The 144,179-nt window shown below is 41.9% G+C and overlaps 1 protein-coding gene across 1 annotated transcript; it reads right to left on the bottom strand.

The window, feature by feature from the left end:
* Positions 1 to 43,855: 43,855 nt before the first annotated feature.
* Positions 43,856 to 141,599, bottom strand: DNTT (DNA nucleotidylexotransferase). Its single transcript, XM_053387412.1, has 11 exons — positions 141,397 to 141,599; positions 136,440 to 136,608; positions 129,052 to 129,180; positions 116,298 to 116,468; positions 115,573 to 115,644; positions 108,393 to 108,516; positions 105,336 to 105,468; positions 75,524 to 75,626; positions 61,254 to 61,517; positions 59,646 to 59,729; positions 43,856 to 44,073 (listed from the first exon to the last, which is right to left on the bottom strand). Exons 1-11 carry the CDS (start codon positions 141,597 to 141,599, stop codon positions 43,987 to 43,989), a joined length of 1,539 nt encoding a protein of 512 aa, XP_053243387.1. The 3' UTR covers positions 43,856 to 43,986.
* Positions 141,600 to 144,179: the final 2,580 nt, after the last annotated feature.

Below are 144,179 nucleotides of genomic sequence, written 5' to 3'. Positions count from 1 at the left end.
TTCCTATGAGGCAAAAACAGTTTTATCCCCTACTTCTGAATTTACCTTCTTGTGATTTAAGTGGGTGTACATTCCAATATTTCCCCGGGGTGAGCATGGAGCAAATAGCAAATCAAACTGAATGGTGTTCATTTCAGCTTTGTTTTCATTTGTCCTGCAGGAAATGCTCTGCTCAGAGGAGAAAAAATGGGCACAAATGGAAGTCCACACATGGGCATAAATGCATAAATGCCCATTCATTCTGTTTGTGGGATAAGCCAACTGAGCAGTGGCAAAAACAGAAAACACTGGTTGTCAATTGATTTCAGCGGAGCTGACACAATGTTACTGTAGCTGAAATGCCATTTATGAGAAAGTTGTGTTCTTATTCTCATATTTTAGGACTCTTGGTTTGTATTTTATTCCATTTTGCACACCCCAATGGCGTTTTAATGTTATTTAATATAGGCACTTTTCGGCTAAACAATATTTATTGTCAGGTTAATAAATAGTTATTGCTTCTTTGTTGCTGTAGTCATTGTGCAGTGTATGTCTCATTAGCTTCATAATTGTCCTTAAAGAAGATAGCTATAAAATGTAAATTGAGGCGAGGAATGTAACACCAAGTTTAATGCAGGCATATAGATATACTCATTTCTCAAATCTAACTTGCAGTTTCAAATAAGTCTCTGTATTAAGGTGGTTAGGAGGGCACACTCCGAAAGCACAGCCTCTTGGAAGCTGGGTCAAAAGCAGAGGGTTTCTTTTCAGGGGAAAGTGGTCAGGATCTAGGTGCCTACCCTATTGAATATAATATATAGTCTATTAATATTATTATAAATGTTATTTAAAAAATCAAAGTGAGAATGACTATGACACTAGAAGCCTTTTCTGACATGGTTTTGGAAAAAGAAAAAATATTGTCTCTCTTGGGGTTGGTAGGAAGCATTTGTAAATCTTGACTCTATTAAATGATGATGATGATGATGATGATGATGATGATGATAGAAATCTTAAAAAGACACAGCACACATGTTATGGTATGTGTTAGTTCCCCAAAAGGTCTTCCACATGCATTTTATTGCTATATCGAAATATTGCTTTTTCAATAGTATTCCTGAGTCTTACTCCAGAAGTCCATACATTTGCTTCATAGATGTTCAGAGTCTCAAGATTTTTATCTCCTCTGGGTGGTGTATGAAATAGGCCTCTAATTGCAAATCCTTTATAAATGCACAATGGTTATTTTTACACAGGTATCTTGGTTGACAGCCTTTACAAATCAGAGGCATGATCTATTGTCTCCTTATGCACAGCAACATGAGAATCTCCACAGGACTCCTGCTGAGCCGTTCCACCTCATGCCAAGGTAAAATGGCTATACAGTGGTACCTCGCAAGACGAATGCCTCGTAAGACGAAAGAGTTTTTCGTTTTTTGAGTTGCTTCGCAAGACGAATTTCCCTATGGGCTTGCTTCGCAAGACGAAAACGTCTTGCAAGTTTGTTTCCTTTTACTTAAAACTGTTAATACCCAGGGTGCATTGCTTGAAGAGGTGCAGTTGTGACTTGACTTCGAGGAGCAACTCATAGCACGCGGTGTGGTAGCCTTTTTTGAGGTTTTTGAAGACTTTGGTGATTTTTGAAGCTTTTCCAAAACTTCTTTTGCAGCCATTTGGTAAGTTAAACTTTTAAAACTTTTTTGGGGGGTTTTGGATTTTGGGTTGGGGTGTTTGGAATTCAAGGACTTGGTGTTGGGGAGGGGTTTGCAAGAATCTGGAAGCTTGTGTGTTTTTTTCTGCATTTTTATGATTTTTTTGTGACCATTGGGGCTATCTGCTGTTGTTAAAAAAAAAGATTTCTGGGTTTGGATTTCTGTGTGGTGGGTGGCTGGGGGAATAGTTGAGAAGGGGTTTGCAAGAATCTGGAAGCTTGTGTGTTTTCTAGGAGGTTTGGTGCTTTTGAAGTTTTTGGATGTGAAGCACTGATTTTTTTGGGGGGGGTTGTGAAGGTAGGAGCTGTGCTGCCATGGGGCCCAAGAAGACTGCTGCTGCAGAGGCCGGCGAGAGGAAGGAGAAGGTTATGCTGGAAATGAAGAAGGAGATCATCTGGAAGCACGACAGTGGAATGAGTGTGACAGACCTCGCCAGGGAGTACGGGACGAATCCATCGACCATCGGGACCATCCTGAAGATGAGGGAGAAGATCCTTGCGACTGATGTAGCCAAGGGAGTCACCAGGATCGTGAAGAACCCCCCAGCTGTTCTGGAGGAGGTGGAGAAGTTGCTGTTCATCTGGTTAGAAGAGAAGCAGCGTGCAGGGGACAGTGACTGAGGCCGTCATTTGTGAGAAGGCCAAGGCCTTGCATGCAGACCTCGTCCGGCAACAGCCAGGAACCTCAGGCGAGCCAGAAGTCTTCAAGGCAAGCAGAGGTTGGTTTGACCGGTTCAAGATGAGATCTGGAATCCACAGCGTGGTCAGGCATGGACCTGGCAAGGCTGCCAGTTCTGATGTTCCTGCGGCTGAAGACTTTGCAGCAGAGTTCCTGGAGGTTGTGACAACGGAGGTCTACGTTCCACAGCGGCTGTCCTCCAAAGAACTGAGGGACATTTGCCAGAAGTGGAAAGATGTGCAGGCTTTTGCACAGCGGCACCACCCTGACAAGGACCTGACGCGTGACCTTGCGAACACTTTTGATACGAGGGTCATGTCGTCTTTCAGGGTGGTGCTGAAAAGGCGGATGAAGCAGCAGACCATGGACAGGTTCTTCAGCAAGAAGCAAAGAGTGGAAGAGGAACCTTCTTTGAGTTGTCCCCCAGAGTCTTAGAAAATGTATGTACAGTACTGTACACTTTGGTGATTTTTAAATGCTTTTCTGTCATGTTTAGAAACTTAAATTATTGTTCCTTCAATTTTTGAAATGCTCTTTACAGTATGTGTGACTTTAAAGAGCACTTAATAAACTCTTTTTGTACCAAATTTGGCTTTGTTTGGACTTTTTTTGACCATAGGAACGCATTAATTGATTTTCAATGCATTCCTATGGGAATCCGTGCTTCACAAGACGAAAAATTCGCAAGACGAAAAAACTCGCAGAACGAATTAATTTCGTCTTGCGAGGTACCACTGTAGTTGTCAATGGCAGGTGTGAAACTGTCAAATTATCTTGATCTCAGGGGTGCTTAAACAGGTTTCTTGAACCCAAATGAATAATTAGTGCACATAAACAATGAAGAAACATGAGACCAAACTCCTTTTTGTCAGTCATCCATCATTAGCTGGCTAGCAATCAGTCTAGTCCATTCCTCTCAGTCTATTAGTTTTTGTAGCTTTCCATTCTACCCTTCAGAATCTTTCTGACATCCTATCTGCTTTCTTCTCCCCTTCCTCTCTCTTTCTTTTCTCTGTCTCATCTCACAACAACTGCTCCTCCTACAGTTGTCACTTGCTGAATCTTTATCCTCTTGCTCTTTCCAAGCTCTGCCTTCTTCTCACCCTGCATTTGATCATGTCGCTGGAGAAGAAGGTGGTGGTGCACTGCCACATCCTAAGCTTGTTGCTGGTTAAGGATATCTCTTCTGCGTCTCACATAGAGGGATCCACTAGCAGGTTCTTCTCTAGGCCGTTGTAAATAAACCCAGAAAAGTCACTATACTGCTGAGGACAGAGAAGGGACATAGTGTGGCACCTCCATACTGGGTGAAGTGGAGGCTTCTCTACAGTCCATTTGGTTTCTGGGTGCAGAACAGGGATGGGGAGCCCCATCACTCCTCCACCAAGCTGCTCACTCACCTGCATGGCACTCCTAGTCATCTATGACTACCAGGCTAGTGCTTAATTACAAGGCTGGTTTTCAGTGGGGAAAGCCCTGTTGCACCCAGGTCTTGCTTGCAGGCTACACATGCTGGCTGGGGCTGCAGGTTCCCCATTGCTGTTGTTGAAAGAACACACCATTGCCAAAAATAGAGATTTGCACATTAGATTGTTTCCGAAATTTCTGATGTTAGTAAAACTGTGTGTGGTTTTTGTGCTGCAGTAGTTTCTACAGCAGTTCTTGTCCTCACTCTTGATTTCTGGAGGAATGACACCTATCTCTTCCTGTATAAACTCCAAGTCATTTTGGTTTCTCTAGCTCTTAACCGTGTTAAAAACAAACAAACAAACCCAAACTTCTTCCCTGGCCTTTGCTTACTTAGACTTCCAGCAATCAAAACAGTGCATCATCCACTAGAGTAATGTGTCCTTGATACTTACATTTACTGCCTTTCACACAAATAGTTCCAACAGTAGGTAAACCATGTGCATCTGGCAGAGTAATGCTTTCCTAGTCAGACCTGCTTACGGAGAGCAAAAAAAAACCCCCAATTGTGTGTTTGCCAAGCACTGAAGTCTTGTCAAGTACCCAATTCATTATTCCCATCTTCGGCAACTCTGCCAGCAAAAGCTGAAGATTCAGTAAGAAGACTGCTTCTATTTCAAAACTGAAGGAAACAGGTGAGACTTTAAGAGGTTCTCAACCAAAATTCTTCATCGCCTGCAAGGAGGGCAAATATAATGTAATGAGGGTTCATTTATTTAAATATGGAGACGTAGGATGAGCTCTTGAGTCCCAATAAGCAATGGTTGCATCCTTTAAGCTGGCTTCAGTGCCATTTTAAAACTGCCCCATTAACGAACTACATGAAGACCAGAGTTCAAAAGCAGGTGATTTCATGGGTACCATACAGATATATGTTCAGAAAAAGGGGAGATTTTGATGACACAGAATTGCACTTTTCTAACATCTTTCTGCAAAACTGTGTTCAACCAGCAATGGAAAAAATCCTTAAGTGCATGCTTAATGCTCTTATTTAAAACCAATAGGACTTCAAAGTATGGAGAAAGGACTGAGAATGAAGCATCTGCCTCTTAAAAAAAATACTAGCCACATTTGAAGTATTTTCCAGGCACATAGACAGGAAATCTTCTCTGAAAGTTATGTGAACCAAGAGTAGATTGGAAAGCTCAGCCATTTCTCACCTTGTACTTCCAACTTCGTGGGTTGCTATAATAAGGTGCTGATGGGCCATCTCCCTGTGTATATATGTTATGATCCAAGTGACTCCTCCAACATCTGGGGGAAGATGTTTGGGGCTATAATTTCCATAAGCGACAGTCAGCATAGCCAACGGGAGTTATAGCCTAAACATCTGGAGGGCACCAGGTTTGTGTATATTCACCAACATAAGCTCAGGCAGAGGCAGTGACAGCCACACATTGTTGTGGGGCCTTGTGCAAAATATTGGGGGGGGGCTCCCAATTTAATCTGATAATACACTAGCATCCAGTTACATTACATACATTCTGATCATAGATGAAACATTATTATGAGTAGAAATTTAGCTAAAGATGGACTACAGAGTTTTAGAATATCTATCTAAAGAACAGCACAACTTTTAGAAGACATCTGAAGGCAGCCCTGTATCGGGAAGTTTTTAATGCATGATATTTTACTATAGTTCTATATACTGTATGCTGTAAGCCGCCCAGAGTGGCTGGGGTATACATTATTATTATTATTATTATTATTATTATTATTATTATTGCTGCTGCTACTATCAATTATAGTGAATTTTTATATATAATATTAATTGACATGAGAGAGTTATGTTAGAATATAACAATGATTTAATTTATGATAATTTAAGATTTTTGGGTTTGGTGGGCCATCTAGTCTATGGGCCCTCTTGTGCCACACACACACACACACACACAAAAAATTTAATATCACTACCATTGGACAGTGGTGGGTCATGGAGGCCCTTCTTAATATCTTATGGGGAGACTCATATGGGCATAAACATTCCTTTATTCCTGAGATAAGATTCTGCAGATGTAGGGAAATGGTCTTTCTTTCCTCCCTTAATCTCAAAAATAGCATCATCAACATTCCATCAAAGCTAAAATGTATCCAAATTAGCATAATGAGATATAAATACTGAAGCCTATTGAACATGTCTCCGCAGATTTCTCATTTTCATGTGGTTCTCCCCCCTCCCCCAGCAGCAGATTTTAATTTCCCTCCAGCCTAAGTGAGGAAAAATAATTTTGACAGTTACTTGCTGTTAGGCAAATACAGAACCTGGTGTAACAGTCATATGCATTTTGTCAGTTTCTTTGGACGTAATTATGTTAATCTGCCAGGGGTATTTTTCCCACAATGATTTGTCACTGGTGGGATCAAGCATCCCTTTGTTATCTATGAACTCAGTCACATCCAATCAGGCCTCCTGCTGAAGTCAGTTGAGCTTTGCCGCTTTTACCAAGGTCATACTCTGCCCCCCTAGCTACACATCAACCTTTCATTTCAACAATATTTTATTTTGCCCATATGCCAGGATATAGATTTCAGAACAACTGCCTCAAATAAGTTAACCTTCATTTAGCAAAAAGGAAAAGACATGGATTGAAAGCATAAAAGGTCTTTCGAATTAATCCACTGAAAATGTTACCCAATTTCTCCTCATTTGAGGTTCATATACAGATTGTTTCCTCCTGAAAGCATGTTAATAAGTACAGTGGTACCTCGGGTTACATACACTTCAGGTTACAAACGCTTCAGGTTACAGACTCCCCTAACCCAGAAATAGTGCTTCAGGTTAAGAACTTTGCTTCAGGATGAGAACAGAAATCGTGCTCCAGCGGTGTGGTGGCAGCAGGAGGCCCCATTAGCTAAAGTGGTGCTTCAGGTTAAGAACAGTTTCAGGTTAAGTACGGACTTCCAGAACGAATTAAGTACTTAACCCGAGGTACCACTGTATGGTCAAAATCTGCTTGGAAGTTCTCTTGTACAAGCCCCAGAGAGATGAAAGGGAGCCCTGGGCAGCTCAGTTGTTGTCAAGAGACTTTGAATTTTGAACTGAGAACCTCAAAGTGAGAGTGTGGGGACCTCACTTAATGGGCTCCCATTGTGTCAGAAGTCCAGGTTCCGGGCTTGGTAACACAGTAAGCGTAGGTAATTAAAAAGGTGGTTTTATTGCAAAAACAAACAGATAGCTCCAGACGGCTCCAACGAAGCCGCCCACATTAACATTCAAGATTACTCTTCTGAAGACTCCTTCCGGTTCCTACAGAATATATTGAATGGTCGCCCTTTATGTCTCTTGTTTTGCTTCCTGTCTAGCAGCCCTCCCATTTGCTGACTCTTCAGACTTATTGTATCAGCTCCAACCTCTTCCTGTTACGCCAGACTGTTTCTGTGTCTGTGTGAGCCTGTTTGAGCTTCCTGAGAGCTTTGGCTGTGTTCCAGCCCGCTCTCAGTTGTTCCCTTGGCAACCGGCAATCCAATGTCTGGGGGAGTCAGCACTGGTCGCTGTTCCGCCTGTGTCAAATATAAACCTCTCTGTTCTGCAGCCGGCTGTAAAGTTCCATTGGGAGCTGGCTCATTCCTGACACATTGGCTGCATATGCTTACATGCCAGAATCCTCTCCGGGAGCAGAAGGGATGTACACCCATTTTTACATTTATTAGAAATAAGTGAGACCTGCAATGGTACTGTGTAGCATGGCATACTTCTGTTCAGAGTGTCTGGGTACTCAATTCATAATTCCTTGTGCCTGGTTTTCTGGTTTCTCTGCTCAACAGGAGGTATCAATCCTGTGGGTACAGGAAAAGCCACTTGTGAAGCCATACCCATGCAAGATTGGATCCCCCTTTAGAAGAAACCTTAACAGCTGTTAAGCAGGAGCACCCAATCCTACATGATACTGGCTGCTGCTCCCTCATGGGTGATTTCTGTTGCATGCAGAATATATGCATATTATATGGTAACCTATCCAATGTCACAGCTGTCGAGATGTACTCAAATAGCAAATATGGCAATTATTCCAGAAAAAAAATGTAATTACCCTTACTAAATTCTCAGTTTCGTGTAATTTTGCATGCATGCAACTATGGTCAGGTGCACACTCTCATCACAAAAAGATAAACTCATCTCTGCTAATATTAATACTTGGCTTATCCAACATGACGGAAGAGAATTTCTGCAGGAAAAAAAATTAATTGCTTTCCTCCTTTCTATTTGGAGCTGTTGAGGTGCCCTTTCTCATGTCTTTCCCGGAACAATTAACCTTTTGTCATGTGTACAAATGTTTGATGGAAACCCCATGAGGTTCAGCATATGATTTACAGGGGGAAATGTACAAAGTTAATTAGTATAAATTGTAATTTGTATATTATCGCACACAGCAGCTAGGTGATATGGCTCTCGGAGAACTTGGATCACGCATTGGATTGTGATCTGGATTGCACCAGGTCCATATGTCTTATGCCTTTGAGGTTTCCTACCTTCATCTCCAGGGAGTTAAGTTTTACAACAAAATATGACTAGCCAAACAGCTAGCAAGGTGATGCTGACTATAATAAACAGGAGTCTACATTACAGAGGATGTAGGGCATAGTCATTGGATGCTGAGTTCAGAAAAGGTGGAACAATAAATGTTTTAATCAAGAGAGACAGTTACACTAGTGAAAGATGTTGGCTGTTGCTTGGATTACGCTTTCTAAGTTCTTAGGAGCATAGGAACTCCCCTAACGCCAGCTCAGACCATTGCATAGCTATCAAGCATCCCTTATTTGGCAGGACAGTCCCTTATCCCAGCACCATGTCCCGCTGCTGTCCCTTATTGATGATGTCCCTTAAATTTCCCGGGTTTCAAAGGAAGCAGCTCCTCTCCCTCCCTCCCTCCCTGCCGGCCAGGGAGGAGGGAGGCTCCAAAAGTGTGGCTTGGCGGTGTTGCTCACCCAATAAGAAGTCTAAGAACGACTGGGGGGTGGAGCTTGCATGCCTTGTGCTGATCAAATCGGCTGCATTGCCTGGGGACTCGCCTTTGCTCAGTGCTTCCCAGCGGAGAGGTGACAGTGGTTTTCCTTGAGGCTTGAGGCTTCATTGGCTGCTGGCTGGGCTTTCTGCATTTGGCTCGGAGGGGCTCAGAAGCTGAACATACCTGTGCTTGGAAAATCCCTTATTTTGGCTGCTGATCCCTTATTTTTGAGGCTGCTGGTCCCTTATTTTCAAATCTGAAAGTTGACAGCTATGGACCATTGGTCCATCTAACTCAGTACTGGCTGCACTGGCTGGCAGTGACTGTTCGGGGTTTCAGGCAGAGGACACTCCAAAGGTATCAGGGACCTGGGGATGCCAAGGATGGAAGCTGGAGTCTTTAGCATGCAAAACAGATGCTCTACCACTGAGCGACACAAAGCACTTGCTCTGTACTTGCTGCTCTCTCCTTATTTTTCTTCCAGTTCTTCTTTTTCTTATTTTCTATTTGGATAGTCTTCTTCTATGTGTTATTGTATGTGTCCTATAAATGTTTATGCAATACTCTTCCCCAAGAGTTATGTTTGGTTCCCTCCTACCTTCAATTTAGGGGAGCCCTATTGAGTTTTCTTTTCCAATCTGCTTTTGGTTTAAAATAAGACGGGGTGGTTGGTATGCTGTGCCCCAATTGGGAGATGGGAGTGGTGGTTTTACTGTATGTTCCTTTTGTTTTGTGCTTATTTTATTGTTGTTTCAATAGTATAGTCATTTCACTGTATAAATGTATATATTTTTACTGTGTTACTTTTGTGGGATGTGTCAGGGAACTGCCATCTGAGACTAAGGAGGTGAAAGGGCTCATGGAGGGTGAGAGAGACCATTCAGCGGAGGAGGGGACCAGCAGGGGGAGAAGTGGAGTTCCAAGGGAAAGTGAGTCGGAGGGAGGGCTCAGAGACACTTCAAGCGGGAGCAGCGGGGAGATTTCAGGACCTCCTGTAGGGACACCCACTCCTCGGCGGAAACTGTCACGCCGAGAGTCCAGAAGACGCGTTTCCGTTAAGGAGCTTTTATGCTGGAAGAAGTTCCGTAAACGCCCACTGTCCGATTCAACGAGCGATTGATGGAGTCATGTTTAAGGAGCTCCATCACAGACAGAGGTTTGGGGACTTAGCCAAACTCTGAGGGATTAGGATTTTACGCACAAGCAGCTCATCATCCCATCACAGCAATCGGACAGTCCCTGAAAGCAGCTTGTGCAGAGAGGCATCATGAGTAACCCAGCCGGAGCCGGAGGAGCAGCAGGAGCTGGAGAGGGTCCAAGCCTGGAAGAAAGGTACAGAGTGTTGGAACTCCAGCTAGCAATGCAAACGGCGAGGCTAGAAGAAAGGAGGGCGCAGGATGCAGAAAAGGCAAAAGGCGCTACACTAGCAAGAAAGATGCCAGGAATGGTGCAGAAGTTTGGGGGGGACCCCAGGAACTACCAAGCCTTTAGGACAGAGATGCAGTATGCTCTTGAACTGCAGTTTAATGACTTTCCCGACGAGGCATCGAGAGTGGCGTTTGTGATTGGCCATCTCGAAGGAGGGGCGAGAGATTGGGTCAGACCCCTGATGGCAGGGAATAGTGACATGCTGAAGGACGCGAGGAAGTTTTTTCGCGCCATGGATTTGATGTTTTCCAGCGAGATTGAACAGGGGCTGGTGCGCAGACAATTGATGGCGTGCAAACAGGGAAGCCGATCGGTTCGTGAGTACTGGACTGAGTTTACAATGTTGATACATAGATTGGGGTGGGACCTTTTGGCGGAACCCATTCAAATGCTCTTTGAAGAGGGGCTTTCTTCGGCGGTGAAAGATGAACTTTCCCGGGCGCCCAGGGCGGAGTCTATGGACCAGCTGACCAAATCAGCGCTGACCATTGGAGCACGCCAGGAGGCAAGAGCCTTGGAGAAGCGGGAGGGGAAAGGAGAGCGTTGGAGGGATTTCCGCATTCCAGAGATTCCAGAACCAAGTTTCCCGCCAGGAGAGCCGATGGAAGTTGGAACAGCGCGCGCGCGCGCAGTTTCAAATCCCAGTGAAGGGAGGAAGAAGGAGGGAAAGAGCGCCAAGAAATGTTATCTCTGCCAGCAGCCAGGTCACTTTGCCAGAGTCTGCCCGCAAAGAAAGGAATGGCAAGGGATGGCTGGAGCTGTTGGGGGGAAGGAGGAGGAAGTCCAGGAGCCAGTAAAAGCCAACGCCTGTCTGCCTCTGTCAGGGCACTGCAGACAGGCCAAGGAGCAGTAAAAGTGCCCACTCCGGAACCTCCAAGACCAGCCCTAGTAATAGAGGTGTTGCTAGAGCTGGCAAACGGATACCCACTAAAGACTAAGGCGCTGCTGGACTCAGGCAGCTCCTGTAATTTTATGAGCAAGGAGTTTGCAGCTGAACACCAGATACAGACACTCCCTTTAAGCAACCCCCTGCAGGTCACCACGATCGATGGGAGGGAGCTGCTGGGAGGAGAAGTCAGCCTACAAACCGTCCCAATGGTTATGAGGGTGGCCAGGCACACTGAGAGGATAGCGTTCAATGTAGCCACCCTGGGAGGGGCTCCAGTCATTTTGGGAATGAGCTGGCTAGCGTTGCATGACCCGCTAGTGGGCTGGCATCAGAGAGTGGTCTCCTTTGGGTCAGCACATTGTCTGGAACACTGCAGAGAGGGAAAGGTGCCAGAAGGGGCAAAAGCCTCTCTAGCAGGGACGGAAGTGGCGGACAAAGGGAAGGTGCCCAAACAATACGCTGACCTGAGCAAGGTCTTCAGTGAAAGGGAAGCAGATAAATTACCACCGCACAGAGACTTTGACTGCCAAATTAATCTGGTCCCTGGGGCCCAGCTCCCCGTGGGCAAGCTGTACGCCATGTCAGACAGGGAAATGCAGGAGTTAAGGGAGTTTATTGATAAAAACCTGAAGAGGGGCTTCATCAGAGAGTCCAGAGCGGTGGGGGGGAGCCCAGTGTTTTTTGTGGACAAAAAAAACACGGATAAACCGAGATTGGTCGTGGACTACCGGGCCCTAAATGCCGTGTCAGAACCAGTGACTTTCCCCATGCCCAGGATTGATGACATTTTGACCAGGGTGAGGAAGGGAAAGATATTCACGAAACTGGACCTGAGAGGAGCATACAACCTGATACGAATAAAGAAGGGGGATGAATGGAAAACCACCATGTTCACCCCTTTGGGGGCGTTTGAATATCTCGTTATGCCATTCGGATTACAATCAGGCTCCGCCTGTTTTCAATCGCTCATGAACCACGTACTGGGACCTTTGCTCTACAAGAATTGCGTGGCCTTCCTCGATGACGTGCTGATATATTCAGAGAATGAGGAGCAGCATGTAAAGGATGTCAGGGAAGTGCTGAGCCAGCTGCAAGCAAACCAGTTGTGGGTGAAATTGGAGAAGTGTCAGTTCCACACCAAGGAGGTGGAATTCCTGGGGTACCGCTTATCAGACAAGGGATTAGCCATGGATCCAGGCAAGGTCCAGGCGGTGCTGGAATGGAAGACACCGAAAATGAAAAAAGATGTGCAAAGGTTCTTAGGGTTTGGGAACTTTTACCGTAAATTCATCAAGAACTTTGCCCACTTAACGGCTCCCATCACGGACTGTCTAAGCAGCAAGAAGAAATTCATTTGGACGGCGGAGGCGGAGCATGCTTTTGAGGAATTGAAAAGGGCATTCGCTTCGGAAGAACAGCTCCTGCATGTGGATTTACAAAAACCCATGAGAGTGGAAACTGATGCCTCAGACCGGGCGGTGGGGGCGGTGCTGCTTCAGCCAGGGAGCAATAAGTCGGAATGGAGACCGTGTGCCTTCTTTTCGCGTAAGCTGAACAAATCCGAGAGGAACTACACGGTATATGACCGAGAACTACTCGCCATTCACGAAGCGTTCCGGAGATGGAGACACTTACTAATTGGCGCACAACATAAGGTGCAAGTGTGTACGGACCACAAGAATTTGGAGTATTGGAGAACGGGACGGGTGCTCAACCAACGACAAGTGAGATGGGCCCAGGAGTTCTCCAAATTCCATTTTGAAATTTGCTATGTGCCAGGTCCAGAAAACATCAGAGCGGACGCTCTCTCTCGCAAACCTGAATATTTGGAGGGGGAGGGAGCGCCGGAAGAGAGACATATTATCCCAGAGGACCACTGGGTGTGTGGTGCGGCCTGGGTGGGGCAAAGAGAACTGGTAGAGGGAACGGTAAATGATGAGTACGCCCAGGACAAGCTCAGAGGTCTAAGGAGAGAGGGAGAAGACCCCGGGGGTTTTGAAGAAAGAAACGGGGCATTGTATTACAGAGGGGCGCTATATATACCCGAAGGGGAATTGAGGGGGAGAGTACTCAAACAGCTGCACGACAATCCCACAGCGGGGCATTTTGGGCAACACAAGACCATGTGGTTGGTGACCAGGGAGTTTTGGTGGCCCAAGGTGAGGGAGGATGTACGGGAGTATGTGAGAAGGTGTGACCAATGCCAGAGAGCCAAAGGAGAAAGGCGGGCACCAGCGGGGTTATTAGAACCGTTACCCACACCAGAACGACCGTGGGAGGCGGTGTCGATAGATTTTATGACTGATCTGCCCAAATCCCAGGGGAAAACCGCCATACTAGTCGTAGTAGACCTGTTAACTAAGATGGGTCACTTTGTAGCTTGCTCACATGCAGTCACGGCGGAAGAAACAGCGAAATTGTTTGTAGAACATATTTTCAGACTGCATGGCGCCCCCTTGAGGGTGGTTTCCGACAGAGGGAAACAGTTCACGTCCAGATTCTGGAGGAAACTTATGAGCTTATTGCACGTAGAGGTCAACTTTTCGACTGCCAGGCACCCTGAGACCAATGGGCAGGCGGAGAGAGCAAACGGTATTCTCCAACAATACCTGAGGTGTTATGTCAATGACAGAGAGAACGATTGGGTCGAAAGGTTGGCACTAGCGGAATTTGCTTACAATAATGCTGAAAATGTGTCCACCGGGATGAGCCCCTTTTTGGCTAATTATGGGTGCCACCCCAGGGCGTTTCCAGGGGAAGGAGGGGAAAGATGGAGTGTTCCGGCCGCGGAACTTTTTGTAGAAGAAATGGAAGCGATCCATCGTCAACTCCAACTCAACTTAGAAAGGGCCAAGGAAGAATATAAGAGGCAGGCAGACAAGAGCAGAAGGGAAGGTGAAACAATTAGGGTGGGGAGTCGGGTCTGGCTATCAACCCAAGGGTTGCCGTTCAAGGGGGGTTGCAAGAAATTGAGACCCAAAAGATTGGGACCATTTGAGGTCATCCAACAGGTCAACCCAGTGGCGTTCAGACTCCGGTTACCGAACCACATGAAACTGCACCCAGTATTCCACAGGTCATTACTGTCACCATACAGGGGGGAAGGTGAAGGGGTATCCACACGGGGGCCAGCCATAGAAGAAAGGGAAAGCCGCAACCATGTGGCGGAAATCATAGACTCCAGGTGGAAGGGTAATCAGGTGGAGTATTTGGTCGCGTGGGAAGGGGAACCGGAGTCGGAAAACACCTGGGTGAAGGCAGAGGAGGTCCGTGACGAGATCTTGATCGAAACGTTCCACCAAAGGTTCCCCAGGAAACCTCAGCCAGTAGCGAGGTTTCGGAGGGAGTACTTTGGCACCACCGACGATGAGGAGGAACTGGAGGGATTCAGGGAATCGGAGTTGGAAGGAGGAACAGACTCCGATGAGGAGGAGTACTTGGAAACCGGAGACAGCAAAAGGTGGAGGGAAGTGTTCGAAACTTCGGAAGATGAGGGAGGTTCCTTCAGGGGTTTTGCTCCCTCGCCTCCCGCAGAGGAGGGGAGGGAAGGGGGTGAAGGGGGCCCTGGTGGGGAGGTGGATGTCAGGGAACTGCCATCTGAGACTAAGGAGGTGAAAGGGCTCATGGAGGGTGAGAGAGACCATTCAGCGGAGGAGGGGACCAGCAGGGGGAGAAGTGGAGTTCCAAGGGAAAGTGAGTCGGAGGGAGGGCTCAGAGACACTTCAAGCGGGAGCAGCGGGGAGATTTCAGGACCTCCTGTAGGGACACCCACTCCTCGGCGGAAACTGTCACGCCGAGAGTCCAGAAGACGCGTTTCCGTTAAGGAGCTTTTATGCTGGAAGAAGTTCCGTAAACGCCCACTGTCCGATTCAACGAGCGATTGATGGAGTCATGTTTAAGGAGCTCCATCACAGACAGAGGTTTGGGGACTTAGCCAAACTCTGAGGGATTAGGATTTTACGCACAAGCAGCTCATCATCCCATCACAGGATGCTTTGGGGAGGATCCATGATCCTGAAAAAGGACGTTGAAATCATTTTTGTTTTGTATGGGGACTGGAAATTGCAGAGCGCATATGCTTGGTAGAGTAAGTTTGTCCTAGTCTTCCACTTGCCAGTGGTAATCCTGTTACAAAAGGATCCTGCAATAGTTAGACAGATACATACAACAGGGTGTTTTTTGCCATGCCCACCACCACCACCTCTCTGCCCTGTGCTGTAAAACAAATCAGCATTGTGATGATGGAATGGCTGTGCCAACCAAAAAGAGTGTGAGAAGATGCCTGAGTCACCAAATGCTATCGCAACAGCAGCAATTGCACTTTGTCCAAAGGACATCTCCTTTGGACCTGTGGCAAAAGTTTGTGAGGTCAAAAATTTTACTGCTGTATATAGTTCTTGATGTTCCTCAAATTGTACATCAGCCCTACCTAATGTGTTGTTCCTGTTTAGCCACTTATTGCATGTGATGTTAAGCACATGTTTTACTGTAAATATGAAAGCTGTGGAGGAGTAGGATTGTTATTAGGACAATAGTGCATGGAGAGGAAAGATCTGAACCTTTACTCCTGTTGCACCTCCTGATGACACACCCATACTGCTATTTAGCTTGAGAGGAAAGTTTCCATTGAGCCCAACAGGAGCTTCCCTTCTGTGTCAAATAGTAGCCTCCCCCCGCCCTCTCTCTCTCTCTCTCTCTCTCTCTCTCTCTCTCTCTGTGTGTGTGTGTGAGAGAGAGAGAGAGAGAGAGAGATAAGTTCTCTGATCTGACTCTTGCACACAAATAAATATTCTTTAACATAGGAAATGAATTTACTTGCAGAACTTTGTTTTAATTGTTACAAATGACAAAAGATACATTGGTTTCACTCTTACAAACTTTCTCACACAGGTCCAAATGTGAGCCTTTAAACATTTTTACTAAAAGTAGCCTTTCAGCTACAGACGCGGGTGGCACTGTGGGTTAAACCACAGAGCCTAGGACTTGCCGATCAGAAGGTCGGCAGTTCGAATCCCCGCGATGGGGTGAGCTCAATCCCTGCTCCTGCCAACCTAACAGTTTGAAAGCACATCAAAGTGCAAGTAGATAAATAGGTACTGCTCCAGCGGGAAGGTAAACGGCGTTTCCATGTGCTGCTCTGGTTTGCCAGAAGTAGGTTTGTCATGCTGGCCACATGACCCGGAAGCTGTACGCCGGCTCCCTCGGCCAATAAAGCGAGATGAGCGCCGCAACCCCAGAGTCGGTCACGACTGGACCTAATGGTCAGGGGTCCCTTTACCTTTCCCTAGCCTTTCAGCTACAAATCAAAATACAGTTACTCTTCCTTCCTCCTGCTACATACTGGCCAACACCCCAAGACCACCTGCTCTGTGCATTTCTTTGCATGTCTGTGTCATGCAAGCAGCTCCCTTTGCTTATAGAAATGCTAGCAGACACACTCAGGTGACAGCTCCTCTCACCACTGCCTTGGGATTTAACTTGTGATCCAAACACAAGACTCAGTGTCATGCCACACCTTTGAGTGGAAAAACATCAGCCGTATGGGGGGGGAATGGCTGCTCAATGCATTCTTTATAGCAATTTGACTACAATGCAACTAACAACTTTAAACACAATTCCAACAATTACAGCATAGGCTGAAATTCAACAGCCCTCCCTATATGCTGCGATCCCAATCCTGGTCCCACTAGCCAAGAGCTTTTGATCATAACAGCCTAGGTCAGCTTTCACAAACCTGGACCCCTTCAGATGTTTTGAATGCCAACTCCCATCAGCCCCAGCCATCCTGACTAATGGGAAGGCTGGTCTGGGTTTTTAAAAAATGCTAGAAGTTATTACAGAATTACAGTTCTATGCAGTTAAATGCAGTTTCCTAAGGGACCATGTTGCTCCATAGAACCCCGCCTGGCAGTTACACGCCTCAGATGGGGCATTGCTGAGAGTACTGCATGTCCCAGAGGTGTACTTCTTTGTACTAGTAGCCAGGCTTTTAAAGTTGCAGTTCCAGCCCTCTGGAATCAGCAACCAGCTGAAATTATATAGGTACATCACGATGTTTAGGCAGCTCTTGAACATGTTTTTGTTTAAGAAGGCTTTCCCTCATGTATGACCCAGTCATTTATGGAATGTTAATTGGTCTAATTTTAAAGTCTGCATCTTTAGTAATTTATATTGCTATTGGAATCTGTATCTTTGGGGTATTTTGCCCCATTTAATCTTATTGCACAAGAGCTTCTGACTATGAAGCAGTTTATAAGTCATCATCAACTTCATTGAAACCCAAATATTCAGCAAAAGTTGAAGATAGAGGGGGAAGTCATTTTTTTGTTTCCAATAAGCAGATTGCACTTCTCTCTCTACTGCCCATGGGTTCCATTGGAAGCTTCTGAGAGATGTTTATTTAATAGTTCGCAGACAGCGGGAAAACTAAACATTGCTTTGTTCAAACTGCATTAGCTCACACATTCCCTTCACACCTCATGGAGTCAGTTTCAAGACAGTTGTATGTGGCAAGCTTTCTAAATTACCTGTCAAAAGGAAGAAGGGAGATGTTACAGCGAAAGCCAAAATACATGATGTGACGTGACACAACTGGAGTGTTGTGCAGTGCTTGGTAGAAGACTGAGGGCCAAACAGCAAACATATCTATTATCTGGATTAAATAAAATATTGGTGGTGCAATCTCTATTCCTCCCATCTCAGTAAATTGGAAAATAAAGAGTGTGTCATACTGATGGCACAATTTATGTTCCTTCCATCTTAGTGACTTGAAAAACAAAGGGTACTATAGATGATCAAAACCTGAAAATCAGCAAGCCAGAAATGCCTTTAAAAATACATTGTACAATGTTGCAAGTGTATTTTATAAATGGCAGTGCTGGATAGAGGTATGCATCTACTAAAGAATTAGGGACAGCTAGTACTTCATCGTCAAGCTAGCAAGCTGGTTGTGACACCCCCCTCCCCCCCAAAAGAGAAATCCAGTGTGACATAGTGAGGGTGCTGGACTGGGAGAGTGCTGGCCTGGACTGGGGAGCCCCAGATTCAAATCTATGCTTAGTCAGGAAGGTCACTGGTGACCTTAGGCCAGTCATGCTCTCTCAGCCTAGCCTGCCTCACAGGATAACAAGGGGAAGAACCAGGGCCGTCTTATCCATAGGCATTTTAATGATAAAATAAATGAGCAATAACTTGTATAAAAGATCATATTTGTCGATATAGTCCTGTCTATCTGAGCTGGCTCTTCAGAGATTGAGGCAGAGGTCTTTCACATCACCTGTTACTCAGCCCTTCTAAATGGAGATGTCAGGTATTGAATAGACTACTTTTTTCATGTTGTAAGCCACCTTGAACATGGTTTGAACTATTGAAAGGCAGCATACAAATAAAATTATGCATGTACAGTGGTACCTTGGTTCCCAAACAGTTTAGCTGTTGAACAAATCGGCTCCCAAACGCCACAAACGCGGAAGTGTTCCGGTTTGCAAATGTTTTTCAGAGGCCGAATATCCGACGTGGCTTCCGTGGCTTCTGATATAGTGCAGGAAGTTCTTGCAGCCAATCGGAAGCTGCACCTGGGTTTTTGAATGTTTTTGGGAGTCAAACGGACTCATGGAATGGATTTAGTTTAAGAACCAAGGTACCACTGTATTATAAACCAGGGACTGTCTGCATAAAAGGCACATGCTAAGACTCAGCTGTGGTTCATCTCCCAAACATAGTACTGCTGTGAACTATTTGTCCATGAGAATCTTATTAAAGTCTGGCCCTTTCCATCTCCTTTCAATATGTCTCTGTCCACCTCAGAAAGAACAGAAAGAAAGCAGAGCACATGCCAGTCAGTGCCGCCGCGTGATTTCTGTTCTCATCCTGAAGCAAAGTTCTTAACCCAAGGTACTATTTCTGGGTTAGCAGAGTCTGTAACCTGAAGCGTCTGTAACCCGAGGTACCATTGTATATGATAACAGTCAAATTAATGCAATGGGAAAATGTAGGGACTATTTTGGACCTTCCTTTAGTGGCCAGTAGGTGACGACTTTTTGCAGTAATTTTGTTCCCTCTGGGAACAAAATAATGCCTTCTCGATAGCAAGATTCACACAAACACAACCGTCAAGGCCTTGTTATTGATATATGTTTGTTCTGCAAAATGCTCCACATTACACTTGTGGCTAAAGGGAATCTATCCCATGATTGTTTGGAATACTTTTGTGCACACTTCACTATGAAAAACATTACCATATAGTACCCAGATTTATGTGTCAAATTAAAAAAAGAAATGGAGGAAGAAAACAGCTACACCAAATAACCAAAGCACACATACACAGAAAGATCATTTAATCAATTATATTTCCCTCCTTTATGGTACACTTGTGAATTATGTTCCTTTTGCATTTATAGTTAGGAACCACAGAGCAGATGGTGAAAGCTTAGCTGAAAGTGATGCATCTATTAAAATAACCTCTGCTGCCAAGTGATCATTCATCTGAGCTGGAGGTTTTCTCTCTCCCCCCCCTCCCCCCCTTCATGCCTTTCTTTCTCTCTCATTAAGCTGTGTTGTGACTACATTCTAATACACTGGGCAGTAATGACACTTTAAAAATATTACTCTCAAATGATGCATTATAATAAGGTTGGCTGCAAAGAATTATGGAACAGGGACAGAACACAGAGGGCCCTTTATTCTGAACACACTTTCCCCTTTCACCCAGCTAAGGATAGGGGAGACGTCAGTTCATGTTTAAAGGCAAACATGCAGAATTTGCAACTGAACTAAAACACAGTCATCCTTCAAAATCTGCATTTTTCTAATTTTTGCAAGGGATTTCTCTATCCAAGTAATTGATACAAGAATGCATATATATATCAAGCTAAAGTGTGCACACAAATACATGGGTTGGTGAAAATAACATACAAGCATGCGTTTTACAGTTTGGGAATTCCTCCTAATGTTTAAATGTTACTTCATACTCTCAAACAGTAAGTTCTGACTGTAACCTCACATTGCTGTTAATAATAGTTGCTTATTGTCTTCTCCTTTGAGGACAGACTTAGCAATTCCCTGTTTGAGAATTTTTAGTTTTTGAAAACATAATAATAATAATAATAATAATAATAATAATTTATTTATACTCCACCCATCTGGCTGGGTTTTCCCAGCCATTCTGGGCAGCTCCCAACAGAATATTAAAAACACGATAAAAAAATCAAACATTAAAAACCTCCCTAAACAGCCCTAAATAGGGCTGCCTTCAGAGGTCTTCTAAAAGTCAGATAGTTGTTTATTTCCTTGACATCTGTTGGGAGGGCGTTCCATGGGGCGGGGGCCACCACCGAGAAGGCCCTCTGGCTGGTTCCCTGTAACTTCACTTCTCGCAGGGAGGGAACCGCCAGAAGGCTCTTGGAGTTGGACCTCAGTGTCTGCCTACATCCAGTTGCTTTGGACCACGCCCTCATAAGATTTGTGTCCTCAGACCTTCCTTTTGATAGCTCTCTTCTCTTTTGCAAGATGCATTTCCAGAGAGGAAGATTGAAGGAGCATGAAGAAAAAAACATCAAGGCAGCAGCTGAGAGGAACTCGTTTTATGCGCACAACATAACACAACACAAGAGATGGAGCTAATGAGGCCTTCGTCACTGAGCAGACTCTCGTGGCAGAAAACTCCCAATGTAAATTCTACCATCTAGGATTTTCATAGGTCTTCAGTGCAATGGCACAATGTTTATGTGTTACCTCTGTTATCTGCTGAGGGGTTGTACCACAGCCGAAAGCAGAAAATTTGCAAACTCACTACTGTAGTTTCTTTAAAATACGTTACTTAACTGTTTTCACCCGAGCTAATTGCATGTCAGTCTGAGGTAGAGGTTTTTAGCTAAAAAGGGAATGCAACCTTCCAGCGCAGCCCACAGCAGGCAATGCTGGAATAAATGAGGTTCTGCAATACCAAGGAGGAGTTGGTTGACCCCATTGTTGGTAATATATTTAAACTAATTCCAATTCCTTCTACAAAGGGAATCTATATTAAGTAGGCTGGAGCATAACTGGGCCTCCCTTTATTGCTAAATAGCTCATGCCTCTGAAAAGAGGCACCTCTATTTTGATGATTTGTTGGAGGGCAAAGAAACAGGAGCAAGAGTCTTTGCCTCCTTCAGGGTGACTGTTGCTACTTTAAAGGAAGCCATCAACATCTCTCTCTGTGTTAGCACAGTCTTGCCCATCTCAGTCTTGACAAGTGAGAAGGGATGTGTGCTTCAGATTGACTCCCCTGAAGCAGCTGCTGCAACTATTCCCAATGTCACCTCTGGATGCAGAAAACATAACCTACCAAAAGAATAAGAAATCAAGATAAACTTTTTATAAAAGAATGGAAATGGTTCATGGATATTTACAGATAAATTGTAAACAGATAAGAAAATTGGCAAAATCATTGTAATAACCTGCAGTTTCATAAGAGTATATATTTAAAGTAGATGAATAAATGAGCAAATTAATTTGGACATGCAGAAGATATTGAAATTAAATTTAAGGAACCGCAGAAAGAGGGGGAAAGAAGTCAAGTTTTGAAATGTTAAAACAATTGTAAAATTAGTGAAATGTATAAACCTGAAAAGCATAAATAAAACTTTTTGAAAAGAAAAACAAAACTTATGAAAAATTGTCTCAGCCATACAATTAAGCAATCTCTGCAAATCTAAACATTCACTGGAAAAAAATATATCATGCCTTGCAATTTGAAGTCTTTACGGATTGTCACTCACAGACAACACAAAGGCGGTGTCATTCAAATGTGAGAGAACGTGTGACCATAAATAGCAAATGAATCCATCAAGCACATCACTTTCCCATAGCATAAAGGATCTTTACTCTCCATCATGTGCACTCAGGAGTCATCCACTTAGGAGGACATGACAGAGGTAAGCTTGTTTGATTGTTCCCTCCTTAATCTGTACTGGCTGATGAAGCCCTCAAATGGGAAGACCACTTATCAGTTTTCTTCCATGGAGAAAATCTCTCAGCATAAGCAGTAATACTCCAAAATGTAGCTCCTGCTTATGAAAATGTCAGTTTTGCCAGAACTCTTCCCCCAAAAAAGATAATTCCTCAAATCAGAAAGAAAGGTGGGATCACTGGCTTTAACATCAGATAAAACATAAAGATTCACAAGAGATAGATGTGTATCAGCTGATTGCCTGGCAACCTGCAAGGGATTTGTAGCATAGAAAAAAGGTAAGGAGGTCTATAAAATTATGCATGTGTGGACAAGGGGATAGGTAGGTATTGTTCTGCCTCTCTCATCACATTAGAATTTAAGGCCATCCCATGAAGTTGAAAGAGGAAGTGCTTCTCCATGCAGTGCCTAGTTAAGCTCTGGAACTCACAGCAAGATGTGGTGGTGGCCACCAACTTGCATGGCTTTAAAAGGAGGTTAGGCAAATTCAAATAAGGCTTCCAGTGGCTACCAGCCAGGGTGGTTATGTTCTGTCTCTGGTATCAGAGGAAGCCTGTCTCCTTATACCAGCTGCTATGCACCAAATGGCATAACCCAACATTAGGGAATGCAGGGAGACACTCTAAAAGCCGAGCACAATGGAACAGCAAGCAGATTTCTTGGTGGCTTGGTAGCCCATTTCTGATGTTGGAGTGGAAGCCTAAGCTCTCATCCTCATGCTGTCAAGGAAGCTTCTTCTGGCCTAAGGGCTCTCTTTGCTGTCACAGTTAACTACAGGTAAGAAAATGGCCGCCATAATTGTTAAAATCCACCTGCCTTTCATTTCATGGACACTTCTCTTTTATATATAGTTTGTTGAACTTTGCACCAACTTCTTTCTTTACAAAATACTATTTTTCCAGGGCCATGTTCCTCCAGCCCTTTTAGGTTTTTGGCTCTCCTGCCCTCAGGCACAGAAGCCAGGCACTTCTCTCAGTCTGTCAACCGCCAGCACTTCTGCGGTCTCCCAGGAGAGCAAAGCTCTTCGCTTCAGACATTCTGTTACTTCTCCCAACCTGCCAACCCCTTTCTGATTCTGCCTTCTCAGGCTCCATTTCTTTGCCTGGCTTATCAAGTATCCTTGTCTTTTATCCCAATGGCTGTCAAGCAAGATTTGTAAAAAATAAATAAAAAGGGGGAGTTGCCAAAAATTTTAAATGAACCTGCTCTATTTCACAGTTGCAATGACCTATTCCCTGCACTGACTAGAAATCCTTCCAGAAAAACTGTCATAAAGAATGTTTGAAGCATTGCTGAAATTTCATCATGCACTATTTAGTAAGGGAGACACAAATTCTTTTTCTTTTCTTTTTCAGGGCGAAGTAATTACAAGATAAAATATGAGTGTAAAGTAACCATAAAGACATACATAACTATGACACCTCATACGAAGGGATGTCAGAGAATTCCAACACTATTCCTCCATAGCTGACAGAGAGATAAATAATGTAGTTTTGGGCAGAAGATGAACTGCAGCGGTGCAGAAACAGTGCTACATGCAACAAATACAGGGTAGAATCGAAAACGATGCCTTCTTATATCAGAGAGAGAGAGAGAGAGAGAGAGAGAGAGAGAGAGAGAGAGAGGAACCTACAATGGTACAAGCAAATAAGGTGAGTTTGTAAATTGGGATGGTGAACACAGGGACCTCTTCATGTTACTGGATTACAGTTCCCATCATCCCTGACCATTGGCCATAGCAACTAGGATTGATTGGGGTTAGGAACCAACAACACCTTTTGAAAATGCTTCAGAGAATTTTAATTTTGAAATTTTTGGCAGGAAATCCCATCAGCCCCCATGATCGGCTGATGATGACGTCAACCAGGTGCACTGACAGGAGACTCTCCCCCCAGGTTTCCCATGGCAACACCAGGCTACAATGGCCCCTGCTGTTGAAAACGGTAAGCAGTTTTATGCTGATTGCATGAGTTATTTCACTGGCTTCTCAGCAAGGCCAGTATCGCCTGAAAATGTCCTGAAAAGAAGCCCATTTCTGAAGCGTATTTCAGAAGGGATACTACACACAGAGGTCTGAACTTACACAGAGAACAAACTTTCTTTAACTTAATTGCATTGCCCAAAAGCCAAAGAAGGCCACCAGATTTAGTCTGATGCGGCCCTAAGCTACTGAAGGTAATGGGGCCCTTTATATGTCCAGCTGTTCTTTGTCAACAACAAATTGACAGTTTTTTGTGTTGAATGTATGCTATATGGTAATTTATGGACCTACACAACACAAAACACTGTTGCTGTATGTAGGTTTTATTTTATTTGTTTTTTATCTTATATTTTGGAAACGTACATCCAGTTGTTGTTTTTCCTTTAAAGTTTTTTGGGGGGGCCCAAGAGAATGGGGCCCTAAGCTATAGCTTGTTTAGCTTAAACGTAAATCCGGCACTGGCCAAAGAGCTATGTTATACTCCCCAAAAGCTTGGATACACAAAGTGGGTTTTTTTTGTTTTATATTTTTTTCCATTGAACACTAGTTGGCCCTCTTAGTTGCCCCCTTTGGCATGGAGGCTTTCTGAGAAAGACAAGTTACCTTGGGCCATAGAACCAGTTGCAAGTTGACAATGTTCAACAAATAAATAACAAAATGCAAAAACGCAGTAAAAGAGACCACACCAAATAAATCAGCAATGTTAAAATCATATCAGATATTAAACCGTTCTTTCTTCCCATCTCATAAAGTAGTTCCATGATTTATGGTGCTTTGACCCTGCTAAACATCAATCAGGACAAAATGAAAGCATAGAAACATAGAAAGCAGCCCTCTGGCCTATCGAGCTAAGTATTTTCTACACTGACTGGCAGCAGCTCTAAAGGGTTTCAGACAGCAAATCTCTCCCAGCCCCACATGGTGATGCTGGGGATTAAACCTTTGACCTTCTGCATACAAAGCAGATGCTCAACCCCTGAGCTACATCCCTTCCCTATAAAGAACCTATTGTCACACAACCATCTCAGTCCATGGAACCATCTAACGTTCCCACTTGCGCCCAAGGCCAATGCTGCTGAACTCCATGCAGGTCTCCCTCTTCACAGAAACATGTCTATACAATGCAATGAACTACGGTGGCCATGGACCAGGGTGGCCATATCTCCAAAGAGCTACCATTGGCTGAGATTATTAATATACAGTGGTATCTCAGGTTACAGATGCTTCAGGTTACAGACATGACAAAGCATGCAGCTTTGCCACTGACTAGGTCTATACCTGCAAGCAGCTATTCAAAACACAGCACCTGGTGGCTTTACAGAGCTTTACACTGGAACACGGTAGGGTTTATTGAAATTGTATGGCCCAATGGCACATATGGCACTAAGTGGGGAAATCTCTTTGAAAAATTATACTTAATCTTAGCAAACAGTACGCAGACTACAGATGATGAGAAACATTTGATCTGCTAACATCTAGACTCTCCATTTAGTGTGTGCTCAGGAAATTAGACCTTAAGCAATTCCAGGAGTGACACAAAGGCCTTTGGAGTCTCTGTATTGTCTTGCTCTACTGCAGACCACTGATGTCTTTGAAAACTGAGTAGTTTTGTATAGCTACATTGCATGCCACTGGTGCTACACTGGGCTTGCTGTGTTTTAATCTGCAGCAGAGTGGTCAGTTTTCTGACCTTGGGCTATTTTTTCTTCCATTTCCTGAGCATTACGCTTAGCTCTGATGGTCCCCAGAGGCGTCTTTTCTGGGCCCAGCATTTTCCCTAATTTATATGCTGGCACTCAGAAGGCTAATTTGCTGGAAATGTACATGGATGCTGATACTCTGCTATATCTTTCTGGAACAGCTTCTGTCCCTCAGGCATTCACAGTGATACCACATTGTTCATCTGATCAGCGCTACAAGATGGGTTGAAATATTTTGGATTTAATTTTGAGAAAGGGGTTGGGCAGGAGGGTGAACCTGCCAGTCCAACCATACTTATTAGTGCCACACAGCATTCCTAGCCTTCATTCAGTTAAAATGTGAAAAGGGGAGGGCGAATGAAAGAGGGGGGTAAATTGAGCATGCTACCTCGAGGCTCATAGCCCAGCTTTGAGCAAGAAACGACCCACCAACAACAACCAGAAAAAAACTGGACATGTCATAATACTATAAGAACATATGATGCTACTTTATACTTGAGACAGATCACTGGTACATCTGACCAAATGTTTTCTGTTCTGCCTAGAGGCATCTCTCCAGGGTTTCTGCCAAGGTGTTTCTAGCATCTGCTTTTTAAAACTAAACACCCCCAAACAAATCTAACATGGTTGTGCAAAGGGTGTTCTCATTTACAATTCCTTAGGGGTGGAAGCAGTGCTTTTCCTGTAAAAGAAAAAGGTGCCAGTACTCACCATGAAGTTGTTACAGTACGTCCCATGCTTTTCACCAGTGCTTTTCTTCTAGGGGGAAAAAGGTGCCAGGGTTGAGTACCTTGAGTATCCCCAGAAAAAAGGCACTGGGTGGAAGGATCTGGTTCACTTAGTTTCTAATTTTCCTAATTTTCAGTTCAGTTCTTCACATTTTCGTCCTCAGAAATTTATTTTTATTTTAAATCCTCATGAAAAATCATCAGCATTTCAGTGCAAATCTCCCCTGATAAACACATTTTATACACAGTTTTGATGAATGCAACACATTTTCGCTTCCCCATATATATTCACTTAAATGCACACCTTCTCCTATTTGGTTTTTCTTGTTTCTGTTTTTGTAAACATTGGTTAGAGCACTGCATCTCAACGTTGAGATAAGTACTTCAGTTATGTGTTTCAGTTCACATATAGTTTGGGAAAATTCAAACTTGATAGATTCAATTTTAAATGCCCGCTGAATCACATTTCTCCTCTGCCATCTCCTCCCTATACACTGGTCTTTCTGACTGTCAAACTGTAAAGGTGAAACTTCTTATTTTCCCATCTAGGCATACTTTTTAATATAAATGATTTTAGATCCCAGACCCCTTGGCTAAGAGCAGGAGTGAATGTTGCCCCCCAGGCCTCTCTATTTGGTCCTCAGAAATCTCTCCAGGCCCCACACTTCCCAGAGACCCCCACCCCTCACAAGACCTTATGTCACACCTTGAGTGTTTTTTGCCTGACTGGAATGTGTCCTTTAATTCCGATGGTGCCTCTTGCTTATCGAGATGTGCAATAGGGATGGTTGTGTGACCATGAGGAGAAACTAGATTACTGTACAAAGGTAACATTTACATTTGTTGCTCCTCCCACTTTTGCCTGTGGTCCTGCCTACCCCTTGAATTCAAATGAATGCAATGCCTTGATTCTCTTTTTTATTATTATCTTCATTTCTCTCTTTTTGGATTAGCATCCCACCCACCCCCCAGCTTGTGACTCTTGGAAGGTTGCTCAGAAGGGAATGCTGAAAAAAGGCTTCTGGCCCCTTGCTGAGAGCCACAGCATCTGTGGCAAAGGTACAAGACTTGGCTTCCTCATGACCATTCAGCTGACACTCATTTGCTAACAAACCACACAACTGTTTGGCTATACCACAAATGCTGTCCCCTAAATTTGAACTTACCTGGAATGTGTCTGGCTAATCAACCAGCCCACATCCTAACTGTTGCTATTCATCATGGACAGCTCTGACTTGAAGGTACACATCAAACTCCTATCACCATTTTATTCCCTTCAGGCCACTTGGAGATGCCATTTTTTTGGGGGGAGATGTCTTTGTGCATGCACAATCGCACCAGATTATTCTCACTTCCCTTCTTACCATTATGCAGTAACCACCTCGCTGGCTCAAACGGCGGGGCTCTCTGGTTCAGAACTGAGGCAGAGCTTGGCCTACTTTTTCTGAAGACTCTGATATCATCTCCATTAACTAGAATGGAGATATCAAACTTTTTTTTTCCTTTTGCAGAATCAATGAGATTTGCGGGCCTAGTTAGCCCCTTCTGGGTAAATGGAACACACCAAATTTCAAGAAGGGGTAATTGTGCAAGGACAATTTTTAAAGGTGTTTTTTTTTAAGGATTCCTTTGTCCTTTGTAGTTTTGTAGGCCATTTGCTCTATCCTTCTGCCACCTCCATTCTCTTCATGGTGTCTTGCACTGCCTGCATGGTATACTGTTTTGCTCTCTCTTATTTCACTTAAACTTTTTAAAAAAGCATGCTACCCATAAGTTATTGTCCCCTTTACGCCAACAGTAAATCTTCCACTTTGGTCCTTGAGGGTAGGCACACGTATCAGTAGTCACCCCTTGCAGAGCTGTAACACTTTCTACAAGCAGAATCATTTCTCCAGGTGAACTTAAAGAAAGCCATAATGTCCTCTTCAGTCATATTTATTAAAGCAAGGTAGCTTTTAAAAAAAGAAGAAGTATATTGTCAAATGCTGCTTCTGAGGACTATTAGCAATAGCACATGAGCTAAAACTCTAGTGGAAAATATATTTTTTCCTGTATAGGAAAGTAAAATCAGGTATTTAGGGTTCATGGCATACTTTTTTTTTTAATCATTTCCATTTCAACATAAAATTCCGCCTAAGTAGCCAGCAGCTGCTCTAGGCAAGCCCAAGGGCTGGCAGACACCAGTGAAATTTTTGACTTTCCCCCTCCTTTGAACAGCAGACACCACCTGATGCCACATTACATACTGATTTTGAAACTCTCTGCAATTACATAAGTGGCTTGCTGTGAAGTGTGGCAGTGGAGGAGATGGCTGTCCAGGAAACAAGAGCCCAAAGTCGCAAGCATCCTGGCCACTGTCTTCAAGATCTCTTTTTCTCTCTCTCCCTCTCCCTCCCTCCCTCCCTCCCTCTCTCTCTCTCTCTCTCTCTCACACACACACACACACACCAAGGCACCCTAGATGTGGAGCAGCTGTGGACCTCAGCAGACTTGCTTTTTTACAGACAGGCACTTCTACAACCCAGGGATTTGAAGTTCAAGATTAAGATTAGTCCTTGAATTCAAATGGATGTAATGCCTTGATTCTCTTTTTTGGATTAGCTTCAGGCGGAAAGACACAGGTGTGAGTTGGGGATGTTGGCGAGAATGGCGAGAATTTGCGTTTTTCCTGTCGCTTGCAACATAAGGTGGTATTCAGCTATCAGCCTAAGGATTCCCACTTTCGCAACAGGACTTTTTCTCTTTCCCACGCGTGTGCCTCCTGTCCTCCCCGCAATGCTGCTAGGCTTTGAAGGAACCCCCTAGAACAGATTTAGGGGTTTGGGGGAATGAGAGAAGGGCAGGAATGTCTATGTAGCACTACTTGCATACAACCAATGTGGGAATACTCACTTCCGTTGCATGATACCATCATCTTGTGCATTTCCCTGCACCTCTCAGTGGCAGCCAATGAAGTGGCACAGGAGGTAAAGAAATATGATACTGCCCAACCTGGGGAAACCAATCCTATGTGCTTCAAGGAAGAAGACAAGATGGTACCATGGAGGTGTCACTTTCAATGGTATCCCCATGTCATATATAACACATTGCTCCACTCTCAGCAAGCCAGAATCTACAGTGGTTCCAGGCCAGGTTTTATTGCTCGCATTCCTGATGGACATTCTAGGCAGACATTCATACAAGATTGTGATGGCCTCTAGGATCACGTTCTGAGGATAGCACTTCCCATGCCTCTCTGTGTAGCAACTTTATGTTACGAAAAAGGAGCAATGCAGAAGCAAGCACCAGGTGGCTGGAATGGTAAACAGGATGTGGGTGTTGTTGGATTGTGCCGTGGGAACCAGGCACAGTCTGAAAAGTGCTCTGAGAGCCGGATGGTACCTCAGAGCAACACATGACCCTGTACTGGAAGTACAAGGGCGGAGTTTATTCTCTCTCTGCAGTGGGGAAGCAGAGTGTGCAGACATGTTTTCTCTGTACTGCTGAAAGACAGAAATAAAGACATGTAGATATATTTCTGTCTGTCTCATTCCCCCCCCTGGAGATGGGAGGGGGAGGAGGAGTGGTGTGTTCTCCTTCACGTTGAGGAGAATCGCCGATTGGAGACCTCCTTTTATCTTGCCGGGAGTCGCAGACGGGAGGTCATAAGGATTCAAGCCGGGCACCTGGAGGGTGGCCAAATTCCTCTGGACTAAGAGCTAAGCTGGAGGCTCTGACTTTTGGCTTGAATACCGACAACTGGTAGCAGAACGATGGTTATCTGATCTATGAGAATCTGCATGAGAGGTGAGAGGTCGATGAATCGTTGCCATCCTCTGCACCTAAGAAGATAAAGAAAAGCGTCTGCCTGCAGCCAGAAAGCTGAAACAGACAGCTGGACACCGAGAGGAGTGTATTTCAAGGCAACGGAGCCAGAAAAGGTATGCAGCATTTCGGGCAAGAGAGAATGAACGCAGAAAGGTTTAATTCTCTGGTTCACAAGAAAGAGCTGCATTTTAAGAAAAACAGCTCTGAAAGAGCAAGCTTGCATACCAGGAATTCCTGTGGTGAGATAAGGAGTTCCGTCCTGAGCAGGTTGCTAGGCAACGTCTGCCAGTTACTGAGTGGCCTAAAAAGAGCCTGGGAAATCGAAAATGTTTTGACTACCTTTTGCAGCTGTGGAAAACAGCGTGCAGATTGCCTGCCTGAGAAAGCAGAAAAACAGCCAAAGGTTTGCCTGCCTGTAAAAAAGCAGTAAACAGAAGAGAACTTTTGGAGTTTACTGGCTTGGAAAGTGAAAGCTGGCTTGAGATTGAGTGTAAAGCTGACCCTTGGATTCAGCATGGATGCCAAGAAGGGGGGAGTGCCCCTGAGTGCCGTGGTTCTAGATGAACACAGCCGGCATGCTGCACTGGAAGAAAAGGACAGGGGGAGGGAGGAACGGAGTTCTAATTCCCCCACAGATGAAGCTACTGGAGAAAAAGCTCTAGCTTTGAACGCTGTCCGATGTTACAATTGCGGACAGGCTGGGCATCTTCAGCGGAACTGTAAGAAGCCACGTCAGCCAAAAGGAGCGAAGGGCCGCTCAGCAAAGCCTGAGGCGTCAGGCAAAGGTCACACCAAGACTTCGGTGAAACCTGGAAAAGCTATGATGGCGACAGGAACCACGCCAGACGTTGGGAACTCGTTTGTTATTGACACGGGCGCGACAGTTCATATGTCTCCACACAAAGAACTCTTTTCATCGTTTAAGAAGCAAAGCTTCGCTGTGAAACAGGCCAACGGTCAGGAGCTGGAAGCGGCCGGCGTGGGAACTGTCTATCTTAAGAGTCTGGACTTGACAATAAACAATGTTTACTTGGTTCCTGAATTGAAGTTCAATCTGCTGAGTGTTTCGCAGATTGCAAAGAAAGGACTGAAACTGTCCTACGATGCTGAGAGCTGCGAGATCTACAAAGATGGAGAGTTATATCTTTCTGCCAAACAGAAGGATGGACTATATTTGTTGACTTTTGCACAAAGTGATTACATGGAATGTAATTCATCTGTGTCTAACTTAGTTTCTCTTGCAGGTGTGAGCAAGAAGAAGACCGGAGTCAACAGAGCATTTCAGCGAGTGTATGCTGATGTGATTGGTCCTCTAGAACCATCTAGAGGCAATGCAAGATATTATCTTGTGTGTGTGGATCATTTCTCTAACTATGTCTGGGTTTATGTGTTGAGAAAGCCACAGGAAGCCTTGGAGAGGTTTCAGGAGTTTTGTGACAAAGTTAAGAGTATGCATGATGCTAACATTGATTGTCTATTCACAGATGAGAAGCAGATTTTTCTTTTACAGGATTTCCAAAGGTTCCTGCAGAAGAAGGGAATAAGACACAAGGTTTCTGTTTCAGCGGAAGCGTGGAACAGGGGTGTCTGTGTACGGGTGAACAGAGAATTGCAAAAGGGGATGAAAGCGCAATTGCTAAGTTCACATCTGCCACATGAGTACTGGGCCGAGTCTCTGATGTCGTACTGTTATACGAAAGTGAGAAAGGTTTCAAAAGAGTTGGGAAGTTCTCCTTTTGAGAAACTGTTCCACAGAAAACCTTCTGTTGCCCATTTCAAGGTTTTTGGGTCTCATGTGAGAACAGAAGCTCCAGGTGGAGTAAAGAATGCCAGAGGCATTTTTGTGGGGTATGAAAAGGGTCTCTACAGAGTAATTTTGTCTGAATCTGATCAGGTGATTCTCACAAAATTTCTAGAGAGTGCTCCTGAACAGGAGAGAGTGATAGTACACACATTTCCCACTGAGGACGATTCAGATGATGATGATTTCACTGATTTCAGCTGTACAGAAAGTGATGACACTGATAGCTCGGAGAGCTCAGTTGTCACAGTCATTGAGAGGAAGTCTCACACAATAGATAGGCCTTCACAACTGAAGGATGAACCACTGTTTACCATTGGAACTAGTTCTCCAAAGAGTCCTGAGACTGGACCAGTGAGCAGAGAGGATCAGCACCTCATACGTAGGTCTGAGAGAGTTACAAAGGGTCAACCACCCAAGAGGTACTCAAAAGAGTTTGCTAACTTAGCTGTTGCATGTGTTGCTGTTGTAGACAACCGAGGACAGGTTGGAGCTGTGTCTAAGTCAGAGACAAAGACACAACAGAGAGTTGCTAGCCAAGGTAATGCAGATGCACTCATTCCTTGGAAACCAGACAACCAGAGAGGTACACTGGGGAAACCAGTGGCGGGGAGTTCCGTGGGTGGAACTGAAACAACAGGGGAGTGTTATGTGTATAACAACTGTTTGTTTTCTTCTCTGGATAATGCTTTGCTTGCTGCAACACGCATTGATTCTTTTGGGGGAGGATGTTACGAAAAAGGAGCAATGCAGAAGCAAGCACCAGGTGGCTGGAATGGTAAACAGGATGTGGGTGTTGTTGGATTGTGCCGTGGGAACCAGGCACAGTCTGAAAAGTGCTCTGAGAGCCGGATGGTACCTCAGAGCAACACATGACCCTGTACTGGAAGTACAAGGGCGGAGTTTATTCTCTCTCTGCAGTGGGGAAGCAGAGTGTGCAGACATGTTTTCTCTGCACTGCTGAAAGACAGAAATAAAGACATGTAGATATATTTCTGTCTGTCTCATTCCCCCCCCCCTGGAGATGGGAGGGGGAGGAGGAGTGGTGTGTTCTCCTTCACGTTGAGGAGAATCGCCGATTGGAGACCTCCTTTTATCTTGCCGGGAGTCGCAGATGGGAGGTCATAAGGATTCAAGCCGGGCACCTGGAGGGTGGCCAAATTCCTCTGGACTAAGAGCTAAGCTGGAGGCTCTGACTTTTGGCTTGAATACCGACACTTTACTCCTCCCTTTGCATGAGTGATCAAACAAGCCAGGAAGTCTTCTGTTAATTATAGCGTCCCATGAAGTTGGAACTGAAAAACTTTGTTTAATGACTTCCAAAGAAGCCAGGATAGGAAACAATGGTATGAAAGAAGCCCTAACTTCCTGCTTCCATACACACTCAAAGGTGCACATGACTCATCCACCTCTTGGCTTAATAAACCCAAATATGAATATCCAAGCATGGTCATTTTTTATACTCCTGCTGGAAATGCTTCAATAGCATATTCCTTTGCACTGAACACCTCTGTACACCTTTGCATGAAACAATACAAAATTATTAAACTGCACATGAGATTCCATTCATGTTGCTTCTTAGAGGCTGAGAATAGCACCAAAAAAACATTTGCAAGACTCAAAAGGGCTGTAGTTTGGTGGTAGAGCACATGCTCTGCATTCAGAAGGTCTCAGGTTCAGTCCCTGGCATCTGTAAGGTTGGGCTGTGAAGAACTCCCACCTGAAACCCCGGGGAGCTGCTGCCAGTTAGTGAGCAAGTGGACCAGTGGTCTGACTCAGTATAAGGCAATTTCCTACATTCCTAAGACTCAAGCAGCTGAGTTCCTGCTATATACTGGGATGAGAAAGGTGAAGCAGTAGGGGGTTGGTGAGGTGCAAATGTGGTTGCAGGAATGCTGGATTGGTTCCACAGGTGCAACTGCACTGCACCAACCTTGCCTCTCCTCCCCTCTATCCTGAAATGCAGCAGCAACTGAAACATAGGGTGGTCAGGTGAGTGGCACAGTCCCACCATGTCATCTGCTGTTGAGCTAAAGGTTTGCTGAACTATTCCATCTCTTTTCTTACCTTGCTCATTCATTCATTCATGCATGCATGCATGCATTGCACCCAACCATGTTCAACTAGCTCAACTCCTAATTTGGCTGCGAGATCCTGACTCTTGGTTTCAGCTCTTAAACCCTGCTTTGGGTTCACCACCACAACACTACAACTGAACTCACCTGCCAATTAATTCCAAAGGCATTTGAAGGAATATTAACTGCAAATGATATGAGCAAACTTTTTCAGCAGGGGGCCGGTCCACTGTCCCTAAGACCTTGTGGGGGGCCAGACTATATTTGGGGGGGATGATGCAAGAGCACCACGAGCCCCGGTGGCTGCTTACCTGTGTCTTGCGAGCGGCAGGGGCTGGCGGCGGTGGAGGGAAAATGAGTAGCGTGCGAAAGGGCTTTGGAGAGGGGCTGCTTAAAATGGCAGCCACTCAAGCACTGCTGCTGCTGGCACCAACAAAGCTCAGCCCCCTTCCTCCTCCAGGCAGGGCAGGAAGAAGCCAAGAGGAGGGAGGGAGTAGGCGCTGACGTTGACATCATGTGAGGGAGAGGGAAAGAACATGCGTGCTGGCGATCCACGCGGCGATTCCTGGGCCGTCCGTGGGCCGGATCCAGAAGGCAATTGGGCCTGATCCGGCCCGCGGTCCTTAGTTTGCCGACCCATGGAGTAGCCTGTCAATGACTGCCTTGAGAAAAAGCCATCTGGTCAGGATGTTGCATTGCAATTTCCTCTGCTATCTCAAAACTGCTTGCAGCTGAGTGCTTTCCTTTTCTGCAAACTTTTAAAAAAGCAGATGAATAATTTTTAACACAATATATCGTCAACATCCAACTGATTTATTCCATACAGTATCTGAGCATATTGCATACCACGTCAACTCTGCAACTTACATTTACCAACAGCTGTTTTTCTTTTTGGAGCAGATGGTACGTTGAGTGTACCGTGACATAATTCACATTTGCATTATCAGTCACAAATGCTAATGTGTTTGAGGAAACTGGATTTTTGTGTTGAGCTAAGATATTTTTAGTAGCCACAGCACTTTTTAGCATCTTTCTGAAATCTATTAGTTTGTTAGTGCAATCATCAGTGAAGCCCAACTTCTGCTTAAATTTTGTTGGTAAAAATTAGTTATTTTATTACACTATCTGTAATAAAGTAACACATTCGTTTGTTATTCCATTTAGGTCTGCTGCTGTTGCTGTTCACACATTGGCTTAAGTGGACAGTATTCCTTCATCAGCAAATTGGAGCTGATCTAGCAGGAACATGCAGAAACCATGTTTCTTTGCCACCACCTTACAGAAAACTGTGGTGCTAATTTGTTTCTCCAGCCTATACTCGCTTAACTATAATAGTATGCGACAGCACACTACTAAGTCGTCATTTACAGAGTAAATGCCACCTCTATTCCTGGCTTTCGTGATATCTGAGCACAGGAAACTTGTGCTGGTTTGGATCTTGTCCTTTCAACGAACTTCTCCATTCTTTCAGCATTCTAAAAGCTTTTGCCCTCCAGATGTTTCAAACTCCAAACTCCCATCAGCACCAGTGAACATGGTCAAATGGTCAGGCATTATGGGAGCTATAGTCCCAAACATCTTGTGGGTTCCATGTTGCAGAAAGCTGATCCAGGAACTCCAGATTTACTATTCTGAACTTTTTGAATATATATCCATGTAGTGCTTCTCCCCTTCTGTCATAGCTCATGCAAGCCAGCAGGGCTTAGGATGTGACGCTAGTTGGGGTTAGGATTGCTCTATTTAAATATATATATATATATCCTTCCTTTCCTAGCAAATTCAGAACAGCAGCATATTTAGAAACACATTGGGATGATTATCTGAATGGCACTGGAGCATTCACGTTTATCTCATTTGCTGCCCAGTCTCTTTGCCCATCATTGCCTGTTCCTCCTAAGTATCCACTAACTTGATTTCGTCCTCACTCAACTAATGAAGATATTCTCAATCCCTAACCCTTACTTGTTTATTTTACTCATATGCAGTGCCATGGTTGAATTATTCCACTTTCTTCCACCCTTTCCCATACCTTTGCCAATTAAGTAATGATTTGCCAAAATTCCCATTTGCCTACTTTGGGGTGTGCATTTGCTTAGCTTATAATACTCGGCTGTATTGCAAATTGATTGCCATTTCCTAAAGACGTCGTCCTCCACCTTAGAATGTTAATTAAGGTTCTGGATGTGTGCAGTCAGCATTCAGCAGTGCAGGTGCTTTGCAAATCTGTGCATTTTCTTCTGTAGGATGTCTTCTATGTTAACTCCTTCCTCTCAGTTCAACTCTTGTTTGCCATTTTGAGTTATGTAACCAACAAAGCAGACATTTCCGTGCCTATATTCTCTGTGGGTGCTGCTTGAGATCAAAACTCCTCTTTTGTTGTACAGTGTGCTTGTTGTAGGGGGAGAGGGTCAAGTTTCCAAGCTGCTCTCTTTTATGGCTGGTGCTTTGAGACACAGTAACTGAAAACAAACTACAATCCTTAGAGGTAACATGATAGTGTGTGTAAGTGTACTACTACAACAAGCAAGGAGAGACATTGCTTGGAAAACAGAAAAGTTTTTTCTGGAAAAAAAGCTTTCAAATGCCAAAACTACTGCAAATCCAGACAAACAGAGATTACCAAAAAAAGTAAAAAAAATAACCAGAACTATGAACATTTTGTCAATATTCATAATTTATCTTTGGCACAGAATATTGTTTAGCCTAAATCTTGGAGTATCTGGGCACAGAAATGTCTTTCTTTTTCTGGGGTGGGGGGTGGGGAACTAGAGCATATACAGAAAAAAGCTGGGTCAAGTATTTTTTCTCCTTCCCACATATTTGTAGGACCATTTGCCCCTTGTGAAATTGGAAGCAGATATCCAGTGACTTTCAGTGACAAAATCCTAACATCTTTCACAAGCAGTCTTATATTGTAAATGAAGTTCTGAAGCCCCTTCTTGTTTCTTATACAGGAAAAAAAAAGGAACCTTCCTCATATTTCAAACATAAGGGGAACCCCATTTGCACATGAAATGTCTTACAATCCCCATCCCAAGATCAAATCAATCCTCAAGGGTGTTTTGGCGCATGCATACCCACAGACACTCACACTAAATTCTAGCGGAAAAGCTGAGCTAAGTATTGCAGTCCTGCTTAATATACAGGTCAAATAGTGATATCTGTTGTGCCATCAGTTTTCATACATATAGACATCATTTGAATACACAAATGCTTTGAGTGCCCCTTGGATTATAAGCTGTAGCATGTTGATATTCACTCACAATCATCATCTTGCCTCTCGAAGGTCCTTGCAAATGATCCCTTGCATAATGACCTTCACAGCTGCAAAGTTCCGCTCTCACGGCAACTCCCCCCACCCACCGTTTGCAGATGTGAAGTTCAAATCTGAGTGAGCAAGCAACCTCTCTGGCAGGTGCAGGAAGGAAGAAGGTGAATAGGAAAGATATTTTAACAGGCTGCAGACATTGGTTAAGAAGCAGCTGTGCTGTGGCTACAGTGGGACCAAGACCACGGCCACATTGCAAACACATGCCAATTGAAGTACAATCTCCTTCAAAATTGGGGAAGGGAGCATCCCCCCCCCCATTGATAAGGATGCCAAATAACAAAGGGAGAAATCGAAATCTGGCATACAATGGCAGAATCTGATGCAAACTGCTTTATTCACTTGCCTATAAAGTGCTGCATATAAAAGTGCTGAGCACAGTAAACTGTGAACTGTTTCTACATGCTACCCATTTGGAATGTTACTGCTCAGTTATAACATTGATATCTCAATGAACCTTTACTTTTCCCAGTACATTTAAGTGACTGCACTTGGCTCCGGTGTACTGTTTTCATTTTCTAATCCAAGTTTGATCGATACTGTAGATCAATAGAACTAATTACACACATTGTTTTGGCTGTACCTTTGCTAGTTATCATGCAAATGGAAATCTAAAGTGACTTGGTCACCTTTGGCAAAAGAAAAAAGAAGATCTAAGAGAAGGGTGGAGCTATGCACAGTGGAGGGGCACTGCAGCACGGAGGGGCGAAGCTAGCCCCCCTGTCTTCCATGTTTTGTCTGTGTGTCCCAGTCCAGCTTGTGACACAGGGTCTCCTTTCCGTCTTACAGACCAGCTTGCACTTCAGCCTGGAAAACAGGTTCTGAGAGAATCACATGAGGCACAGCCTGGAATTTCTTGAGTGAAAGCCCTAGATTGTAGCTGTACTTGGATGAAAGAAAAGCTTTTGAACCATATTTTTGGAATGGACAATTTTTATTTTAGGAAGAGACAGATTTTATTCATCCTGTTGCTTCCAAGTGCGCAATATTCATAACCTCAATAGAGCTGGCATCCTTGCTGCCCCATCCAAAGTGACTGAAGCCGGTGTGGTTAGGGGAGATACCAACCCAGAAGCCCACAATTCATCCCATTCCCTTGGTTTTCCTCATCCTCCTTCAGAGCCTGCCAACCTAAACCCAATCCCAGCAGCAGTGTGCGGCTCATGACAGTGTATGGATCTTGACAAGGTACTAGTCAACACAGCAGGGCATTCCTCTTGCTTCCAGCTCAAATCTCAGTGAGCCTGATCTGTTTCTGACCACCTTTCTACCACTAGACTGATGGAAACCTAGTTAGATTAAATCACCCCTGTGGGTGCAGGGAGGCAGCTATGCTGCATTGTAACAGTCCCTGGAATAAACTAAACGTTTCTAATTGATCATTTGAGTGGGTTTGGTGAACCCAACCTGCTCTCCACTCAACTCTAGTGACCTCAGAGATGAGAAATGCCCTCTACCCCAAGTGCCCAGCAACGTGGCATTCACTTAGATCTCCTCATAAGGTAACATAAACCTCTGTGTGTATACCATGCCTCTTCAGCGAGGGCCTACTACTCACGAGCATTTCCCACCCAGCATGACAAACACGTCACTAGTGATGGATGTCAAGAATGTTCCAAAAGGGGGAAAGGTCTTAAATTCCATGCAGCGCTTGAAGTTTGTGGGTGGGGAGAAAAAAACTTAAACAGTCGCATTTCAAACAAAGCCATTCTCACCATTTTTAATAACCATGCATATTTGATAGCAAGTTTGAGTTAGTACATTCACACTTTGAAATAGCTACGGCCCATTAGCCATCACTACCAGCCCACTAGGGAAAGAATGTTGCCAGTAAAGAAAGTCAAACCTTTCGTGATTATGGCTTAATATTAGTCATGATGACATTCCTTCAAAAACATGTCATGATATTCTCATGTATTTGGCCTATTTCTAACCGAGGAGTGGGGAGCCTGTGGCCCTCCAAATATTTGTTGGAATGCAACTCCCATCAGCCCATGTCAGCATGGCCAATCACCAGGGACAATTGGAGTTACAGTCCAGCAACATATGGAGGGCTACAAGCTCTAAACACAGCAGAGGCTCTCATGGGCTTGAGATTGCAGTTGTTGGATAAAGATGAAACTGCCTTTGCTAGTATCTGCCTCTCCCAGCTCCACAAACAGCTCTGGCCTGGATCTAGTGACATTTCACAGTATTGGTGTAAGTGTTTTCTGTACAGCACTCTGAGATGGTTCTATAACTATTGGAAAGAAGAGGGGTACTTTTAGATTCACCTAAAAAGAAATGGGATGGCATCCCATGCCATCCTGGCTGCATGGACATCACACGTTTATAAGCATCTGACTTCCCCCAGAGAATCCTGGGAATTGCAGCTTGGTGCTGGGAATAATAGTTTTGTGAGGAGTAAACTGCAGTCCCCAGGATTCTCAGGGAGGGCGAGTCATGTGCTTTAAATAGGTGGTTGTGTACACAACCTCTACCCCACTTCAAGCACTGAACCCATGCAAATAGCAAGAGATACAATTATTTTTAACAATTTGGCATTCATTTATTATGAAATCAACGTAATGTAAAAGTTAACAAAATAGCATCACCTAAAATGTGATTTGTTGCATTTTTCTCTTATCTGTGGTTTTCAGGTTCACAAGTTTTCTAAACTTTTTTCAGGGGGAACTCACAGGAACTCAGTTCTGGCACCATTCAGGTGGGTGCCATTCCCATTCTAAGAGAATGAGGGAGGTGTTCATGGTGAGTTCCAGCACCTCTTTTTCTAGAAAAACAGCACTGATGGCAACCAGACCTTTCATGACTAAAGAGCTTTCAGAATTTTAGCCTAGATGCAGTATAAATTAAATTATAGATATATTTTTACAATCAAAAGTGGCATTTTATTACCCAAGTCTAATTAATTAAATTCAACAGGAAATAATGGTGGGGCAGGCCCAAGTTTAAAATGGGACAACGCCATAGTACAAAGAGTTCAACCTTGGCTTAAGACTTGGTCCACTTGAACTCATCCACTACTTGGGTTTAGAGCTGAATTATTTAGCCAAGTTTGCATATGCCAGCTGTGTCTACACAAACCACTCTTCTTTCTTTTGTATATTTATTGTACATTTTACCACAGCTGTTCTTCACTTCCCACAGACCCTTGGTTCCACGAACAAGTCCATTAAACTAATTGGCTGTTCTTCTCATAAGTGAATGTTACAGGACAGACAGGCTTCCTCCATACCTGCCATATTGTAACTGTGCCAAGATTTCATTCTTACGAAAGATCTTTGGAATTTCTTATTCAGTAAAATGAGGTCACACTTCACAGAAGTACACAGTGTGTTATCTATCTTTTTTAAAAAATAAATTGGAGTCAAATTTTGGCATAATGAAATATGTACTGGAAGGATTTTTTTGACAGTCATGTTTACTAACACAGCAGTACTTCTCTAGAGCAGCTTTTCAAAAAGAAAGAAAGAAATTCCAGATATTAATTACTTTTCAGAGCCACACTTCAAATCATCCTTCCATTAATGCCATGGGTTGTTGTTTTTTGTTTTGTTTTTTGTATATGAGAAACCTTTTAAAGTCTAGTGTTGCCATGGAATATTTAAATATGGATTGTTATTAACATTGGGGATAATTTGATGGGCAGGATCCCTCAAGTCTTTGAATTCCCACTGTGAAACTGTAGGAAACAAGCCTCTCGAAGCATAATAATAATAATAATAATAATAATAATAATAATAATAATAATAATTATTATTTATACCCCGCCCATCTGGCTGGGCCTCCCCAGCCACTCTGGGCGGCTTCCATAAAAACCAAAAATACAGTAAAATATCACACGTTAAAAACTTCCCTGAACAGGGCTGCCTTAAGATGTCTTCTGAATTCTCGGAGGTAACAGATTGGAATTGATCCCACTCAACTTGACTAGACAGAACTCTAGCACTCTCCCGCCCCGGCCCTGCTCCCACGGTGGAGTCTATTTCTTCCCGAATCTAATGCCTTTGCTCCGAATAAGAATATTAAAGGACAAAATGGGCCACTTACCACCCCAGTAATTTTCACTGCAGCTAGTCATTCTGCCTACATCTAAGTGCTGACACCATTATTGGACTTCAGCTTGCTGACATCTGGCCCCATTGCTCAAACCACTTAGCACCAAAAAGTAATCATATACTTATACAAGAGCTTTTGGCATCATGTTAAACACCACCTTTACTCAAGCCCACAATCCTTTATTTAAATCAAAGCAATAGCATTTGTTTAGCAAGAACCAATGTAATTATACATCAGTATTCATAGAGAAAAGACACCCGTCAATTAGTAACCATACCACAAGCTTCTCTTGATCTGTGTGGAGGAGTGCATAGAACATGTATTTAGTTGAGTTGGGGTCAGCTGAATCGGGATAAAGACTACTGCCTGATACTTCCAGTCTGGAGCTGCCCAGTAATGTTTGCTGCATGGTGTATGGATTGATGTAAAAGAAAAACCAAAGCAAATGGCAATGGTGGCTGCAACAGTGGCTATTGACCCAGATGTGAAGCTCAAGGGACAGTGGCAGAACATTCTGAATTTGTATTGTTTGTGGAACCAGCCTGCTAGTTTTGTGCCTTGTGCTTTGAGCTATTCAGCAGTGGAACAGACTTCCACAAGAGATGGTGGGCTGTCCTTCTTTGGAGGTTTTTAAGTAGAGTTTGGGTGGCCATCTGTTATGCATGATCTAGCTGAGATTGAGTTGGACAAGATGACTTACAGGGTCCCTTCCAACTCTCCAATTCTACGATTCTATTCTCCTAATTATGGGACATGCATAGCCTTGATTCTGAGCAAGCTCCTTTCCTCATCTTAAAGCACATGCAAAATGTCCCAGACCGTTGCAAGGCATTCTCAACATTTTCAATAGTTTCTATTCAGGTAACATTTGGTGCTGCTGGTAACATTATGGCGGTTGGTCACCTTGAATAAGTCCAGCTTCCAAAAGAGAATTATGCAGCAAGTTGCAGGATCCATGAGACCAGACCCCCAAAATCTCTACACCACTTTAAATGCTATAGAAATCAAATGCACAATATTCAATTAAGATAACAGACCTGTGCATGTCTGCTCATATGTAAGCCCCATTGCGTTCAGTGGGACTTAATCCCAGGTAAATCAGTAAAGGAGTGCAACCTTAGTCTGTGTTTCACCTTCCTAATTCAGTTGTGTCAATATTACCTGTATACCGTATTTTTCTGTGTATAAGACGCCCCCATGTATAAGACGACCCACAATTTTGAACATAATTTTAAAATAAAAAAACCTAGCCTTATACACAGAAAAGTACGGTACAATACATTTTCTTCAACACTGGTTTTTTTTTTGTAACATGAAAAATACAATCAAATGTGACAGTTTATGTACAGATGAACTAAATTAATCCTCTTTCTTTTAACTATTCAGAGGATAATGACATCTACACCTGACTATCTATGTACAGTGGTGCCTCGCAAGACGAAATTAATTCGTTCCGCAAGTTTTTTCTTCTTGCGAGTTTTTCGTCTTGCGAAGCACGGTTTCCCATAGGAATGCATTGAAAATCAATCAATGCGTTCCTAGGGAAACCGCCTTCAGACCAGGTCCGAGGACAGTCTGTCCCCCGACCTCTTCTGAAGGCTGGGGGGGGGCAAGGACTTCTCCGCTGTCCCGGGGTGATCTGAAAATGCTGGCGGGCGGCAGCAAAGGCTGCGCTGCCGCCCGCCAGCATTTTAAAAGCACCCGGACAGCGGAGACTTCTCCGCTGTCCCGGGGCATCTGAAAATGCTGGCGGGCGGCAGCAAAGGCTGCGCTGCCGCCCGCCAGCATTTTAAAAGCTCCCGGGACAGCGGAGACTTCTCCGCTGTCCCGGGGCGATCTGAAAATCCAGATTTTAAAAGCTCCCGGGACAGCGGAGCCTTTGCTGCCGCCCGCCAGCATTTTCAGATCGCCCGGGACAGCGGAGAAGTCTCCGCTGTCCCGGGAAGGCAGGCGGGGGGAGCAAAGACTTTTGCCCCCCGCCGGCCTTCAGAAGAGGTCCTGGACCTCTTCTGAAGGCCGGCGGTGGGCCAAAGTCTTTGCTCCCCCCCGCCTGCCTTCAAAAGCCATCGGGATAGCGGAGAAACGCGCTGCGCTTCTCCGCTATCCCGGGAAGGCAGTCGGGGGGGAGCAAAGACTTTTGCCCCCCGCCGGCCTTCAGAAGAGGTCCAGGACCTCTTCTGAAGGCCGGCGGAGATTTCCCTATGGGCTTTCTTCTTGCGAAGCAAGCCCATAGGGAAATTCGTTTTGCGAAGCACCTCCAAAACGGAAAACTCTTTCGTCTTGCGAGTTTTTCGTTTTGCGAGGCGTTCGTCTTGCGGGGCACCACTGTATATTTAATATGTGACTTTCTAAATAATAAAGACAGGCTTGTCAGGTAAATACACCTCTACAATGTGGGAGATTTTTAATAGTAATAATAATAATAAATGCTGTGAATTCGTAATAGCACACTAACAAGTCACTCTATGCATTTCTTTCCCATGGTTCAATGTAATCCAAACCAAGATGTGCAAAAATTTCTTCCTCACTTGCAGCTTTCAGGAATATTTTCTGTAAAAATAAAAAAGAGAGCAGCATAAGCCTTGGGAAAGTAATAATTTTTGAAAACAAAAAACACACATTTCTATTTGAAATAACATTCTTAGCCATTTTATAATCCAACCCTATAAAATGTCTACTCAGAAGTAAATCCCATCAAATTCAATGCAGTGATTCCCAAGGAACTGGGTAGAGAATCACAGAGATACTACTAATCTCGATCTCATCAGAAAGAACCAGAAAATTCATCATCATGTTCTTAATGAAGGGCCATCCTTTTCTGGACTGACAAATGAACTAACTTTTCATAGAGTGTGCAGAAACGCAAAAATACAGAGGCTTCGCTTTTCTTTATGCTTGTAATGATATTTTTGTAACTCAGGATCAATTATTTGTGTCTGCAGGAACTCTCTCCCTATCTCAACTGAGCAATTATTTCAATGAATATAAATATGACATTTATGGTTGCTAACATGACCATTAACTACACTTAATACAAAATGGCTGTTTTGCAAATGACTTCTGTCTATGAATTGCAATGCTGTATTTCTCATTCTGGTTTCAATTATCAATAAGACATGTGAAGCGTGAAGTGAATGATCTTCGTTAACATTTTAATCAATGAATCTTTGTTAGTGCACCAGGATCAGATTTCAAAACCACCTTTTAACTCATAACTTGTTTTGTTTTTGTTCTATTAATATTGCAAATGTAGCTTTTCCAAAATGATTTGACATACAAGAGAAATCTTAAATTCACAAATTATCTTTGCTGAGCACTTTTTCCAAAGTGCCCTTCATTAACTAGGTTGTGAATGAATGGCATACTGGCTGGGAAGGTGAGCTATAAATATATTCAGTTAAATACATTTATAACCGAGAGCTGTAGGATTTCTACTTTTTGTTCCCACTGGTTCTGATCTTGCTATTCTACCAGAACCATCCCCCAAATATTTTTTATTTGCTTTTCTGTTATATCTCGCCATCAACACATACTCTGTTACATTCATGCACAAACCAAAAGGAAGCACGATAACATAAATATAAAACATAAACATGTAATAATAATAGTAACATATATATTCCTCCAAGCTGTTTAAATCCTATATATCCTTACTTTTACTTCCCTTCCATTCTTTCCTTGGTTTCCTATCTACTATCGTTTTTAACTGTGTTTTCTTGTTCTTCTACATTATTCTCATTAGCTTACATTGTCTCATGTTGTAGCATATACTGCTATTTGTTCATCCAGTTATGATAATTTTCTTGTTATTATATTTTGTTCCATATAATCTATATATAATATCCAGTGCTCTTCAGACCAGGAGCTTTGAATCACTGCTAAATTGAGACATAAGGCAGCCACAAATTCTCCTACGCAAACCTGTTACCTACCCCAACCATAATAAATTGGGACAGTTGCATTACATAGGATCGAGGAGGAGAACAGAATGCAGGATTGAGAATGTGCCCAAGTCTCCCAATGAAGTAGAAGTTTTAAAGGGAAAAGGTGTCTCTCCAACATGCAACCTGGGAGCCCCGAAGCAAAGGATGACCTGATAACACGCTTCACATGTTTGACGTCTCGTGAAATGCGCATCAACGTTTAGGCATGGCTTACATGACCTTGTGCTGTGATTTCACTCTGAGATATAAAATGTTTTGATGGACATTCCGTTCTTCTGCATCTCTAAACAAGTCTTTGAGCTTCTTGTAAATGGCTCCTAGAAGGTACTCAATAAAATTAAATTGCCCTGAACAATCTGGCTCTGTACGTTAAACGTTAAGTGCTGTGCACAGCTTTAAGAAAGATTGAAATTAGAAAATGTGCACATTCAGTCCAATCTCTCACCCCCTCTCTGTCCCTCACCTGTTGTCCCAACTGCCTCCTCCTTGCCTCCACCTGCTTTTCTCACCCAAGCCCTCTTCACTCACAAGTTTAAGTGGTGCCACTTTGAATACAGAAAGTGATGATAATGTGACAGCAGAAACTGGGATCTCAATGGGAGAGGGAGAGGTGACAGCTGGAGCAGAGCACAGGGATCCTTCCTAGCACTAATGTTACAAATCTGAACCCAAATATTGCCCTTTGTACACAGCCTTATTGAAAAGGAAATCATAGAATTCTATGATTTCCTTTTCAATAGGGCTCTGCACAAAGGGCAATAATGAAACCATTTCATCCTGAAAGCACTTCAAGATTCGTGCAGGGGGTCAATCACAATAAAGATGAAGGAACAAAGTGGTTTCATCTGCCTATTGTGCTCTGAAGGCTGGGTCTTGCAAAGTCAATAGCCATGAGTAGCTCAGATCATAATGGGAAAAGGTATTCTGTTTGTAGAAGGCACAGAGACACTTTACGCACAAAGGAACTTCACCACTGGATTTGGCTACTTGGAAGAAAATCAGCCAAGAAGAAATATGCAAGAGCACACCGAGAAAAACAAGGCCTCCCTTTCATACAGTTGAGTTTGGTCTTCATCTCCCATAACCGCTAGCTTGCCCCCCTAAGAACAAGAAAGCAGTGCCAGTAGAGGCAGTTCTAGAAGAGGAAGGATATTTTTCTTGCCACAAACACAGCCAATTCTGCTAAAAGGAGAGGCTAAGGCCTCTTTCTCTGTGGAGCACACAAAGAGGCACTACCTCACAGGCATAGGAAAAAGCCAGACGAGCTTGGTTCTGACCTCATCTTCCTCTTCCTATCTCCTCCCCCCCCCATCATAACAATGAGTACTTGCTACGGCTGTGCCAAATCCCAGATCCTGATCCATTTCTTAAAAAACCTTCATACTCATTGTCTTTATTACATACACAACATACAACATTTTTCTCATGCTCCTCAGGCAAAAGGCAGCTTACAAATGTTAAGATAAAGCTTTCCTGCTCTCTGGCTTAAAATCTTAAAGGCATGACACAAAAGGAAAGAAGGTTGGGAGAGGAGGAACAAAGCAAACTCAGGCACTATTTCTTAGTTGCTGAGTTCTTGTCATGGCCGGATGGAATGGAAAGATTTCCATGGAGATGAGGAGCCAAAAGTTGCTGGTCTTTCAGAAGAGCTGAGGGAGAGGCCCTGCAGTTTCTCCTCTCTCCCTCTTCTAGAGCCCATATATTGTTGTTACCATCTCAGAGGACACAGCATGGGGCTAAGAGAGCAAGCTACAGACTGGGAAGTCTCTGGTTTGACTCTTGCCTCTGCTAGGAACTTGTTATTGTTATGGATGAACATTAATTTGTATGTAACAAGCGACCCCCAAACGGCTTGCAGAACACAAAGCAAAACCAGCAAGTCGAGTGATTTGTGCACAAGAAAATCCTGATCCAAACTGAGGTGATTTTGGTTGAGCTTGGATTAGGCTGGAGCAGGCTGAGGCAGCCCTGAATCACCCTGGATCAGATCAGGAACACCCAGAGCAATCCAGGGCTGCCAAAGAGACAGCTATGTCTGGGAGCAAGAGGTAGGGGGGAGATGCATGCAGGCACCCTCAGCCACATGTTTAACCAGGGTTTTCAAGCCTAACTAAAGACTGTTCCCGGCCCCTGATTTGGTTCGGAGCCCAGATCCAGCTTAGCCCCAAATCTCCATGGCCTCTTCAAAGGGTCTGATCAGGTCCTAAATTGGATCAGGGGAGTATACTTGCAAGAATATGATCAAACCCACGAAGAAATGCTCCTGCTTCCAACAATGATATGTGGTTGAAATCACATGAATGGATACATTTGCTCAAAATTCATAGTAGTCTAAGAGGTGGGGGAATAGCCCATGTCAAATATGCCATCATAAGGCAGGCACCAGAGAAAGTTTTACACTTGTAAGGAGATAGATGTACCAGAGCTCAAAAGGTTCTATAAAGTCAAGAGCCCACTGATATTTATTGAATGTATCAGTACACTTGTGCAGCCAATCCCAGAAACATCGCCACAGTCCATAGAGGTTTTTCTTGACAGACCAACAGTTATTACATGAAATACGTGTAACTGAAAGCCATGTTTTTGTTATCCCAAAAAGCCTGTGGAACAAGGAACAAAACACTCTTTTTCAGGGTTCAACTTGGGTCCTTTTTCATTTATTGTATTTCAAGTAGACCCTACTCTGAGCTTACATGTACTGCTGGCAGCTAAGATGGGCAGAATCAGAAAGGATGGGGACAGAAAAAGAACTTTCAACTAAATTAACCAAAAGACAGATGGAAAGTTTCACACAGAGCAGTCAAACTGCCCTCTTGTCCATTTCAATATAAAATATTTTTCTTTTGAAATTCTATATGCTATTGGGTGGTACCGATTCATATTTTGCCACCTAAAGCTGCACATATTCCTCAAGCTACAAACCACTGTGCATTTGTCTTAAAGTCAATATTCAGAATGCACATTTCTCAAGTTACAAATGCAATTATCACGATCAGTTCATTGCTGGAAATTGCTAGGATGGATTTTCTATCTGAGACAAGAACTTCAGTTTTATGTAGATGAAGTGCCCGATAATGAGAGACACTCTCAAAGGAGCTTTTTTTTTTTAGTCCTAGCACCATGAAAATTGGCGGCATGTATTGCAGCGTTAACACCAATCCATCTGCGTATTCTGATGTTCTCCATCCAAGCTTCTGATTCATCCATATCAAGTCATTCCGATGCAGAACTGTGGACACTTCCTAATTTATGTGGGGAAATGCAAAAAGCCATTGGCGTCCGCATTATCACAAAACAGGAGAACCACATGTACAATGTAATATCAGAACAAGGCTTAAGTCACTAGTCAGATGCAATAAACTCAATGCTTGTTAATTAGCTCTCAGAATGGTTTGGATCCAGACAGCCAATAAGGCAGGCATCCAAGGTTGGAGGAAATGAGCCCAGGAAAACAGAATAATCACCTGGGCTGTGAAACCAAGCAGAGCAGAGCAGGCTTGAAATTCTGAAGCACACAAAAAAAGGACACAGGGTGAAGAAGAGGAGAAAACAGGATGCTGGACTAGATGGGCTTTTGGTCAGATCCAGGAGGGTTTCTCTTACACTACTGGCATCAGCCTCCACTCAGGCTTCTTTCATGCTCGTTCTTTTAGGATACCAAGGAATCAAGGATTCAGCAACCATCTCCAGGTAAGTCATTCCCACAGGAAGTGTATTGATTTCAGTACATTCACTTACAATGGCTATCATCCTTAGCGTTTCCTACATTGTTGAACAACATCTGGATAAAATCCAGTGGGGGTGGAATCCGGTCTGGAAAGATGTATTTACCTGGTGCCTTAGTTCCTATGAGCTAAAATTCCACTGAGTGTAGCTTTTGGGCCTCAGAGAAAATTCAGCCTCACAGCAGTGATTCATATAAATGCAGTGGCATATATTCTTACTCATTATGAATCTGCATAGTCCTTTTGACTTTTAAACAAACAAATAAATAAAAGTATAGCCCACCTTTTGGAGAATTTTCCACGAGTGAACAATAATATTTAAAACATTCCAATAAAGCACAAATTATTTCTTCCATGGAAAATGTTAGACAACTCTATCACACCTTACTAGACCCATATATATGTGGATCATAATTTCACTTTCAACAGACTTATTAATGATAGTGTGCAAATTATAAGAAGTATATATGTTATACTTTAATTACTATTTTAATGAGTCACAGTTAATGGGGGAAGTGTAAGAGAATGAAGATAGGAACATGATCCAACCAAGATCACATGCACTTAACTCTTCAAAAAGTTGCAGTCAAACTTTGAAACCCATTGAAATTAAAAATGTTCAATTTTGGCTGATCATATTCCTAATCTTTTCTTCTGAAAGAATGCCTTGAATGGGAAATGTAATCAATAAATACATTCTCAGGCTCAGAGAATACTCACCTTCACAATATATACATGCAGGTGTGATTCAGGTATATATAGCCTTCAAATACAAATGCCAATTGAATGCTGAGCCTGAAACAATGATGTCCTTAAGTGAAGTTCTGAGCAATGCCAGATGCAGAAAAGAGTACAGATTATTTTATGCATTTAATCTTACACAGCAGAAGAGTCATATATTGAAAAATGGCACACACACCAAAAAGGGAAGTTCAGGCAGGAAAGGCCATCACAAAGGAAACATCTACCCAAAACTAGAACTGATTTAAAAAAAACAACCATTCACACACATAGCATTTGGAATTTAATATTCCTGGGTTTATGAACTTGCAGAGTTCCAAACATTTAGCAAAATGGAAAAGCACCATAGCACTGGATTTATCTCAAAGAATTAAAAGATAATTTGGTATTAAAAGTAAATTTTATAGCTGTTTTTTTTTCATTAAACCCCTCAGCTGTGTGGCCAATTAGTCAACCTTGGCAAACAAGCCTTCAGAAAGATAGCCAAGTTGACAAATGCCATTCTGTAGCCCATGTCCTGCATCATAGCCCTAAGCTTAGTTTAAAGTAGAAGTCCCACTGAGTTCAATGGGGCTCACTGCCAGGTAAGTGAATATAAGATTTCAGCTGAAGTTCTATAATAAGAATGGGTGGTTGTGTGTGCCTAGAGCAGGGGGAGCCAGTGGTGCTCCACAGATGTTTTGGATTCCAGGTAGCATGGCCAATGGTCAGGGACTATGAGAGTTGTGGGGTGGGCACATTAACCTGCTCCAGAGTCAAAGGTTGGGTAACAATAAGGCTGAAATGTATGTGGGGCTTAAACCAGGCCACAATGTTATTGATTACAAGGTATCTGGATTCAGGTAGGTAACCGTGTTGATCTGACGCAGTCAAAATATATTTTAGAAAATTAAAAAATTGTCCAGTAGCACCTTAGAGACCAATTAAGTTTGTTCTTGGTATAAGCTTTCGTGTGCATGCACACTTCTTCAGATACACCAAAACAGAAGTCACCAGACCCTTATATATAGTGGGAGGGTGGGGTGGGGTTTTTCTCAGGAGGGTGGTAGGAGATGGGTGATTGACTCAATGGGTATGGTAAACCTGTTGACGACTGACTGTTAACAACTGCAGGAAAAAGCAAGGGATAGTATGCAAATGATTAGCATATGTAATGAGAAAGGAATCCAACATCTCTATTAAGACCAGGTCTCTCCATAGTTTTCAGTTTAGTGATAAGTTGTGATTCAGCAACTTCTCTTTCAAGTCTGTTTCTGAAATTCTTTTGTAATAAAACAGCTGCTTTGAGATCTTGTATTGAATGTCCTGGGAGATTGAAGTGTTCTCCTACTGTAGCTGGAGTTTGCATTTGGCAAGACAGCATAGCACTGTGCCACAAAACTGTTTCCACTGCTAACTGGGGTCTCCCCTGCGTTTGAGATCCTAACCAATGTCATTTCCGTAGACAAGGGGGGGGAGGCATAACCAATTATCAATCATCCCCTTTGTCTATCCACTGTGCTGTAAAGGGAGATTCCGTTCCACATTATAGCATGCAAGATAGGGAAGCCTTGAGCAGATTAAATTAACAGCAAAGGCAACACCAAACATCTCCCCAACACCAAACACTCTTGAAGGTTTCCCCCATTCTTAACATTGAGATATTTCAGGAATTACATGCAGTCTTTTATTGCTGTCCAAAGAAAATTAGTAATTAATCAAATGGGATGTGCTTGGTTCATACACTTTTGACTCCCCCCAAAGATGGGTAAATCAGAAATGAGTTTGAATGGACTAAGTGATCAAATGTCAGCAAAACAAACACTACAGCACAAATAACTGGATGCTCATCTTATTGACATTCACGTTTCTACAAATCCCAAAATAGCACTTCTAAGTGATTATTTTCTTGTTCCTATTGATTTCAATTACACGTCCCCCAGTCCCATGAGTCTGCAGCACTTGGCAGCATCTTCCTAAAGCGCTCAGGATTGAATAATCCTAAATAAAAGCACAGAATGGAATATCCTACTGAGGAGGCAGAGACACACTGGGTTGGGGGAGGGAGAATTCTCTAGACAAGGCAATATCATGGATGAAAAATTAGGCATGGACTCAAAGGTATGTTGGCCCAACAGCACAAGCCAACAAGATGAAAATGTTCTTCTCAGATATTTCACTGCACAAATATTAACATCAATAATTAGTCTTCAATTGAAATATTGGGCGGAACTACAGTGGTACCTCGGGTTAAGTACTTAATTCATTCCGGAGGTCCGTACTTAACCTGAAACTGTTCTTAACCTGAAGCACCACTTTAGCTAATGGGGCCTCCTGCTGCCGCCGTGCCACCGGAGCACGATTTCTGTTCTCAACCTGAAGCAAAGTTCTTAACCTGAAACACTATTTCTGGGTTAGCAGAGTATGTAACCTGAAGTGTATGTAACCTAAAGCGTATGTAACCTGAGGTACCGCTGTACAGACTTCCCCAATTATTACCCATTTTATTCAGTTGCAGAGGATACAACACAGATTAAACAGCTGCAACATCCAGTAAGACAGATCTAGTGCTTCTGTCTATAAAACTGAGTGGTAACATAATTTGATTGGATCCCCATGTCATATATATTGGTCTGGCTACTGCTCAGGACTACTCATTTGATTACCACTTATTATGGAACTTGCCTATTCTCTTTTCCCACCTCTATCCCTTGCTTGCTTTATACATTCTAACTGAAATCTAGCTTTGTCTTGTATCATTTATTTTATGCCTTTTAGATTAGCAAGCCCTTTTTAAAAAACCAGATATTTTAAAGGTTTCCATTGGCAATCTGTAACTGACTGAGAACTACATGAAAATTGTGTCAGAAAACCAGAAATAATACAGAGCTAGAGTTTTTAAGCAAATCTCCCTGCTTTGTGAAGAACAGCACCTTCTTCCTCTAGAAGTCTGAACAGCATAAAAAAAATTGAGAAATTCAGATCACAAAGGCATTACTAATACCTTGGGATGTGAATTAATGGATGCAATGCTGAGTTAAACATAATGCAAGTTTGTGAATCAGGTTGCAGAAAGCTCTACCCAACTTCTTTAATGCTAGATGGAATACAAAATATTTTAGTAGCAAGTCTAAACACTATTGTTTCTACTGTATCTGAGATGATGCTTATTATGATGACAGTGATGATGTCGTAACATCAATGTGCATGGTGCCATACAGAAAAGCAAGAAATACGTTTCTTCCCAAGACGATTGCAATATCACTTTTTATCAAATTTATCTTTACTGATACTCATTTATTAAATGACATCAGTATGAATAACTTACTAATGAAGAAAGTAAAAGATTCCTGTTCAGAAGACATCTTAAAGCATACATACCTTCGTCTATTTCATAGCTATTTGCCCAGAAGTTATACCGGCTGCTGGTGTGCGCAAAAATTGTATCCAATTATTGAAGCTTATTTGCTAAGTGGGTGATGTGACAGATTTGGGACTAAGTTCCTGATCTTCAGAATGATTAATGGGTTGGGAGAAAAATGGGTCTGTTTAGCATGAACTGTGGCTTAGTGTGAACAAGCAAGTGTGCTGGTGTACAGTGAGAAAATCACAGGCACTTTGGTGAGCCAAGAACAAACCTTGGTTACAGCTTGTGGTTTGTTTGGAGGAAGATCAACTACAAATCCACGTTCTGATGTAATGCCAAGCCAAACCATAGTGCAGCAGCACCAGGACCAGAGGAAGAACAAAATGGCAAAAATATTCTCACCATGCGGCAGCACACTTGCTAAAACTTGGCTTATTGTTATGTGCAAACTGGGTCAAGTCTGAAAGGGCAAATGAGATAACGGCATGAAATTTGTGTTGGACGGGAGAAGAGAAGAGGTAATTTTGCACTGTATTGTACATGAGATATTTATGTATGTTCACTTTGATAAAACAGGCTCCAGGGGTAAACAATTTGACATGCCTTGGGCCTTATATTATACAACGAATGTAAATTCCACATTTAACTGGCATTTTGTTGTAGAAATATTCGCATTACAGTGCATGCTTTAAAGATCTAATCTATCCTTAATCCAGCTACAAATATAACGACAAATAAATTAGATGGAAAACCATCACTCTTTGAAATGACATTATAACAAACTCTGATTGAACAAGGAGTTTTCCGAACATAAGCCACTGACTCAAAGCCCTTGAGAAAAATCATGAGGAACAGTATTAAAATATGCAGTGGAATTTATTCTAAGCAGTCTAAGCATGAATACACTTTGAAGCAAATATGAACCAGAATTATGTACCCTAGTTTCATTTGATCATTGGACAAGTTTTAGAATCATAAATTAATGAAGCCCTATATGTTTCTATAAATGACTTTTTTGTGATATCTATCCTATGAAAAAAAATTACCTCTAATGTGCTTATTAGATAAAACTGATTTATCAAGCAAATGTTGGAAATAACAAGTATTTACAAATTGCTTGGCAAAAAATATTGCAAGCACATCAGGTTTAGTCCCCTGTTCCTTTGGAATGATCATATGCTCACCATATTTATATTATATTGTTATATAATCCCATGGGCATAGTATTTCCCTATGGGAGGATGTGGTGTCTGCAGAGGAATTCCCATAGAATGCAATAGAGCTCCATGCTCCTCCCTCTCAGTACATATAGTGCAGCAGATGGTTATGAGAAACTTGGTTTAGAAGATGTGGATGATTGAATGGGAATATGGGGAGTATGTGTGGGCCTCTTATCCCCACAGGCAACTCTGGTCAGCTGACTGCGCATGTGCAAAGTTGGAGGGAGAAGAAATAAGCATACAGGAATCCTTCTGCATGTGCGTTTATGCAGGGAAGAATTGTGCCCCAAATCCCACATAAACTAATATATCTGATGAGAGTCACCTTTTCCTAAGTCTGGTACAAGTTGTGTGTAAAATCCATGGCCCAGTCTAGCTAGGCTCCAAGTGCATGCACAGTCAGATCCCAGACCAATACACAATTGTGCATGTAAACATATATCAGACATGCATTTCCTCTTTCTAGGCCAATAAGCCAGGGTTGTGCATGTTCAATTGTTCAAAGAAAGCTGGAATTCCAATGGAAGGGAAAGCACACGGCTTCAGCTCCTGCTTCTTCACCAAACATCTGATGGGCATGTTTTTAGCTATTTCTTAAAGGTGAAGCCCTAGTGTAGGATCAGTAGATGCCACATAGAAGGCTGTTCTATGAGAAGGAATGAAAAGTTTAAGATGTGTTTATTCAAAATATTTATGCACTGTTTTTCACCCTAGTAGATTCCAGGGTCATGTACAAATCAATAAACAAGTAAACAAATTGATAAAACATGGACCAAAGATAAAGACGGTTGCTGTCTTTCTCTCCAAACCAATGACAACATGTCTGTGGTGCAGGACACATTCATACTCATGGGATACTAACTCTGGACATTTATATGCACTTAAATTCTGTTGAACTCAGTGGTGTAGAAGGGTACAAAATACTGTACTGGATTGTGCCCATGATCATGATGAAATTATCTAACCATTTTCCAGAGGTAATTTATCATTTCAGATAAATTACCCCAAAATGCCAACTGTGACAAGAGTATTAGCACCTCAGAGCTTCATAGCATGTAGATAAAGGAAAGCATAGGTAAAACATTTTAAGATACAGTATTCATAGGAGAGCTACTGTTTTTCTATAACTCTGAAGCAGTGTTTTAGTTAGCTATTCTACTTTATAAGCAGCTTAGAAAAGACTGTCCCTTTACAGCAAAAGGCTCTGAGGCTCTTTAAACCAATCTTTATCAGAATCCCCTTGGTATCAACACGCAGCAGCAAGCTTTAATTATACAAAAGTTGCTCGTGGACCTCAGAACGCACAATCCATTGCCCCAATACAGTCAGTTGTGTGTCCCCATGGTTCAATGATATCACAAACACCATAATATCTGAGCCAATGGCAGTCATAGCTGGCTGAGTTGTAAAGGGAATGAAGGCTCACTGTGACATGTGAAAGCCTATTGCAAGCCCCAAGTGAACTGATTTGGTTTTATTGGCGTTAAAGAATCACTTGACTGGAGTGAAAACATGGCAAGTAGACAAAACAGAAGCAGAGGCTCTTATAAGAAGTTATACTGCCCACCACATTGGTGGATTTGTCAGCTAACAGGTTGTCAACTGTTAGATTTGTGTTGTTAACATTTTCACAGTTTCACAGGTGCTTCTATCACAACCTTTTGTGCTGAACAGGGGATTTCTATGTTTTTATCCTAAGCGAAAACCCAACAGCTAAGAATTCTGTGTGCAAAGTAATTTAATTAGTTTCAGATTTAAGTGGATTTGTACATTGCCCATGTAAAAGTGACCTATCAATTATGAATCTCTAGCAATTAAAGTTACCAACTGGATTGCTGTGCAGGAAGCTTTAATATGCAAAACAATGCATGGTCATTCTTTTCTCTTTTTTGAGGAAGAGCTGAGATTATCTGAGCACTTGATTTCTAAAGCAGGCCAGGTGCAGAGAAAAACAAATTCCCAGAGTTGAATGCAAAATTGCTCTTCTGCCCAGAGAGATAAAAGCTGGGGAAGCACTTAGTAAGTGAAAGAATGTGCATCTGTTTACAATGACTCAGTGTTTAATTGTAGTAATGACTATGTGAACAACACCAATCACATTGGAAATCAATATTATAAATTTGGAATCTTTATGTTTACTTTATGGCTAATCCAGTCATTACTGCAGACATCTAAAGCAAACACTGCAGCTGTACCATGTTTAATTCATCAAGATGTTCTCTCAAGACTGACTGCCTCTCTGTTATCACCAAATAATTTTAGCTGAGCATCTGCCAAACTCTAGACTAGAGCATCCAGTTTTGCAAAGAACCATTAAAAGCCCCTCTTTAACTTGGCAAGCAAATCCACTTCTAGAGTTTCTTTGTAATAAAAGCAAGTATGAAACAAAATGTTCTGTGTTCCTACGGAAAGGCAACTGCCTTTAAAAAATGGAGGGGTATTTATTTATTTATTTATTTATTTATTTATTTATTTTCAGTAGATAAGCAACATAAACACCGCCTGGAACCCAAAAAGCCTTTTGGAGAGTTACAGGCCATATTCATACATTACAAGCCAGAGGACCAGTTTCAGATGGCATATATGAATCTGTCTTACACAGAAGAAGCCAGCAACTCCCCAAGGTCCTAGTTCTGCTACCTATGATTCTTTTAACTGGGGGCTGGGGGTGGAGAACCTTGGGTCCTACAGTGTTGAAAGTAAATGCTTCCCCCCCCCCCAAGCTATGAAACTGATCTGGTACAAACAAATGTTACACTGGATAGCAGCAGCAGTGGATCAAACAACCTCCATTCACAGAGAGAAGGAATTAGAGTATACAATTTTGCACTGTGAATGGAAATAAATGTTTTACAGTATCTGGAGGCAGCGCATGGAGGGTATAATCTCTACGTGAAGACATAAGAACAGTGCTCTCCCTAAATGTCTCACTGCTAGACATCCAGTTTAGTCAGCTATTACTTGTCCTTCATACTCATGAACCCAGAAAAACCTACCTGGTCGATATTATAGACTTCCTTTAGTGCCACATTTTTAGGCACGGGTGCAAGCTTTAAAGCTTCATGTCTGAAGAGTGGGTTTTTATTTTCCTTTGTCCCAGCGCTTTTCCTGGGAAAACTTGTGTTTTACTGCTAAATTGGAGCAAATGGCAATAGGATTTTCCATAGGTTGTCATTTGCTCTGATTCATCCGTAAAATGTGGGCCAGGATGAGCCCTGAAAGGATACTAGGTTAGATTGTGATGTAAAACGCATGCTGTCTTCTAAAGCTGTGAGCACCCCAAATGAGTACAGTGGTACCTCAGTTTTCGAACATCTCCATTGATGAACATTTCGGTTTTCGAACGCCATAAACCTGCAAGTAAATGCTTCAGTTTTCGAACACACCTCAGAAGTTGAACATGCCACGCGGCTTCCTCTGAATGCAAAATCCTGTGATCTAGCTGCCGGCTATTGAGTTTTCGTTTTTCGAATGTTTCAGAACTCGAACGGTCTTCCGGAACAGATGACATTTGAAAACCAAGGTACCACCGTACCTCTTACAAGATTCTTTCAAGTTGTAAGTGAGATGTGGCCTATTTTCATTAATATTAGAGAAAGGCTGCAACCCTGTGCACACTTTCCTATGAGTAAATATCATGAGAGACTGACTTCTGAAGTAAACATTTATAGAATCTTTATAGAAAACATCATCGCCATCACTATTATTCACTGAATTTGTTAGTCATTTTACTTTGCCCAGGGAAATCCAAAGTGACTTACAACCAACCAACCAACCAGACCAAAAAAAAACCTCACATAGATACATTAAAACCAAGAGGAAAAAGAAAAACATGAAAAACATCCTGCCAACTTCTAAATGGCCATAGATAGTTAAAGGCCAAAGGTCTGGTTATAGAGGAAAGTTCTGTTATGCTCCGTTCTTCCTCAGAGCAGTTTACCTCTGGTTCTCAGACTTGCTGTGTTTCAACAGCCAAACTGCACTATTGGCCTTTCAAGAATATTCTCTAGGCTTTGCTCTATTTTTATGAGAGTACATCTCCCTTCTTTGTGTGAGGTTTGTATAATTACTTAAGTCTCTGTTTGCAAGAACAATGTAAGCTCATATAATATATTCCCTTGAGGATTAAAGGAACTAGGAAAATGAGAATGGGGGCCTTTTCTTCTCTCAGGCTCCAGCTTCTATTCAAAAGCTATTATTATCTAACTACATGTTTGAGTGGCAAGGCTTCGGTTTTCAAATCCATTTAACTAAATCAGATGAAAATGTTTCCATAGGTTGGCTAAGTGAAATTTATCCATGATGGGCAAAGCAATCACTTTCCAAACTATGATTACTTCCTGACGGGGAGCTTCACTCCCCAACATGAAATCAAACAGATGCATTAGAAATGGGCGGCAAAACAGACACGGGTCCAACTTTTGAAAGAAAGAAAGCTATCAGTCGCTGGTTTCATTTGGATGATCAGACTTCATCAGAGGTAGCCAAGATATGAAGGATTTTTGTGTACCCACACATAGCTGCGTTGCCCCTCCTTTTGCAGAAGCAGTGAAACAAGCCAGAAAACTGCAGTTAACTATGGTTTCCCATTGCATCCAAAACTGAGAACAACACTTCATGGTTTCCAAACAAGCCAGGCTATCCAGCCAATTTTAAACCATGGCTTCATATCCTGGTTTATTTGGAAGCCATTAACCATAATTTCCAGGTTTCGGTATAGCAGGAGACTATAGTTAACTGCAATTTTCTGACTTGTTTCATTTTTTGGCTAAGGGATGAGTGAATCATCTGCATGTGGATGCAGGAGGTTTATTCATATCTCAGTTTATTAAGCTGCGAAATCACTGACGTGTGGCCATTGCATCAGCAAACATAAATAAAAATATATAGTTTATTTGCACTTTTTGCATACTGCTGCTCTTGTGAAATATTTCACAGTAATTGCTTACTGACCTTTAATTAACCTAGCAATAAGAGGTCTATTGGCAGCCATTATGGTTTTCTGGGAGTTAACATTCTTACTGAAAGAATTGGATGCCACTGTTTGATACGACTGGGTTGAGCCAAGACAGACAGCACACAACATAAGGGAAGCTTTATGAATTCAACAATGCCATTTGAAAGTGTGGGGGGAGAGAGACAATACCTTGGTTTTATCATATAACGCGTGATTATCCAGCATCATTTTCTTTTCATGGGTAGCATATCTCCGCAGGTCACGTTCAAATTGCTACACAGACAGAAAAATCGCAACGATATGATAATAAACCAAAATGAATCTCCAAATTCAAACTCGCTGAAATGACACCTTTTAAGAAGAAATGGTGTTTTCCGATTTCAGTAAAGGGGAAAAAATGCATTCACAGCATACGATTTACCAAAGGCTCGTGTTGCAACACACTTCCCTGACTTGAAATTGATGCATTCAACAGATCTCCATCAATTTCGGCTACTTTGAAATACTGGAGTAAGACTGATTCTTTAGAGCCGGCATTAAAAGAATGGGGAAGGCAAAGTCGCCATCTACAAGGAAGTCTGTCAGGATCCCATTACTGTACAGATAACATTAAGAAATATGAAATTGCGATCATACATTACCCTCTTCTCTGTAATGAATGTACCCTGCAGTTCATGCGAGCTCCATAATGGATGCTCACCCAGAGGGACTGTCTTTTGACATGTAATACTACATCACATTAGCTTTGTCTGATACTAACTGCCTTGCCGATTGTTATAGTTTTATAAGAAGAGATAGTTTAATTTAAACACATACTGGACTCCATTTGCTTGTGACTCACACAATTTGTCTGAGTCTAAAAAGCTTAAGTGTTTGCACTTTTCCAGTGAGCACAGAAGTTTGCAAAGTGCTTGGCTGCAGCTATCTGCCTAAAGGCATTCATGCTGCTGCCAAAGGAACGCACTGAACATAGCATTGTTTTCAGGCTTATATAGCATTCCAGTGCATGTCTGTTCAGAAATAAGTCCTATAGAGTTTGATGGGGCTCATTAATATCTGTTATTTCTTGAAAGGAGCAGTAACGGGACATATCAGGTTCTCTGTCACAAACATGAATACTATGCAATATGGAAAGGGAGACATTAGGGTTTTCCAGTTCTGGTGCTTTCATTAAGGGGTCTTAGAAACTAGAAATTCCATTTTTAAAAGGATAACAATACTCAGCTGTCTTTTCAAAGAAGTACATTTGTAGTTCTCATGGTTGTTTGAGAATGTTTGGGAAATGTTAGCCACAATCTCAGGGAAAAGAAATGTCTAGAGAATGGTCCCAGATGGCTCATCATTTGCTGAAATATTTCAAATTCCACAAATCCCCAATGTGCCAAAGATTCATGATTAATTTTAAAATTAGGACTGATTTTTTAACAACTGCATTTTCTAACAATGTAAACAATTTCTTAACACCTAGCAGAACCTAGTATGGAACCAGTACTGTGTAAAGGACAGAGAACTGAACCTGCACCGGGGTGATCTGGGTTCAAATCCCCAATAAACTAAAAAGCTCAGTGACAAAACTTGGTCAGGTCACTATTTCTCAGACTACTCAGAAAATAAAAGAGCACTCTCAACTCTTTGGTAGAAGAATGCGATACACATTTAAAAATAAATAACCCCCACTGTGGACAATGGGAAACAATTAGAAAATGAAATATTGTTCAGATATATGAATCTTCCTATTATGCTGCAAATATCAGAATTTCGGCTGAGGTTTCAAATTAAGGAAAGGAGGTTACTTACCCTAGATCCACTCCATCCTAAGAGTGCAAATGCATATTGTTCAAAGGGGCTTACAACGAGATCCACACGAATTGCTTTCCAGTCCTTCTTTCCTTCCTCAGCAGAAGCAACTGATATAACAGAGTTGCCAAAGTCCACTTTTCCCTTGGGTAATTTTAAAATTATAAAGCACTTCTGAAAATTATCTAAACCATCAACTTTTTTGCTCGGCAGCTTTTTCTTCTCAAATGTAGATTCAATGAGATCATAGTATAAGACCAATCCCTAGAAAGAACACACAATTCAGATAATTAATTAATAGCTGAAATCAGAAGACTAGTAATGTAGGTTAGTGCTCAATGGACAGCAAGTCTTAGGACCACCATACGACTATCTGAGAGTCATCTTGCCCCAAGAGGAGGGGAAAGAGAAGACATAACAGCCTAATGAGCTGCCTCTCCATCCAGCTTTCCATTGTTCCAGCTGAGGTGGTCATTTCCTCCTCCAACCATAACCATAAGGACAATCTCACTCTGAGTGAATGGGCAAAGGGAAAGCAGAACAACAATCTAGACCACCATTTAGTTCCCACCAGATGAAGGGGCCTTTCCCTTCTTCAAACACCACCTAGAACAGCCTTTCTCAACCTGTGGTTCCCCAGATGTTGTTGAACTACAACTCCCATCACCCCTAGCTAGCAAGACCAGAGCTCAGGGATGATGGGAGTTGTAGTCCAACAACATCTGGGGACCCACAGGTTGAGAACTGCTGACCTAGAGACACAACTTTACTGGAAATTTTGGAGCCATGGGGAGTGGGGGAGTTTTCCAGGTGGTGGTGGAAAAGAAGGATTTTTGAGGGGGGGTAAAAATATGCATTTCTTATTTTTACAGCCCTTTAACTTATCGAACGTCACTTTGTTATTTCTCACATTTGAGTTTACAAAAGAGAGAACAATACATCCATACCAATCACCTGCATATTGGCAACCACCACTAGTCGGTTTATTTTTTTTTTTTAATAATATTTTTATTAAGGAATTTTTTATAACCACAAAAACATAACATAACAATACAATAAACACAACCAATACATAAACAAACAAAAACACAAACAAAGAAAACAAGTACAATTTCATTTCTTAATTTCTTATACCTTACTTCCCCGACTTCCTCATGCCTCCCTTTTCTGTATTCCAAATTCTAATCAATTAATCAGCAAATCTTCCCTTATTTTATTTTAATTTAATCCTCCTTATTCTCCTTGTCTTGACCGTTACTAATAGTAACCGTTTACTTTCTAATCCAACATCATTCTAACTTTCATTAATATTGTAATATTTCTTTAAATAGTCCTTAAATTTTTTCCATTCTTCTTCCGCTGCTTCTCTTCCCTGGTTTCGGATTCTGCTCGTCATCTCTGCCAGGCCCATATAGTCAATCACCTTCATCTGCCATTCTTCCAGAGTGGGTAGATCTTGTGTCTTCCAGTACTTTGCAATGAGTATTCTTGCTGCTGTTGTAGCATACATAAAAAAAGTTATATCCTTCTTTAACACCCCTTGGCCGACAATACCCAAGAGAAAGGCCTCTGGTTTCTTAGGGAAGGTATATTTAAATACCTTTTTCAGTTCATTATAGATCATTTCCCAGAATGCCTTAATCTTCAGGCACGTCCACCAGAGGTGAAAGAATGAACCTTCCTTTTCCTTACATTTCCAACATTTATCATCAGGCAAATGGTAAATCTTTGCAAGCTTGACTGGGGTTATGTACCACCTATAGATCATTTTCATAATATTTTCTCTTAAGGCATTACATGCCGTAAATTTCATCCCGGTGGTCCACAACTTTTCCCAATCATCAAACAAAATGTTATGACCAATATCCTGAGCCCATTTAATCATACTTGATTTAACCGTTTCATCTTGTGTATTCCATTTCAGCAGCAAGTTATACATTTTTGACAAGTTTCTAGTGCTGGATTCTAACAGTTCAGTCTCCAATTTTGATTTTTCCACCTGGAAGCCAATTTTACTGTCCATTTTGAACACTTCATTTATTTGATGATAGTGCAACCAATCCCTCACCTTCCCTTTTAATTTCTCAAAACTCTGCAGTCTCAGTCTGTCCCCTTCCTTTTCCAAAATTTCCCAGTATCTTGGCCATTTAGACTCCATATTTAACTTTTTAACTGCCTTAGCTTCCATTGGCGACAGCCACCTTGGAGTTTTACTTTCCAGCAAATCTTTATATCTAATCCAGACATTTAATAGTGCTTTTCTGACAATATGGTTTTTAAAACCTTTATGTGCTTTAACCTTGTCATACCACAAATATGCATGCCACCCAAAAATATTGTTAAAACCTTCCAAATCCAAAATATCTGTATTTTCAAGAAGTAGCCAATCTCTTAGCCAGCAGAAAGCTGCCGCTTCATAGTACAGTTTAAAGTCTGGCAGGGCAAACCCCCCTCTTTCCTTTGAATCCGTTAGTATCTTAAATTTAATTCTGGGCTTCTTGCCCTGCCAGACAAACTTGGATATGTCTTTTTGCCACTTCTTGAAACAATCCGTCTTATCCATTATTTGTAATGCTTGGAACAAAAACAACATTCTTGGCAATACATTCATTTTTATAACTGCAATACGACCTAACAAGGAAAGCTTCAAGTTTGACCAAATCTCCAAGTCTTTTTTCACTTCTGTCCAAGTTTTTTCATAATTATCTTTGAATAAATTCACATTCTTAGCTGTCATATTTATTCCCAAATATTTCACTTTTTTAACCACAGTCAACCCTGTCTCATTCTGAAACCTTTCTTTTTCAAACTGTGTCAGATTTTTCTCCAATACCTTAGTCTTTAACTTATTCAATTTAAATCCTGCCACTTGACCAAACTCTTGAATTATTTCCAAAACTCTTTTCGTGCTAGCTTCTGGCTCTTGTAATGTAAGTACCAGGTCATCTGCAAATGCTCTCAATTTGTATTGTTTAGCTCCGACCTGAACCCCTTTGACCAACTGGTCCTTCCTAATCATATTAAGCAAAACCTCCAGGACCGATATAAAAAGTAGTGGGGAGATGGGGCACCCCTGGCGTGTCCCTTTTTCAATCTTAAACTCTTCTGTAACCACATTATTTACAATTAATTTTGCTTTCTGTTCTAAGTATATTGCACCTATACCATTTTCAAACCCTTGGCCTACCCCCATCCCCCGGAGGTTCTTCAGCATAAAACTCCAAGATATATTGTCAAAGGCTTTCTCGGCGTCCACAAATATCAAAACTGCCTTAGTGTTTATATTCACTTCCAACTTCTCCAAAATGTCAATTATATTCCTTACGTTGTCCGACAAATGCCTTTTCGGGAGAAAGCCCGCTTGGTCCCCGTGAATCTCCTCCATCAATACTCTTTTCAGTCTCTTTGCTAAAATATCAGCAAAGATTTTGTAATCCACGTTTAGTAACGAGATGGGTCGGTAGTTCTTAAGTTGGGTCTTTTCAGTCTCTGTCTTTGGTATAAGTGTAATGTAGGCCTCCCTCCACGTGTCGGGTGCCCTTCTCCCCTCCATAATCTCGTTGCAGACTTCCTTCAAGGGTTGTATTAACCCTTCCTTCAAAACTTTATAATATTTGGAAGTCAGTCCATCCGGTCCGGGAGATTTGCCCAGCGTCATACTTTGGATGGCACCTTCTATTTCTTGTGCTGATATCTCCTGATTCAAAATTGTCTTACTTTCCTGAGAGATCTTTTTCAGCCCATTTTTCTCGAGGAATTGTTGTATATCCGTTTCTTTCTGCGGCCCTTGTGTGTACAATTGTCTAAAGTAGCTCTGAAAACAATTTCTAATCTCCACTGGATTACATATGTTCTTTCCATCCACTTCTAAGTTTGTTACCGTGTTGAGTTTTTGTCTCTTCTTTATTTGCCAAGCCAATAACTTGCCACATTTATCTGCAGATTCAAAAGTCTTTTGTCTCATTTGTTTAATTTTCCATTCTATTTCTTGATTCATCAGTTCCATAAATTGTGTTTGATATAATTTGATTTCTCTTAAAAGCTCTTGCGATTTTGGCTTCGATCTTAGTTTCCTTTCCCCTTCTTTTATCTTTTCCAAGAATTTCTCTTTCCTCTCATTTTGCCTTCTTTTCTTTAATGTATTTTGTTGTATCAAAAATCCTCTCATCACGGCTTTACTTGCGTCCCATACTATTCTTTTTTCTACTTTAGTCCTCAAGTTAATTTCAAAATAATCTTTCAAGGTTTTTTGGGCCCGCTTACAGATCTCCTCATCTCCAAGTAAGGTGTCATTCATTCTCCATCTGAAGGAACCAGTTGTTGTTTGCTTCATCACCATCTTTACTGCGTTATGGTCGGAGAAGGTTTTTGGGCAGATTTCCACTTTCTTTATATTCGACGCCATACTGCTAGTCACCCAAATTTGGTCAATCCGTGTCCATGTCATTTTGGCTTCAGAAAAGAAGGTTCCCTCTCTTTCTAATGGGTGTTTTATTCTCCAAATGTCAATCAAGTCCATATTGTCAGTCATTTCAAAGAAAGTTTTTGGCAGTCTTCCATCTTTTGTAACTACCTGTCTTTGTGCTTTGTCCATATTTGTTGAAACTACTCCATTCATGTCTCCCATCACAATTAAGTTGTAATCCATGTAGTCCATCAAAGTCTCATGCAACTTCTTAAAAAATTCAGCTTTCCCCTCATTTGGTGCATAGATTCCCACTATCAAAAACTTTTCTCCTTGAGATTGAATTTCAATTGCCAATTGGCAACCACCACTAGTCTACCAGCAGGATGCAAGTTGTGCTCTAAGTGTGGGGTTTTCAAGAGAACCTTTATTGAGCCATTTCTACCCATTTTTGTCATCTGCTGCAATGTTGCTGTTGCTGTTGCTTTTGAATTTTGTTTTCTGAATCTCTTTCCTGTGACATGTTGCGGTGCATTCTGATGCCTCAGATGGGCAATCTCTCTTCTGCTTGTGTTTCTGCAAAGCTGCTGTGTTCCTGCAAAGCTGCTGCCAGGGGAGCTGGAAGAGTCACCGCTGTGCTAGATGGGCAAATGACATAAGGCTGTTTCTTATGTTCCTGCCAACAAACAGCTCTTCCCCGCTCCACCCCTTCCCTCTTTAAATTAGATTTCAAATCTGTAGGTGATGGTTCATAAGTTTATATATGCAGATCATTCCAATCTTATGCTCATGGAATGCAATATGTAATTAGCTCCACCCCCTAAAGCAGCACCTGGTTCTGACCCAGCCCACTACAGTGGTACCTTGGTTTACAACCATAATCCGTTCCGGAGGTCTGGTTGTAAACCAAAAAAGGTTGTAACCCAAGGCGTGCTTTCGCCAATGGGGCCTCCCCCCAAAAATTGGTTGTAATAAAAAAAGGGGGGGACACACACTTCCAATTTTGACGTGGTTGTAATCCAAAACAGTTGTAATCCAAAACGGTTGCAAACCAAGGTACCACTGTACTTTGGTCTGACTCTGGACAGTAAAAAAACAAAGCAGATCCCACAAATCTGAGTCTTCCCACTTGTTCCAGGCGCAAAATCCCATCACTGTGATTTTAATTTTTAACCACATTTCTGCAGATACCAAGAGAAACCCCTGAAATGATTCATTTATTACAGGAATCTTCACTTCCAGTTCTGTGGCTTGGACTCTTCCAGAGAGCACTTCACTCCCTTAATCCAGGCAATTATAGGCCATTAAATAAGTTAGCAATAAAACATAGGTATGAAACATTCTTTCTCCCTTGCTGATTTAATAATATAAACTCAAGTGGATACGGTTTCAGAATCTGCGGATGGTGCTGTGTGGCAAATATGATGAGAAAGGCATTTTGGGAATGAATGCCTCTAAGTTATTCTTTACTGCCTCCCTGTCATTAAAAGGCTTAGCAATTTGTAGAAGTAAGTAAGAACACATAAAGGCTAGAAACCTGCAAATAACCATATCATTGCTTTTCTTTTTCTTTTCTTTTTTAAAATGCAATTAGGCAACAGTTACACGGATGCTGACTTCAGCAAGCAATTGAAATCTGACTCAAAGTCAGAATGCAACTTATAAACAGTAATCAAGGCCTAGGATATATCCATTGAGACAATGTTTCTGATTAACTTAATTTGACGAGGCACCGGACAATACCCTTGTTTCACATAACACAGCTGAAGCAGCACTTCTCTAGGTTACAAATGGGGCCTTTTGCGAAGGCAGCTAGCCGTGAAAATCTTAAAATGCTCTAATCTGAGCATTGTAGTCTACAGAATATGAAATAAACAACACTCTTATGTCAGTTCCTCAAGCATCTCTCTCTCTGCTCCCACCCCCATTTTAATATTCCTGCACTTGCAAAGGACCATATGCCAGATTTAAATTTTAGCTGAGGGTTATCATACAGACCATTTTAACATGGAGTTCAATTGTTCTGCTCAGTGTTAATACAAGGCAGTACTTCTGGCCTTTGGATAGACTTTTTAACATTAAAAAAATGAAAAGTTTTTTCTTATATGACCTACCTGTTTGTCAAAATTGCCAGTTTTGTGTCAATTGTACTAGTTTAAACATTGGAAAGGTTCCTCATTTTTTGAGGAATAAAATTCTGGAAGCTACTGCAGGGTTAGCTTATTATCTAGACTAATAGGGTGCCATTCAGAATATATGTCAAGTCACCTTACAGCCTTTGTGAAGACTTGAAATTGTTTCAGCCATTTTGTATTATGTTTTTAGGGTTTTGTGGTCTATTTTTAAGGTTTGGGATGAGGAAACCATTTCATAAAGTGTTGTATAACAGACAGATGGCATACTGATGTTATTATGTGATCGTATTTATGGATTCCAAATTGCATTCCTATTTTGTTTGCTGTGACTCACCTAGAAGCTTCAGTCTAGGTGACATACAGATTTAATTAATAGTGATGTGGTTCTTTTAGATATGGGCTGCTCTATGCAAGTGGGTGGAACATTCACAAGTTCAAGAGCACCAATGAAACAGAAACTTAAGGGAGGAGAATGAATCCTAAATACTTGAAGACACAGAAACATAACAAATTTTGTAAAATGTAAACTTAACCAGGTCTGTACTCCCCTTTGGATTGAGTAAAAGGGTGGGAAGTGGAGTTGAGATTATATAAAACTAGCAAATGGCATAGGGTAGAGAGAACTCAAAGTGTAGGGAAAGTTGGAGACACAATTAGGGTGCTATGAAGAGATGGCAGAAAGCAGCCAGAAGGCTGGAGTTGATGCAGATTCCCAAAAAATGACAAATGAAGAGCAGTATTTGTTATTCCAGTGGACAGACAAATCTGGGACTCAGGTCCACCTTCTGCCACTGCCATCCAGCAAGCTCCAAGGTAGCAGTGAAGCTGGAACTTCAGCGTCGATCCTAGGGTCCCTTGTGCCCTTGGAAAGGAACTGTATTGGGCGGGGGGGGCTATCCCTTGTGGCCTTGGCACAGAGTTCCACCAAGGCACCCAGAGGAGCCTCATGACTCACCTGGCCACCCAGAGAAGCAGAGGTCCTAGCCACTCTGAGACAGAGTGGAGAGGCTTGGTTTTTGCATGCACACACACACTGGGCCTGCACCCTTGGCAGGGGCCAACCTACCCAACCCTAAGGTACGCTCCTGAGAAAACCCATGCTCACTTATCTCTTAAAGGAAATGTGTATTAAATGGAACAAACCATGAAGGCAGACCCCATGTGGTGAGCCTGAGTTGGAAACTTAGTAGTTTAGCTGGAGCAAGCTAGATTCTTCCCTGTACTGGCTATCTTGACCTGAATGCCTTACAAATCATACTCAATGAAGTTGCGGCTTTCTCATCCCAGAGCCTTGTGTTTGTCTCTTCATTTCAATTGCTGCAGCAAATGCAGGCGTATTAACCATCCAAGACATGATGAATTATTAGCAGTTGATATACTACTGGCCCTGCTTTGTAAGCCCTCACCCAGCAGAGTTTACACTAAAAGAAAAAAGCCTAGAGAGGCATCGTTCATCATCACAACATCTTAGAGCATGCCAGGCCTCAGCGAGTGTAAAATGGCAACGTTCCATTGGCTCCCAGAGACGTTGTGCCAAGTCAGACCAGCTGAGGATTTGACCTAGACTCTCTTTCTAGCATAGCTTGACAAGCACAAATGCATCCATCTTTAGACAGCTGCTAAATCAGTCGGCATGAGTGAGACTGTAATTGTTTCACGTAGCAGGAAACCACTGTTCTAGCAACAAAAACAGGAGAAAATTATTAGGCTGGAAAAAATTACAAACTGCATAATTTTAGGGTCCATCTAATGTGCAAATCCCAAACTATCATTTAAGAGTTTGTTTTCAGTGACCAAGTTACAGCTTTATTCAAAATTGATTGTGCTGCAGAAAAAAAATATTGCCTTCGGTCTGTGCTAGTAAAACTATTAAGATGACTGAAAAAGAGTTTTTAGCACCACTAGATTTTCAGACCAGCCATTCAGTTAGGTATGAAGACCTTTCTCCTCCCACCCATTCACCCCAAGGAAGTTTGCAATTAAAAACCTGTTCTAATTTAAAGCAAGGCAATTTACACACAGATGAAAAAACCTAAGGATAAAACCATGCTAATCCAGGCATTTCTTTTTAATCACAATAGTTAAACAATTATAGGATAAAATTCCAAGAACCCATGTATTTTTGTGAAATATACTCAGAGTCGCAAAGTGATTTCATGCTCTTTATTCAGCTCATAGTGGTGAGGAGGAATGAATGAATGTCCCCTCAAAGTATCTGCTTTATATACATTATTTACACAATGGGCTGCACATGATTGGCTAATTCCGGAATTCTACTGTAAGCCAATCAGGTTGTGGATTCACTTCTATCTGGAGCATGATTGGGTGGTTCCTGCCAACCAATCATACTGCTGCATTGTTCTAGGACCAATCAGACTGCTGCATTCTGAATCCTATTGTTCTAGGACCAATCAGACTGCTGCAGTTTGAATCCTATTCAACTCAGTACATAACAATTTGTATCCTGCTTTTCGACAAAATGGATATCAAGGTAGCCCAAATCAATGCTGTTGCTACTACGATAAAATAATAAAATACAATATGAGAAACATAAAAAAGGCAGGTGAAACACAAAATATACCATTGCTGACTATGTAAAATTGGAGAAATTATAGAAATTTACCCAAAGTGCATAAATGAATTCACTTTTCCTTCGTGACAAATATTATTTCAGCCCTGAATATAGGTAGCCCTGGTGATATTACACCAGTGGCATAGAAATAACTCCAGTGATTTTAGAAGGGTATACAGCAGCTTTGACACGTGGAAACCCACAACGCTGAAGCTCAAAGAGCTCCATGGACACACATTTAATTGAAGTTGTTTTCAGAGTACTCTGAAGACAATAGCTAAAAGCCTATAGATTTCCAATAGGACTCAAGATATTGATTTGAAGCCAAAGGCTATGCTTACAAAACAAAAGACATTATCCAGATGCAAGACTACCATTGACTTTCAATGGTGATTACTTTGGATATTATGCTTCATATTTCCGTTCTGAGGAAGCACATTATATGTAGCGTGCAGTGGGGGAGAGACAGATCAATGTCTCCTTCGAGCGACGGAGCCTGGTAGTACAGATCATAAAAGCAGGACAAGAGAGCGCGTGGCTAGACAGTGGGAGTAGAGAGGCAACATTTTTGCTCTTGAGGGCTGTATTCCTTCAAGGGTACCCTATCAGAGGGTCATGACAACTATGGGTAGGGTCCGGGCTAAGATTGGACAGGGCCACGATCTTTTATCTCTCATTTCTCTACCACCCTGTACTAAAGACATATAATTCTCCTACTCCAGGCCTCCTCTAGAGGGTATTCTGACTGTGACACCAACTCCTAAAGGCCTCTATGTTATTATCCCAAGCACTGAAATATAACACCAAATATGAAGGCTCTATCAACTTTGCTTTTGTTGTTGGCATCTGTCTGTCTTGAGAGACAATGGAGTGTGACTACAGGGGTGAAGTGAAACCACTGGAGAATCAGTGCCTGCTTTGGCTGCAGAGACCAGTAATTCGTTACTGCTGCCTCCCATGTTGTTTCTGCTGTGTTACCGGCACTGAAGTGACCTCTCTGGGGCGCAAACCTGGGCAGTATTACGGAGGTCCAGGGCTGCGCATAGGACAAGACCCTCCCCTCTCAGCCTCTCTGATGTAGTCCAAAGGAAAGCAGAGCAATACGTTTGGCACTAGCTTAGCTGCAGAGTTGCCGGAAGGAGGTGTACATGACGCCATCCAACCATCTTAGTTCCTGGCAACTCCCAGATCATTGGGTGGAAGAACATTTGCTTTAAAGTGCATCAATATATACTAATGACTGGTCTATAGCATTCCAGATGGCAGCCCACAGCAAATTCATTTTATAAGGCCCATTTATAAAAGCATTAATGTAAAAGATAATCCATCAATTGCAATGCAGCTTTTCTGTTTTATTGTTACCCTTTTAAGTTGAGAGGCCCCTTTTTAGCCTCTGTTCCTAGACTCGCTTATCCCCAATGATGCCACATCAAAAAGCATCATAGGCCTGACTTACCCCATTTGTTTTCAACTGCCTTTAAGAGGATGTGACAATGTTAAACTTTCAGCTGAGGAAAAGCAATGCTCCCAAACTACTGAACTGATGGGAGGGGTAGGTTTATTCATTGTTTACAAGTTAAATGCTGCAGAATTCTTTCTCAAGAAAACAGCTGAAAGAAAGTCGGCACTGTGACCTTAGTGGCTTTCTTTTTCATGCATTTTGGGCTTTGAAGTTGTTGCACGAAAGCAGGAAAGGAGTGAATACAGAGACAGGCTTGCTGTCACAAGTATAAAAGCATGCTTTCCATTTGCATAGCAATCAAAGATGCTTTTCAGAAAAGGCAGGGGGAGTATAGGTCTTTTTGTCTTTTTTTGCATTTTGATATTTGTTGACAGCCAATTCCTTCAGCCCTGATGGTAGGGAAAGGGCTTAAGAGGACTGAAACAGGGTTGCAATCAGCTGAAAGAATGGGCAGCGAGGCAGCAGGTTCATGCTTTACAAACCATGGAAATTCCCAGGAGAATAATTGATTTCAACTTTCCCAATTGACACATCACTATGTTATCACATATTCTGCCTTACTGTCCTTGGCTTGGATATTTCATTCTCAACTCAAATCTTCATTCATGCATCTCTAAGTCTGTGCTGAAAGTGCTGAAAGCACATTCTTTCTACAATGGTTGTTGGCACCCATCTGTCTCTGCTTTGAAAATTACAGTCAGTTTAAAATGCGGTCTATACAGGACTGGCCCTATAATGTGGCATGGAGAAGCAGCCGCCTCAGGTGGTAGAAGTAACTGATACAACATTCCTTTAAAAAAAAATCTTTATTAAACATTCAACACATATTTACACAACAATTTACCATGCTACAATTTATGCACATTCACTACACGGGAAAAAAAATATACAACGAAAAATAGAGAAAAAGAAAAAAGAAAATAAAGACTGAAGATAAGAAAGATAAAATAAATCTCCGATTGTTCTCAAAAAAAACCTGAATCTCATTTGTTATTTTTTTACACAGTATCATGTTATTGTACTTTGTTTCCTTAATTTCCTTCAGAGAAAATTCTTTAGTTTATTATCTATACATTACAAGAATCATTCAAGGTCTGCCAGGAGACTTTTGCTATCATAGTAGTTTTTCAAATATTCTTTAAATACTATCCATTCTTTATTCACCCTCTGCATTGAGTACCCTTTAACTCTCCCCATCATTATTACCACTTGGATGTATTCTGTCATTTCTACCTGCCATTCTGACTTTGTAGGTGTAACTTCACTCTTCAAATTCATTGTGACCAGAATCCTGGCTGCAGAGGTTGCATAAATAAAGAGTGGTCTTACTTCTTTCTTGATTTCAGTTGACATTATCCCTAATAAGAAGGCCTCTGGTCTTTTTGTGAATGGGAATTTGAGTATCTTTTTTAATTCATTATATACAATGTCCCAGAACTCTCTGATTTTTTCACATTCCCACCACATAACTGATGCTCCATTCCTGTGGCCAGCCCACCTGCCCTGTTGCCTCTGCCACTGTTGGAGAAGCAGCACCAGAAATTCCTTAGGCTAAAACAGAGAGCCCAACTCAAATAAAGAGGGGATCTCTGAAATTAGAGACAAACTTTAGCACACAGTAGGACCTTTGAAAGGTGCTTGGTGTTCAGCCTTGTAATACTGAAATGGTGAGCACTTAACAGACAGAGCAGTTGGGAAATCTGTTGAGAATAATTGAGATGGTGGAAGGTTCAGGTGAGTTCAAAGAAGAAGTAATGATTTGAGTAATGACAATCCTGATAAGAAAATATATAGCAGCCCCAAGCAACTTACTGAGAAGTTGTAAAGTGGACCTGAGGGCTAAATTAGCAGAGAGAGCAGATCCAATACAGACTCAAATCAGGGAATGTGATGATAGAATCAGAGACCCAGAGCTAAAGTGGCAGATTCAGCTCCTGAGATGAGTTTTCAGTTTCAGAGAGATGCACTAAATCTCAGTAGAGACCAACAGAATGGGGCAGCTTGACTCTAACAAAAAGCATGGCAACTTTCACTTTAAAGGGGATATCCAGAGGGAAGAGAGAACGAAGAATTACAGTATTGATATTCATTCTCTTCTGGTTAGGAGAGATAATAGATATAGAGGAGATCCCACCCTTGGCTATTCATAATGCAATGCAAACAGAATAGCTAGCAGAAAGGAGTCTCATCTCGGTAAGCCATCCAAGAAATACAGGAGCAAAATTTATGAGCACTCTGCTGAGAAATGCAGTGTTACAAAAGGCAAGAAGAATATAAAAAATTCTGAAGCTACTGTCCTTGAGAAATTTCCTTTAGCCACTCTCAAAAATGACATGCCTTTAAAATGGTGACTACAAGCCTGCAGCTATGCATGTGCTTTTTCTCTTAAACTCAAACATAAGTGCAAAAGGGCAAATCTGGATGAGACTCACACAGGGAGGGGAGGTTTAATTATGTCCTCCCTCCCCAGCTGCAGCTGCCTCCACAGCAAATCAAAACAAAACTTTCTCCTAGTACAGTGGTACCTCAGGTTAAGAAATTAGTCTGGAAGTCTGTTCTTAACCTGAAACTGTTCTTAACCTGAAGCACCATTTTAGCTAATGGGGCCTCCCGCTGCCGCCGCGCCACCACTTTGCGATTTCTGTTCTCATCCTGAAGCAAAGTTCTTAACCCGAGGTAATATTTCTGGGTTAGCGGAATCTGTAACCTGGAGCATATGTAACCTGAAGTGTATGTAACCAGAGGTACCACTGTATCTGATAGTTACATCATTTATTATTATTTATTATTTATTGAATTTGTATACCACCCTTCATCTGAAGATCACAGGGCAGCTCACAACATAAAAATACAAAATGAGAACACAAAATACATAATAAAACCCAAAACCCCAATAACCTCCCCTTCCCAGCAACACATTTAAAAGGCATTTTAAAATAAATAAATAAATAAACAAACAAAATCTGGACAATTTAGAAGTATGCTATTTTGTATTGTTGTCTAACAATGACTGTTTTGTTTTGTTTTTAATTACATTAAGGTACACTTATATTGAATTCATCGTATTATGAAACCCATAGAAAATCATAATCCAGACACTGACCAGACCAAACTCTGATTTGTCTTCAGCCAAATTTGTCTTTGTTTTGCTGCATCATGGGCCATTTCAGACCATCCCCTGTGTTTATCCCACCTCCCTCTGATGCCACTATTGCTCAATTCCTACTTTGCCTTTTATTTTCAATAACTCGTCCTTTTTCTTTTAATAAAAATGCATGTAACTGATATAGACCATAAGGCTTATAAGCCATATCATTGCTCCCCATTCACTGACCTGAGGCATTTTAGTGATGTCACTGCAATCTGAGTCAGAGGTATAGTGTTGTACAACTGGATTTTACTTAGAAAATAAACCTCAGAGAAAGAATGTAGTCATGTATCAACCCAGAGATTCTGCTGGTCATTCTGGCAAGTAAATGAGCAATTAAGTATCTCTGGTCAAGAAACTGCAAGATGAGCAGAATGCAATTAGTACCCTTTTCTATTTAGCACCCCTCGCAAATTAGCACAAGCCAATAAGTGTGATTGAAAATAACTTCTGGGGTGTTGATCGGAGCAGATAAAGTATTCAACATCTACCTACATTCATCAAGTTGAGAGTGCTGAACACAGTGATCTTACGACAATTTGTCCTACCTGCTTTTTCCAAAAGTCAATCACTAGGTGTAACAATTCATCCTCCTGACTTGATCCTGGAACTGTGATCAAAAAGTCTACATCATGTCCAGCTTTCTTGCCCCTGTCAATAACAAACAAGCAAAGCAGAATAAAACTCAGAGGTGCTCTGTCTTTGGGAGGAAAAAAACACCCATATAACTTTTTGCTGAGATCCAAGTCCAACTTTCAAAGACTCCCCCACCCAGGCCTTATGAAAATAGCTTGCAGGATAAAATGATAGCAATGTTTCTTAAAACATAATCAAATTGAAATCTCCTGTTTCTTTTACAAGGACTGTCACTGTTCTTTGTTAAGCAATAATTTAAAGGGCTTGATGTATTTCATCTCTTATTCAAACTAGATAATACAGATCTTTTGGGGCAAGGTGTGATGTTGCTTCTTTTTCTGTTAATCCTGGAAAAGAAGGCATTAGTCTTCTGTAAAGGAAATAATAATTGAGATACAGATACAGATCTAGACGTGTTTTATTAATCCAAGGCAGTAACTTCTGATAAGCCTGGCAGTCCTGTCACCATCTAACATTCTGGTTTAAATGTTGATGGACATTTTAATTACAAAAAAAAAGTGTCTAGTTGCAGGTAATTTTATTCTCTTTCTTTTCTGCTCACAATTCAGGTATTTCTTTCCTTTTACAATATAGGAGTAATGAAGGTCTTTTGTGTTTCAGTATTAATAATAGCTTTAGTGGAGTGCCTCAAATTCTAAGCACATTTATTTATATACCTGTCTGTAGCCAAGTACAGATCTCACCTGCTATTGCCATGGAAGAACAAAGTTGAAGCACAAACACGTCTGCAGAGTGTTACTGAGAGGCTCAGCCTCACTATCATTTTAAGTATGCCCCCTAACACCTTGGCCCCAGAGAATCCCCATGCTACCTGCAATTGGTACATCATGCAGAGGCTCAAGACCACCAAGGGCAATGTTGTAGTTTGACCCTGAATGATCAATGCGAAACTCAATAGTTATTCATACCAGGAAGGGCCCTCCAGAAAATGCAGATATATTTCTATTCTTCCTAACCTCTAACTAATCAAGTCATAACAGACCAGGCACGAAGTAGTTTGACATATTTACAGGCCTGGTTAAGGAAATTCCATGCTTGCTTTGGCACTGCCGCCATTAGTAAGCCGCATTACCACCCGTAAGCAGTGCTTTTTTTCTTTAAAAAAAATGTTTAGGGATACTCTCATTTTCCAACTACCTAAATTTACATCACAGTACATATGAAGTACTTTCTACTCTTGAAATGCACTATATAAATGCTAAGTATTTTTATTAGTTATGTGATGGCTTCCAGAGTGAAGGCTTCATTGTTATCTATAAAGTCGTTTTCTTAAGGCATCATTGTGAAAGAATCACATGAAAAAGGAAGCTGAAGTAATTATCTCTTCGATGCAGTTTAAAGAATAGACGCTCACCATATTTAGCTGGAATTTGACGGAGTGCTATTTCTCCCCCTAGCATATTAGAAAAGGTTCACTAATGGAAGGACTCAAACACTCTTTTTGTGAAGCATGACAATCTGTCAAAACCTCGCAAACTATTCAGTAATTTTCATGCTCATATAGAGTTCAAGTGCTTACAGGGGGAAACAATGGACTTCAATTTCTGTTCTTGCCTCCAGGTAAACTATCAGTTTGTTGTAAGCCCCCAACCCTTTGAACTGTAAGAAAAAGAACTAACAAAAAAAAAGTCACAGGCCTGCAAGATTAAATGCTTACATTAACCAGATATGTGACAAGAAAACATAAACAGAACAAAAAATGCAGTATCTACAGAGTAAATTCAAGATGCTTTGGAAAGTTCCAGTCTTTAATTTGTCCCCTTATGGCACTCAGACATTTCAGTCCCTCAGAAACAGTTAGATGTTTTAGAATTGTAATTTTTAACCATTCCTTTTAATAACTAAAGATGTTGTCATGGAGGGTTATGCACGCCAGGTTCAATTTCGACTAGAAAGCTATCACTGCCCTTGCTAGGAGAAACAAGAAAAGATGCACAAATACATATTTTGCACCTCCAAAATATTTTGGCAGTTTTATATTCCTGTTATTCAATATGATATACAATATATCCTACTTCGAATTGCTTATAGATTTCAGTTGGAAATGATATTTAGGGTGGATATGCTAGCATGATGGTTAGAATTTGTGTGCTATTAAAAATGTTTCACCCTACAAGCAGCATTTCAGATGCATCCAAAGCTATTCATGAACTTCCCTGAATCACATCCTTCAATATCAAAACATTTTAAGAGTTCTGTGATCTGAAAGCACTAAATTATGAAATTAATACATCATTAAGTATTTTATTACTACAGTGGAACCTTGGGTTACGTACTGTCCTCCTTACGAATGCTTCGGGTAACAAGCTCCGCTAACCCAGAAGTAGATGCCCCTAGTTGCAAACTTTGCCCCGGGATGCGAGCAGCAGTCAAGCGCTGGTGGTGCAGCAGCAGGAGGAGGCCCCATTAGTGAAAGCGCGCCTCATGTTAAGAACAGTTTTGGCTTAAGAACGGACCTCCGGAACGAATTAAGTTCATAACAGGAGGTACCACTGTACTGCAGATGTACAATATGCTCTTCATTTTCTTCAACTATACTAAAAAGCATGATGCTCTACATTGCTCCTAAAATAGTCTGGTTTAGTTACACTATACTTCATTTGAGGATTTATATTTAGGCTGCAGCCTTATATATGATTACCCAAGGCTGGATTAACCATTAAGCAAAATAAGCATGCACTTAGGGCATGAAGGTAAGGGGGGCACCAAAGAACTTTTTAATTGCCAGATTTACCATGGACAATATGGTGCAGCTGAACCAGGTTCGACAAAAAAAGGCTCCCACAATATGTGTGTCATAAGTTCAGTGCAAGGGAAGGTTTTTTAATGTTTTGTTGTGTTTTTATATGTGTTGGAAGCCACCCAGAGTGTCTGGGGCAACCCAGTCAGATGGGGGGGTACCTAAATTATCATCATAATCATCATAATCATCATCATCTGCAAAGATTACAGAGAAGGACATGAGAGCCTATCACAGCATTTAGGGCCAAACTATTCGTGACACAAATCGTATCGTTTGTCCTTGAATGCAGGCCTTTTTCTTCCACAAATTGCCAGTGGTGGGCTGGGGTTGCGTCCAACTGGAACCTTGGTACAGCGTGGTAGAGGACTTTAGCACTCCCTGTTCCCACATTCTCATTCTGGGTTGAAAGTTCTGTGCCAGGAGTTTTCACGGAAAAAAGCTCCCGCTTTCTCCATCCTTCATCCAACCAAGCAATAGGCATGATCACAGTTTGAGGACACCTGAGGAGGGTGTGGAAAAGAGGCAGTGGGCAGTGTGGCCTGGGGAGAGAGAGAGAGTGGTCTAGAGCAGGCTTCCTCAACCTCAGCCCTCCAGATGTTTTTGGCCTACAACTACCATGCTCCCTAGCTAGCAGGACCAGTGGTCAGGGAAGATAGGAATTGTAGTCTCAAAACATCTGGAGGGCTGAGGTTGAGGAAGCCTGGTCTAGAGCAAGGCAGAAGAGGCCAAGCAGAGAGGCCTGGATGGTTGCTTTCAGTCCCTGACCTGACAGACGCCCCTCCCCTATTCTTGAGCTTCTGGAATCATAGTTCACAGATTACTGATGATGAATAACATTTTGAGCAAAGAGGATGATGAAATAAGTGTTAGATATAAGCAATGTTGCATGCCTCCAGTCAGTTGAGAGCAGGGTTGAGACTAACAGATAGAGGAAAATACATGTTGTGATTTCCTACTCAACCCACAAGCTCTGTCCCTCAGCCCCGCTTTCTCCTGCAGGAGAAACCAGCTCTCACCTTGTAGGTTTGAAATCCTTGTAAATTTGAAGAAACTGGAAGTAAAGAATCTCCCCCCCCCCCTTACTAACAGGCCCTCGGTGTGTTTTATTTATTCTTTTTAAGTAATTTAAGAGCGATGTGTGAATGAGGCAGAACAAGTGGTGGAGGGACTGGGCAGAGCCAGCTTCCAAGCTGTTAACACTGCTATAAACTATAAGCCACTCATTTTATTTTTAAAAAAACCTAAGAATGAGAGCAGTAGCTGGAGTCACATGCCTATTTCACAAATTCAAACTGCATTAGCAGTGCTAATAGATAGCTTTACCTCAATCATTTCAATGCCTATTGAGTAGATGGGTGAGGGAGAATCAACTGAAAAATAGCTTTCAGAAAATGATAGCTGTTAGGCAGCTGAAATAATTTAGGGTTATGATGGGTGCTTTTTAAAAAAATAAGTAAGTTATTTATTCCACAATGGAGCCAATAATCAGCCAGGAGAATCCCAGACCTCAAACAACTGAGTTACTCAGAATGTCATGTGTAGAGTTTGTACAAAGCCTCACATGCAAACACCAACCAAGTTTGGATCTACTTTCTTGAATTTTAAAGAAATATTATATTAGAAGAGACAGTGATAAGTGAAGAGGATGAAATCAGACATGTGGAAATTTGGAAGAACTTTCACAAGTTTGGAGGGCATTGATTGCTTGTCATTCATACTGGTTACTTAAAGAGTTGGGTTTATCACCCCCCCCCTTCAACTTACAAGCTAATTTACTAGCTGGTTCAACCTATAAAATGAGTTCTACTGCTAGCAACTGCCGGAGTTAACTTGACAGTCTCCCACCACCACCTGGTGGGTTGTCTCGTTCTGCAGTAAGATGGTCTCTTTCATCTTGATCTCTTGGAAGAAAAATAATATACATGGCTGTATGGAATAGACAGGGCTGTCTACAGCCACATGAGCCTGCCAACATGCTGATATCATCTGCCAAGGCCATTTTCAGTTTTGGCACCCTGCTTATGGAATCCTCGCCCCCATGGAGACTCACCTGATGCCCCCACTCAAGTCTTTTCAGTGCCTGGTAAAGGATTTTATTATCCCAGGCTTTTAAAACACTTTTTTAAAAACTTACTTTATTTCCACTGCTTTTCTATTTTTCACCATTCTGATGTTTTCTTCTTTCAATGTGTTGCGTGTTTATTTCACAATCCCTGTATGCCACCCTGGGTATGATAACATAAAGGGTGGAATTTAAATCTCCTAACCAATTTTAAAAATTATTTAGATGGAACCTGCTCAAAAATTATTTTCATTATTTTAGCATTATTTCCTCTGAAACTCTTTCTAACTAAAAACTGAGCAAGTTACTGAAGTCCATTTTTTAAAAAATCCAATAACCTTTCAAAGTATATCTTTATTCTTTATAACTAGAACGTATTTAACTTTATTGTATTTTGCATTTCGTAATCTTTTGGGCTCCAATCCTGTATCTGCTTACCTAGGAGTAAGCCTCATTGTCTTTTAATATCTAAATCATACTCAGAGTAGATCCACTGAAATCAATAAGCTGTACCCAACACTCTCTGCTTGCTAGCATTCTCTTGCACTAGCAAACAGGTAAGTTACAATGTTGTGCAAAAAAGGAATCAAATGCAACAGTTGCACAAGCAGGAACTCTTTGTGCAATCTATTGTGCAACAAAGTTTCTAGCAACTTCCTTGTGTGCTTTTCTTGTGCAACAATGTCTGGCAAAACTTTCACCAGCGGAACAGGTATACCATTAAGTGACTTTAACTTAGCACCACACTGGATACAACCCAATGGACACGACTCGTTTAGTTTGATGCAACACAGTGAAGCTTATTTCTGAGCAGCGGTGCATAATACCGCACCATTAGTAACTTTTTCTAGAAAATGAAAATTCCAAGATTCCCCACTCCCCTTTTCCATTAGGAAAGAACAGGCATTGACTCTTGCAAGAGAAAGCTGAAGAAGTCCACACCAGACTTCCTGTTCCAACAGGAAGTAGCATGCACTGAATGGCCAGATTAAGCGTGGTTGTTTCTGGTCACATGTGCATTCAAGACAGCTTTTCAAAATAGCATTTGGATTCATGCTGTCAGTGAAATAGCTGCTCACATACTTTTAGAGTAAGAAAATAAAGGTTCCCTAAACTGCAAAACCAAACAAATCAGCAGCGTCAGTCCGAACAACAGCAGAGAGAGAACAAACACGGGAGAGAACAAAATGCAAAAAGTTGCCATTCTTCCTCCCCAGGTTTATCTTCCATTGTACACTTTCTGTTTGTTAATGAACAGGGAAGCAAAAGGAGAGAAAGAATTGTGTTGAGATGAAATCCCAGGCATTTGATCATATAAGCTCTGCGCTGAGCTCACCTGAGCATTTGCTGCATGATCTTTATTCCTTCATCTGCCAACTGGGGACAAAGATGCAAGATTGATGACAAAGCCGGAGGCAAGATTTCATTTTATAATTCATCGTGATATATGGTCAGAAGCTACAGAGAACCATGAGAATATGGTGTACCAAAACACAGAATGACAAGACATCACAAAGGTTGTGTCTAAAATAATTCATTATAGACTCAAACCTGCATTCTTTATACAAGGGGAGGGGAAACCTCTTTGTGGTAGGCTTGGGACTATCACAGAAGAGACATGCAATTCAGAGTTTTATATGCCTAGAGCATGGAGAGGTATGGAGCAGTGGCTCTTATAGTACATAATACTGTAGCTGAAAAAACATGTCAGCTTTGTACAAGCTGCTGCCATCTGATTAGATATGTCCCATGAATGTGGAAGGCCATTCCAGAAAATAAGGCTGTCCTGACGCATCGGCACCATAAAATCCCACTTATCTCCCAGGACTCTCTTAGCATTGCATATCCTTCCACCCAGTCTTCTGTTTTGAGTTCTGATACTGAAATAGATTTCCTGCAGTTTCAGTGTTGTGCCTGTTCCAAAGAAAAAGGAAAGAACCATTCCAGGTGGTGAATGCTATTTAGGCCTAAACTTCTGTTTATTTCAGTGGAGTCAAATATTTTATTGGCAGTGGCAGGTGCATCTTAATTCATTGTTGATGGCTCTTTCTTTGTATTCCTTTAACAAATGATAATTTTATTGTTTAAGACCCTACTGGCCTCAACACTTGCACATATTTTTGTAAACCAAGAAATCTTTAATAAAAATAGCTTTTTTAAAAAAACAACAACAACACAGCAGTCTGCAGGTGGGCAACTTGGAATTCCCATCACTTGGATGTTCCAGAGAAACCTCTTTCTCTCATTTGTGGAATGCTGGCCCCAGGGAGGTTTACCCGGTGCCTTCATTATATATTTTTAGGCGCCAGGCAAAAATCAGCCTTTGGCTGGTTAATATTCTATCTATAGCCTTTTAATTGTGTGGGGCATTTTACTTGCATTTTATCTTGTATATTATTCTGTGAAGCGCCATGAAATCTTGTGATGAAGAGCAGTATACAGTGGTACCTCTAGTTATGAACTTAATTCATTAATTCTTAATGGAGGTCCCTTCTTAACCTGAAACTGTTCTTAACTAGAGGCGTGCTTTCGCTAATGGGGCCTCTTGCAGCCGCTGCGCCGCCGGCACATGATTTCCATTGTCATCCTGGGGCAAACTTCTCAACTTGAGGTAACTCTTCCAGGTTAGCAGAGTTTGTAACCTGAAGCGTATGTAACCTGAGGCGTTTGTAACTCCAGGGACCACTGTATTAAATAGATGATAGATAGATGATATATAGATAGATAGATAGATAGATAGATAGATAATAGATAGATGATAGTCTCAGGGGGGACCAGCTTAGAAGAAACCTGAATAAGATTGCGCTGCAAATCACTATATCTATCTATCTGCCTTTAGGCTCACACACTTTTTCTATACAAGTGACCAGCACCAACCCATCTGAATATGGGCACTAATGACTTCACTAATAAAACAGAAATGTTATTTTAATGCTCCACGGGTGCCAAAATGACTGAAAGTGGCTCTATTTGATGATTAAATTTGGTCATAATTTCTACTTCTACTTAAAAGCTGTTCTCTTCAGAGTCAAAAGCAGCTATTTTCTTCCACTCAGCATTGACAAATTGAAACGTTAACACCTGAACAAACAAATATATTATCATGTACATTAACAGCTCTTGCATTCTGCGGTAGAAGACAATAACGTACCATCAACAACCAATTTTGCATTAAAAATTTTTTTTCTAGAATTAATTTTAAAATACCCACCTCCTGTGTTATTTCCCTCTCAGCAAAAACTAAGTGTAAATAATTTGTTTTCGATTAATACCACCTTAGCAATAAGTAAAACTTGTGCTCTGTGGCAATGACATCAGGTCTCTAAACCTCCTGCACTAACATTACATTGGATTCACCCTATAGCAGTCATATTTTATTTATTTATTTTCTTACATTTATATTCCGCTGTGGAATCCAAGGCAGCACACGTGTGAGTACTATATGGTATTTATTAACAATACCACATATAAATTGCAAGTATGCCACCTTGGCTTCCACAGTGGAATACAAATGTTGGGAAATAAAAAAAAAGGAAATACTAAAGCTGGAGGGCAAGACCCAAAATAAAGGTAGTGCAATCGGTTTTGGGCATTGACATTCTTGCATAAATGGGAGTAGGCAAGCTTCACGGCCACTGAATATAATCATTGCTGCTGTCACACTAGGAGCTGCACAACACTTTTTGCAAGGGTTAATGCGCCCATTGGATTTGGCTGTTATGTTAAGCTATGAATGAGATTTTCACTAGTAGACTGGCTGTTGCACAAGTGGGGATGCCACAGCTGGGTATCACCCAGAGCTTTTTTATAAATCAAATGGTCAAAAGCTGCTGAAGAAAGTCATCACATTTATTTCAACATGCAAAATTATAAAGGATTCTTAGGCAGCCATTTTATCTGGGACTAAGCTGATTGTAGACTGAAAGGTGCATACTTCAAGCATATAAATGTTACGGTCTTTAATTATACCCTAATGCTGGAGGCTGCTCCTGTCTGGGCTTTGGTTCAAGTTGAAGTTTTAATACTAAAGCTCCAGTCTACTACTAAATTATCCAGACTGGATAATTCCTAATTCTCCTGGAATTAAGCTTTGACTTGCTAGTCTCAGGTTCATGTAAATAAAACAACTGTACCTGGAAGCCGTCCACAGAATTTCAAGCATTTAAAGCTTATGAAATGTAACATACCAATCTGTCACTGTTTTATATGAAGTCATAAAATACATGGCTCGAGTTTTCCTTTTGCTGTCTTGGCAGATCTTGTAAATTGCATTCCTTTCCAATCAAGCATTTCAAATGACATCATGGCAACTTCCTGCATGCATAAATTTTTGTGAGTGCCAATCAATGCTGAAGGGATGGGGGGGGCAGAAACCTTCTACTTGTTTAAATAAATAAATAAAAGACATACACCCCGGTGAATATTGATGCATATTCGGGGCCCAGCTGTACTCAGCTGAAATGTTAAGAGCATACAGTCGGCAATTCTTAGTCTTAAAACATCTATCTGGGTTTTGCATACACGCACAAAATAACTGTCAGCACATTTCCTCACGCTCTGCAGCAAATTTTCTAATAGGTGAAATGTCCTGTGTGACATGATAAAACAGACTGGACAATCCAGAATTCAGACCTTTCATTTGAGATTAATTCTGATCTGTGTTCAGGCCTGGCCATGTGCCCAAATCAGCCTCAGTCACCCTGATGGATTAGCTGTACTGAGAATGGGACAAAGGGAGTAGCTCTTGTCCCTGCTTCTCAATCACTCTGTTGTTTTGATGCTGTTGATCATGGACCAGTTCCATGGGATAATTATTGGGGGACTGTCTTACAGTGATTTTGTTTCTTCCTATGAGGTCAAGAGCTCTTCAACTGCATATCTAACGCTGTACTGTTCTTAACACTTGAGTGGGAGCTGCCCAGAGTGGCTGGGGAAACTGAGCCAGATGGGCGGGGTATAAATAATAAATTATTATTATTGTGGTTGTTGTTGTTACTGTTGTGAGCTGAAGTGCACCATTTTATCCTCAGAACGATTTACTATTTTTACGAAGCCATATATGAATACTATTTAGTATTTATATGGGGTGCTCATTAGATTTACAGCAAGGTGCTAGCACTATGCTGATGACACTCAGCTCTGTTTCTCCATAACATTTAAATCAGGAAAGCCTGTGCAGGGCTTGGACTAGTGTCTGGATGCCGGGCTAGGCTGAATGAAGGGAAATAAACTGAGTTTGAATACTGGTAAAGCACAGGTTCTGCGGGTGAGTGGTTCCTGTGTCCAAGAAATGGGTCAGCTGCTTGCCCTGAGTGGGGTTGCCCTCCTTCTGAAGCAGCAGGTCCACAATTTGGGAGGTGCTCCTTTATCCAGTTTTGTTACCAGAAGTCCAGTTGACCCCTTGTGGCTAAAAGTGCCTTCCACCAGGTTCATCTGGTGCAACTTCTGTGGCTATTTCTAGACTGGGATAGCTTGACCACAGTATCCAAGCATTGATAACATCAAGACTGGGTTACCTCCCTTGGTGTTGGTGCTGAAGCTCCAATTAGTGCAGAATGCAGAATTATTCTGTAGCATAACAGCTGACAGAAGTGAGAGCCTACCAGCACATTATAGTTCTGTTCAAAGATCTGCTCAGGCTGCAGATTTACTAATCAACCAAGCTCAAGGTTTACATACTGATGGTTGATTAGTAAGATATTAAGTCCTTAATATCTTGGGACCCATTTACTTGAGGGATTGTTGAATTATTTGAGGGATCACTGATCAATGAAACTCAGTGGGTGACCTGGGGCCAGTCTCTGAGCCTAACCTACCTTGTTGTTGTTGCAAGGATAAAATGGTGAGGAGAAGAACCATCTACTTTCTTGGAGGAAAAGTTGGATATAAATGTAATGATAAATAAACAACAATTTCAAGTACACATGCTCTCAAACCATGTAATTATACAGCTCAACAAGAGCTGCATAATCAAAGATTCAATACCAATCCATATCTGACGACAAGACAATGAAGAGACTGTTACTTTTGCTCAAAGGCCCAATGAAACAAGAATATTTTAACCTGATGTCAGAACCAACCAAACAGATCCATGTTGATGATGACAAAACCAACAGGGCCTCCCTGGCAGACCTCAACTTATAGGTACTCTGGAATTTTAATCATTCCAATGAGGATAGGGAACTTGTGGTCCTCTAAATGTTGCTGGACTACAACTTCCATCTTCCCTGGCCATGCCAGTGGGGACAAATTCTGAAGGGTCATGGATTTGTTCCTTCTGAATTAAACAATTGACCTCACCAGTCCCAATATCAGTGCATTTCCTTATCTCCATAATCAAGGTGATTGAGGGTTCTTATGCTTGAGCATGCTCTTATGCTCTTGAGAGTCCCATGGACTGCAAGAAGATCAAACCTATCCATTCTTAAGGAAATCAGCCCTGAGTGCTCACTGGAAGGACAGGCTCCAATACTTTGGCCACCTCATGAGAAGAGAAGACTCCCTGGAAAAGACCCTGATGTTGGGAAAGAGGGAGGGCACAAGGAGAAGGGGATGACAGAGGACGAGATGGTTGGATAGTGTTCTCGAAGCTACCAGCATGAGTTTGACCAAACTGCGGGAGGCAGTGAAAGACAGGAGTGCCTGGCGTGCTCTGGTCCATGGGGTCACGAAGAGTCGGACACGACTAAATGACTAAACAACAACAACAATGCTTGAGAACCACCCTGCAGTAAATCCCATGGTTAATATTGCATTTTACAGGTTTGGCCAAGGTTGATTTCTGTCTCTAGGCAAATAATCCCCTCCAGTTATTAAAAATATCAAATCCATTTAAGTTGCACCCTCAGATTGCCTCCAAGCCCCAATGCCTTTCTCAGCTGCACTCCAAGCCCCATGCTCCACTTACTTACATGCAGCCACACTGGATTTTTAAATGTTAAAAAAATTAACAAACGAAAACATTTCTAGAGAAAATAAGCTTAAAAGACCATGACGTGTTCCTGCCTTCTGTTTTGGGATAGACGCTAGCTACAAAACACACGGCTGCACTCAAATCCTGGAGTTTGCCTTTGTTTACTATGAGCATCTCCCATTTCCAATAATCTCCTACCTGGGAGAAAATCCCACTGAACTCCTTGGGTAGTAGGCCTGCATAAGAGTGCCTTGCAAAATAAACCAGAATTCTGTATCCTGGGAGTGGGACATGCTACTCTAGGGTTGTTGTTTTTAATCTCTCTAGGCTCAGTTATCATCAGCATTCTGCAAATCCTGGAGATTCACAGGTCCTTGTCAGCTCATTATGGTGAGGTTAAAAAAAGTGTGTGTTTTAACTTTTCAGCTAAAATACTTGTGCTTACCTCAGGAGTCCCCTGAGTGTGAAGAGAGCACTGCCTTATTTTATGGTGGCCCAGTTTTGTTTCTAAACAATTAGGTACTCTGCTACCTCAGTTTGCTGTTAATGTTAGAAGGAATGGTAGAACACATCTAGTAATGCCTTTTTAAGGCTTTTATTACTTTTTATACAGAATTTCACCAGCAGACGCCTTAATTTAAAGACTATTTTTACATAATCTGCTAACCAAAGTTACTAAATTATAAAATGGATTAGTGGGAAGAGCCAGATTTGCTCAAACAATAACCAAGTGATTGCTCCACTTTCATTAATAATGTAGCTGTGTAAAAGAGAAAGGTCAGCTGCATAAAAATTATTTACTGAAATAAGTGGACAGTGTTTCAGGTTATTAATTATGAAAGCTCTGTATTCTGAAAATCTGATTTTATAATGCTATTTGTTGTACTTTTTAAACAACTGTTAGAAAGGGGCGGTTTTTTGAAGCAAGGCAATTTCAATTTACTAGTTCCAATTTTTATTATCCAAAAGAGAGTTGTTTGTTTTGGAATTATATTTCTATTCTCCTTACTCAGAATCTCTCTCACACACACACACAAATAAGTATGAGCGATGATACTCTATTGTGTGGGAAGGAGGAGGAAGACATTTTTATTTATCGAAGCTCTAATAAAAGTAACAAATTACTTAATGGCAGCAATGTTTGCTGGGTTAATGCAGTCTGATGTGCTGGGGGAAGTGTGCTTTCAACTCAAACTCCCTCTGTCTGCTTTGAAGGTTTTCAGTGATTTATTTCATTGTCTCACTTACCGCTGAAACTTCTAATATGCTCTTTTTAAATGCACGTCTATTTTAGCATGTCAACAAACATAGCAGTGTTGTTGTTTTTAATCCTTCAAAAGATAATGCTGTCAATCCATTGTTCTGTTCATGCTCTGAAGGATCTGAGGCAACGGGGCACTCCTGCGTAACTGGGCTTTCCTCTTCCTTTTAATGAACAGACAAGATCTATCTGGGTTCATGTCCTGCCACCTCTTTTGAATGGAAATGGAAACCCAGCAGAATATATAGAATATATTTAGAAATCTATGCTGGTATCCAAAATACAAATCTCGCTCTCACTTTCATCTGAAGTGGACCAGCCCCATCAGAATCAGCCAACCATAAGCAAAATGGTTGCTGTTGGCTTCCAGCGCAATTGTAGTAGAAGTTATGTAAACATGACAGCTTTTCTATTAAAGTGCTCTGAAGTGAAAAACAGATTACTTAAATTCAGCCAAATGAAGAAAATCACACCGGTTGGACAGTCCTTTAACATAAAATGGGAATCGTGTTCCTTTTCGTTATGAATTGGTGCAGGGATGGCAGTAATGAGTGCACAGCTGTTTACACAGCTGGTGAAGTCAATGAGACATGAAAGGGACTCATTTTGGAAAGTTAAGTTGTCTAAACTTTGGGTTGTTTCCTTCACTGCTATTCTTTCCTTCTTTTTTTCCAAAAAATAAATAGGTGCCTGAAATTTGATACGCTCCATCATGGGGATTTTTTCCTGTTTACTTCCAGAAATGGGCCACCATTTTTGGTACCAGTGAAGGTGATCTTACTTTTTAAGAGATTCTTTTAAATGACTTCATGATTCTATCTAAGTAGTGTTGTGGGTTTGCAGGGAGCAAGGATCCCCTAAAATTCCTGAGTGCCAGGTTCTTCCCCATAATCTCTGAAATTAGTAAATATTGGGTTTGAAGTCAAGCCATCTTCCCCAGGAGATTGGCTTAGATGGGTGCTATCAAAGAACGTGAGAAAGACTCTCCTCCTGCAAAAGAGGGGAGTGGTTGTGGGCGGGAGCCGGTCTCCGCCTCAAGCAGGGGGCGTTAGCCCCCTGCCTCCCACTCACCTGGCTGGCACAACGCCCACGGGCAGGCACCCAAGCAGGTGCCTTCGAAGGGGCATGGAAGGCAGCGTAAATCGCTGCTGTGCCAGCCATGCAGCCTCATTCTTCGTCATCCCGTCGCGAGTCACCCACCCTCCACTCCCTTAGAGCTCAGGGTCTCAGTTTTCTTTTGGCCTTGCTATGGACCTTAGGTTGGTCACCCTGGTTGTCCGGGGGGGCCTGTTAGGAATTTTTCCATTTGGCATTAGGCTTTGTGGTTTTTCGCCTACCTCATAGCAATCGTCACAACTTTCGTGGTATTGGTGGGTAGGTTAGGCATTGGAATAAAGTGTTGTGGTGTGTGGAAGGGCTAGGTGTGGCCATCGCCTACGCCTTCCATTTTTGGGTATTCCGTTAAAGGAATCCGGCGGTCGTGTATTCTGTCCAATGCCTGAGTGGCGGGGGGGGGCCATGGCACGACCCTCGGTGACATCAGGGGAGAGCTTATAGTTGGATTAGCATCAACAGGTTCCACCTACTGGTGAATAAACCCCACTATCAGGCTCACCTGCCTCCGAGTGGGTGGAGTCAACTGACATAATCCAATGCCTAAGCTAATACCTTTCATTTGCTGTAATCAATAAAGTTGTGGCCTTTTCTTGCCCATTAACCTTATATCATGTGTCCGTGTGTTTTCATTCCACTATGCGGGGATCGGGTCCTCGAACCACAAGAGTCATTTCCCTAACAAAATGCAAAGCATTCAGCAGCAGACAAGGAGAGTGTGAAGTTCCTCTCTCACTATTAGCAGAAGGAAATACTGTTGTGAGGGGGAGGTTGCCGGGGTAACAGTGGTCATGATGTCACCACAGGGGGAAAAGGGTGAGGTTTGGGGGGCAGGGGTTTCTTGGAAGGATGAACAGGAAGTGAGCAGAACTCAATGCACTCTGACTGGCAGAGACCAGGGACTGAGAGACCAGGGACCGTGGTTGGCTGCTGCTATGGACCCAAGCTTGCTGAAGCTATGAAAGGAGCAATGAGAGACAATCTTGGGGTTTAATGTTCTGACCCCGCCCCCCTCATTGTTGGATGGCCTGGTGCAAAAGACTCTTCTTAACTTTTTGACATCTGTCTATTAATCAAAAGATCACCTCATCCCATATAGACCCACTCAAACACTGCAATCTGCGAAACTGGCACAAATGTTCATTCTACATTTGTAAGGAATCAATCTTTTAGTGTGACCAGCAGCTCCTACACTGTGGAACTCCCTGCCCATTGACATTAGGCAGACGCCTTCGCTGTATTCTTTTCAGTGCCTGCTAAAAACATTTCAGTTTAGGCAAGCCTTCCCAGACAGGTAAAGCTGATGTGTGTTTTATTCCATAACTTTAGCTTATGATGTATACTTTTAACTGTGGATTTTCTTCGTTTTGCTTTTAAATTTGATTTTTATTGACAATTTTAATATACATTTTATATCTTTTCTAAACAGCTTAGAGGTTTTATTTACAGCTAAGCAGTATAGAAGGTTGTTAAATAAATAAATAACAACGTTTTGTAGGGACTTGGGAATTAGGTCTCATACATTGGATGATAAACGAACTCCCGTTGAATTTTTGTACGGAATGTAATTGTTGTGGCTTCCGCATCATGCTAATTTGATTTGTGTGAATCATTTCCTTTAAATTGCTGTTGCTCTCGGAGGTCACAATTAAATTCATCCATATGGATCTACCAGCAAATTGGTTTCACTGAAACATTGCTAAGACTTCTTTGAGACTTATTCTCTCTTCCCCCTTATTCTCTTTGTACAGTTGTTTCAAATATTGCAAATAGCCTTCTTCCACACTCATCTGGTCCTGCTTGTTTTGTAATATCCCCAAAAGGTCTTGCATCACAAAGCTGTCCAGGCAATATTTGAAGATGAATGCAGAATTCATCATGTAGAAAGCTGGCACCGCTTATTTGCAACGTCCAAAACTTACGCGAACGTATCCTTCTTTAAAGTATTACCAGGGAGTTAGAACAGTATCTGTACAGAATGCATGTACTCACTACTAAAATTCAGGGTTTCTGTTGTATTCTGAATATGGAAGGTTGGACCCAGGCCAGGCTAAGTATTTTCCAACCTGAAGCAATGGGGGGGAAATGAATCTGCCCCTTTCCATATACAGAAACTGACAGGACAGCCAGTTGTATCTTATTTCACTGCCACTACGAAAGCATTCACACAACCATACCTAAGGGCAACAAGCCTGCTCAGGGCAGCTGATGCAGCCAATGCAGCTCTGTTTTCCAAGCAGGGCTGGCCCACCTGTTAGTCAAACAGAGATCTTTGCTCAGGTGGCAGACTGGGAAGTCCAGTAGATTTGCCTGGCCAGTCAGCCACCACAGTTTAGCACTAGGAATTTTGCTGTCATTTCATCAAAATGATCAGTGGGACTCTTACATAGTTTTTTTAGTGGTGCTGGGTCACCCACTCCTTGCTATTATAGTCATGCCTTGGTTCTGTTTGACTTCCGAAAACGTTCAAAAAATAAGGCACAGCTTCCGATTGGCTGCAGGAGCTTCCTGCACTCATTCAGAAGCTGTGGAAGCCATGTCGGGCATTTGGGTTCCAAAGAACGTTCAAAAGCCATAACACTTACTTCTGGGTTTTCGGCGTTCGGGATCCAAAATGTACAAGTATCAAGGCATTCGAGAACCAAGGTATGACTGCATATGTGAGGTGGCTTGACAGAGTGCCTCCCTCACTCTAACATGGTAAATACTGCTTCAAGTGGTAAATAGTTTACTACTATTAAGCTTTAAAGAATCCTTCAGCATCTGGTGTTTCACTACAGCAAGATACTGTCTGGTGTGAAGCCCTGGAGAGCCTCAGCATGCTCAGTGCTGCTGCAGTGACAAAAGCAACGAACAGGGCCAGGTCAGGACATTTTGTTACCTGAGGCAAAGGACACAGTGACACTCTTCCTTTCCACATTCAGAAACTAAATGGACTGGCAGGTGAATCTTACTTCAGCACTGATGATCTAACAGTGCTCTGTATTGCATCTGAAGGCAGCCACTCTCAATCCCACCTTGTCTCCCAGTCCTCTGCTGCCTGAAGCAGCTGCCTCATTCTGCCTAACGATAAGGCTGGCCCTGACAAAAAGGAGGATGACAGTGTTCAAGGGCAGCCAGGGGACAGAGGCGGCATCAGGTGTCAGAGTGTCTTGCACCAGCTCAACCTCTAACACCTCTCCACTTCTCCATGCCCCACTGCCTGAGGTAGCTACTGTACTTCATTCTGCCTAATGGCAGGCCAGCTGTGATTATGGGCAAATCTGAGCAAAAATGAGCAATCTGACCATTGAGGCTATGATACCTATTTACTATTTAAAACATGGGAAGATAGAGTTGCATCCATATACTCAGAGCAGACCCATTGCAATTAATGGACCTAAGTTAGTTGTGACAATTAATTTCAGTGGGTCTACTCTGAGTAGGCCTATTGTTGGAAGCAAATTCCCTACTCAAGGAAACTATTTTTCTTGCAAAGCCTCCACAACCCTACAGAAATAAAATATTGACACTGAAGAAGGAATGTATTTATATACATGAAAGAGGAACAAAACAGCCCTAGAATAGCAAGAACATGTCAAGCTTTTTGCTTGCATTGCTCAGGGGAAGGAATAAACAATGCTATTTAAAGATGAGAGGGTTTGTAAAGTGTAAATGGTAGATAGATCAGAAACAAAGAAGAGATGCCAGCTTGCTGCTGCTTTTGATTAGGGAACTTAAACATTAAGTTTGCCCGTTCTTGACAATTAACTCTCTTAATCAGTCCCAGCGAGTAAGAACAATGTTAAGGGTGGTGACTTTGCTACTAAAGGCTACTGCTGATGGGGTTCTGGATCCATTGGCTCGAAAAAAAGGTAGTATTTCCTATTCTGCTTCTCCAAATTGCACATCATCCCATTACCAGGACACGGCTGAGGATTACCAATAAGGCAAATTTTGCAGCCCCTAAAAGCACAAGAGCAGGAGGAGGAGGGGGGAAGGAAGGAAAGATTGCCATTTGCAGCAGGGATGGGAAGGATACAAGCTTGCAGGATCTACTTCATTTTTTTACTAGAACCCCAAGATCTGACACCCACAGCCAAGTGCATAATAGTGGCTTGGGGGGGGGAGCCAATGACCTCCTGCACCACATGAGCCATACACTGGGTTGGCCTGCACATACAAGCACATTAACCACATCTGAATTATTAACATCAGATATTCCAACATGTGCAAATGCTATGACTCACCAGCAGAGCTGCACAGAGCCTTGGTCAAAGGCAACCAATTGAGACTCTTACAGGAGAGGGGTACCGATGGTGAGAAAGAAGCAATTAGCACAAGACCAGCCATGGAGGAGAATCATTAAAAAAATAAAAAAGCTATTTATGTTGGGCCTTATCTGACGTTCTGAGTCTGCTTGTGCAAGAATTCCTGGGCTAGCTGCACAGCAGACTGTGCAATCCATTGCACAGCAAAGTTACCAGCAACCTTTTGCTCACCACTAGCACCAAACATTTCACCAGTGGAACAAGTATACTGCTAAGTGAATTTAAACTAGAGCTGTATTGGATACAACCCATTGATTTGGAATCAAGAGGGCACATGATGCAGTCACCTTGCAGAAATTAAGCTGGTCTGGGTGTAGTCAGTACCTGATTGGGAGACAGCCTATTGATCTACAAAACCCTTGCTGATCTATTGCAAATCACTCAGCAGAGATCTACCTATCTATCTACCTTTTGCCCATCCTGGATTTGAGGACCTTGAATATCAGTTGCCAAATTTAGAACCCAAAGATGTGTAAATCTGTTTCATTCCCCCCCCCCCAGTGTCCATTTAGCAGTTGGAACATTCCAATAATCTTCCATTGTATTGTCTGTTCTTACAGTTGTATAGGATCAAACTATGGAACATAGGAAGCTGCCTTGTACCAAATCAGACCATTTGTCCTCTTAGGTGAAAGCTGTTTCTTAGTTCTGCTGGATCGCTCAGTGGCTTTGATACCACTGACCATAACATCCTTCTGGACCATCTAGAGGGGCTGGGAGCTGGGGGCACTGTTATACAGTGGCTCCACTCCTTCCTCCTTGGCCGTGTCCAGAAAGTGGTGTTGGGGGATGAGTGTTCAGACCCCTGGGCTCTCACTTGTGGGGTGCTTCATGGTTCCATCCTCTCCCCCATGCTTTTCAACATCTATATGAAGCAGCTGGGAGAGATCATCAGGGGGTTTGGACTGGGTGTTCATCAATATGTGGATGATACCCAGCTCTACCTCTCTTTTAAATCAGAACCAGTGAAGGCGGTGAAGGTCCTGTGTGAGTGTCTGGAAGTGGTTGGAAGATGGATGGCAGCTAACAGACTGAGGCTGAATCCTTACAAGACAGAAGTACTGTTTTGGGGGGACAGGGGGCAGGCAGGTGCAGAAGACTCCCTGGTCCTGAATGGGGTAACTGTGCCCCTGAAGGATCAGGGGCGCAGCTTGGGAGTCATATTGGACTCACAGCTGTCCATGGAGGTGCAGATCAATTCTGTGTCCAGGACAGCTGTCTACCAGCTCCATCTAGTATAGTGGTGGCTCTCTAGGATATCATGCAATGGTCTTTCATAGCAGGGTTTGAACCTGAGACCCTTTTGTGTGCAAAGCATAAGTTCTGCCTCTGAGCTAAGACTATGCAGGTCTAGCTGCTATGGTTTCCCCAAAGAGTGGAATGACTGCTTAACCACTTTAACATGCAATTGTATGAATGCCTACTCGTGATCAAATGGGACTCATTCCCAGGTAGGTGATATAGGATTGCTGTTTGAGTTCAGAGCACGGCTAAGCTTTAAAAGTCTTTGGGGTCTGTCAGACAAGCATTACGGTACGTTATTTACATTAGTTGTATGCATAAACCTTGCCACAACATTGTGCATGCACTCTCACACCCTACAATAGTCAAAGAAGGGGCACAGAGCCCCGAAAAGCTCCCTGGTGAATCCCTACAACCACTACCCTTCGTTTTGGTACTTTTAAAGGCCTACTTTTTTCTGACACCTTTTCAGCCAAGATTACTTATTGAATGAAATTTTAATGGGAACTCCTGGAAGAGCTTTGGTCACTGTATGGACTAACTCCCTCCATCCAAGAGATGTGTGAGATACAGTAAGCCTATCGCTTAAAACCTCAGTAATCTTTAGTCTTTGATTTGATCCTATAAATAATAAAGTGCATGTCCTGAAAAATCAAAAGCTATGGATCTACGCTTTCCTTCTTGAAAAACTTGCAGAATTTCTCACTGTCTCATTCTTAGACAAAATAACTCTGCTGAGGCTACAAGCATGTAAAAGGAGAAATGAACAGAAGACCACTGCCCTCTTCAGATTACTAGAAAACCATTTGATAACAATTCTGTTGCAAAATACTGCTAATCCCATCATTGATCTTGGCTGAGGTTGGTTTGTATAGAACATCTTGACATTCCTCCCACAGATTTGAAAGTGGTACATTCTTCAGAATGATCCCCTTCCATTTTATTGTCAGGCAACAATTGCTTGTGCAGTCTCACTTTAAATAAGAGCAACATTTTTATGTAATTCAGATATTTTCACATCTGCCTTGGCAGTCTCTCATCATAAATTATCGGAACACATGATCAGCAGACACTCAGTATTTGAAACAGAAAATCTAGCACTTAAATTCATCTCAATAATTCAGTTTTAGTACAGTTGGCATATACTTTGGCTGCAGAACCACCAAACCACTGCTGTAGTGCACCACACATTCTAATAGTGCCTGGGGGCAAGTGAGTTTAAGTAACAGCAGAGTGTAACATCTGAGAAGATAAATGTCTCAGAGCAAATGAGCATGGCTGATATGTTGCTTGTTGCCTATTGAATATTTTCCTTTCCATTGCAATACAAAAGTGTAGGCAAACATGGTTGATAAGAAGCTGCCCATGAATACTGCCTGGGTTCTTCCTAAGGCTGAGCCAAAATATCCCAGATACAATCCAAGTTCCTCAAAGGGTATCTAATATGAACTTCTGTCAATGCACAAAATTCATCTGCTGCAGCATCCCTGATAGGCTGCATTCTACCTCTGCTTAGAAACCTCTCGTGAAGAAAAATACCACCACATTCCGGTGGAGGTTCCCCCCCCCCACTGTCAAACTGTATGTGCCAGCATCAGAAAGTTCATCCTAAATGTTCAATACAAACCCCATTTCTTGTAACTTTAATCCATTGATTTCAGCTCTGCCCTCCATCATCTCCATTTGCTCCACCAACTAGGGCTACTTTAAAAGGAGGATCAGACAAAATCATGGCAGGCAAGACCATCAGGCTCTATACTGCCTCTGGGATCAAAGGCAGCATGAAAGAAGAGGGAATAAATTTTACTGCTTGCAGTGCATTAAAAGAAAATATAATGAAAATGATGCACAGATGGTATATATATAAAACACCAGTAAAACTAGCCAAGATGTACAAAACAAATAATAAATGTTGGAAATGTAAAGAAAAGGAGGGCAATATGTGGTGGGAATGTAAAAAAATAAAAGACTTTTCATGATTTACAATGAAATTTAAAAAATGTTGAAATATACATTTCCAAAAAAAACCCCAAAAGCTCTTTTACTTGGTTTGGTAGGTCCAGAAATTCATAAGAATTATAAAAAATTGTTTTCATATGCGACTACTGCAGCTGGTCAAACAACAATAGCAATAGTTACACAAAAATGGCATTATGTCAGACTTCAGTGCAGCGAAGTCATAGTCCTTTCGACATGCTTACACAGGCAAAGAGAGAGAACACCATCATGTCAGAATTAGGGTCGTTGATTTCCCTGCTTGATATTCAGGCTTATATTTCTCTCACTATCCCCACTTCTAAGTACAGTGAAGGTTTTATCTCAGTAGGAGTCTCCACTTTGTACAGATGGTTTTGAGAGCCTGTCACAGAGAAATTAAAATAAAGCTGAAACAACGTTATTGTGAGCAAATCAAAGATGGTGCTGCACACACCAAAGGGTTGCAGTTGCTCTCTCAAAGTATCACCATAATGCCATTATTTATAAGCCTATGTGTCTTTAAAGCGCTTGAATTGGCTGTGAAGATATTCTATTAAATCGTATTACATGAACACAGAATAGTTGGCTATAGAGACCAGAGGCGAAGTTCTAACTTTGTTTTGAGATTGCACTATACGCCAGGTATAAAAAGAAAGAAAAGCTAATCACGGCTCTTTGCATTGTTAACTTGTTGTTTCCCATTCACATTCGTCAAGTGATTTTAATTGAGCAAATCATTTTCTTTTAATAACATTTAACAGGCTGTTTCCTTTGCATACTCAACAGACACACAGAGATCCCTTTCCCCCCCTACCAGGAGTTCATTCACTAAAACAGGGATCTCCACAAGAAGTGCTATTCTTTTGACATTGCTTCTTAATAAATGGATCAAATGAGCCATGAATATTGGCATTTAACCAATAATAAAAACTATCTTTATTTATTTAAAACGTATCAGATTTGCTTCACCTAAAAAGGCTAATTGAAAAGGCTATTCAGGTCAGCTGCCGGTATTAAAGTCGACTGAATCACATTAAATGCTATTTAAAGGATGTGAACGGGCTAAAAGAAAAATTAAACCGGGGACATTAAAATTTAATTTGACTTAGCAATGCCATTAACATTTTGCTTTTATGCAATGGCAGGCTTTCTAAAAATATGTCCGTATAATTTAGAAGCCCGGAGTTGTCAAGTGGATGGCCCTCGTGTAGGAAAAATGATGATGCGTGACCTTAAAAGAAAAATTATAGAAAGAATCAAAGGTGATAACTTCATTGGCTCCTGTGGGTATTTGACAGCTTGCTCTTATGCGGTATGCAGATGAATGCATTCACATGAACTACTCACAAGGAGAGCTCTCTTTTCTTTTTTTAGACCCATTTCATTCACTCCACTCCATTTCCTGTTATTGCTTTGCCGTCCTTGTTTGTATATCATCACCAACACTCTTTGAGACGCCACAGGAGACCACAGCGATGGGCAGTTATGCATTGAAGATAATTGCCAACAAGTGTGTGTCTCACTTGTAAGGGTCACATTAATCGGCAGCCAGTCCCTTGTAGAGCTTTTGAAGATGTCTCGGCAGTAATAAACATCTATCAGCTTGCTTGTGACAAAGAGCATTAAAGAATGCCAGTGAATTATGTTAGCATGCAAGCGACTGCAACCTCTCCAGTATGAAATGGAATAAGCTTCCAGTATGACAGTTACTGAAGCCTGTACTAACTGCCTGAAGATGAAAGTGTCACCCTTTAGTGTCATTTAGTAATATTATATTTTCATGGTCTTTTATTGATTTTGTTATTATTGATGTGCACTATTATGAAAACCACTTTGGGTTCTGGTCAACAATAAACAAAGTGGTTTATAAGATTCTGATAAATTTTGAATGCACTTAAATACCTAACAGAAAATACAAGATGCACTAGAGGTTGCAGAAGTATGGTTAACCTCAGTTCCCTGTTCTTCATCGCTCTCCTGTGGGAAATGGAAGCCAAGATCTGACCCAAGAACAAGGATGGAGAAACTGGAGTCCTCCAGATGTTGCTCCTTAGCCAGCTTGGCCAATGGCCATGGATAATAGAAGCTGAAGTCCATTCCCCATCCCAGATTTAGAGGGTTTTCAGAATGAAAGGAGCTCAGCTTTCTTCTCTCTTCCCTTAGAAGATGGTGCTCAACTCTGATCCTGCCTGGTTCCCAGCAGAATCAAAGCTTAACTTCCTTCTCTCTACCACTGAAGGACAAGACAGAAGGAAAATAAGCGTTACTGAGCAGGAGCTGTAGGGCAGGTTGCAATGCACCTCTCTTACAAGAGAGGTGCCAGGATCAGCCTCCTCCCGAAAAGCTCAGTTCTAGGAAGTTTACTTAGGGTTCATCCAAATTTCTGCTTGTCCTGTGCCTAGAAAGCAAAGGTCCAAGGAGTTTTCCCTTTGCCCTGTCCCAGGGAAAACAGGCTCTTTAGCCTGGTAATTTGCTGAAAATCTGATTGCTGTTGGCTCCAAATGAGCACTAAAGAGCTGCTTTCTACAGGGGAAAGGAGTGGGACAAGAGGAAGAGCAGATAAGCCCTTGGATGTTTTCAATGAAAGTGCTGGTCAGTACACAGAGTCTCTCCCTGGAGGATCACACGTATCACACAGCTGTTCTAGACTGAACCCACAATAAACAAATCACAACAACCATTTACATGGTTTATTGTGTAGTGTGTCAAATGCAAAGTGGAAGTAGCCGAGTGAAAACTTCAATGCATGCTTCCAGGATTAAATGTATACACTTCAGCACACATTTTTCTTCCAGAAGTTATCATTCTTTTAGCAGTAATTAACAAGGCAGTTCCTGAGTGATGAGCAGCTGTGTGGACCTACATTAGGGTTCAGCATTGCTGAGCAGTACCTGAGGCCAACACTCCATCTGTTGTGGCCTGTTCACCTGTCGTCTCTAAGTATTAGAGCAGTAATAGGAGCAAGAAGGAGAAGTCTTTCTCCTTCTGGGCCAGGAGAGAGAGGGCAGGTAGTGACCATAGGAAATAGATGCATCCACTCATGGAGGGCACCTCACTGAGGTTATTTGCTTAAGGGTCTCCCAACATCTGGTGTGGACAATGGTGCTTGGATAGGGTTTTCTTTTTCCTTGGATAAACACACACACACACATACTGCATTTTGGTTATCTTGGGACACATCTTCCTGGGGCCACCTTCTGTTCCTAGAATTGGAGGTGTATTTCAGCACCACTATGCAGGAATCGCCACAAAGGCAGCATAGGCAACAGGCATCGCGGTGTTTGCACTAGGTCAATGATGTCAACTCTCAAACAGGCAGCGGCTCAAGAATAAATGATGAGACAAGCTCAAAAGAGACAGAGCCTAGGACTTGCCGATCAGAAGGTTGGCGGTTCGAATCCCCGCGACGGGGTGAGCTCCCGTTGCTCGGTCCCTGCTCCTGCCAACCTAGCAGTTCGAAAGCACGTCAAAGTGCAAGTAGATAAATAGGTACCACTTCAGCGGGAAGGTAAACGGCATTTCCGTGCACTGCTCTGGTTCGTCAGAAGCGGCTTAGTCATGCTGGCCACATGACCCGGAAACTGTACGCCGGCTCCCTTGGCCAATAAAGCGAGATGAGCACCACAACCCCAGAGTCGGCCACGACTGGACCTAATGGTCAGGGGTCCCTTTACCTTTACCTATGCAGGCAACACCACAAAGGCAGCATAGGTAACGTGCATCGCGGTGTTTGCACTAGGTCAATGATGTCAACTCTCAAACAGGCAGCGGCTCAAGAACACAGAGCGCATATGATTTAGGTGGTCTGGAAGCACCAAATTAGCACATGCCCTTGTCTTGTGCACATGTCTCTTTTGAGCTTGTCTCATCATTCAGAGTTCGTCTGATGCTGCTCATATAGCTCACTGCATAACATGTCACTCAATTCTCTCGTAGTAAGTTTTTGAAGACGCACCAGATCAGCAAGTTCTATTAAATGCATCTGCAAAGAACTCTCTAGACTGAGACTGAATGTATTTTCGGTGGGTTATATGACAGAATGGATTGGTATGGTCCCTGGGGGGAATCCCTGATGTGCACTGGAGTAGTTTACCAGAGGCAGAACTGAGGGCATGGAACATGTCCAAAGGCTCTTCTTAGCCTCTGTCCTTGACAGAACAGCCAAATCCCACTAGGATTTGTTTAAGTTAGAGAATGTACAAACCAACTGATTGTCTCAAGCATCCACGCAGCAAAATTACCACAATGCTCCCTTAAAGTAGATTTGTTCCCACAAAAAAAGGGGGAAATAACAGCTTGATAACACAGTTGTCATCCCCAGAACTGCACAGTGAAGAAATCTACAAAAATTACTGTCATTTGCACTTGAGCATCTCAGTGCAAATTCTCTTTTCCTTTATTACAGCTAATGTTTCAGACAAAGGAAAAGGCGTAGAGAAATCACAGCTAGGTACAAAGTGGCAACATCGTTTACTGTGTTAACATCCAAGTACCATGCAGACTTACCTCCCTGACTGAGATGGTTTTCAGCCAACGATTTACTTTAGATCTATACTATTCTGGCTGAGTGATATATGGCAGGCGGTACTCCTTTAATCTCTAAAGCAGCCTTTCCCAACCCAGAGTCCTTCAGATAGTTTGGACTACAATTCCCATCAGCCCATATCACCAATAGCCAGGAATGATGGGAATTGGGAGTTCAAAACACCAGGAGAGCACCAAGTTGAGAAAGTCCTAGGCTTTGCCTTTCTTCCAAATTTGCCTTGAAAGAGAAGGGATGCCTTAATATTGTTTTAAGAGTGAGAAATAAACAAAACTTCCTTAGTGACAGGTTTAAAGTCTTATGCTTCTTGTTTGGTATAAGGTGGTACCTACCTATTATTGTACTGCCGCAGTGCATAATATGTGGCAGCCACATTGATAACTCATAACATCATGTGCTGATTCTTAACACCTTTGCCAAAATGTGTCTACTGATCTGATTTGTTCAACAGCCTTAATAAATAAACAATAAAATGCATTCCCATTGACGGTGTGGGTGGAAAAGCAGGAGATATATTTAGTTTTTTATCACAGCTGTTCTAAATTTACACAAGACTTTCTGCTTTGCCATTTGTTTTTCAAAAATCACCCAGATACAAGTGTGATTGCTGAAGGCATTTTTATCATCTCCCAGCCTGGTACACCAGACACACACAAGCTAAAAGTTGCAAATCACAAGAGGGGGGGAAAGAACATTTTATTTCCACTACACATGCACAAGTAAAAGTACAACTTTCATGAAGGCTAATCCCAACCACATTTACTCATAAGTAGGGCAGGGGGAGATTAGATTCAGTTTGCATTGAAAGGCAAACCAGCCTAATTCGTACTTTTTGAAACAATAAGCAAAGCAAAGCACAGTCAGCCTTCAAAATTTGTGCTCCCGTTGATTATGCAATGCAGTTCTCCAGTCAAATAATGTGTACAAAAGTGCATATACTGGGGCAAAGATTGCACAAAAATGCATATGTTAGTGAAATTCATATACACAAATACATTGTAATAAGGGAAACTGCTTTGAAAAAAAGTGTATTATTAGGCAAAATGCCATGAAACATATGTACATTAGGAGAGATTCACACTGAAATACTAATGAATATTCATGATGGTGTTTTTTTTTTAAATCACAAGCTGGTATGGAAATGTGGACTGGAAAAATAAGAAACAACAATGACATATTTGCCCACGTCTACTCAGAAGTAAGAGGGACGCGGGTGGCTCTATGGTCTAAACCACAGGGCCCAGGGCTTGCTGATCGGAAGGTCGCGGTTCGAATCCCCACGACAGGGTGAGCTCCCGTTGCTCGGTCCCTGCTCCAGCCCACCTAGCAGTTCAAAAGCATGTCAAAGCGCAAGTAGATAAATAGGTACCACTCCAGCGGGAAGGTAAATGGCATTTCCGTGCGCTGCTCTGGTTTGCTAAAAGCGGCTTAGTCATGCTGGCCACATGACCCGGACGCTGTATGCTGGCTCCCTCGGCCGATAAAGCGAGATGAGCGCCGCAACCCCAGAGTCGGCCACGACTGGACCTAATGGTCAGGGGTCCCTTTACCTTTACTTTTACTCAGAAGTAAAGTCCACTGACTTCAGTAGTGATTACTTCTAGATAAGTGATTTCAGAATTATGGCCCAAGTCTGAAATCGTAAGCATGCATTCTGGGGAGTAAGTTCCAATGACTTCAGCTGAAAGATTAATACTTCACCTGAGAATTGTGAAGTGGTGCATTATTCACATAGCTTTCTAGATTCAGATTTACTTTGAACCTGCTCGCTTTCTGTACTTGATTCAGGCTGCAATGCACAAACCAATTAAGGCATTATATTTCAATGTAAATCTATTTTGGTGTTATTTACTGTCCATAGATTTGTGTTTCATATCTGCTTGCCATATTTTATTTGTTATGAATAAGAGCTAACCTGTGGCTGACATAAGCTGCATTTCACTTCAGGTCAGTGAAAAACCAGCTTGTTTTGTATGTAGGCATTTAAGAAAGTAGAAATGATTGGTTTGGTTAGAAATTGCCTCTGCTGAAAAGTTTTGTGGCTTCTGAACTGAGCAGTGTGGCCTGATAGCTGACTCATGTGAAAAGATGTAAAAAAAAAATGTGTCAGATTACTGTCAATAACCCATTTCCCTCCTTTTTTAAAAGGCAGTGACCTCTGGTTGAAGAACTAGCCATGTTTTATCTTATCACCTGAAGTCTCTGCCTCTCTGGAGTGACCTTTCATGTGAAGGAAATGTTGGCCAGAGAAGGAACCATACTTCAGCACTACTTAGGGACAATTAACATGACACTTTTGGAATAGTATAGCATGGAAAGTGGTTGAATGTTAAAATCAGTGCTGAAATTATTGCTGGATTTCTTCACCACAAACAAGATGACAGGTCAGTACCACCATGGAACAACTGGCAAAACATTAATTTCCAACTCTGACAAACACTTAGCTAAAACTCAGCTCTTTGCAAAGCAGAGATATACAGTTAAATCTGAAGATATAAAAATGCAACACATGGGCTGAACAGATTGCAGAGAACTATCTTAGCTTCTGCTGTCATGTTTTGTTGATGTGGCATGTGTAAGAACCTTGGGGAAGAAAGTTGGATGAGTAATATATGCTTCACTTTCATATAAATGTACTTCAAAAGGTACAAAACAGAAAAACAAACAGCAATCACGTCTTCACTGTGCTGATAAGACAGCAGATTTACAGAAAACACGCCCCTCTTTCTAATACAACTAGGAAACAATGATCCACCCATTAACAAACTGTCTTGGGCTTCAGATCAATTTTCCTGAAGTTTAATACTTTTGGGATTATCAGGCTACTAAGTAGTGTCTGTATTCCCTTGTCAAAAAAGCAATATAGGGGAGAAATCATTTAAATAACAGAGAAGCAATCCTAGGAATCACGCACATGTCTGAATAAAATATAACATTGCAGCAATAGACATATCTGTCTCAAAGAGGTCACTCCAGCCTTCAGAGCTGCTTCGAGAGTGTTGCCCTCAATCTGTCCTGCCTCTGAGACAGGTGTATGTGTTGCTTCTATACACTGCTAGGTATTTAGATTGAGGGCCAAAATAGACGTGATAGCTTCCCGCCGCTTGCCACAAAAGGGTTGGTTGAATCTATGTGAGCTTTCTAAGTGAACATGTGCAAAAACTCAACTGCACTTTTGCACAGTCCTTCTCCCCATCCCTCAACCTCCTCTGAGTCTTCCCCTCCCCATCCCCCCAGTGATGTAGGTACATGTGATCAAAGGATGAGAATTCTTTCCAGGAGGCAGTTGGAATCAGGGTGGTGATGGGTCCCTAAAACACAAATGCAACACCCTATGGGCAGTAGGGGCAGTAGAAACCTGGGCCATGGAAGCTTTTAATGACCTGGTTTTGGGAGCAGGGAAAGCTTTCTTGAGGCCTTGGAGGATGGACCGTATGTGAGATTGGTCCCAAGAGAGCTTTACCCCCCATGTCACCCTTTGGGACATGATGTCCCACAAATCAAAGGTGGCCAAAAGGCCCATGGTTCATTATACATACCTTCTGAAGCCACCAGTCAAAGTTACCAAAGCACTGGGGGAAAATCTCTGCACAGACTCCTTAACAATTAGGCTTGCTGCATCTGCCTCTGCCTTAGATACACAGCTAACAAGGTCTTCATAGTGCAGGAATCCTGAAAAGCAATTTAAGTTTGGTATAATGAGCAGAGTCTAGTGGACAACATATTAAGCTTGAAAATCTAGGAGGCCTAAGTTCAAGTCCCAGATGAAGCAGGGACTAATTGGATGTTGCTCAACTCACTGTCAGTCTTTGCTTGCCATCTAAGCTAAAAATTAGCTACCTCGTAGGCTTGGAATAATGATCATAATATATTATGGAAATGTACCAAGGCCAAAAAATAACTTTCACTAATAGTTCACTCACCATTGTTGTTTTCTAACCAAAAGCTGGCTGATATTCCATGAATATTCCATGGAATAAATATGTGTGTCAAATTTCCTGCAAAGTAGTTATATCATTGCAAGAAATTTCCCCTAAGCGACAGGAGTCAGTGAGATTTTGATCCTATGCTAAATGAGTGACATTTTTCAACTAAATGCAGACATTTTACCAGGAAAAAATATATTTTTAAAAAAGAATGCAGGGGAAAGGAAATATCCAAGATTTTGTTTTATTTCAAAGGAGACTATTTATTTTCTTATGTGACAATTCTGCGTGTCCTCTGTTTCAAAATAAAAGGTCCATTAAACATCACTGGAAGATACACAAGCTCCACAGGGTCAATCATTTTACAATATTTTAATCTGCCTGTCCCAGAAGGTTTCCTCATTCAGGCGGCTCAGATCCAAATACACAAACCTGCCGTGATGTTAAGATCTGCCATGCAGCCTTTCTACAAGTCCCTGCTTCCTATATTGAATGGGTGGGTAGAGTTTTCTCTAGTGATCTTTGTCTTTGGAAAGTTTCACAAAAAAAGACTTGTTTAGCACTGACGTTGCTATTCTTTGGGTGCCAGTGTGTTAGTTTGTTTCCAGATACAGTGGTACCTCGGGTTATATACGCTTCAGGTTACATACACTTCAGGTTACAGACTCCACTAACCCAGAAATAGTGCTTCAGGTTAAGAACTTTGCTTCGGGATAAGAACAGAAATTGGGCTCCGGTGGCGCGGCAGCAGCAGGAGGCCCTATTAGCTAAAGTGGTGCTTCAGGTTAAGAACAGTTTCAGGTTAAGAACAGACCTCCGGAACGAATTAAGTACTTAACCTGAGGTACCACTGTACAATGGATTCAATGATGCTTGCTTTGGTATGCAAGCATGCATAGGACTGCAGTGTTAAGAGTGATGCCTTGTTTTATTCAGGTTTTGTCCTTTTCCAGAGTTCTATCTGATTATTTTTGATTGGCTACTTTATACTGTTGGGGAAACTCAGCCAGATGGGCGAGGTTTCCTCCCATCCACACAAAAAGAGGATGTAAAAATATAGGTAATGATGTCGACTACAATAAGACCATCCTTGTTTTCAAAACAGAAAAGTCTTGAAGAATGAGATTTTTCCAGTTAAGGGGGAAATGTGGCTATCTGTACCTATTGTACTACAAGTGAGATGGGGGCAGCGTAGGAATAAGTATCTGAAAGAAATGGATGGGTAGCTCTGGTTAAGGAACTTGCACTTGGCACTCTCATGAGATCCATGGTTCAGATAATGCTCTAGGAGTCTTGCAACACTGAAAACACAAAGCAGGACTACAGAGTTTATGTAAAGATGAAAGGTAAAGGACCCCTAGATGGTTATCATAAGTCCAGTCAAAGGCGACTATGGGGTTGCAGTGCTCATCTCACTTTCAGGCCAGCATTTGTCCATAGACAGCTTTCCAGGTCATGTGCCCAGCATGACTAAACTGCTTCTGGTGCAATGGAACACCATGACAGAAACCAGACTGCATGGAAATGCAGTTTACCTTCCTGCCACAGCGGTACCTATTTATCTACTTGCACTGGTGTGCTTTCGAACTGCTAGGTTGGCAGGAGCTGGGATAGAGCAATAGGAGCTCACCCCATCATGCGGATTCAAACCACTGACCTTCCGATTGGCAAGCCCAAGAGGCTCAATAGTTTAGACCACAGAGCTGCCTGCGACATTTGAGAGCAGGGAGCCTTGGGGGGCAGAACACACAGGGGAAGATAGGGGCTGAAATTGTTCAGTGATTAGTTTTCATACAGAATAAACTCAATCCAAAAATTGCTTCTTTTTGAAACCAGACAAAGGGCCACTGAAACAGAAGGCCTCAAATAATAAGTCTATATTGTTGTACATATTATGTAAAAAGTATACATTTTTGGATATTTTATGCAAAATGAGAGGTAACCCACTGAGATGGTCAAACAGTTTTGAGTATGAAGTTTCATTTATAATTCTTCCTGAAAACTGAACCGACAGATATTGTAAAATTCCAGAGGCTAGGCCTTTGGCATAAATTCATCTAGAACTCTATTTTCTAGCTCGTGGTTGGCATTGAAGGACTGATGGTTAGGTTTTGATTTTGCTGAAGAAAAAAGTGAACATTTAAGTAAGATGGAAGGGAAGAAGAGAAGATTATCATCAAGACAAATAAAACAAATAAATGGCACATTCTCTCTGAGCACTGAGCTACCAAAGAAACAGAATTTGACTTATTTATAGCATAAAATCCAATTTATGTGATTCTTGTGCAGTTATTTTGTGGCTTAGAACAATATTTGTTGGCAATACTAATTTATTTCATTTTAACAAGAGAATGCTTCCTATCAAGATAATGTTTATTGAGATAAAATATGAAACATCTCATTTTCCAACCTAAAACCAATCAGGAGAGTTTTCTTTATATTACCTAGGATGATTGACCTTGTAATTTATCATGGGAAATAGAGATCTTCAAAACAAGCATGTTCTGGTAAAAAAATATTCAGCTTTATTACATATTCTGTGAATAGCCAATAAATATGTAAGACATATGTGGATGAAATAGATCATATTTTTACACTCATCAGTAATAGCTATTCTGATTCATGCTGCTTTCAAAACTTAACCTAGATTCCATGGTAACAGGATATTACCTGCTCTTTGCATTCTTGTCAGTTTTAAGTTCTTGTCGCATTTTACTTCTTCCAGTGTCCGGAAACCCATCCTGTACCACTTCTCAGATGTCTTCAGTCCCACTCCAAAAACAGAAGTGAAGAGCTACATAAAATGGAATGATGCTCAGTTTAATGATCTGTGGAGCTTTGGGATAGCTGTGGACAACAATGCTTCCATGTTTCCCTCTTTGGCATTTTAGCACAAAGGAAAGAGTCTCAACCCCATTGCCCCAACTCCATTGCAAATGATGACCACAGAGTTCATGTCTGGTAGGAGTCCATGAATTATGAAGATGGCAAACACTCTTAATGCTGTTGTACGCAGATCTTCAGATTTTCCAGCGTCAAACCTTTCTGCCACTCTTGGGACAGGATTCTCCTAATACACCTCGCCAATGGAAGCCCTGCCAAGGCAATTTTCCCCCTCTCCTCTCCCATGTGCCCCCTTCCCTGCACTTTGACATTGGCTCGAGGGTGTTGGAAAAGCCCCCAGAACAGCACATGGGGGGAAGAGGAAAAGGAGTATTGTCCTATCTGGCAAGCTACAATTCTTGCTCAGACAGAACATTGGGAAGGGTTTGGTGTTTAGACAGTATCATCAAGATATGCAAGCGGCCTTGGGACGACGCGACGAGACGACGAAAAGTGAGGGTTGGAGGCTGGCACCGCAGCAATTTAGGCTGCTGTACATGCCCCCTTGAAGGCACCTGGTTGGGTGCCTGGCCGCGGGCGTGGGCGCCAGCCAGGTGAGTGGGAGGCAGGGGGCAAACGCCCCCTGCTTGAGGCGGAGTCCGGCTCCCGGCCACAACCACTCCCCTCTCTTGCAGGGAGGAGAGTCTCTATCTGACTTTTAGAAGACATCTGAAGGCAGCCCTGTTTAGGAAAGCTTTTGATATTTGATGAATTGTTGTATTTTAATATTTTGTTGGAAGCCGCCCGGAGTAACTGGGGAAACCCAGCCAGATGGGCGGGGTATAAATATTAATATTATTATTATTAATTTCATTTAACAAAATGTATTAAAATAAATTATCTTCAGCTTTATGAAATGGTCATTTGGTTTTTCTTCTTTAGGGATAGCAATAACAAAGACCTAATATTGATGATATATTGGATGTTGAATCAGATTGTGGGTGTGGCAGGAAAGGCCTACATTGTGGGTTGCCCCAAGCTAGTCTTCTTTCCTGAGCATGCTGAGAAGGTGAACTGGGAGATAAATCTCTTGTGTCACCAGTTTTCAGAGTCTTCAGGTGTCTCACCTGCTTTTTCACCTGTAAGCTGCTACCAATAAAGTTGTGGCCTGTTTAACCAAGACATGTGTCCATCATCATCCTTCTCCTTTCTCTTTCTCTCTCTTTTCCTTCTGGTGTGGTGTTCTATACAGTGGTACCTCAGGTTAAGAACTTAATTCGTTCTGGAGGTCCGTTCTTAACCTGAAACTGTTCTTAACCTGAGGTACCACTTTAGCTAATGGGCCCTCCCACTGCCACCACGCCACCGCCGCACAATTTCTGTTCTCATCCTGAAGCAAAGTTCTTAACCCAAGATACAATTTCTGGGTTAGCAGAGTCTGTAACCTGAAGCGTCTGTAACCTGAAGTGTCTGTAACCCGAGGTACCACTGTACATAGCATGCTGAGTGTTAAAGTTTAGGCTTATTATAAGGTATTGTAAGTTTAAGTTAAGTATGCTGCAACTGGATTTCTTATGGACAGTGCCAACCCTGAAGGTATTGAATTTGTGACTATTACGCTCATTTGTCTTCAGTAGCAGTAAAGCTCTGCTGGATGAAATATAATTGCCTCTGGTCTAATTTTTGGGAATCCTGCAACATGTTTAAGTTTTTACTCTGCTAACTATACAGTGGAATCTACTCTGGATCAATATTGAGTAGAATTCCATGACAGTTCTGGGCACAACAAAGCACTGGTAAACAGAACTGGACCAAATGTATTTACTTCAGGACTGTCTGCTGTGCAAAGTGACTCATAAATTAAATAAACAAAACTCACTAACTTATGTACGAGAACTTCAAGTCTTGCACTGAGCGGAAGGGTTGAACTAGTTAGCCACAAAAGTTTTACCAACTCTATGATTCTATCAGATATTCAAGAAACATCATATTCAGATCAGATATTCTGGCTAGGTAGCCAGAAATAGGCACTACCCACTGGGAGCTTCTCCTGCGCAAGTCTTACAGAAATGAACAGGACTTATTCAATAGCACATCCATACCCTTGTCTGAGTCTTATTCCTTCCATTCTCTGAAGGTTTTACAGGAGAAAAGTCCTGGTGGATTATTCCAAATAATGCGTTTGACTAATTGACAATTGCTATACTAATATTTTTATAGGAAAAGTGAAGTGCAGCAAACATTTCCAGATATGAATCCTACATGAACAATGCACTTCTATATATATTTTATCAATGTGGTGTTTCCTCAATGCTTCACAGCCATTCATTTGATTTGAGAACTGTCTGTAAAGTCCCATTATCATTCTCTTCCTAGTGAGTCCAGTCTTTGAAACATGGACCATGCTAATTTTATCTTGTCTTTCTAATGAGACTATTTTTTTAAGCAATTATGATAAAGAAAAGAAGGGGATGGAAATCCTGGACAATTTAAAATACATATTACTCAACATTTAAGATATAAAGAGTGAAATTACCTACTCTTTGTGGACAGCTTTCTGTTTATAAGGAAGAGTAATTGTATTTTGTAATCTCATTTTTCAAAAATTATTTAGATTCTTATCTATTAATTTTTAGTACTTTGTTTGCTTAGCAGTGTTTTAATAGGACCTAGAGGATTCAAAGAAGTTGTATTAGTTCTTGTGTAAAGATTAGAATGGTTTTCTTTTTTATATAAAAAATGGGCTATCAATGATAGTAAAAGGAAACAAAATTAAAAACTTTTCTTCCTCTAAAGAATATTGTCTCTTTTAAAACTGTGAGTCGTTAGATTCACTGATAACTGTCTTTCTGTTAGTGAGTAGCTTTACCTGCACTTATGCTTCAGGACAAAGAAATTTCCTTTGAAATTAGTCTCAAAGGAGCCAACTAAACTTACTCACAAGTAAAAATGAATCCTGACTTGTGCTTCTGCTTTCTGCACCTTCAGTAAGATGGGATGGAGAAACTTGCACATCTCCCCAAAACCTGATGTTCAGATTAGTATGAATTTTGTACATCTTATCACAAATTTGTAAGTTTCCATTGTGCCATCCTTGGGGCCAGTCAGCCTTTAGCTCCTGGAGGCGGGCCAGAGTGAAGACTTCTCCACTCAGGTCCACCACCCAGGCTCCACTCCCACCCTCAGCTTGACCCTGATTGGGAAAATTCCAACATCAGGATGGCAGCCAGCCGGGGAGGCGTTCCAATGGCAGGCCACCATGGTGAAGTCAATTTGACCATCAGCTGTATGAGGGGCTGCCGTGCTGGGCTGCAACCACCGCCTACCTTCCAGACCAGGTAAGAGGCCATTACCAGAAGAACAAAAATCAGAAGTCAATTGTGAACAAACACCTGTACAAATTCATTTACAAGAACAAGCAGGCTGAAATACCATTCAGCACCCGCTTGTGGCACAGATGCCTAGGACAGAGAACTCCAGGGGCCATAGAGGAGTTCACAAAGCAAAATTCAGCAAAGGAGACGAGGAGACACTGGAGTGTAGGGCATGTGCTGTATAAAAGTGAAAGCACCCTTCTTCCCAAAAGCATCCAAAGCAAGATTACTCATTCTTTGGAAAGTATCCACAGTGACATTTGTGAACCCAAGAGGACTCACATGCCAAGTGGGAGCAAATACCTGGTGACCTTCATGGAAGACTATTCCAGGCACACTGTCACGTCTCTCGTGAAGCAGAAAAACGAGATGCTTGAAAAATTATCAGAGCTTATGGCAGCACCCAGAAACAAGTTTCAATGGAAGCGGCAAATACTCTGCACAGACAATAGGAGGAATACAAAGGAAAGGAAGTGAAAGCCTATCAACAGGAACAGGATACGAAACACTAGAGAATCATGCCATGGCCATCTGCTGGATTTGGAATTGCAAGGGATGATACTTTTTCCTTCCTGTCAGGCAGCAAAATGTATTGGACTGGCCCTGCAAAACTAGCATGGCAATGGGTGCCTGGTGTTCAACTGGAACAGCTAAAGGTTTTGCCAAGAGAGGGAAAATGTTGAAATTTCATCCTGCAAAGTAATCTCAAATCTGCCCAACAATGAGGCCAGGAAGCAGAAAGAGGCAACAGCAGGAGAGAACCAAAACCTTCACAATGATAAGACATAGATGCTCACCCTGTTGCTACCTGGACGGAAAACTATAGGATGTAAATGGACATTTAAAATAATATGCAGTGCAGAAGAGGTGTTCCGTTTATAGATTTGTGGCCAAAGAATATGATGAAACATTCATCCGAGTTGTAAAGCACATCACTATAAAAGCACTCCTAAGTGTGGCAGCTAGAAGGGGGATGCAAATCAAGGACCTAGGCATAAATATTGCCTTCTTGCCTGGTGTCATAAAGGAAGACACTTACATGGACCAGCCACCCCATTTAAAGGAATTAAAGGACAAGAACCTCATGTGTAAACCTCAAAAGAGTGTCTATGGAATTAAACTGGCTGCTGGAGCATGGAATGAGAAAATAAATGAAGTACTTACCAAGAAATGATTCCTACAAGGTAAAACCAATCCAAACTTGCACTCCAGAAAACAGGAGAATAAATGGGCATATGTGGGCTGCTTTTACATTGTTGATATAATGATTTGCTTTTAACAAAAGAGAGACAAGCAATGGGATAATATGCAAATCAAATCAACATTTTGAAATGAAAGACCTGGGAAACATCACAAATCACTCTAGCATCCAGATGGAAGGAAAGGAGGACAGGAGCTTTAATTGGAAACAAAAATATCACAATGATACTGGGACATTTCAGCTTGAAAAAGATACAAAGGTCCACTCCAGATTGTAACTATTTTGTGGAAGGAATTCAGTCACATACCAGCAAATTTAGGTTTGCACAATTAAAGTAGATTCAGGTACTCTGGCACCCTTGCACTACAATGTACAAGTAAAAAAGCAAGGAAACTGATGGGGAAATGTGCTAGAAAGTGTGGGACAACAACAATGGATTGATGGAAAGTCATATAATTTCCACACGAACAAATCAGAACCATTGCTCAATCAACAGCAGACATCACAGAACCTCCATGCAAGCTTTGTGCAGAACAAATCAGGATGAATGCTCAAGTGAGGTACTCAAACAAAGTGAAAACCACCATAGAAGTAGGATGAAGTAGGCACCACTTCAAGCTCCACACAACAACCTCTCCTGTCATCCTTTCAGTAACAGGCAGCAACATGCAGCATTGATTAGCAACACAACCCTGCCCAGCCCAGTCCACTGTCCACTACTGATGCTGTTACATCTATAGGGATAGATCTGGAGCTGCAGTGATGTTGTGTAGGAAGAGTCAGAGCACAAAGTGACTGGAATGCAGTGAAAACAGGGATATGGTAGCCAAGGGGAAAAAATCCACATGAAATTGCAACTGCAAGCAACTGTAGATTAAAAGAGAATTGGACATGTGGAGGCTGACTAGGCTGGGGGTGCCACCACTCTCAAGTCCACCAACATGGGGAAGGAACTATTAGCTGGACCAGTTGAAAGGACGCAACTGATGCATCTCCCTCAATGGAAGAATAATATGTGGCAGGTGCAAAAGCACATCAAGAAGCCATTTAGATTAAATTTAAGATTGGATAGACCTGAACCAATATCAGTGTTCAAGCACAATCAAGAGTCCGAAAAGGTTTAGCAGGCATTAACAAGAAATTGTTGACATTCAGTATTGTTCACCTGAAGAAAAGATTGCAGGTGTGCTCTGGAATTTACAGAAGAATGGTACACCTACCATTGAAAAGGGATGCAGAAGAAGTTACAATGTGCAAAGCGATTCAGATCATTGGTCTTCAGTCCATGGGTTGGGACCTATTATTAAGCGATAGCTTGATATAAAGTGAGTCTTGGTTGCAGTACTACCATCATATAGATAGATGATTAAAAAATTAAGAAATGGGTCCCCAAAGGCATGTTTGGGTTAAAGGTGAGTTCCTGGTCAGAAAAGGTAAACAAAAAACAAAAACTACTGATCAATGTATACTGTCTATGAACATATTTTGTTCCTTCCCAACAGTAGGTGGAGTTGTAACGTATCCTGTGAGTTGGCTAGTGCTTGTTTGTTTCTCTTTTTTCTCTGATCCAAGCATCTTCCTTTCTATCTTTTTGCTCCTTTCGTTCTTCTGATGTCAAGCTATGCAATGCTACTTACAGTTTCTGGTTGTAGTAAACTATTTGTAGAATGAAATTCTGTTACATGTCTGTGTGTGTGTCATTTTTTCACAGCTGTATTACCACCCCACAAACTGTTCACAATCTACATTTTCTACATGAGGAAAATAAGTGTGGTGTAATTGTTCTGAATTTTTTTTAAATATATATATTAAAAAACCTGGAAATCATACTCAGTTTCTTCTTAATATCCATTTCCTCCAAATCCAACTAACCTCTATGTGTGAGGAGAGAAAATGTTGCTCAGTTGTACAAATGTTGACATATATAATTTGGACAGTCATAAAATCCTTCTTTGATGCCAGGATTCATGTGTAAATGTCAAAATTCACCAGACTTTGAGCATTCATTGTAACATATTTTATATAATAACTTTGTATGTCAGTCACCTCAGAATAACTTTGGCCCTGAAAGGTGGCATTGAAATACTGTACTGGCAATATATATATATATATATATATATATATATATATATATATATTAAAAATCTAAATTAACATTTAATATTTGTTTTCTTATAGTTTCCATCTAGTAATTCTTACAGGATTGAGAACTTGAATAGACATGTGATGCTCCTTTGCCTGTAAAAGCTATTTCATTTGTTTCAACAGAGAGAACATGTACACTTAAGCAGTCATTTTCTTATTTGATCCATTGACTGAAATAATAAGATTTCCCTTCATGTCTGAAACCAAGCAATTGTGCACATTGAATGGAAAGGAAGGCAACACATTAGGGGGCGAGCTAGAAGATCAATTCTATGTGCAAAAAAAGAAAAGAGCAAAATAGACTTACTTTTATTGATCTATAGTTTTCACTGTTTAACACAGCATTCACTCGAGGACTCTCCCCATCTTCTATTATATCCTGTATATATGAGATGCATACAGATCTTTATTGTAGAAAGGTTTTTTTATAGGGTTTGTTTATAGGAGAATAAAGTCTGATGAGGTCATGTTTACAAACTTAACTTCTAAAAGCTTGGCAGTTTTCTTTTAAGATGAAGGCTGCCATAGATGCCAATTCCCTGGGCCATGGGTACCCAAACACCCACAAAATTCCCCATGAAGAGGCCAGGCACCCACAAATTTCAGTGCCAGGGCCATGCATGCTGCACAGTCGCGGGGCCAAGTTGGCACCCCTGAAGGCTGCAGTCTAAGTCGTGGAGTCAGGAGAGCTGAAAATAATGCCAATATATTCTACAGCTGGCAAACAATGTCCCCCCTTTGGTTCCAGATAGGACATAGGTAGACAAGTCTAAAAAGCCTAGGCGTTAACTCAATTCTGACCAAACTAAGTCTCCTATATATATTTTGCTCTAGGAGGCTTAGCTTGGTCAGAATCAAGTTATCGCTAAATGCATTGTCCAGCGTTTGTAGCCTTCATTTAATTGGGTTTATTATTCATCCCACAATACCTGTTCTTTAATTGTTTTCCACCTTCAATCGACAATCCTGCTAACATCAAAACACTAAAAAGACAATGTATCTGTGTGTGTTTTTAAAGGCATTATAACTTACCTCTATGATCGCTTTGACTTGTTCTCCCATCCAAGGCAATCCTTCAACATCACTTACTCTAACGACAGCAAAAGGAAGAAATTTCAACACAGAAGCAGCTCTCCTAAATGCAAGGCAATGCCCTTCATCTTCTCTGAACTCATAGTTTTCAGCCAGTACTTCAAACGCATCCTTGATGGGGCAAGGAATGAGGACAGAAGCAGAGAATGAGTTGTTAAAAAACTGACACTCATCCATTCCATACACAGAAAGTTTAAAACTTGCAAGCTGATGCACAGACTTCCTTAGACGGCAGTAAATGTAACGTAGCTAGTAACTGTCTGTGACATTTTGCTCTTAGGTACACTTAATAAAAGGACCTTTCCATGAACTGCTTTGTGGCTTTTTGACCTAAAGAGCATTAGGTGACATATCACCACCAATTTGACCAAAACACCAGAGGCAGGAAAGGTGAAATGTTGCAGTTTCTGTAATACTGAAAAATCTGCCCAAATCCTCTTTGACAAGTATGTCATGGTGTGACATCTTTGTTTCTTCAAAACAATTGAGGGGGGGAAATGGTGGATGAGGGGGAAGAGTCAGTAGGTACAAAAATTGATCTGGGGCTCTTATATATTGAGCATTGGTCCTGATCTGCTTTCACAGTTCTTGTCTTTATTAAGCATGCATTCTGGTTTCTTTTACAAGAAGGCTATATGGCAAGGAGCATTCACACTGAAGTCATTTCCACATCATCTCCCTAACCACACAGAGTCCATTTCTTTTTTTAAAGTGGGCTCGTTTTGCTAGGACAAAGGAGTGCTTTAATCTACTAACTGCACAAACCTCCCACAAAATGGTAATAGTCTGGAGGTGCCCAGGGAAGTGCCCAACGAAGGGAATGAGGAATATAAACAAGCACAGCCTGGGTACTTCTTTCCTTTTCTTTGATAGGTTTCCAACTTCAGGCTAGCAGTTTAAATGGAAACACTTCTTTGCAAGATGATGGGCACTTTCTAATGAAAAGTTATAGGCTGCATTTCAGCTAGCTGAAGACCTTTCATTAAAGCTCAATGTGTTTTATGAGTCAAACTTATGTGAGCACTGTTGTGTTCAGTGGAAACTACTCCCAAGGAAACTATACATAGAATGATGTTGTTCTGATCCTAATACATTGGTTGTTATCATGTAGTACTGCTGTTTGGGAAGGGAGTGAATAAATAATGGCTTGACACAGCTGCTTCCATTTTTGGACTATGGGGTTATGGGGGCTTTCATTATTAGTTCCTTCACCTTCACTTCAAAATTTACCACTACATGACCGTGGTTTTGTGTTAACTGGTCCTCCAATGGACCTAAGAGTGTTGTCACATCTTATCTAATAACATCTGACAAGCCTAATGGTATCTTGATTGTTAGACCCCTTTTTTACAATTAAAGCAAGAAAACTCAACCAAAGATCTGTCTTCTACACAGACCTTTAACAGCCATTGTTCTCAGTGGACAATATAATGTGCTGTCTCAGTTCAGTAAACGTGTTATCTTGGCAAATGTGAGTTTGGAGAAATGCATTTGCCAAGATAACATCTTGTTGCCGCCTCAAACTAATTTGGGAGTCCAGTTTGGGTCACTGAAATGCAAGGAAAGTTCGCAAATGTCAAATCCTTTCCTGTTAAAGTGTACCGGACTAAGACGGTGCATTATGTCTGTTGACAACAATGTATGTTATGTTCACTCATTGTTGAGTTATGTTTTCATTGCGGGGGGGGGGAATAACCCAGATAACGCCAGGCTTGTCAGATATTAGGCAAGACATGACAAGAATCTTAGGTCTGATGAGAAAACAAAAGCACAAACCAAAAATGTCTAGGGCACACTGTAACACCTGGCAAAGTTAGATAACATACTGAAATGTTCAAGTGGCAGATCAATGTGTGTGTTTCTTTCAAAAAAAACAAAAAAACCTTGGCTTTTAAAACTTTTTAAAAATACTAGTCTCTCTTAAGATAATCAGTGTTTGAAACAAAGTACTGAAGTGTCACAAAGTTCACTGAATTTCTGAACTACACCAGAAAGAAGTTCTCATAATTGCCAGGTAAGATGAATGTAAATTAAGTTCATTCTGGGGCAGTCTCTTATGTTCTTCTGTCAGAGGATGCTGGGAATTGTAGTTCAGCGACATCTAGAGGGCCATTGGTTAGCCACCTCTATTTTAACTCTTTGCCCCATCCCAGTCCCAACTAGGACCCCTCACCCTATAGGAGGGAAACTCACCAGCCCCAAGGGCACCAGCTATTCATAAAATAAAGAATGAACTGTAGAAAAGCAGACAACATGACAAATGTCATGTCTAGTTTGGCTCTGGTACACTATTCATCCAAACCATGTTGTTTACCTTGAATGGTAAAATATGACTTCTGCAAATTGCAGTATAAGAACTAGATTACAGAACACTTTGAAAATAAAATGAAAACTCTTATTTAAGCTTGTTTCTGTCTCTTTCACATACTTAGAAATAATCGGCTTTCCCCTACGCATTTGACACCTGTTTTCCCTTCCATCATAGAAAAACATGGCAGATGTTTCACTCAGAGAGCATATTATGTTTTGGGAAGTCTCATTTGCCTCCCTCTGCTATTTTGCACTTGCAGTCAAGGTAGAAGAAAGTTGATCTTGCTACATTTTGACCCAAATACCTCTGTTTGTAACTAAACTGCCTGTGTGGGTGTGTATTGAACCTCAAACATTTGTAGGGTCTTTCCTTGAGGAATGCATTATTACAATGCCTTTAAAAAAAATTCCGATTCACATATTACCCTCTTAATGAGGAAACACATGTAATAAAGACCTGCCCTGTCTGTACTAGCCACTGGAAGGAAGGAGCAGATGCAGTCCTCCAGATGCCAACGCAAGTAGAAATGGCTGGGAAATGCATCCAAGCACACTCATGCTTGCTTCACCTTGCCAGATGCTCTTGGCAAATCATGAGTTCACCAGCTGCTGTTGCTGCTACTGACTCACCTTCCACGAGCTCTATTATATTCCTATTTGCTCTTGCAGCGATTGCTTCCTCCTGAGCAAATGAGAATATTACCGTCACCCCTTCCAATATAACTTCATGTAGAGCACAGAGAGGAGAAAGTATTGCTGACAATTTTATTCTCCCTTTGGATTATGATTACCAACCAGCGGGGGGGGGGGGATAGCCTGTCTGTTAAAATGAAATGGGCCTCTTGTCAGATTTGTGTGTGTGTAGAAGCCATAATTTCGGTCTAGTTGCCAGACGTTTTTGCGGAGAGGTCTCTCTTCTTCTTCTTCTTCTTCTTCTTCTTCTTCTTCTTCTTCTTCTTCATTTTTTAGCATTACAAACATCCATTGAAATAAAACATTCAGAAACCAAAGCGCGGCTTCCTGCAGTCAATCGGAAGCCCATTCGGACATTCGGCTTCCAAAAATTGTTCACAAACTGGAACAGTCACTTCCAGGTTTGCGGCGTTCAGGAGCTAAAACATTTGAGAACTAAGCTGTTCGAAAACCAAGGTATGACTGTATCATGGAGAAGAGTTATCTGGAGGCAGAACTTTTTCAAATAACGCCAGTGCATTATAGGTGTAGCAAAGGACATCATGGTTCGTACAAGAAATACTGAAAGCTGCCTTAAAGAACAAAGGCAATCTAAGTGAAAAAAAGAAAGAGAGGGAAAGCAATGGCCCAGTCACGTTGCACTTGCTTAAGCTATCAAGATAAATGATAGAAAGCATAATGCCATTGCTATTTTAGGTAGGCTACTCCTTGCTTTCTGCTAGTGGGTGGACAGGACTTGAGGGAAAATGTGTTACTGCCTTAAACTGAGAAGAAAACTAAAATGCCACGTCTACTCAAACATTCTTGACAGTCAGCTAAAAGATGTCATCAAAGCCTTCATTTCAGTGATGTTTTCATTACTCTGTGTTTTCTCCAACTACCCAAGAGCTCATTAAGACATTTTAAATAAACAATCAGACTAACGTTTGAATATGTATTCCCCCTTAAACAAACCACTGCCAGCAAACGCTGAAAGAAATTGTAGGACTGCCTTTTCCCTGTAAGACACATTTTGGCATGTTTTGATTTATTTGCTCAGGATTAGAATAAAATAAAAATCTGCTTCACCACCTCTATCTCTTCTCACTGCCATGTAATCAGAATGAAGGGAGAAGGGAAGCACTGCTAACTGTTTGGATTTAACAAATATTTAATTGGCTTGTATCCTAGTAGGATACCACATCAGTATATGATACCGATAATTTTTACTGTTAGCCTGCCAGAAACATCCTAATAAAAAGGATATCTTCCACACTGTGTATTAAAAAGCAACATAGCCAAACATCTTAATAAAAAGGATATCTTTCATACTGTGTATTAAAAGCAACATTTACATTAATCTAGTACAGAGGAGAACCCCAGATTCCTGCAGTGCTGTAATATTTCTGGTCCATTCATCACTTCCAAGTGATTTTAATTAGTTGCAAAGTTGATCCAGTTTTCACCTCTTATAAAAGCATTTTACAGATGTTTCCAACTCTAGAAGTTGGCAATAAAAAGATTACAGTTTCTGTTTTTGGTGTTAACTATACAACTAAACAAAACTGCATACTTGTCATTTGCATATTTTTTAACTGCAGAGGAGAAAATGGCCACAAAGTCAGCACCAACCGTACGTCAGAGGGGGAAAGCTTTCCATAAACAAATCAGAAACAAATACAAACTGAATTCCAAAACTGCATAGAAGTTTGCAGAAATAGATCTCAAGACTTTGTCAATCATTTCTTTCATAGGCTACTTTCCCGGTGGATTGGGTCCCTCGCACAGGACCTTCCACATTCAGAGCAAGCAACTTCTACATAGTGCTAAGGTTCACAGAGACCATCTATTACTTTATTGTTTCAACACATCAGTTTGTGAATTTCTCTTCCCTAAACACTTTCTACACTACAAATAAAATGTTATTTAGAAGATATTGACACCAAGTTGTCAGATTTAAACTGCATTAAAAATAATTTACTTGTTTACCAAAGTCAGTGACACAACAGACACTTTTAGGGATGGGGGCAAAATAATGAAATGCTACGGTAATAGGAAAAAAGAACAATCTCCCATCACCCACATACCGGATATAGTAAGGCAATTGGTATTCAGTCTATAGTCAAACATCCACTTTCTTATTCTCATGAGTAATGGCCCAAGGCCAGTACAATTCAAAAACTGTTTGTAATGAACCTCAGGATTGCTCCGCCCTTTGTGCCAGCCTTAACTACTTTCTGTTCTCAGAATTAAATTGTATTTGTCTATAAGAAAAATGTCCTTCTGCATTTTATTGCAGTTCAGTATTAATATTCTAAGCTAACCAACCTTCTTGAAGGGTTGGGGAGAGAATAACAATGTTTGTTTTGGCTCATAAAAATCACACTGCAGGCTTGAGCTGTGCCTTATGGAAAGAGACAGGAATGCAACAAGGTCTTGGTGCTTTAATGTGTGAAGAATCCTTTGCTCGGAGAGGGTAGCCAGTGACCATGTTACTGATTTATTACAGAAGCAGAGAAAGAAATTAAAGACTCTCCAGATGAAAACTACCATGTGATTTTACACTCTCGGACATTTATTAATCCTTCATCACGCAAGAAGACACATGGGGCTGCTGTGGAACTGCCTACAGGTTACAAGTGACATTTTCATTTTTGAAACTTAAGTAATAGGTAAGGCACAATTAGCAACCTGAAAATGCTACATAAAAGTGGAGGGTGGGTCTGCTCAAAACCCACCCACCTTGCACACATGTGTGAGACGTGCACATCTGTCTACAACAGGTCTGGGCAACCACTGGCCCTCCAGACTTTGCTGGACCACAACTCCCATCGCATACACTCCAAGTGCTCCTATTTTCCAGGTACAGTCTCTGAATTATGAAAGCCATCCCAGCTTCTGATCTGATCCCAGAATGTGCATTTCCACACACACCCCGGCAGTGCCACCACCACCGAGCTCAGGGAGGGGGAGGAGCTGGCACTTGTCCTGAGAGGCGGTGGCTGAGAGCGATCATCTGACCTCCTCCCTTGGGCAGCTCATAGCAGTTTCTGGAGAGCAGGCAAGGAGGAAGAGAGACTGCCACTGTGGAGGCCCAGCCCATTGCCATGGCAAGCTAAGGCAGGCTGGAATGGGGAGGAGAGATACAGTTTGATTTGGGGAGCTATCTTTTGTTTCTAAGATACTGGTCCTGTGCTGGACAGCACATGACTGTGTGGATATTTGGGTTGTATCTTTGATGCTTATGTTCTGTTTTCAAAGAGTGCTGAATAATATTTTTATGGGTCTGGACCATGATTTCTTCCCGTAGGAGTCAGTTCTTACGCTTCCAGTCACTTCAAACTGTGCAATATTAATATCTGCTTTCTTTCGCAGTCCTTCCCCACTGCTCAGCTTCTCCTTGGGCCATCCAAAATGGCCTGTAGCCGCATCTGCAGCTCTGGCCTCCTTTATTCCATCTGGCTGTCAGGTTGGCTGATGAGGTCCCTTGGCCTACATTCTTTATTATCCAAAGCATTAGAGCTTGTGGCCACTCTGCCCTGGTCCACACCACAGTGTGGAAATGTTGCAGCCCTGGGCATCACCTGACAATTATGATTTAGGATGTAACGTAGCACAAGCTTTATCCCTAGAAGTAGACACTGAAAACCACGACTTGTAAGAAAAGAAGATTTCTTCAGCCTCATTACATGAGAGTGGCTGTGGTGTTAGCAAAACACCTGTTTTCTTGCTTGACTTGAGAGTATGGAAAATGGCACATTTAATTGCCTTTACAAAGCAACCGCTATTCTACAAGAGAGCTCAAAAATGGGGTTTGAGAGTCCCACGGGTCACTTCTAAGTGAAAAATCCCTGTCTTTATCAAAGACCAACACAGACTGCGGTGCTAACATTAAAAGCTAAAAATAGCAACAGCAAGAAAAAAGCTATTGCCAAGTTACAAAGGGAAAGAAAAGGCAATATATTTATATCTTAAAATAAAGTGGTTATAACAAGATGCTATCACCAGCACATAATTCAAGACAGTTTGGACCTAATTTGCAGGCTATGTGGCATTCAGCCAGAGACAATGCGTCATTTAATGGTTGGTTGCCCACAGCTTGTATAAGTAAATTATACTGCTGCCTCATCGCAGCTCCGTATTTGCACAGAAAATAATCTTTCAGGACATCTTTTTTCTGAAAGTATGAATTACAGTCAAAGCACAGGCCCCAGATAAAAACGCTGCGGGACAGAAGTTTAAATATAAAACTATTGCTATGAAAATCCTCCCAGTAAATGCTGTTCTTGCATTGTTCTTCACCACAAGATGTTAAGTGGTCCCACTGCAATTTACTAGTCATTTCAAGGTATATCTACTGTGCAAACCTATTTCAGTTTTGCACCTATTTAACTTGTTAAGGTCTCTCCTTCCCTGCAAAAAAAAATCATGGAAATCATAGCATGCAAAGGTGGTAAGAATTATCTATTGAGATCCCTAGACTCCCTCACAGAACTACAGCTCCCCAAGTTTCATGGGAGTGCAAAATCAATTTATAATGTTAATGTAGATGCTATTACATATGTAGAATTAACATGCAGGTGGGGGGGGGAATCACAACAAGTGGGCATTGTGCTAATTCTTATATTGCCCTCTAGTTGATCTGTTGTCAACAGCTGACCAAGCCTTAGCATCTGTTATCCTTCATTGACTGGTTGTTCTGATGTAGAATCTAATCTCCTGAGAAGGAAAAAGGCCCGTTTCTGGCCTTGCTCTCTGCCATGACACACTAAGCCAGGACTGAGGAACCGCTAGCTCACAGACCAAAGATGGTCCTCCAGACCTCCTCATTTGGCTCACAATGCCGTTTTCAGGAAGCCATGCCCACCTAAGGGCTTCAAAGGAACAACTGGGATCTGAAATCTCCTGGTTATTCCTTTGATTGAAAAAGGTATGTTCCCACCCACCCAGGTGGGAGTACACCTTCAATCCTGCACCCCACACATTTCCTCCAATTGGAGGAGAAACCTGGGGTGCACATCTGAAAGCCTTTTATAAACATAGCTGCTGAAGGATGTTCACAAAGCCCCTGTAGTTCACAGGGGGAAACCATCTGACATCGCAGTGATGGCTGTAGCACTAGCAGATGATGCAAATGACTATCTGTCCACCTAAGAAACTTTAACCGCAAGTGAAGATATTTGCAAAGTGAAGGGCTTATATCTACCATGAAAGAGACCTCTCCCCCCTTCACAGCTTTTCAGAATAGTGGAAGCTCAGGAGATCACAAAGCAATAAAATATGCTTCAGAATGCAGTTTTATTAGTTGCTATGAACTGCTTTCAAATGAAGAGAACATAATAAGTAAAAATAACAGTAAAAAGTATCACACAAACTTTTTTTAAAATAAAAAACTACACATCTGATTTATTTAGGTGCTACAGAATGACCCACTGGGGTATAGTCATCAATTGATTAAAACTGCCACTGTTCAGCCTTTCAGAGTTTAATTTTACTGACCTTTAGAGTGATGGATTTGAGAGCCAGCTGGACTATATTTTGAAATAAGAAGAAAGACATCAAAATTATATGCATGTGCAGCTGCAATGGACTGACTGGGCACACCCTCCCCTCAGAGGCATCATCTTATTTTGCAATGTTGTTGTTCATTGTGGATCACTTCCACTACCATGTCCTGGCATGGACACTGCTGCTTGTGTAGCCAAAGCAGCAACATCTACACACAAGAGGGAGATATTGGCATGCTTGGAAGAACCCCAAAGTACCAAAAAAAAAAAAAGGTGGGGAGAACCCAAAAGGGGGAGGCAAAAGATGGATGAGGATTGAGCATTCTCAGTAGCCACTGGATGCTGACTAACCATATAACCTATTATTGATGGAGTAAATATATAATATTTTATTTGACATTAACATTTAAAAGACAAGGATTAGGCCTATTCTCAATGGAGGAATTTAATGCCTCTTCACTGTAGAGGGCAACAAACAAGGCAGAAAAAGGAAAGCATAGAACATGAGGCCTACACAACATAAGAGTCACCAAGACAAATTATTATTACATTTATACACTACATTTCCTCCAAGGAGTTCAATACAGTTATGTTGTTCTCTCCTTGGGAACAGCTGCTTTGAGCATATTATGTCAGCCCTTCACTGGTTGGAACAGCTCCCAGCCTATTTCTGGGCCCAGTTCCAAGTGTTGGTCTTGTCCTTTAAATCATGTCCTGCCTTGGTGCCAGGGTGCTTGAAGTGTGACCCGCCTCCACATTTGCCCACTTGGACATTTAGGTCCCCATCAGAGGCCCTTGCTTGGGCATGAAGCTTGCTATGCAGCAGCAGCATTTTAAAGCGATCTGCCCTAATTTACTGGTCCTGAACTTACATGCAGATCAGCAGGGACTCAGGCAGCACAAGAGGAGCTTGGGCAGAACAGCAGGGGGGGGTGCTCATTCTGCCACCCTTTCCAGGTTGACACTTGAGTCAAGAGCAGGGTTGCCACCTTTGGTTGGGCAAAATACAGGACAGGTCAGAGGGGGAATTGGGGAGCTAAAAATTACTTTACCTGGTGCAGAAATGACTTCAAAGCAAGCCCTTACTCTCTCTAGCTCTCCGACTCTGAGTCTCTGTCTTCAAGCACACAAAAACTCTTTCCACCTGCTCTCCACCAAAGCTATGCATACCCCCTTTCTTGTTCTCCAAGTCTGACCCACTCTCTGCCCGCACAGTTTTGAGGAGGAGGATGAGCTTGAAAACATGAAAAAAGGCATCCAAACAGGACACAGGACACTTTTCTCTTTTAAAACGGACAATCACATTTTTCTAGGGGCAGGTGGCAAGCCTAGTTAAGAAGCTCAGCATGGCTCATGGCGGGTTATGTCTTTCCCAAGAAGGTTGTAATTCCTCACCTCCACAGACTTTCTCCTCACGTTTATTCTCATTACCACTTAACTAAATGCTGAGCAGACTTCTGGAATTCATTGGAAATACCCATACACTGGTACCTTGGTTTACAAACTTAATCCATTCCGGAAGTCCGTTCTTAAACCAAAGCGTTCTTAAACCAAGGTGTGCTTTCCCATAGCAGCGGGGGACTCAATTTACAAATGGAACACACTCAACAGGAAGCGAAACATGTTCTGCTTCCAAGGCAAAGTTCACAAACCAAATCACCTACTTCCGGGTTTGCAGCATTCTTAATCCAAGTTGTTCATAAACTAAGCTGTTCTTAAACCATGATACCACTGTATATCTATAAGCAGTTGCTTGCTTTCATACAAAGTAGGCCTCATAAATGGTTCCAAATTATGCTATAGCAGGCTTCCCCAACCCAGTGTTTTGGACTACGGCTCCCATCCTCCCTAGTCAGCACCACCTTGACTTAGTATTACTTGTGGAAAACACAAAAAGTGTCATGGCTGTTACTTTAATGAGGGGCATGAGAGAGATGGAGTTTCTGCAAGCGAGTTCAGATGCGGCATGAAGCAGGCACAGAAACTATATAATAAATGCCCTTGTTTTGAGCTGTCAGTTTAACGAGGTAGGGGGGAAATGACAGAAGAGCTTAACTTTTAAAAAGCCAAAACAAAGCAATAAATCTTTATGTTTAGGCATATCTGAAATAATATTGTGGGGGTAATATTCAGCCAATGATTGCAGAGGAAAATTCATAACTAAGGAGGACAACACAGCAGCTTGAACAGGCTCTGAATTTTGAGTGGCTCAGGAAAATGAAATTCAACATTCAGCTGGAGTCAGTTGCAGTCTGTAGCCCATCATAGCCAATCTGTTCCTCATTTTGGTAGAATGATTAGAATCCTCAGGGCCTAACAGAGGATGCTCATACTCACTTGACATAATGCAGAAAGAGCAGAAAAACTTTACTATCTGAAAGCCCATTTCCCAGCTATTGATACCGTGGGGAAAGATTCCTTAGAAAAGGACATTTACATGGCATTTTTCACAAGTTCTCAAAAGGTTACACAGTCCTCAGTAATGTTTCCAACCCTATAAAGTAGGCCAAGAGTAATTAACAACAGCAACAAATGTTACAAATTGGGGGGGGGAGGTTTTGGCTGAGAGAGAATGGTTTGCTTAACTAAGCTGAGCTCACTGACCAGAACCACATTGCAACTAACCACACACTGAAATGAGGCATGCGCTTGTTTCGGTGTTTGCCAATCACAAAACAGAACCATTTTTTATTCCCATGTGGCAGGAAAGCTCTAGTCTGAAAAGGTTAATTGGTAATAGCAGTGGTGGGACAGAAAACGTAGGTTGAAAATGCCAGTGAGGCACACATTGAAATAATCACAAGCTACCATCTGTCCCAACCCATTAAGGAGAAAATGACAATGGACCTAGACACTAGGTGGTTGGTGGTCTCTCTTGTACTGGAGGCCTTTAAGCAAGTGCCTGACAACCATCTACTGGGGATGGTATGCCTCTAACTCGAGGTTTCCTACATTAAACAGAGGATTGGACTACAAGGTCCTCTCCAACTCTATGGTTATATAACCACATGACAGTCATTTTTATTGTGTCTATCAGGAAGCATAAATTAAGTTGCTACAGCAATTCTTGAAGCAGTTTACAAGTCATTTTCTCTCTCTGTCTCTCTCACTCATTCACACATACAGTGGTACCTCAGGTTAAGTACTTAATTCGTTCCGGAGGTCTGTTCTTAACCTGAAACTGTTCTTAACACCACTTTAGCTAATAGGGCCTCCCGCTGCCGCCAGAGCACGATTTCTGTTCTCATCCTGAAGCAAAGTTCTTAACCCGAGGTAATATTTCTGGGATAACGGAGTCTGTAACCTGAAGCGTATGTAACCTGAAGTGTATGTAACCCGAGGTACCACTGTACAAACAAATACACACACTGAGCAGCATAGGAATTACTTGATTTGATTTGATATTTCTGTTCTGCTTTTCCAACAACAAATGTTGGGCTCATAGCAGCTCGCAATAATCACAAAAACAATTTTTAAAAAAACCAAGAAACATTACATTACTTCCCAACGACATGATCCCATGTTGCTGGGAATTGTGTGTGAACTAAATAGCCATGTGGAAAAAAGTTGATTGTGCAGCTCTTTATCAATTGAGAAAAACCCTACCCACAAAGTTGTTTGACCCACGCACAACCACCAGGAGTGCTTCATGACACCACAGCAAGATTGTGTGAGATCAAGAAGCCATTCTAAAGGAACAAGTGCTTAAAAAAACCCACATGGTTTATTGATTAGCTTTTAAATATATATATATATTCATTAACTAGAATTGTGCCAAAGCCCTGTGCATATTTAGAAATAGTTCCCATAAAAGTAAGCAAGATAGGCTTCTTAATAAATATGCCTAGGATGGTTGTTCATCCTCCGCCTTAGGTGTTGCTGCTTCCTGGGCAGCTATACAGTGATGCCTTGTTTTGCAACCAGGATCCATTCCGGAGCCCCAGTCACTAGCGGAAAAGGATACGGGGCAAAGCGCCACGTCTGCGCACACGCACGGAGCGGTTGTGCTTCTGCGCATGCATGAGTCATTCCAATACTTCCAGGTTTGCTTGCAGATGTTTGCCGGAATGGACGCTAGACAAGGCGGACGTTCACGAAGGTATTACTGTATGAACAACGTATTTTTGGTCTATAACTAGTTCCTCAAGGTGCCTGTGGTTTAGTGTGACGATCTATTCTGAGAAGAAAGTTATTATGTATATTACCGTGAATTTTTTGTTGTAATTATTTAATGTTGTCCTCCTTTGACAGGCATATTGGGAGACACTATCCGTACCAAGGACTGACGTATCCACTGACTGCATGGATGAAGTAGCAGAACACTTTTCACCCACCTAGAAAGAGAGAGGAGGGGGAAATGGGCAATTTGTCATTCTAATAATTACCTCAAAACCTGATTGCCAAGTTTCTATTTCTATAGAATATATTCAGTTCCTTTCTCGCCATGCTGCAAAACATTTCAAGCAAACAGCCCCTTCTGTTTCTCTCATGGAGACAATGTGCTTTTGAACAAACCCAGCTATATTCTCACGCCATCTTTCTCTTATTCTGACAGCAACAGTTTCAAACTGTGATGCTCCCAATATAGAATGAACATCACAAACGCCTCTTACTGCCAGCTATGGGAGATACCAAATGACCGCAGCATCATTTGGCCTGTATCTGAAGGATCCATAATGGGACCAACACCGCTGATAGAATTTTCATATTATCTCCCATCATTCCCAGGCATGATGCTTTTTATTCAAGTATTGAGTAACCATGGGAACACAGGAACCCACCTTATATCAGATTAGACCATTAGCTCAGTATTATCTAAACTGACTGGCAGCTGTTGCCCAGGAGTTGTTCCAGGAGATCCCAGGTTTCATACCCAGGGTGTGTAGGCCTTCTCCCAGAGGGCAAACTTTACATTTGCCATGAAAAAGTTGTTATGAAAAATGTCCCTATGGTGACCAAATGGCCATAAAACACAGATTCTGGAGAAAGATAGGGATAGACCAGAAGGGTGGAGAAACATACAGCCTGTGGGTCCCATTCCCTTCCGGGCAACGTTCTCAGGTTCACATATCACTAGTGTGGAAGGTCAGAGACAAAACTGGGCAAAACAATGAATATAATTTTTTAGCTTTGTAGTACATTAGGCTGGTTTCTTAATGCAACACACACCTCTCTCTATCCTCAAGCAAGAGTCATTATTAGAGTTCAAGGACACATTCCAACCAAGCAAAAACACTAAAGCAGGATGTAAATCAAGGGGTGGTGAGGGGCGTGGCCTCAGGAAAGAGGGTGTGGCTAGGGAGATCCACACAAAGTGACCTGGAGAGCCACATTTCACACCTGAGCCTGAAGCTTCCTACTCCTGGGTTAGACTGGCTAAGTCATATTGCCACACATGCTCTGACTAGTATTAAATCTTCTCCACGCCTGTGTTCTTTATCCTAGCCAGTACCCAAATGAGGAAAATACATTGCTTCCTCCTTTCCAAAGACAAGAGGGTCTCCATGTTGAGCTGATACTGTAACATGGTAAAGTTGTCAACTGAATCCCAGCTGTCCAGCAAGAGAATCAAAGAAGAAGTGGCTTATAAGTGGTTTGCTCTTGCGAAAAGCAGAGTTTGACAAAGAATCGATTCTTAAGGTTGCTTGAGAGCACCTAGTACTGCTCCCCTTCTTAATAAATATGATTCACCAAGTCAAATTATAGAACATCTCAGTTTGGGGGGGGAAGCACCCATTCTAGATTGGTTCATTCTGTATTGATACATTTAAGGACAAAGATGTAGGAAACCAGGTATAGCGTGAAAAGCTTTCTTCCAAGTCTACGTCAGAGACATGACTATAATATATGGGACAAAAGACTTTTGCCAAATTAGATAAGCCCTTCCGCTAATAATATTTCATCTAAAAGTTACCATTATATATGATCCAGTGGAGACTAGAAATTCATTTACTTGTTCAATGGCATTTGTATTAGGATAATTTCTAATAGCAGTAGTAAGCGCAGCTTTCTGGTAATTTTCGCTGTGTGTTTTGAAAGGAGGAAAATTAGTGTGCGTATGTCTGAGCCTGCCTTGGCAAATAGCCCAAAGGGATTCAGTAGGTTGCGACAAAATCATTCAGACTTGATAATAATACAATCTGTGAATTATACTTTAATGGTGGATTTTAAACTGCAGACATCATATCACAGCTAAATGGGCTGCCAGAGACCCAATGCCAGCTAAAGAAATTCAGAAGACAGTAGTGCTGCGTGGGAAATTTCGGAAGTTAAGTCATCTCTTAACTTTGTAAAACTTACAACTTCTGAGATCTCTGGTTTCAATGATTTTATGCAAGAGCAGGCTGAAGAATATGTCTATTATGTGCAATTTATGACCTATAGCTTCAGTTTGCCTGGTACAACATGATTAAGTATCAACATGGCCTGGAAAATAATTTAATCACTTTAAACAAGTTCCTTTCAATATAAAACTTATACTGTACTCTCTTGAGATTTTAGTTAATTCCAAGAGCCTGTTTAGACAGAAGATTTTGTAACATATATAATCAGTGATGCTACATTTTTGCAACAAGGAAATTGCCAGTTACACATGCTCCAGTCACTTCCAGATTAGACTAATGTAATGCGTTGTTCATGGGACTGCTTTTGAAAAGTGACCGGAAACTCGAATTGGTGCAAAATGTGGCATGAAGACTTATGACAGGAGCCTGGTCAATTTAGTATATTACACTAATACTGCATCAGTTGCATTCTGCCAGCTTTTGAAGACACAAATAGACTTGAAACAGAAAATTGCCTCCTTGCTGGGACCTGCAGGGGATGGTAAGATCACAAAATTATAGAACTGAAGAGTTCAAAGGAACCCAAAGGCTCATCTAGTCTAAGTCTCTGAAATGCAGGAATCACAGCTAAAGAATCCCTGATAGATACCCATCCAATCTCTGTTCAAAAACCTCCAATGAAGGTGTTATGTTCTGAGCTTGGATCCTAGAATAATAGGCAGGTAGGATCCTAGAATGCAACAACCTGATTGGCCTGCAGGAGCAGGCCAGTCAGGCTCCATGAGGGAAGCAGAATCAGCCAATCACACGGGACCTATTGTGTAAATAATGTATATAAAGCCAATGGTTTCGGAAGGGGGGGATTAATTTACTGTTTTGACGAGCTGCAATAAAGAGCATGAAATCACTACGCGACTCCAAGTATATTTCAGAAGGAAAGTCCAACACCCTCCAAGCTAGCTTGTTCCACTCTGAAACAGCTCTTACTGTCAGAACGTTCTTCCTCATGGTTAGTCAGAATCTCCTTTCTTCTCATTTGAATCCATTGGTCTTACCCTCCACAGGTCTTACCCTGTGAAGCAGCAGAAAGCAAACTAACTCCATCTTCAGCTATGTGAAGATAGCTGTCATATCACCTCTCAGTCTTCTCTTCTCCAGGCTAAACATACCCAACTCCTTCAACCATTCCTCATGAGGCTTGGTTTCCAGACCCTTGATCATCTTGGTCGCCCCACTCGGTACAGGGATGGTTGCCCAGTGTCTGATCTGAGCTCTGTGCAGCTTCATCAGAGCAAAATCACAATGGGGCAACCAGGATATTGTGTGGCTGGATGTGAGAGTCAAATGATTTTTTTGTTTTAATGCTATTGCTTAATGTTGCCTAAAATCTGCCACCTGAGATAACCGCCTCATTCTGCCTAGTTGTAGCATTAGCTCACTGCCTTGTCCCTCACCTCCTGGCTAATCCTGGCCTTTCCTCCTCTCACTGGGCTCCCCTGCAGTGGCAGAGTCCACACTCCAGTAGAGTCCATTATTTTGTCACTGACCCTTGTCTAAAATTAGCTGATCATTGTAAAACAAATCTCCACTTCATGTTGCTCCAATTAAATTACAACAAAATTAATTTGAAAAACCCTTAAAAACCAATTAACCTTTATTTCAACTCTTCCTTATTCCTGGAGGCAGCAGAAAATCTGAAAGACCATTCTGGTAGCAAAACGTCATGGGCTGGTTTTAAACGTGCTGAAGGCAAGGGCTTCCCTGCCTTCTGTTCAATTTCAGTGTTTGGTGTGTTGTTGTTGTTTTAATTTCATTAAAATTCTTACTGCTTTGATATGTGTCTTGATTATGAAAAGTTCATTTGAGATGGATTCTAATTAGCCAACTTGTACAGAACGAAGCCAGAGTTGTTCCTACACGGGTAAGCATTTAGAGCATGAAATATTTGCACCTTTTAAGCCATGGGTAGGCAAACTAAGGCCCAGGGGCCGGATCCAGCCCAATCGCCTTCTCAATCCGGCCTGCTGATGGTCTGGGAATCAGCGTGTTTTTACATGAGTAGAATGTGTCCTTTTATTTAAAATGCATCTCTGAGTTATTTGTGGGGCTTGCCTGGTGTTTTTACATGAGTAGAATGTGTGCTTTTATTTAAAATGCAACTCTGGGTTATTTGTGGGGCATAGGAATTCATTCTTTTCCCCAAAAAAAATATAGTCTGGCCCCCCACAAGGTCTGGGGGACAGTGGACCGGCCCCCTGCTGAAAAGGTTTGCTGACCCCTGTTTTAAGCCATAGAGAAAATGATTGTGTTGCAGCACATAAAGAATTGCATCAGGTCTGAGAGAAGCCACAGCCTGAGGAAGGAAACAGTGGTGTGTGGTGAAATTTTTTGTAGGCGAGCAGTTAGGGACAGAGGCGCCAGCTTGTGAGGGCAATTGGGGAGGCGATATCACAACATCACAATGTTGTACGTGTGAGCATCGAGCCTCCTTCTCTAAGCCAGGCTGAAGCTTCCCAGGCCTCTGACAGAATGCTAGGACCCTGCTGCCTCCTTCCCCAAACCGGGCAGGGGGGCTCTTGGACCCCATCACTGCATCGCACCTCCCTCCCTAAACCAGGCAGAAGCTTCCTGGGCTTGGTTGGTCCATTGAAATTAACGCACCTATGGGCAGATCCACACCATACATGGCCATCATTATCCATGGGTCAACTCTGAGTAGAACTAACCATCTCAAATCTTTGACATCTGTCCTATAGTTTGGGGCATAAGTAGCTCAGTTGAGAGAAATTGCTACCATAAACTTGGAAAGCTTGGTTATTATACATCAAATCCCTTAATTGTTATGCAAATGTATGTAATATTACTGAGTTACACTCTCTCTCTCTCTCTCTCTCTCTCTCTCTCTCTGTATGTGTGTGTGTGTGTGTTTGTGTGTGCACTCACATACATACATACATACATACATGCACACACAGAGGGATTTTCATTACCTGTTCCTGCATTACATCATCTCTCCCTGAGCTTTTAATCTTTTAGCACAGACCTTGTAAGCCAATACCGAAGCTTAACCTGTATAAATCAACAAATGTATTGATATAAACAGGCATTATCCACAGTATTGACTATATTCTTTTCTTCAACAATTCCATTGGCAATATTTTTTTTAAAAAATAATATAAGCGCTGCACAACGTCCGGTGCCTGAGAGCAATATCGCCATCTGGTGTGCACATGTGGATTTTGCTAACACAAGACTTGGATTGTCGACTTGATTTTAGACACATGCTTAGGACTCACCCAAAATAGAATTGTTAAATAAAGTTTAGCAAATTATCCAGGGTGTGCAACAGAGCGATCACAATATCCGGAACAAATCAGTCAACTGCAATATCCCAAAGAAATCTGGGCCTTGCAATATCCTGAAGAAATTAGGAAACTGCAATATATTTTTTTATCTGCTCAGGTGACAGAGACTTGCATCTCAGCAGAGCGTTTAAATTATTGATGATGTCAGATCCATATTTCTTGATCAATTGTCATTCTCTGGCTCTGCACTCACAAGAACTAATTCTAGCATTCTCCAACTATGAGCCATCCAGGTTCTGTGAACAAAAAGACTGAAGTGATACTATACATTAACAGCTTGTTCACACTTAACGGTGCTGCCACTGTTCTCTCCATGTAATTAGCCTCTGACTTGCTCACACCCACAATCTCTTAAAGCACAGCATTCACATTTGTAGCTGGACAGCCTTGCAATCCCTCCTGTAGTCATGATGGCACTTGCTGAGCTTGCCATGGTGGCAGAAATTGCTCCTGCTTTTTATGCCCATTCTTTGGGCATTGTAATTGACATGGGATGAGGACTACACATAAGGAGTTCCAATAGCAGGGCTGTCCTAATTCCTATTAAGCAATTACTTTCTTCAAGACATCCACAGAGCTGCATTAGGCTTAAATGAATAAGAACAGTGTCTTGCTTGTGGTGGGGGCTGCTGTTCTGGGCGGGCGGGGGGCGAGGAAGTAAGTCGCAAACTCAGCTGTGCAGATATAATTACTGGTGTGGGTCTCTGGCTTGTGGCATGAAGTTATAGGAAAAACGACAGTGCTATACTGTTCAAGACTGATTGGAGAGTTAACGTTGTGCTCACACACAAATTGAAAGTTCCTGCATTGAAAGCATTCTGCAACAGAGCAATATTTCAGTGGGGGAGGGGTTGGGTGGATGGGGGAGGGGGCTTTGAGAAGCTACGACCATGTCCTCTGTTCTGTCGGCTAGCTGTGATCAGGACATGAGATAGGGCAATTTACTACCACTCTGTTTTCCACTTCCCTCTTCCATTGATGACAAAAGAAGGGAATGATTAGCTCCAGGGCTGATGTCATCTTCAGTCAGGGGTGCCAACTTGAAATAAATATTGGGGGGGGGTTAAGCCCTGCCCTGCATAATTGATCACATGACATGGCGCGCACACACCATTTGAATAGGAATTCCCCTCAGTTTTGGCCTGGCCCCCTCAAATATTTTAGGGGAGGGGGCAAAGGGACCTTGGCCCCTAGGAGTTGGCTCCTATGTCTTCAGTCCCGCTTTGAGGGACATGTCAGCAGAATGAAGGGGCTTAGGATCCATGACCAACCTCCCTACATGAAAGGCAGGGTGGAAAGGGTCTCCCAGGCTGAGAGACTGGGAGAAGAAGTAGGCTCCCGGGTGGGAAATGGGAGAGTCCACTTCTCTGTATGTAGATAAATGACAGAAAATATGTTTTTTAAAAAGAAAAGGATACATCACCTGGTCTCAGTGGCAGCAGCCCCCTACCCACCCAAAAGCTGACCAACCCGGAGTTTGGCATTTGGTGATTACATGCGCACCACCATGTACTTTGCTATAGATTATTTATTTATTATTTAAATTTGTATGCTGCTTTTCCATACAAATATGCTCCAAGATCATCACAGCTGGATATCAGGGAAATTATGGAGGTGGGTGGTCAGAAGGGCAGAGAAGATCATGTGTACCAGCATTGACTCTAGGCCATTATCTGTTTGCTTCATGTTTCTCAGGAGGCTTCCACAGAGAAGAACAACCCCAAGCCATGTTTTGGCAGGAGAATAAATTAGGTAAGCCAAGTCCGGCTGTGATCCAACAAGCAAGTTAAGTACCTTGGATTTCAGCCACTTTGGATTCAGTGAAGCCAGCCTTCAAATCCATTTAAACCTAAGAATTCTGGCCCAATCATCCATTATTTGTGGTTTGACTTTTCCAACATGTTGCCCAGCCTGTTGATCTCACACTGAGTCCACTTTACTTACAAGCCGATATTTCTCTGAATCTACCGGCCTTCCCGCCTCCAGGCAGGCTGTCAGCCACGAGACGTCCAGGATCCTGAATCTCGCACTGTCCTCCACCTTCTGTGCTTGTAGCCATTTCAAGATCTCAGCGCAAGAATTATTCTCAGTCACAATGTGTGTGACAGAATCACTAGGAAAGAAACAAACAAAGAAAAAAGTGTTTCTCTCAGTTATCAGGAATAACCTGGAATTTTGCTGTCCCCAAAATGAACAGGGGGAAGTGATTTGACGCCACGATGCTTTCGATAACACCTTCAGACTAGACTGTCCTCTGACGCTCAGTATCAATTGATGCCCTTAAGGCACATATTTGTCCCCCACCATTGCCTGCAGCACTGAAAATATTTGGCCTGCCCACATGCTGTTGCAATGAAGAGCCTCCTTAAGGTTACCTGACAGCCTTGAGAATTAACGGTGCGCCTGTTCATTGACTTGGAGCTTCATAACAGTTAAGAGACAGTTGGGTTAAGCCCTTCAAGCAATGCCACTGCTGGTATTTCTCAATAAACTGTCTGTACTTGAGCTTCTACATATGGCAGCTGAAAACCAGCACAAGCCTTGTGCCTGATGCCCACAGGCTTGTGATCTTCAATATACCAGTCCTCTGGTTTAATCTAGGCAGAACAGGGACTGCATAGTGACTATACCTTTAAAGGACATTTGAAGCAAATTCTTTCCCTCAATGAATTCTGAGCACTGTGGTTTGTTAAGGGTTTCTGGGAATCGTAACTCTGGGAGGTATAAACTACAGGGCCCAGAATTCACTGAGGAGGAAATGTGCTTCCAATGTGCTTTTCAAGGGATAGCGTGCTAAGCAGTTTAAGACGCTTACCAAAACTTGTTTCTAAAATTACCGCCCGAATAGGACAGCACCTTCTCGCATAATTTCATCTGGTATAAGCCATATGGGAAATATATGGTGAGGCATTAACTTACCAAATGGAAGCAAGAGCCAATCAATCAAATTTAGCTGCAGTGGCACAGTGACTTGACTTGCCACAGCAGCTAACAACCAGCCAACGCCTTCCAGAGAATGCTGGAATATGTTGCAGAGCAGAAAAAATAACAATTATTATGTCTTTATTACATGTCTGCATTCGCTGCAGCCTCCAGACAGTCTTCAAGGGCAGTGCCACATAAAGTGCATTGCAGTAGTTCAGTCGAAAGTCACTACGGCATAGATTACTGAGCCCTGGCCGTCCTGGTCCAGGAAATGTAGCTGTAGCTGCCAAACCAGCCTAGTATGACCATAAACACATAGAAGCCACCTGGGACTCCAGTGACGTGACTGGAATCCAAGCGTTCCTGCAGACTGTGAACCTGTTCTTTCAGAGGATTTCAATCCCTCCCAGAACAGGTTGTCCACAAAATTCCCAGATACTGGAACTGTCCACCCACAGCCTTATCAGGATTCAGTGTCAGTACCTTGGTCCTCATGCACCGTGTCACTGATTGCAGGCACCAGCCTCTCCTGATTCAGATGGAATGGAGAGACAGAGCTGTACTAATGACCTGGTGCTCCAAAAAGCCAAACAGCAGTTCTCAGTAGTTATATACTAATACTGAATAACATGCCTGGCATGCTCTGGTCCACAGGGCCATGAAGAGTCGGACACGACTAAACGACTAAACAACAACAACAACAACAACAACTGAATAACATTAGGCGACTGAATGGATAATTGCAGCCAGGACCCCACAGGACAAAAGCCACAGAGCTGAACAACCACCCCCTAGTATGACCTTGCAGGTAGGAGTGAAACCATCACAATACAACCAACTATTGCCTTTGCCACTACACCATGTGCCTGAGATGGGTCAATACTCACCACTATGTTCCTATAACTGACTTCAGAGGAACAGGACTCATTGTCACAGACACAGAAAACTTGGTTTGCAGTGCAAACTGCAGGCTGCAGCAGGGAGGCGGGTAGGATTAAGTTCTCTACCCAGCTTGCTGGGAGCCCAGTCCAGTTATCAGGCAACTAGGGAGAGAGGGATGGTGCACTCAAGGGCAGAACTACACAGTGAAGGTCATGTGCAATTTGACCTTAATACATCTTGAAATGCCAGTTCTGAAATTCCACTAGTCAGGCATATTATAGAAGGGAGGATCCAAAGAATTGCCATCCTGCTTCTGCTTTGGATTATAAATTGTTTTAATTGCTTGTTTTATTGCATTTTTCCATTGATGTTGTAAGCTCAGGGTTTTTTGCTGGAAAGATGGGATATTGTTTCCTAAGTTAAAAACATATCTGAGTAATCAGATTCACTGTGCATCAATGTTCTTATCAACACCGACCTAGGTTCTGCCTTGTTGTCTCAACAACAAAAAATTTCAGTTAGAGATGTTTAACTTCTGCTTCCTGTGGTTTATATCCCTTTATATAAAATGTGCATATTTAATGTATATGTATAAAGCTGACAATCTGGGAACTTTGCCATTTCTGCACTCACAACAGCAGCAGCTCAGCCAACAGTGCCACAGTTTCCTCTGATACTTTTACAGCTGCATCATCTTCTTGGCAAAAAAAAAAATGTAAGAAGTGCGGGATTTCCACAGATATTGTTGACAATATTTTAAAATTGACGGTTAAATGGTCTTGGCTGAAGTGAATTCAGAACGGATGCAGGAAAACAAAGTGATGCATTCCATTTCCTCACTAACAATATGAAGCATATTTGCAAGATTTTCTTTCTCCGCCTTTTCCTTGCTCCAAAGGCATTATTCTGCCATCACACACACACACACACACACACACACACACACACACACACACGTATCTTCCCTAGGCTGGAAATGCCAAGCATTAAATAACTTAATGGAGCCTCCAGGAACCACCCCAGCCCCCATTAACATAGGCTTGCTTTGAATTCTGTATCTTGGTCACACTAGAGCAGGTATGGGAACCTGTGGCTCTCTAGATGTTGTTGGCCTACAATTCCCATCATCCCTGATCCTTGGCTATGTTGGCTTGGGATGATGGTAGTCCAACATATGGAACATACATTTCACCATCCCTGCACATTCTTTTACATGTGCAATTGGTATTTGTTAGGAAATAAGGTACAGTGGTACCTCAGGTTAAGTACTTAATTCGTTCCAGAGGTCCGTTCTTAACCTAAAACTGTTCTTAACCTGAAGCACCACTTTAGCTCATGGGGCCTCCTGCTGCTGCCGCGCCGCCGGAGCACAATTTCTGTTCTCATCCTAAAGCAAAATTCTTAACCTGAAGCACTATTTCTGGGTTAGCGGAGTCTGTAACCTGAAGCATATGTAACCTGAAGCATATGTAACCTGAGGTACCACTGTACAAGCATGTTTGATTAAGTTTCATCATACCATCATGTTAGGTCAGGAACCATTGTCGGTATGGAAGGAGATCAGAAAGCCATTGTGAGATGAATTAGATGCACTCCTAATATTCTACTTGACTTGAGAAATTCTATTTGAAAGAATTAAGAGCAAAAATTATAAGCATTTTTGCTACACTGGTGCCCTAAAGCATGGGAATGACAAAAGAGGTCAGACAACTGGGACAACTGGTCAGACAATCGTTAGTCACCAGCCACATGACGGCAAAGAATGCACACAGCCTGTTGTGGATGCCATTGACCATGATGTACCAGAAGAGAAAGAGAAGCATGTCTGTGTTTACTCAAAAGACACAGGAAGAGGCCTTTATTTGCAATACTCTGTTCAGCCCGGATCAGAAAAGATTTAAAAATAATGACAGAATGGAAATCTGTTCAACTCCAAAGCACATCAGCCTCTTAAAAGGTGCATTTGAAAGAACTGCCTATTCAGACTCTAGCAGAAAGGGAGATAAAAGATTTTATGAGTGAACTCTACAAATACATTTAGGTACAGAGTTTAGGGATGTGTCGGCACATAACAAATGGAGGAAGGTAAAGTGTGTGTGTGTGTGTGTGTGTGTGTGTGTGTGTGTGTGTTCAGGCTGGTGATCTGAAAATTGTTTAGAAACCAATTTATTCCTTTATCATTAAAAGAATGAAATGTCTGATTAGTCTTCTGTGAAGCAGTAATGTAAAATGAAGGACTCCTGTTGCTTCAGAACTGATACAGTAACTTGTCTCAGGAGGATTTCTGAATCTGAAGCCACTATCATTGTGGTTCCCACATTTTCCTATAATTTTTTCTAAATGGCCTAGAGGTCCATTGAGGGGGGAAAGGCGGGAGCTCAGTCGGTAGAGTATGAGACCCTTAATCTCAGGGTTGTTTGTTCAAACCCCATGTTGGGCAAGATCCCTGCATTGCAGATGTCCATCTGGTCCCTTCCAACTCTACAGTTCTATGATCCTATGCTGAAAGCTAGGAAGATGACTCACATGAAGGTTATCTTGATCACCTGAAACCCAGGAAAGCCGCTGCCAGCCAGTGTTGAAAATACTGGGCTAGATGTACCAATGGTGTGATCCTGTATAGTGCAGTTTCCTATGTTCCTATGGGATGCTAGTTTCTTGCAGCAGTCAAGAATTGTAGCCTATGCATATACGCAAAATACACCTCTGTTGAACTAGAGTGCATTTGAACATTCATTTCCTTGAAGCTATACAGACATCAAACTAAATATGTAACTCGAATGCTAAGTGAAGTTTCACAGAAATGTTGCTAAACAGCCCACTTATTCCACTTATTATTCAATTCAGATCTCTTTGCTTCGTTATCTTCCTGTCAATTTCCAAAACTTTTAAGCGAGAGAAAAATTACTAAAAGACAGCTACAGAATATCTAAGCACATCCTTGCAAACCAAGCCTGCAATTCCATATCCCTACTTACCTGGGATAAATTACTTCTGAGTAGACATGCATAGGACTGCACTGTCAGAAAAAATGTTAAGCTCCAAGTCTATATACAAAAGAATCTAATGAATGGTGGTGGTTTTTTTCCCATACCTTAGCTCATTTTCTACCCTGAAGCCTTTTCTTCTTGCTAAATCCATCAGGAATGTCCTTCTGCTCATTCCCATCTTCTTCTCAACAATAAAAATGATTATGTCATTGAACTGTATTTTGTAGCTGCTCACAGGAGCTGAAAGTTGCATCCCTTTCCACTTCTTCCTCATGGGAATAAGGCCTGTAGCTCTGATCATATTCATGACACAATGCAGGCTTTGTCTTGTTTGTCTAAACCAATGCTTCACTCAGAAAAACCAGCTTGCACTCAGTCTGTCTGCCCAGCCAACAGGCAGCTTTTGATGGCACCATCCAGTGATGTCATTTTGCTCTATTTCTCTTCCAGGCTCACAAGCTCAAAGCTATATGGGAGTAAACACACCAGGTTTTTTTCAGACTCTCTGTGATTCACACAACTTTTACAACTTTCGCTAAAGTCAGAAAGCAGAAAAGGTAGTGCAGTTGTCACTCCCAATTCTGTTTGAAAAATCTGTCCGAGAACATAGTGAAGCAGCTTCAGAAAACTTTGGTTTCAGCTGCTTTTGAAATAAGAATATCATCAGTACAGTGAAATGTTACTGCTAGGTTTCTTTCTCTTAAGCTAGGAGTGTGCCCCAACCACACGACTCAGATCAGATTGCAGCTTGGTGCTTCAGAAAACAGTCTGACTCAGTCTGAAACACTTTGCAGGCTGCACAATTTGGCTTGGAATATGTGGCAGAGTCAACTTCAGGAAAAGCAAAGCAATTCCCCCTCTCCATTCACTATTGGGAAATTTAAAAAATAGCCACGGATTTTGTGTGCAAGCTTTACAATTAATTGGAGGTGATCAGAACTGAAACACATTTGCTGTCCTCTTCCAAAGCAATGAGACTGAAACTTGGTAAAATCCTATCCTCTGATTGCAAGCTTGATCTAGCCACTAACAACAGAGTTCTCCTTACTCTTTCGCCTGCCACAGGGTTTTGCTTTATCTAACCCCTCACAGTCATCTCCCAATCCTAGTGTTTTCCATTTAGCAGTATGTAGGTATGTGGGTGGTCCAACGTGCAGCCCACAATTGTGTTCTCAGTAAAAACATGGTTCCATCCTGACACTACCTTGGGTGTCACTATACAATTCACAACCCAAGAGCAATCAACTCGTACTAGAGAAACTCTTTTGAAGAGGCCAAATGCAGTCTACAGATTCATGGTTTATTATCATGGCTTAATATTCTCAACCTGTAAAGGCAGTTAATTAGGATACACACCCAAGAGTACTGTGGCAAAATGAACAGGACCGCCATCTCATATGATCCATGACATCCCTTGACCCAATACAATATACCAATGGGTCAATGCACTATGGACTACTGCTCTGTGCAATATTGTGGACCATCATGAGTACTGGACACATTTCCTATATTCAGATCAATACATGAACAGAGAAAGATGGTTATATTCCAAATGCATGCTGAAAGACCACACAAATATTATATTAGACTTTTAAGAAACGCTCTCCCTTTATGACCACTTTCAGCAGGTGTGGAACCAAGTTGTCTAGAGGCTGGCAGGAAGCCAACCTAAAGTGAAAACATCCCTACAAAACTTCCAGTTATCTGAGTCACAGCACCATATGCAATATCTTACTCTTCACCACCCATGACTAGTAGTACAAAACCATAATGGCCACAGAACTGTTTGTGGTACAGGGTGTGTCTTAGACTTCCCTTAAGCCTTTTGTAAGTGAAGCTGCTTGAGTGAGTGCTGTGTGCAGCGCAGGGATGATAAGGAACACTCAGGCTTATTTAGAAGCAAATAGCCAGGCTGTGAGCAGAGAGAAAAGAGTTCCACAAACATTTGGACCATTAATAGCAACTAACTTTGGCTAGGTTGTGCCCAGCCCACTAAGTCTTACTCACAGTAAGCTGTATAAAGCTTGGTCCTACACAGAACAGGGACATAGGAAGCTTCCTTCATCCTCTCTCTTTCGCAATATTGTCTACTTTGACTGGCAGAAGCTTTTCAGAATCTCAGGTGGGGTGTTTTAGTCATAGCACAACTGTTCATTGGTGCAGACTATCGCCACCATGTTATGCTGCTGCTGTAAGAATTGCACTGGCTGCCAATTAGCTCCCAAGCTAAGTTCAAGGTGCAGGTAGAATCACAGAATTGCAGAGTTGGAAGGGACCCCTGTGGGATTCTCCCCTAAAGCATCCATGACAGACAGCCAACCAACCACTGCTTTAAAAACTCCAAGGAAGGAGAATTCACAATCTCCTGAGGGAGATCATTCCACCAATAGTGGTGCACAAAGCCAATATTATAATGCCACTATTAAAATCTATGGTGTGGCCGCTTTTGGAATGCTGTGTTGAGTTGTGGTCGCTTCACATCAAAAAGAAAATTGTGGAGTTGGGAAAAGTTCAGAAGAAAAGCAACCAATATGAGGAAGGGTATGGAGGAACTCCCTTGTGAAGTAAGGCTATAGGCATTTTGGCCTTTTTAGTAATAATAATAATAATAATAATAATAATAATAATAATAATAATAATAATAATTTGTTATTATTTGTAACCCACCCATCTGGCTGGGTTTCCCCAGCAACTCTGTGTGGCTTCCAACAAAGATTTAAAATACATTAAAGAATATAAGAAGCGACACGATAGAATTGTGTAGAATTATGCATGGTTTGAAGAAAGTGGATAGGGAAATGTTTTTCTCCCTCTCCCGTAACACTAGAACTCAGGAACATCCAAAGAACTTTTGGACTGCAGAAATATCCAAGTTCTGGGGTTTGGC

This window comes from Podarcis raffonei, chromosome 5 (genome assembly GCF_027172205.1).
Source record: "Podarcis raffonei isolate rPodRaf1 chromosome 5, rPodRaf1.pri, whole genome shotgun sequence".
Lineage (NCBI taxonomy): Eukaryota > Metazoa > Chordata > Lepidosauria > Squamata > Lacertidae > Podarcis > Podarcis raffonei.
Note: the sequence above shows the minus strand (reverse complement) of the source record. Positions and strands in the feature narration are given on the sequence as shown.

Excerpts from the sequence above, each read along its gene's own strand:
- DNTT (XM_053387412.1), bottom strand. The coding sequence starts at position 141,599 with ATGAATATGATCAGAGCTACAGGCCTTATTCCCATGAGGAAGAAGTGG. Across the intron at positions 136,609-141,396 it reads AGGGTAGAAAATGAGCTAAG|TGATTCTGTCACACACATTG; the intron begins GTATGGGAAAAA and ends TTTCTTTCCTAG. Across the intron at positions 116,469-129,051 it reads ATTACAACAAAAAATTCACG|GATGCGTTTGAAGTACTGGC; the intron begins GTAATATACATA and ends TGCCCCATCAAG.